At 43.7% G+C, this 144179-nt stretch overlaps 1 protein-coding gene across 1 annotated transcript; it reads left to right on the top strand.

Annotated features, from left to right (window-relative positions):
- Nucleotides 1-26858: 26858 nt before the first annotated feature.
- On the top strand, nucleotides 26859-112015 carry LOC138598357 (polypeptide N-acetylgalactosaminyltransferase 10-like). Its single transcript, XM_069670142.1, has 12 exons — nucleotides 26859-27101; nucleotides 57400-57502; nucleotides 58712-58850; nucleotides 65764-65930; nucleotides 87775-87960; nucleotides 88363-88546; nucleotides 94223-94340; nucleotides 98218-98325; nucleotides 102270-102491; nucleotides 102858-102974; nucleotides 104881-105030; nucleotides 105715-112015. Exons 1-12 carry the CDS (start codon nucleotides 26943-26945, stop codon nucleotides 105877-105879), a joined length of 1818 nt encoding a protein of 605 aa, XP_069526243.1. The 5' UTR covers nucleotides 26859-26942; the 3' UTR covers nucleotides 105880-112015.
- The last annotated feature ends 32164 nt before the right edge of the window (nucleotides 112016-144179 follow it).

Genomic DNA, 144179 nt, shown 5'->3' with positions numbered 1-144179 from the left:
AAAGACTTCATGCATTGGCTCCTTTTTTCAGTCCTGGACGTTGTTGGTTGTCGACCATCTCCACACACAGGATGACCTTCAGATCTGTTCAGCCAAATATGTGAAATATGATGATGAAAACATTGAGTGTGATAATGACCTGTCTGAGACACATTAGATCCAAGAATCACGATGGAGACTTTTTACCTACAAATCCCTTTTTGGACATTCATCGCCCTGCATACCATCCACTCTGAAGTGCACCACTGGAACCTCTGAAGAGCTCTACTGACTGTCTTACGCTTCAAGTTCCTCATGTGTTTGTGCTCCGAACGTGGAATTACTTTCAACACACACTCAGGATCAACACTCTGATTTCTGTCAGACAAATAGAGGCGATGCTCTCAGACCACTTCACCTCTGAGGATTGTGATTTTGGTTCTTTTAATTGTGTTAATTGTAAGGGTTAAATAAAAGGTTTGAATGAATGAATGAAGATTGAAGGTTTTCTGCCACTTAACTTGAAACAATAACATATAAATGATCATTTAAAACTGTAATCTAATCTTAAAGCATAAAAGGGGGAAGGCCTAGCAGCTCATGAGGATGATGACGCTGACAAAGAGGACACTGCTGATCGGTCTCACATTCTGATCTGTTATTGACATCCAGTCTGCTGTCAGTTTCTTTCTGCCTCAGCAGCTTTGTGGTGTCTGACAGAGCCTCGGGTTTAAAGCTCGAGTCAGACATCGACATAAAAGTCATTGATTTCACATCAACGTGCGTCGATCCTGTTGATCGGCTCGTAGCACTGTTGGGTTGATGTCAGCGTTGTCATTGTAGTTGTGTCCGTCCTGCAGTGGAAGCACTTTGTCCGCTGGGAGCTTCATGACGCAGCAGAGGAATGTGGGAAAATTAATGAGTTAAAGTGTAAAGTCAGGTTTATTTCATATCTAGTCCAAGCAAAGAAAACAAAGACAGATCTAATAGTTCTGGTTTGGTTCTGTCCACACAGACTCACAAATGTCCCAAAAAACTAAACTTGATGTCATGTGGACTGACAGGTAAGTTACTGATTGGACAGCTCTGGCAACATTATCGTGCAGGAAGAAGCTGGAGGAAAATCCAACACAGCTGACTGACAGCAAATGATGCAGCAGATGAATGTGACTCATGAGTATATTTATCTTCTTTAGTGTCAAAACAATGATGATTGTAATGATTTAAACCGTATAAAACTGCTTCAACTGGAACTTTTGGCACCTCTAAACTCATTTTTACTTTCAGACAAACAAGGGGAAACTGTTGGACTTTTTTGTAGTTGTTTAATGAGAGGGAAACTTTTTAAAGGCCGCATTTGCGTTGCTGTGCGCCTCGCGTTTTTGGAGAAATGCTCAGAGCGCGTCGAGTTGAAAAAACTTCAACTCAAAGCAGAAAAGCACCCGTATTGTACAATTGGATGAATGGAGAGGCGGGCCTTCTTCTACAAACATTACCTATAACAAGCAGATGCTCAGCCGCTCCGCAGGACCAATGCACTCCCTGTGGTTGGTGGTCATTTTTGTGATGCTGGGCCCGACGATTGACCGGAGATTGTCAAATTGACCCCGCCTCATCCTAAAATGGTCATCATTCAGGTGAAGCTCTTGGGCCAGCTGGTGTCTCATGTACCCACACGGACCTCCGTCTCCCTGTGTTTAATGTATTTGTTAACAGACTCTCCCCCTCCATCAAAGCCAGAGCGAGTGCCCTCTGCCTGTCCGTTTTTTAATGCAGATATATCGAATCTATTGAACACAAAGGTGAGTATTTTAGCTAGCCAAACTGGACACAGATCTGTAGGTTTACAAAATAACGGTTAGCTTAATGACAGCTAATGATTCGGTGGTTGCCTTCACAACAGTAAGAAGAAAACAAAAAGAAAAGGCAGTGTGGTGCGCTCTGTCTGATCGGGCCCTGAGGCCTGTGATGAGAAATTCTTTCATCACGCAGGATATAAAATGACTACATTCTAATGATGACCCTGCAGGTGAAGCATCGTCCTGTTCACTTCCGGTCTTAATATGTTTTCAGTGATGGTTTTGCATACTCTCTGCGTCCTGTTGTCACTTGATGTACTCTTGTATTCTTATGTGTTTTCATGTTTTTTGTGTACGAGTCTACGCGTCTGTGTTTTCTAAATGTTTTCTTTTACCTGACTGCAAAACAAAAAACCCTTGTGGACAATAAAGTTGAAGTTGAACACAAAGCAATCGGCTTCAAATGGACGGTAACCTACCTGCTGAAGCCGCCCTTCTCCTGCTGTGTAGTCCTGATCTGGTCTTCACCGCTTTCACAGCAGCCCAAACTAAACCAAAGGATTACTGAAACAATGTTTGGAGCTTATTGGGGTCAAAATGTATAAAAATGTCTGATATTGTATGGTTTTTTTTTACATTTGTATTCATGTTTTGCAGGTTAGCTGTGAAAATTGTTGAAAGGAAAAATGATTGAGCTAGATAATAAGGAGTTTAGGAACCTCCCACAGTGTTTTAGACATCAGGACATTGTCTGTTTAATGAGTTGTGATGTCCAACTAGAACAAATTCACTTGGCTGTAACTTTTTCTTGCACTTCTCCCACAGCTGTGAATCTGTTCTTAAATAAATCAATACAGCCTGCCCTCTAGAGGTCAGGCATCAAACACAGCTTCGGATGCCTGTAGATGTCTGAAGTCTGCAGCTTGTTCCTTCATGGAGGATGTCGGTTCTCGTAAAGTCAAAGCAGTTTGACTTTCATGCTGACAAACACTCCAGTTTCTCCAGTATGTTCTAACCATGTTAGCCCGTCCTTCGCATCAGACATCCCTCCATACTCAGACATGCCCTGCCTCCTTGTATTGCAGTCCGGCCCTGTCTATACAAATAACCAGCAGGATGATGAATGTTGTTGTCATTTCTCCGCAGCGCTGCACTTCTGGCAGGAGCAGAATCAATGTGAAACCCCCCGGAGACTCATCCTGCTCCTCGTGTCCATGCTACATCTCACACACACACACACACACACACACACACACACTGACCACAGCATGAGAATCCCAACACACCTCATTCATCATTCAGTCTGTCTGTGTTAAGACTTTAAAGGAGGATGAGAGGAAAAGTCCTTTTTTCACCTTGATTTACAAAGAAGGAGTCAGGAACATGACGTGTGTTCAGTCCTCTCTTCAGAAACATTCCTTCTAAACCGCCTTCACCTCTGATGCAAATATGACATCTTGATTCTCGGGATGAACAACTATCATTCTTGAAAGGTTTAGCACCTCCCCTCTGATAATCCAGAAAACGAGAAGTAGGGATTTTTAAAGGAGGTCTCTCCCATGAAGGTAAAGTTGTCTGGCGACACAGTGAGCTACACGTCCTTTACACATATGACGACTCACTTATTTTTCTTGTAATGTAATCTTTGCAATGTCAGAGAATAAAGCCCTGCAGCTCAAACTGAATGCATCACATCACACAAACCTATATGCATGACGCTGATGATGCAGGAAATCGGACCCCCCCCAATGTTTTGCTTCAGGTAAATTCACTGAAAGAACCATAAAGGCACAGCAGCTCCTCACCACTGTGGATTATATTTTTAACATTGATCCTGATTTGCTGCCAAACCCATTTTACACTCCTGGTAATGCAGGTAATGGAGCACAGACTAGAGAATTGATCAGTTTATCTGTACTGATGCAGGAGAAGAGCCGGATGATGCGCCTAAGGCCTCTTGTTCTCTTGTCACTCACAAATGCCACATTTTAAAAGGTGTATTTGTTGTATCACATGGTCAGAGAGTGACAGAGAGAGAGAGAGAGAGAGAGAGAGAGAGAGAGCATGGTCCGCAGCTTTCTTAAATACAGGTGAGCCAGGAAAGATCAGGTGTCTGCCCTGGCCACTCTGGCCTTCACTCCACCTATAGGCAACCAAAATAACACTGCAGCAGTAACAAAGGCTGCATCCCAAGTCTTTTTGCATCCATGCATCCCTCACTTGCGTCTTTTCCTTGTACCTTAGTCCCTCCCATCAGAGATGCATAACCAGGTGAGGAGAGAGGAAACGAGGGAGTTTGTTTAAAGAGACATGAGATTAATTACTGATAATCTGATTGTGAATTCATTATTTAATAAGCCCAAATACTGTTATGTGTTACATGAACTATGAAAATGATTAATTAGGCTAAAAGTTCCGGGGGAAATAGAAATCAAGTGATCAAACCCGGCGCTTGTTTATCATCAGCCTCACATGTGACTGAATGGAAGTGTTAGCTGCTGACAGAGAGACTCTCCTGCTCTCTCAATGTATTCATTTATGTCTAATAAAATAAATAACTGATCATGACTACGCTTTAGTACGTTCTGGTATGAAGCTCAGGTGATGTTGTGAAGGTTCACATCAGTGCGATCAGCTGCAGGGTCCAATCAATAACTGATGTCCAATAAAAGGGCGTGTCGGCCAGTGAAATACTTTGGTGAAGGCTGCTCTCGTGTAGCCTCGCTTATCACTCCTCAGAATTCCCTCCTCGCTCCTCGACCCTCTCTCCTCCGATGAGAGATCAGAGCTTTGGGCGGGTCCGGAACTACTCCCAGTTCGAGTGAGGAGCAAGAAGCGAGGCAATATCAAATAAGAGACTTGAGATGCAGGGAAAGACTGAACAGGATAACCATGAGGTCGTCGCACACAAAGAGCCTGAAGAAGATAACTTGTCAACAATGACATCTAATAACCACCTTTTCGGTGGATTGGCCCCCCCGGGTGGGGAGTGAGCCTCTGCCTCAAGCGAAGGAGTTTAAGTATCTCGGGGTCTTGTTCATGAGTGAGGGTAACATGGATCGTGAGATTGACAGGCGGATCGGTGCGGCATCAGCAGTACTGCGGGCGTTGTACAGGACCGTTGTGGTGTAGAGGAAGCTGAGCCAGAAGGCAAAGCTTTCGATTTACCAGTCGATCTACGTTCCAACCCTCACCTGTGGTCGAGAGCTTTGGGTAGTGACCGAAAGAATGAGATCACATATACAAGCGGGCAAAATGAGTTTCCTCTGGAGGGTGTTTGGGCTCAGCCTTAGAGATCGGGTAAGAAGCTCAGAGATCCGGGGGGAGCTCGGAGTACAACAGCTTCTCCTTCGCATCGAAAGGAGCCAGTTGAGGTGGTTCAGGCATCTGGTTAGGATGCCTCCTAGGCACCTCCCTTTGGAGGTTTTCCGGGCATGTTCAACTGGGAGGAGACCCCGGGGCAGACCCAGAGCTCGCTGGACGGATTGGATATCCCGTCTGGCCTGGGAACGCCTGGGTCACCTTTCTGAGCCTGCTGCCACCGTGACCCGACCCCCGATAAGCGGACGATAATGGATGGATGGGATGGATAACCACCTTTTCAGCACCCGTAATCTCTCTATAGGGACCGTTATTGTTTGTCCTGCTTTAACTACTTGTCTCCATGTTTTTTGAGTATTGTTTAAATTATCTGTGTTTTATCATCTACAGTATGAGTAGGCCTTCTTAACATTCTCTTGATGTTTTAATGTTTTATGCTTAATTCAAAGGAAGACTTTGACATCATTGGAAATATGTTTAGTCTTCCTTCCAAGAATCAAGTAATAAGATCAATACCCCTCTCATATCTGTGTGCTTACTTTGAAGCCAGAGCCAGCAGCCAATTATCTTAGCCAGGCATACTGAGCAGGAACAGGGAGGAACAAGCCTGTGTGGCTCCACGGTTTGAAAAGGAAATCTGCCCTTTAGCACCTCTGAAGCAGTAATGACATGTTTCACTATCTTCTTTGTTTACATTTAAAACTCTATTTATCAGCTCTGCTGGCTGCAGCTCTATATTTAGCACAGGCATTAAAGGTGCATCAGTCTTCTCATCTAACTCTCTGCAAAAAAGTCAATGAAGCTGCAGACACATGGAATCAGGAAGAAGTCAGTGGCAGATAGGATTTAACATTTTAATGGGCAAAATCAAGCTGAGGCTGTTAGAACATACCGGCTGGTAACTTTTTGCCATCCTCCATGATAGTATTTTATCAGAGCCCAGGCTCAGTGAGCTGGACAAAGAGGGAGAGCACACGGTTTTTAAGTCATTCAAACAATAATGTATTGACAGTAATACAAAGACAATCTTAAGCATCTGCAGTCTGTAAATCAGGGGTGACTGCAGTGAGGAATGTATGTGTGGTACAGGCAAAACAAAGACAACAAAGCGAAAGGTGTGGTGATGGCAACAGAGAGAGAATGAGGCAGAAGAGCCAGCTTAAATACACCAGGCCCGGTCTTCCCAGGTGCAAGACATCAGGGTAATTAGCTCCACCCATTTCTACCTGCAAGGAGAAGAAACACAGGACAGCAGGAGAAGCACTGACACCGTCAGGAGCCGTCACAATTTACAAGGATATGCTACAGGAGAAAGCACTCAGGACAACGAGAAGCAATCTGATGCAACAACACGTGACAAACGTAGACAAGAGATACACCAAGCGCTTTTTATGATAAAATAAACGAATGACCTTAAATTTAGGAGGAAGCTTCATGTATTACTAAAACAACAGGCAGGAGGTCATTCATGTATTTTGTGTCATTCTCTGTAAAAAAAAAAATCACAATTTAGCAGCATATTATCAGGCAGGTTTGGTCTTCTGTCCTGCATTTCAGTTGGACTATTTCTTTGTTTTTTCCAATGACTGTATATATAGATGGACGACGCGTCTCCATCTGCTCTCATTGTTAGAAATTGATGCCAAAATAGCCCCCGTGATCGGCACTGGTGACGTCATTTGGAGCCAGAGTTGCGCAGTAGAGATCAGCAGGTGGAGCCGCTGTAGCCACTTCTGCTAACCAAAACACACACTTGAAGTACTGAAAAAAGCAGTTACATTTCCTCTCGCCGTTCCTCCTCTACTCTGCTAATCTGGAACAGATCGGGCGCAGGAGTCGTATTTTTCAACAGAGCTGTCAATCATCGCTTTATAGCATCACATATCTAATTAGAAATAAACTTGTCCGAAAGATGAACACTGACATAAATCAGCGTGATAAGAACTAACTATAATGACAGAAACCATGTATTTGACGTGTATTTTGATTTTATATAGTTTGACTCATGTTCCATCTGTTAACATGGAGGAGGCGGGCTTAATGAGCTATACTGCAGCCAGTCAGCAGGGGGCGACAGAGAGGGTTTGGCTTGTCTTTAGGGAGCTGTAATGTCGTCCATCTTTTTATACAGTCGATGGTTTTTTCCCACATAACCAAGTAATTATTATGCTCAGATTTCTGCTTATGTTAAAGTTGGACAGAGCTATGCTCATAAATACAAGAAGTCACCTCATGAACTAACATGAGCAGTCAGAGTGTAAATTGGTCTAAACAGGTGCAGAGTATTTCATTCATGTCTGTCCATGGCCACACAGCCCTGAGCAGGTTTAACCTGAGATCATGTGCATAGTGATATAAAAATGCAAGTAAAACTCCCGCACGCTGTCTAAGTTGCAGAACATACATTTATTTGCTCACGTTTTGGTGCACGACCTTCAAACAGGTTTTATGTATTTTCTAAAAGTTAGACAGTTTTTTCTTCTATGCACCTGTCCTATGAAACAGACGTGCAAGGTAATTTTCTCTTGCATAGGGGCAACATCTGCAGACCCCAACATTAGTTTTATGTTGACAGTATGCCTCTGAAGTGACCTGGAAGTCCTCACAGCGTGACAGCTCCCAGCGTGTGACTAAATGTACAACATGGCTTCTTTTTCCTGAAAGTCTCCTGTCTTTCACATCAGAGCACCTCCCTCTGCGGAGCCTCCCCTCCTGTGTGTTCCCTTCAGACTTCCTGCCATTTAACAAAAGAACAGAAACACTGACGGCCGCTGTCTCCTCTGATGAATAAAAGAAAACTTTGCTTGTATCCTGAGCTGATTGATGTTGACAGAAAGCGGCGTGATATCAGGGAACACAACAGGTGATTCCTCTTTTATCTTCGCAGTGCTGTTCAACAAAGTGTGAAACCTGCAGTTTAGCTCTCACCTCTGGTCTCATTAAAGCAGAGTCTCCTGTGATGGTGCTGGTTTATTTTGGCACGCAGCGAGCGAGGTGTGGTCTGGAATATACTGACACCTCGCTGTGAGGCCTGTTTGTTTTGTAGTGAGGGACAGTGGGCAGTCTCTGACTGACCACGCTTGTATCACCCTTCACTGACCAAAGGAGATCTTCAGGAATCAGAGGATGAATCTAGCTGGAGACTCCTCTTTAAAGTTGCTTCCCGTGTTGGTATTTCCAAACAGCACACCAAGAATCAAGTGAGGAAATCGCCCAGAAATCCTGCAGCGTCTCCTGAGTAAACTGCACTCAACATGCGAGTGTTTACTCACCCGGTCGCTCTGCTCTGAGTTATACCAAAGCGTGGAGGGAGGGAGGAGATCTGATGCTGTTCAGTGCAGCTTTCTCGTTGCAGGGGGCTCACTTGCTGCTGATTGTGAGAAATTTAGATGATGAAGAGAAGTGTTCCAAACTACCAAGCTTTTGCTGATTTCAAATGTTTTGCAATGGAAGGTTGCCATCGCAGTTGTTACCCTGGAGTAAGGGTTTGCAATTTTGCGTGATCCATATCTGAACACTCAGTTTATTAGTGCAGAAAAGAGAAGTCAATAAACTATGAATTCAGAAAACATTTTGTGATGAACATTTCCCAGGAGAAGATTTTAACTCTCTTTTTCCATCTTCTATATCTGGATTTTATTAAACCATCTTTTTGGACTGCTGGTCGAGCAAAACAATCCATGTGTAAACGTAACCTGCACGTTCAATACCCTTTGTTTCCCAATGCAAAAGACTGAATCCAAAGCTTAGCGAGCTGTCCGAGTTCTTGCAGATTTGATTAATTTACACCCCATAATACAAAAGTGGTTGAAACAGGTTAGATTAAGTTGTTGGTCCTAATAAGGTTAAACCTACAGATTTCAGAACTACAACTCTCAGTGGGCCAACAACATGCTTAAGACGGACATTTCCCTTGACCACAATGGTCCTGTTGAAGAATGATAGTGTCACAGTTTAGAGCCGAACCAGGAATTACAAAATAAAACAGGAAGTGAACACAGAACAAATGAAAACAAAACAACATGTTAAACAGAACATCACAGATAGCCAGTGCTAGCAAGCCTAAGGCTAACTGATGGAGGCAGAGGTAGACCAGCAACTTGTTTGTTCTTTGAGGTAAAATTCATGTTTCTGTCAATGGGATTTGGTCAGTGGGCAATGTAACTGCTTCATCTTACTCTTGAACTAAAAGGTGTATCCCAGTAGGGAACCTTTGTCAGAAACTTTAAAGTGGTGCATTTGCTGAAGTGATTACAACTCAACCATTCAAGTCATGCCCAGGGTTGCCAGGTCCGCGGTTTTCCCCCTGAATTGGGCTACTTTTTAAGTGTTGCCGTGTGTGGAAATTTTTGGCTTCTGGTTGGGTAGACCTGTTTTGCATGCAAATTACATGAATAATAGGCTATCTACAGTATAAATAGAAATCCTTAATTTTATGTATTATTTTAGATTAAATCATTTATTTATACCCAAATCCTACCAAACTGACTCCAGATCATTCAGCACTACACACAACGGACTGGTAAAGTGAAAACAGAATCAAAGAATGGAAAGGACGTGTGGCTGGAGATAAAACAAAAGCTTTTTGTCGGTACTGAATAACCGAGATCGATGGGGGTGACAGGAGTTGTCCATGATGGATGCCAGTTTTGATAGCATCCTCCTCTCACCCACCTCTATGACCTTCTGAGTTTAATCAATCTGTGTATTTTATAATGCATTTGGCAATGATAGCAATGCTGTTAGACTTTAAAAGCAGTGTATCTGGTTTGACAGGGGTACATTTTGAGTTCTAGTATTGGGTTGGTTTTATTGGCCATTGGGCTGGTTTTGTCACACAGACCTGGCAACCCTGGTCATGCGGCAGCTGCTAGCTGAGAAGAAATACTCAACCAATTCCAATACAGTAACAACCTACGGGTCATTTACACACCAAAACATCTAAAAATATGGCCCGAGTCGAAAAAGTCCAGAACTCCCCTTTAAGTATCTTTCCCAAGGAGCTCTAATGTCCCCACAGATTTTATAGAACTCCATTTGTTACTTTGCGGATATTTGTCATGGACATGGACATTGAGGGTGATTTAGGGGAAATGTTAACCTGTTGGTGGCACCGTAGTAAAGGTCAGGAGTTCTTTAAAATAATTGAACATTTAGTGACCATAAATATAAACCAAAGATTTGGACTGCTGGAGCAGCATTGCTACCATCAGCACAAAAGTAAAGTTCTTATCAGGTCATAGATTTTGTATTTCACTTGCAAATGAGATATTCTAGCAGCAGAGGAGATACACGACTCTTTGCTTCTCTTTCCTTTGAGTTTGAAAGGGAAGAAAAATGTAAATCCCTTCTGCACTTCAGAGTTCAGATCCTCTATAGGACACATGTCCAGGCTCCAGAATCATCTTGAATATAATGCGGTCCCTGAATATACCCACGCCCCCCTCCCCCTCTCTCTCAGAGCTGCTGTGACAAGTTGAGCATTATATGTCATCCCATGAGACTCAGGGAAACGGGCCACGCTGCAAAAGCAATATCACTCCTGCTATGAAGGCATCAGCGATAGCCGCAGACTATCAGTGCTCGCAGGAAGCCGAGGGAAATGATTAAGGGATTAACATTTAGGGAAAGTGTGTTTTAGCTGCATCAGTGAGGGAGACGATTAAAGTAATATAAAACCTACAACAAGGACTGACAAGGGAGGGAAATTAGAAAGCTGGGGGCAGCAGAAACTCCCAGAGAACTTATTTAAAGATGCCGATCATGTCGGGGATGAAGGGAGGAAACAAGAGGAGGACAGAAAGAGGAGAAATAATTGCCTGTGACACAGAGGCACTAAATTAACCCTCATACAGCCAACACTTTTAACATACAATGACTACTACGTCTCTAACTCCAGGTTATTCATGCCGTTGTTATCTGCGACCCTCTACCTCCTGATCATCATCAGCAGTATAAAGCGACATCATTGGCCAACATCTCCACCAACAGAGTCTGGACTCCACGGGGAATACGTGTCTTGCTGCTGCTCAGGGCCGACACCCTTCAATCTCCAAATCTCCCTGTAAAGTCCAAGCGCCAAAGACTTTCCAACAATACTTCAATGTATTCATGTTTAGTTTTGTATTTAATTCACTTCACTGTCCAGTAATCATTCCCTGTTTGATTTTGTAATTTACACTACCCCTGATCCCCATGTCGATGTTCCTCGTGGCTCTTTCTGTGTTTTGTTGGATCGTTTGTTGGACATACACTCCTCTCTCTCTCATGGTCACATAAACAGGAACCTTCTGTAACCACGGTTTCATGTCACAAAACTATAAATGGGTAACATAAATAACCGTGAGACAGACTCATTAAAATCATGTCACATAATGACAAAAAAAGCTTATTTGATTTTGCACACAAAGTATTGTTTTCACAGTAATGTTGGAAGCTGCTGTCTCACTGTTGGACGGTTTAACAACCCCCTCCCAGTCCACACTCAAAGTTTTGGGACCACTGTCAATGTGGCGGACCCTCCATGCGAGCGAACAGAGTTGAAGTGTGTAGGGAAAGGAGGAAGGGAATGGTGACAGTATGAACCGGCACAGAAGAGAAGAGACACGCATGCTGTGTTCTAAATGCCGTACTATACTAGCATTACGTACTGATGTGGCCTAAATGTAGTCTGCAGTATGCAAACAAAAGCAAAATGTGCAGGATGCCAAAAACATCCGGATGTCGTACTGATTCGGAGAAAATCTCCAGCATGCATCGAACCAGTCTACCTCGCCTACTGTATCCCACAATGCAAAGCGCTGGAACGTCACAACGGCAGTTGAAATGGCAGACGGCAGCAGCGTTCCAGCAGAAGGGGGCGCTATAGCTAAAGAAGTAGCGGTTTGCTTCTGTCCAAAACTGGAAACTGGCACCTGGCAGCATACTGCAAAATGAACTTAAAGAGCTCCTCCATACTGCACACTACCGCCGAACGTATCGTGCAGTGTGTGTGTAGTATATAGCAGGGGTTCTCTATTGGAACTATTTGTTCAGACCTGTTTTATAGTGATAAACACATAAACATTTCAGTTTGAATCATGTTAATATCACTTATATACTTAAACACAGAGGGTCATTTTATTCAAACTGCTTGTGGAATCAACTTGAAACCATTTATACTTCATGCTTTCTGAAAATGAACAGCACCAAGGCAGCTGCAGGAACGGTTCGTTGCGATGATTGTGATTCATGACAGATTGACGTGATGTGTCACAATCATATCAGTTTCTATTGGTGTGCAGTTTTTAATGAAACAGCACAATTTTATAATTTATAATAAATGTATTATAATTATTCCACGGACCCCCTGGCTATGGTTCGTGGATCCACAGAGGTCCCAGGACCCCACTTTGAGAACCACTGCTATATAGGATCCGATTTCGCACACAGCCAGAGACTAAATGCACACGGGGTGATCAGACTCAGGTGAGACTAATGAGACACAGGTGAAAACAATAAGGGCGGGGTGCACTATCACAAAGGAGGGAAAACAAACAAAGGCAGGAAGAGAGCAACATGAGGGTCGTGTGAATGACACAATGAAACAGGAAATGATTACAAAACTAAACTAGACAAGAATACAGGACACTGAACTACCACATCATCTTCATCTACGCTCCTGGTTGAAAGAACAAAGGCCTGTCAGGAAATCGTGGTGATAGAGAAACATATTGGAGGTATTTTCTTTCATGAAAACAAAATAATGTAATCCTTCCAGAAGAAAACTGCTCCAGACCTGCAATATTCAATCTGCACTTCCTTCCATTAGACCATTTGCTTTTGACACGTTTCAGCGATCGAGTAAATGGCCCACCTGCGACCCGTGCGTGCACATATATACGCCCTGTAGTTTTCACAAATGTATCTGCATCTTTCTCAGTCATCTGTAAAATGCGATACAGCGCTGCCTGCAAAAAGGCTCAGTGGCACGAGCTCTCTAGTTTGATAGACATTTCAGTTGTAATTATTTTAAATACTCATACGTACACATCCAGGAGACGTCTGTTGAATAGTTTTTCTTTCTGACTCAGAGTTTTGAAGGAGGCACACAGAGATTCTACAGGCTAAAGGAGAGAATCACCTTTTACAACCTCCTCAGCTTATTAAAGTCACACAGACGACCTCATAAAATGTAGAAAAACAGAGGAAAACGGCATACTGAGGAAAAGGTGAAGAAGTGAACACGCCTGAGTTTATAGAGAACTGGTGCTAGAACAGAAAACTATTGATGGAATAACAAGCAAAGCAGGTGCCAGACACTTCCTTCCATGTAGCATTACTGAACTTCTATTATGTAACCTCAAATTAACTTTTTATTTCACCTTGTGCCAGGTGCATTTATGTTTAAGTAACGTACAAAAAAATCACCTGTAGGTTATTGTCAGATCTGACCCATATTAGATACACACATGTAACATCTCTCTCTCTCTGTGTCTGAAGCCTTCAGATAAAAATACATTACCTGTGAATTCTGCAGTTTGATCTTTAGAGGAAAAGGATGGAGCAGCGCTAATTGGCTCTCAGAGGTCACGACCCTGGCAAGATTTTATCGATCACCATGACAACTTCACTGATGAGAAGATAGGGATCTGTCACTCCAACATCGCTGCCTCACCTGTTCACTCTGCACCAGCAAGCCCTGCTTCCTGCAGGTCTTTACACTGCTCATACTCAGTGGAAAATGTAGTTAATATACACATAAATCAGGGTCTGGTGATGACAAAGGTTGATTGTAAACATACATGATTTAAATGCATTCATTAAAGTCCTTAAAACGTGTTTTATTTAAGAAATAATAATACAAAGAGCACTTTGCCTGCAGTTTGAGTCGTAGTGCTTCAACAGGAAGGCGACCATGCCTCACCAGCAGCTCCACAGGCCTTCATCACTCAAGGAGAAACATTGGCCTTGTATGGATTTATATATAAAACACAATGCAGCAAGCATCGATATTATGTCTGGAAAGCGCCTGAACGCCGCTGAACCCTCGCAGCTCCAAACGCTGTGCATTAAAATGTCACCGGGGAGCCAAAGTGCAGTGAGTATGCAGGGTGTTAAATCACACAGCTCGGCTGCAGAGAGGAAACGGCACAGAAATGTGTTTGCATTTCATTTAACATCATTTTTGTGTTCAAGTGTTTGTATGAGTGCCTGATTATCCCATTTACATGCACTCATTGATGCTATGACACTCCTCCGTCTGGCTTAAGGCCAAATATATCTGTGTGTTTTAAAGCATCAGTTTCTCTCTGCATGAGGAAGCCCAGGAGACTGAAAACCAATATTGTTCATAAAGTGTGTTGATGATTATGTATAATTTAGCTGTTTTTCCTCCTCTTGAATCTGATGTAGGTTAAGCTTTTATTCAGGCTTTTTCATGGAAATGGTTTACTTTAAGCTCTGCTAATTAACACGTTTTATATAAAAGAATGAAAAGACTAACGTGTGAAAAGGGCTTCTGTAGTAATGGGCAGGCAGTGTGGCAACACCATTAGCCCCTTTTAGTTCATTGTTTATGGTTTAACAGCACATTTATCTTGTGCTTCTCATCAGCAGATATTGCCTCTGTTTGCTTCCTGCTCAGCACTCAGACACAGTTAGAAAGCGGAGTATCCAGCAGCTCAACAGACAGATACTTTCTAAAGATTTGGACACGCACAGCGAATATGATAGGAAGCTAACAACTTTCTCATATGAACAGGACTGCATGTCTGCTGCCAATATAGACAAAATGACAATATGTCACCAAGGGTCACTTTACACATCAGTCAGAGGCGCGGGTTTAGCTCAGTGGGTAAATCGTGCATCCCACTTGCAGAGCAGGATTCCCACTCTTTTTAAGAAATAATTTTCCAGTACTTTTTCTTGACAATACAGGACAGCACTTGCTCGCAAACGGTCATATCATTTACCGGTAGGCCTAGTACTGACACATTTAACCCCAGTTTTATTCCTCCTTTTTTTTAATGATGCAGAGTCCATGAAGTGCCTCAAGCCCCCTTTTACACCGCCAGCTCAAGGCGGGATTATTACACCTCTGTTATGTTCCGTCTTGTGTGTGAAACCACGGAGGCGGAATGGCGGTGTGAAGTCGTTCATTAAGCCTACATCTATTGTCAAGTTACACCTGAAAGAACATTGCAATATATTGAAAAATAAAAGTGTCATACTTTTCTATCATCTTTCAGTTGGTTAGAAAGCGTCTCAAGACACCAATCTTATATCGCCTATAAGAGACCCTAGACTGGAGTTCAGGCGGCAAACTTGTGCTACTGGCTAGCTGACATCAGAATATGTCATCAAGTAATTTAGGTCAAAAGATCCGGTGTTTTAGTTGTGCGCTAACAGAAATTAGCTTTGCGAACGTGATAAATTAAAACTATTTTACTTCACATGCTTAACATAAAATGACACGTGTGCTCATGCTCACAGGAATGTAACTATTAGCTGCTCTCTTTACATTGATAACAATCTGCTGCTTCAATACCGCACACTAACCGGATGCAGCAACCTCAAAGGGTCAAAACTCAGAAACGCATGGGGTTTAAAAATACAGCCACCACTAGGAGGAGACGTCGCATGGACTGGAAAACTAGTCTCTAAATTTCGAGGTTTTCCAGGTTTTGCAGGACGCGTGGGAACCCTGGCAGAGGCTCCCGCCCTTGGCCCTTTGCCCTTTGCCCTTTGCCCTGTGTTGTCCCCCCTCTCTCCTCCCCTGTTTCTGACACTATCCACCGTCCTCTCTCTCAATGAAGGCATACAAAAAGTAATAAAGAAGAAGCGCCAAAAACAGTCAGTCATTGTGAAGTATTAAATAAAGACAAAAAAACTGTCCGCACAAAAAATACGACTGCATTAGTCATCTGTGCGACAGCCTTTCACAGCCCATATCTAGGTTTAGCTGGAATACGTATTACCTGGCGGAAGTTGGAAGTCAGGTGTCATGGTATCAGGAGGGATAAAGTCTGTTGGGGTGGCGGTTGGGGGTGATGGATGAGTCACAACATAAAACTTTAACAAACAGACCAGATATGGAAGCCTGCAGCATTTGTAGTGTTCTTTGGTATTCCAAACAGGTTGAAGACTTGACATTCCTTGGAAAAATCACAAGTGACGTGTATCACCCAGCAGTGCTTGGTCCTCCAGAGAGAGCAGGCAGACACTGGCGAGTTGTGAGTCAACGGTTACAAAGAAAGAAAGAACAAAGGAAGAGAAGACTGATGACTAGAGATGGTGAAACTTCAAAAACAAGTGGAAATCCAAAGAAAAACAACACTTCTGTTAGAATGAGGTCCAGAAATGTGATAACGCCAGTGTTCACCTACGGGAATCAAACTGAGATCGTCCATGATGCTACTTCAACCACAACAATCTGCTACCTTCACTTCCAAATGCACACACACACATGCAACACATGAGAACATCAATATCAATGACATTTTCAATCAACATCTACGAAGCAAAACTGTAATGTCTCCAAATGTCACTTTTCCTGTTTGCAACGGCCGCGTCGGATCAATAAACCAATTGATATTATATGATGAAATATGGATGCTTTCATTTTTGTTGCTGCGTCGATAATGTCATCAGAATCACCCCACAGTTCTCCAGCTCATAAACCCAACATAGATTACCGTGAATCAAAGCATCAAATCACAGCAGTCCAGATGCCAACAGTAAATCTGAACCGCCACCTTCAATGGAGACGGCTGGGTTACATTGTGACGGTGAAGGCGGAGGACAGTGTTCCTGCCAAGCCGGCCATATGGAGCAGATGTTCCAGTCTAATCAGGCACTTCGACTGTGGCCTTTTTATTGCATCAGTATCGAGCAGATTATATGGGTTTAATGGACAGGTGGTTACATGGTCGAGCGTGGGGGAGGTTTAAAGGCCTCACTGAGGGCCTTGGGTGCTATTTGCATCATATGTGAAGGAAGAACAAACTGTCCTGCCTTTGTCTGCTATGACTTCTTATTTTCTCAATTCTTTCATCTTAAAAAGCTGAGGCCTTTGATTTATTCTCTGATGTGCTAAAGCTCCTCGGCAGCTCTCTCTCACATCTTATAAATCAGAGATTAAACTTCATCCTAGAACACGTCGTATCTCCGTTAACTCCTTCAGCGCGCTGAAACGAACAGAAAACAGTGGTGAAAGTTAACTTGTTACATTTACTCAAGAACTGCAAGAACAAAAATGATGACGTACTTGTTCTTAATTTGAATGTATACATTTGATTCTCCTTCATACTCTACTACTACTACGCTAGCTATCAGATTGCACATTTATTCCATTTATCAGCTGTAGCTATGACTTACCTTTTCAGATTAATATCTAAAACTCATTTTGGTTAGTTGTAGTGATTCGACGGGAAGGCGATCATGTCATCACTAATAGGTGTAAAGGTGCAAACCAGGTGACAGCATTAGGAGCAGTAAAGTGTGATTGGGGTGGCGGCATGGGGCTTTATAGAGGGGTCAAGGACCAACAGGACTGTTAGCAATGAGAGCGAGTTTACACATTCATAACTTCACCAATTTATGGAACACAAGTCTTCGTCAATTGGATTGTAATTCACATGCATGACATGGGACTTGACCCATCCATCTCACATGATGATGTTATTAGTATCACAACACGTAACTTTGTATTTCTGCAAGTTGAGAGTTTTTCCTTTTCTCTCAAAGCATTCCTGCGGAGCTAGGATTAGATAAAGTGCAATGTAAAACATTTCCATAAAAGCTGTAGGTGTCTCTGCTTCTCATACAGGACGCACTTTAACATGCTCTGTGAGGAACTCACTTTAAATGTTACTGCAGCTCAGCTGTCGATCATGGAGATATCATTGATTGGTTCCATGGCAGGAGGAAGGTGAGTCCTTGCCCCTCATCAGGAAACAAAATGTAACATGTCCGGTCACTCAGACTGAGCAGAGCCTCCATTAGCAAGATTGGCATTTCATGTGCGTCAGTATGGATCATATGGGCTTAATGGGCAGATTAAAACCAGGTACAGCATCTGGGCGTCGGATGATAACACCAACACATAAAACTTTTGCATACCAAGTAGGAAAACTTTGGGATGATGGACAAATGTCACAGTCACATAAAAACTGCCACATCGCATGAATGTCAAGAAGTCCTGTTTCCTGAAAATAACTTTTTTCATTTCATTTTATTCTGAAGTATGAAACCAAATTGAATTTCACATGTTTAGGGCTCATTATTTTTTGCATTTTCTCCCAGTTTTTCTCGCTGCTCTCTGATAACAGAAGCATATGCTGAGCAGCCCACACCACCTGTACACCCTGAACGGTGGCATTCTGCTGTTGGAAAAGTAAATGTTACACAACACACGAGTGCTGCTTTAGCAAAACAACCATTTTCCACCTGACCTTGCTTGTTTACCATTACATAAAACAATTGTGACATCTATGAGCCACATAAACAGCAAATTAACTGAGTGGCTCCAAAACAGATCATTTATATATAAACAAAACACACATTTGGAAACAGCTCACAGCCTGTATGCATGCCGAGTTTCATGGGGACAACTGTGTAGAGGATATGGCATGAATTAAGACATAAAGGGAAGCAACTTTTGTGCAGACAGGTTACATATGCAAATGTATGCTTGGCAATACAATTTTTTAACACTCTGGGAACTTTGGGGAAATTTGTTGTTCCCTAAAACTCTATCATCATTGGGATTCTCCTGATGCCCTGACTCACATCAGAAATGCTCAATCCAAACTCCATTCAAAAAACAATCAGTTTAAAGTTGTTTGTCTCTCGTCTGCAGACAGACAAGACAAAGCATAAAGTTTTAACTTTTACAAATCTGCGTCATTTAATGCGATTAAATCCATAAAATGTATTTATTTGTGGTTCCAACCCTCTTTACTAAGCCAGATTTCAGCTGACCGGACTTGCTACACACACCCTAGATGTGTCAACCGGCACTCCACAGCTGAACCGGTTGCGCATCCGAGAAAGCCCCAAGTTGAGCCACACCTGACCAAGGTAGCTCACAGGTCATCAAACCCAGTGCGGGTCAACCTCACATACCTAGAAGTCGAAGTAAAGTTAACCGAGACACAGTTCTCAGAGACGTCAATAACAAAACAAGCTTTGCGTGCTTGCGGATGATGAAGCCAGACATTAAATCGTTTGGGTTTATTGACTGAGTCTTGCATAAAAAATTCAAATGATCTTGAGGTCAAACTCAGGAGAGCACTTGTATCATATTAGTAACTGTGACTCTATGAAACACATAAAAATAGTCGATCTTTGTGTTGGTCTCATTTGCTTTTAGGTCACAGAGGGATCAGGAAGAATACCAGTTAAAAACTCCTCACAGTAGCTTTAAACCACCCTCATCCTCGAGATCTCCGCCCAGTACATGTTCCTGTCAGGCCAAAAAATACAAATGTTCTATTAATGTCTTTATCTTTAACTGTACATTTCATCATGTCACTAAATTCGAATGGGCTTCCTCTCTAATCTGGGTATCATAAACCCGCCTGCTGTAGCTCTTGGCCTACATTGTGGCTTCTGACATCCGGACATGTTCTGGGTCTCTGAGGGCGAGGATTAGTCACATTACCAGAGCGGACGTGAACTCAGGATGTGTTCTGTACTAATCCTGCTCTCTCTACTCTCTGCTCAGGACTCGCAGAGGAAGGGATCCGCTCATTCCTCCCTCGGTCTCCTCGTCTGAGTTGTGACAATTCAATCTGCTCAGAGTCTTCAGGCATGAATTATGGATGAACCCTGCAACCCTGTGACTGTCGTGGGGATTTACGTTGATGGAGCAGCCCCTCGCTTCATGACTCCTCCCGCTCGTGTCACAGACTCAGCGTGGATTTGAAAGAGGTTGGGGAAAAATCAAGGTAATTTGCAGAGCATCAAAGCAAAGCATCCTGTTAGCCTTTATTCCCCTGCCGACACACCAGTGAGTGACTGTTGTGTGCTGAAAGCCATTAGCTGTGTTCATTCTGGCATCCAGTCATGGCTGATAACAATTAGTAAGCATCAGTCCACTCCAGCAGACAATGCTGCTCGGGTCAGGCGAATAAAAGCTATCGATTAGCAGAAAGATGTTTGTGTACAGCCAAGTGCAATTACACAACATTTCAAGAGCAGAGACTGAGGTTATGTTATCACTAAAACATACCACAACAAATAATAGAATGCTGTATCCTTCAAACTGCTGATTCTAGAACAAAACCTGAGCGATATTTGACCTGTTTTTAGACCAAATTTCGACATTGCTCAAAGCATCTTTTAACGACTGTTAATCTGGGGCTCATCTCAGAAATGAGAACGTCTTAACTTTTAAAGTCACCGACGATTTTAGACATTTTTATCTCATCAAATCTGGATTACTGTGACAGCCGTTGAGTCAAAAATCTAATGATCAACTCCAGACTGCACAGACTTCAGCTGCCGGGCTTTTAACCAGAACCACAGGAATCTGATCGCATCAGTCCAGTTTTTTAACCCTAACCCTTTACACTGCATTTTATTACTTTTAAGTCTCTCCATGGCCTTTCCCCAGCTTTATCTCAGACCTGTAAGTTCTGAGACATGTACGCTGAGATCAGCGGGCAGAAGTCTTCTGTGTGCCAGATTAAAGACTAAAGGGGAAAGAGCGTTTGCCGTGAGTGCTCCAAAGCTCTGATACGACCTGCCTGAGGAGATCGGGTCAGCTGAGCTCTTATAAATCCCTTCTTAAGACATACTTTTTTCATGCTTATTACAAGGCGACCTACAAGGAATCAAAACAATGGACTTGAAATTAATGTAATTGATTTAAAAATGCTTTAATGTATCCAGTCTGTTGGATTCTACAGCTAGAACTGGGAACATAGCTACAGGTAACTCTGTAGCCTTCTTAAAATGAGCATTATGTTTCCATTGATTGTAAAATAAGACAAAGGTGAACACGACCACATGAATGACTGCAGCACCTGTTAAAGGTTTTTTACTCTTAATCTTTCAAAGTCTTTTAACTGTAGAGTCAGATAAGCGCCAGAATCACGTCGAGAATTGTGTTGTCCAATAATAATTTATGACCTGAGAACTTAAAGATATTATCTGGAAGATTCTGATGTAAATAAATGTCTGTAATAAAAGTCACTATCTCTCGCTGAATGAGGTAACACAATGGTGATTGAGCCCACGGCCCTCTGATGAAAGCCTTTGCATTTGTATTACAGACTGGGTGTCTGTGGTGACATTCGTGGAAGAAATCACAAGCGCTGCCCAGTTAGTGACGCGGCAGCCAGTCAGCAGTGGTTGGTCTGCCAGAGAGGGTAGGCGGAGCTAAGCGGCTGCTTCTCCGCTCTCTGCAAGTGTTGCGAGTAAACAGTAATCTACTATGGCTGAACAAACAAAGAAAAGATGGATGACTACAGATACAACTTCAACAAGAAGTGAAAATCCAAAGAAGAAGAAACAAACTCGACGCTCAGATGAAGCAAACAGTCTGAAAAGGAAAGCGACCGTCAGCCAGGAGAATCAAGAGTCACAACCGGAGCCGACCGTGGACGTCTGGTTTTCTGGGGAATATGCGCCTGCAATTGCCTGTTAACGCCATTAGGTGCCGCCAAATAGAACGAAACTGAGAACTTCAAGATCATATATTTAATGTGGGAATACTCATATATAGAGATACATTTTTCAAAGTATTTAAGTTAAATGATGTGATTTAAATTCTGTTTCTAGTGACACATAAGTTCCATCCAGAAGTAACAGCAAAACCAACGACATCTCCGCCTTCCTCAGCTGTGTTTTGTCATTCGGGCTAATGACCACATATTTGCATGCCAACACGCTGAACTAAGATGTGTCGAATTTCGCTTAAGGCCCCACTGCGCCTTAATATTGGCCTAACATCTGCCCAACAAGGAAATACAGTCATGTGCACATCATCCAGTCAGCTGATGACTTTTTCCTTCCAGCTAAAAAGTGAAATCATTTCATAAATGATGCTGAATGCTCATTCGTCTTTGCTGATGTGATATCGTGATTAAAGTGGCACGAAACATTTCCTATCTGTTGTAAAGGCAGGACATATGTTTTTATCCCACCAGCATCGCCAGAAATTAACTCATAAAGGCCAAAAGGCAACAGAGCCTGACACTCCCTAATAATTATGCACACACACAAACAGACACGTGGCTGTATCTAGAATTGGCGACACACCAGAGACAGACATGTAAATAGCTCACCTGTGATGACTAAACGTCTGTTTCAAGGAAAGGAAGTAAAAGGTCCGTCTGTTCACTGATAATCTCGCTCCAGGTTTTATGCGATTGACAGGTGAGAAGAGTGATGTCGCTGCAGTTTGTCATGGAAGATGCCCCGGCCTGGAGGACACCATTCATCTTAGGGAATATGTCTCTGGGGCTTCACTTTATGTTCAGTACTGCAAGTGATGGAAATGCCACTGCAAAAATGTATTATACTCTTCAGGTGAAGGTTTTATGAGTCTGAGTTAGAGAAGTCAAGTGGATATCTTCCAAAATTTAGTCTTTTAGGTGCAAAATTTTTGTCTCCATAAACAGTGTTTCTTTGCCAAGTGAAGAAATTTTTGAACGTGAATAAAACTGCACTATTCTTTTCCTGGCGGCATTGTTGTGTCGCCAAGTTAAACATTGTATTTGCCGTTACATAAACTCGATGCTTAACTAACAGCTGCTAGCTGGATAGGCTCCTGTTCCTCTGCTTTATGCTGGAAGTCACTGTGTAAGGATTGATGGGGGAGTGATGGACAGATAAGCTGCTGACTGCTGCAGCCAATCAGACAGAGAATTATCATCACGTGTTAAACAAGCCCCCGAAACAAGTCCTTCATTTCAATGTCACATAATGAGTATAAAAAAATATATTGACTGGTATTAAATTGTTCTTCTTTGACCTTGTGTGTAAGAGGCCCTGTGATTGGCCGACCCATCATCATTCTATGCACGTCTTTGTCTTCAACTTTCCCAAATTCTCAACACATTTATTTAACGTCATTACCCAACACTTCCATATGCAAACAGGGAAATAACAGATGGTCCAACTTCCAGTGTGGTATGAATGTCATCATCAGAGAAGAACACACAGCGTATGCCGGCACTATAAATCTGTTTGCTCACATTTTCCTTCCAGCGTGGTCTCTGAATGTGTGATTTTCTAAAAACTGCTCTCAGAAGAGGTTTTCACGTTTTCTTTCTGCTCATGCATTTGATGCCTTTTTGCGTGTCAGCCATACTGCTCTGTCTCGACTCGCATCGATTTTTGCCAAGCACTTTTTTAAAATCCATAACTCTGCTGGTTGCATGCACAGACATCGAGGCAGCTGTGGGGTGGAGCTCGCAGACAGCAGGTATCACAGTGATGCAACCAACACTGAAGAAAAGAAAGTCAGCGGGCGAAGACCAGGGCAGCACCATGAAAAATGGAAAGACCTTCTTTTACCCTTTTTCTCACTCTGTACTATTCTTCTTCTACAAACCAGCATAAAAAACATTTGTTCTCTGGGTATCCACAAGTGCAAAGTGCAAATATTAATATACATGATACACATCATATAGCCATAGGCCAGTGGACACCTGTGTGAGCTTGTTGGACATTTAATCCACGGAGCCCCTCTCGGCAGCAATGATATCTGACTTCCACAAACATTTGGACTGTGTCTGTGTCTGAAAAGGGGAAATTGACAGTTAAAAATGTTCATAGTTATTTGCTATCAAACCATCTATCCATCCATCCGTTATCTATATCGCTGATCCTGTTCAGGGTCGTTGGGGGCTGGATTCTATTCCAGCTGTCATTGGGCGAAAGGCGGGGTTACACCCTGGACTGATGCCAGTTAATCACAGGGCTGACACATAGAGACAGACAACCATTCACGCTCACATTCACACCTACGAGCAATTTTAGAGTCACCAATGAACCTAACGAGCATGTCTTTGGACTGTGGGAGGAAGCCGAAGTACCCACAGGGAGTCCATGCATGCACGGGGAGAACATGCAAACTCTACACAGAAAGGCCCACTACGTCCGAGCCGGGATGGGAACCAGGGCGCTAACCACTGCACCACCGTCCAGCCTCGCTATCAAACCAACAGCAAACAATTGTGCAGTGTTGGGTCAGGAAAACTTGATAGTAGCAGCTGTGTACACAGAAGGAGAGAAGGTGATGATAAAGCTGCTTTCGCATGATAGAACATTTGATTGTCTCTCAGGTGGTGCTCGATGTTGGGTGCCGTGGACAGCGCCTGGCCATCCATGTGCTGTTTATACTTCATGGAAAAATGCAATGAAGCTACTTTTCATGTTTCTAGAGATGAAAAGTTTTTCAACTGATCATGTGTGGAGCCTTTTATTTGTACAATGTCTGAATACCGTCGTCCTCCTTCCTTTGACCTTGCAAAAGGAAAGACTTCAGCACAGATAGAATTCTGACATGACACACAAAAAACAGCTCTTTGAGTGTTTTCACAGGCCTCAGGCAGTAATAGGTAAATAAAATAAAATAAAATAAATGGTTTTAAGGGAGATGGTCATCAGCAGGGTCCAAACTCAATATCTCCAGCCCATCTCCACTGTCGGCATTGCCAAGAACAACATAAGAACTTGCCTCGGGCAGTTTGCCTGTTACTCGGGCTAATGCTTTGCATTTGGATTATCCACAATGCATGGCAAATACACTCAAAATCATTCAAACAGCAATGCTTGGGTTTGGAGGCAAAACAGTCTATTGTGTTCGACCAGTGAAGAGTCATCAGCTATCCAACAGGACTTGGTAAACTTTGCAATCATTATTGCACTATTGAGAATGAAGTTGGATACTTTGGGAAACAGCATTTTTGGTATGTAAAAAAAAGTCTGAACCCACTGTACACCCACACAGGTGTTAGTGATTAGACCTCTTCTCAGGGCTATGTGGGTGTGGACAAATCTACTACCCTGTTCATTTTGTAGAACTCATTTGGGCCCTGTTATCATACTGTATGTTACATTTTATGTTCTCACCATAGGTCCACCAATTTTTAACCGGTCCTGGTCTAATCAGCCAGACTGATTAAAAACACCTCTGTGGGTGTGCAGATGCTTTAAATACTTTTGTGAAACAGAACTCTTGTTACCAGAGAAAAGTTAGATATTTTTGTGTTTCTCACTTATTTGTTGTCCCAGCTACTAAAATCTTTAATTTGCATTCAGCTCTTACACTGGTGGCAATAGTGCACACGTGTGAATTGCATTAGGTTTGGTTGGCTTTACAAGAACAGATTCACATTTCATAACGGCTTATAGTTCAGTAGCTGTCCTGTGTTCAGTGTTCATTTCATGTCCATGTCCTTATGAAAATAAACGTTTTATGGCAGCTGAATCAACCAAAGGAGTGTTCTCACTGCATTGTTTTTAGGGTATTATTATAGTGTACACAAAGCGTTTACAGACATTAAGTGTTCATTTGGTTTTGGACACTTTTTTTCTGAGTCAATGACTTTGCAATTATTTTGAAGTAAACCCAACTTATTGGATTTTACTGTGGTGCAGACAGCACAGATGAACATGTGAAGCAGAAAACAGCCAACTAATAGAATCAACATTAATTGCAATTCTGCCAGCGACAGATGCATTCAAGCAAACAAAAAATTAAGGAGCTCCAAACTGTTCCACCTTGCACAGCTTGTAAACACACAGTTAGTTATGTAACCTGAAAAAGGAAGCCACAGCTTTACAAATCACTTTTAAAATCACACTTTTTCAACACTTTCACTATTTCCTCTTTCCTCCACCAACAATGAATGCACTGTGTACAGCCAGTTCACCCCGAAACAGACTTTGTTCTTTACTTACGAAATAGATAGATGTGGTGGCTGCTTGGATTTCCATCAGAGACACAACCAAACTTCTTTCCCTCCTCTGCTGGCTCTGGCTCAACTGCAGAAGAAACCTGGACGAACAGATGGTTGTTGTTTGGACCAGACTGGATCAGTAAATACCTCCTTCAAAAGCTGTCTTTTGATGACATTTCCAGAATGCTGTGATTGTGCTTAGATTTTATTTTCAATGAGAAAATCAGTAGTGCTGTGTCATTACAAGGTTGGGCACATGGCAACAGAAATGCCAAGTGTTTTTAAATGTTTGACAGGTTAATATTAACTAAATGTATAAGCTTAGGGTTATATTTAAATTAATTATAAAATTCAGCAGGTGGTTTCCTAGCAACATATTTTAAATAGCATAAAGCTTTAAGAGTTTTTCATCGACTAGATGTGACAGCTCTACATCACAGTTCCATTGCTTTTGAGGAAGTGCTTATTTTGTTTCCAGGGCGGATTAACTTGTTCGTGGATGTCTTACGTTCGGTGTATTTGTCCAAATACAAGTAGACCCAGCGTTTGTCTTATTTCCGAGGTGCATGTGAAGGCAGCACAAGTCGTCCGCAGGTCATACAACTTTTCTTGATGATTTAGTTTCCTTCTGGCAGTTTTATTCCGTTTAACAATGTAATCCACAAACTGTGATTACTCTGGGGTAACTCAATAGATCTTATAGAGTCGTTACATCCCATTCAAAAATACTGACATCTTCTGTTATCTGAACCCCCACCTCCTCACCCACGCTCCGGCGGAAGCGCAGCGGTTCGCTCCCCCTAGCGGCAGAGCTCGCAGCCGTTGAGCGTCACAGCGCCGGTGTCCGTCCCCCAGTCAGAGTGAAAGTTGTCTCCGCCTGGAAAAGCGGGGGTTCGGGACTCGCTAGTTTCCACCGCCGCTGCTTCTCACGCTTTCTCCAGGAGAGATGAGGCGGAAAGAGAAGAGGCTGCTGCAGTTCGCCGGGCTGCTCATAGCGGCTCTTCTTTTCCTCCCCAACGTCGGACTGTGGTCTTTGTACCGGGACCGAGTGTTCGACAACTCGCCCGAATCAGTGGACGGTCCGGGCGGCATCCCCCCGATACAGGTAGGGGCTCGGCTACGGGTGGCTAAACATAGCTGTGAGGTCTTTACGGTTACCCGGCTGTTTGACGGTTGGCTCGCTGTGACTGTATCTGCCATAAATCCCTTTAAATGTTAGTTTGTTCGTCGCAGTGGCGGCAGAGATTGCTGTTCGGCTTCGTACTTCCCACTTGCCTTAACCGTTTACTCACAATACCGCCAACCTTTACATTCCCATACTGTGTGTTGACTGAGTATATGTGTATGTGTGTGTGATGTAATATGGACCTTTTTTAGCACCGTGTCAGCATGGTTGGTTATTAGTTTCAGCGAGCAGGATGAACACGCAGCCACGTAGCTAACCCGGAGCTGGGCGTCGCAGTAAAGTTACAATAACAAGGACTTCAGGAAGTTGTCAAAATATGTGCAGCAGGCGGAGATGCGTTCACAGGTTGACAGACGTCAGCACACGGTTAAAGGTGCAACCGAGGGGCATTTTTCATGGGTAGGAATTCACGTGGTCATAGGTTTGGATTAAAGCACTGGTCTTTGTTATTACTCAGATTGTGCCCACCATGTAATCACCTTTTATGACTCTGATGTTTAAAGCCCCTATGTACTGTATGGTGTGTCGTTGTTATTCTATTACAAGCAAATAAGCATGTTGTGCTGCAACTAATGATCATTTCCATTGTTAATTAGTCTGATGGTTACTTTTATTGTTTCGTTTTGTAGGTTTAATAAATGCCTGCTTACAGGAACTACCTATCTTAAAGTTAGGCTACTTATTTAGCTTGGCCAACTATCGCAACAAAACCCAATGATATCCAAAATTGAGATGGTAGGCCTATGCCACATTAAGCTGCCCAAACCATTCATATTTGAGATCAAAATGATACAACTATTTGTAAAGTTATTTAAGTTATTTTCTGTTGTTTGCTGGAATCGAAGTCAATTTTTTATCATCACGTGACGCTGATTTGAGAATTTGAAATCTTCAGGTTGAATCTTTTTCAAAACCCAAGTTTACGCTAAAAGTAGAAGTTCGTAACTGGGCGTCTATTTCGCAATTTCGCATTGACTTCTGATTATATATCAGTAGGAAATGTGCTTCAATAAGATTTTGGTCTTGACACAAGTTTTTGTAATATAAATTGCAAATTTGTTCCTGCAACTAAACTAAATTGGCCATTGAATCGTTTAAGTTCTGATTTACCTGGTAGGACAAATCTAATACTACAGTTTTAGTTTATAGTTTTATTACCTATGTAGATCACATTTCTTATATTTTATATATTCATATCTGATAATATATTCCTAAATTTCCTTGTGTCACTCCAGACTCCAGCCATTTTAGGACGCCACCTTTCTTTGGTTGAAGTAATCGGGCTGCAACCTGAGAACAGTGTTTAAAACTAAACTGTGTGAAGAGGAATATTTCATGCCAGCAGAAAAGGTTGTTTTTTAAATATTTTGTTTGAGGTTTTCAAGGTTAAACATTTCGTTCTGTTTTGCTGAAAACAGCTTCTTGTTTCTGTAGCTTTGATTGATTTATCAAAGCAATACAAGATTCATCAATGAGAGGCTAAAGTTGGAGCGGGGTGTGTGGTTTTGTTGGTCCTCATAAGAATTCCAAAACCTCACCAGAACGCACCACATTAGTGGGACAATAGCAGCTCCTCTAATTCAAATGAGGCGGACCTGCTGAATGGAGGCTTTCACTGATGGTATGTGTGTGTGAGGTTTGGATGCTGATGGTGTTTGTCCTAACCCAGGCAACTTGTTTCACCAACAGATCCTAGAAGTTTGGTGAGAAAGACTCGGAGCTTGTGTTATAAAACGCCTGTTACATGCTTGAAATAGCTCTGTAAACAATTATCATTTCATCTCCTACTCTGGGACTGTTGACAAATCCCCATCAGAAGTCCTCAGTGATGCTTTCTATGCCTTGTTGTTATCAGCAGCTCCAGCTAATTTGCAGGCTGAATCGCTGGAATGATAAAGGCAGCTTATTCTGCACAGATCTTCTCCAAGGATTACTTCTTCTCAGCTCAAGTTTGACATCTCAAATGACAGCGGATGTTATGAATGGGATTAAAGGACGTCTACAAGATGGGAAAAGCCTGTTACACATTAGCAAAGTTTGTGATAACAGCTGTCAAACTCCACAACAGTCTGATAACAGACAGATGGGCTGATTTCAAAAAGGGAGCAAACTTTCTCCAATAGCAGACACTTTAAAGGAGTAGTCAACCACGAAACAGGAAAAGAAACACTTGTAACTAGTTTGTCTAAATTGCTTTGCCAAATATTAAAGATTGAGTAATTGGGACGTGCAGCTCTGGTTCACTCCTGTCCGTCATCTGTCATCGCCTGATTGAAGACTGACACAGTCTGACACATCTCATCTAACTATCGATATAGTGACTAGATTAAGGTGGAATTGCCTCACTCATAAAATATGTGGCATCTTCTGATTGATGTAAGGCTTCTGCACTTCTGCTTCTCCACTTATGTTTTCTTTGATAATCTTTATTTCAGGCAAGAAGGCCCAGCTCAGTCTCAGTCCCACCTCGTCACATACGGCAGCTTGGTTTGTGGCCCATTGCTGCAAAATATGGCAGTTTTTAGGAACCAGTTTAGGGTCGTTTCTGGACAATGATCTGTAGCTTGCTGTTTCTATGCGCTTTTGGTGGCATAGCATAGCCAAATGGGGTGGCTGTCTGGGGTAATTGATATGTCTCTTGTTTATTTGACCTATCTCGGAAGTGGGATTGTTGGCTTCTTTTTGGGTTAGATAATCTACATTAGTTACTTGACTAACATCTGTGTAAGTTCTTACTTGAACCCAAAAAAACGATCTTTTTCTTAAACCTTATCAAGTAGTTTTGGTGCCAAAACATAAGCAAACTTTGACTGTTTCACAGAGTAATCATGTTTATTACTGTTACATGTCCAACACTCATCAGTGTTAAAGTTTCTTAGCAGGCTAAATGTATGAAGTCTGTTTCGGCGTTGCTTATTTTTGATAGTTGCTTAGTTGTCTGCTTCATTTTAAAGTCTTACTTGACTTTTCATCTTTATTATTGCTAACTTGATCTCTGCTGCTAACTGCTGCTAAAGTGGTACCTAGATTGTCATATTTTGAAGCGTAGGGCTCTTGTGTTTTATGAGTTGGGAGTAACAACCTGTTAAGAAGGCCACGGGGAACTGCACATTACAACTAACTGACTTATGTGCTTCAGTAACTTTGTTTTGTTCAATCATAACTTTGCTGGTTGAACAAAACACCCAGGCGGCCCACCGCAGACGTAGACATGCAGGTTCAGCCCTGACCTAAGGAGACCTGTATGAACTTACTCATGTACTGGTACATAGTACATGATGCCTGAATGAGCTACCCACCATGGCGGTGGCAGAAAAGTAATTTGCACATGTTCTGTCCCTTATGAAGGACGCATGTTGGAGCAGAGGTGGCTCAGCTTCCACCTGCCTGCTCCAGCAGCTCAGGTTAAGTGGAGGTGAGAGAACATGAGAGCAGCGGGTAGAATCAAAAGGAGGCTGCCTAGTTTGACCTGCTGCATGTTGAGCAGCCCAGCTAACCTTCAGACTGACTGGGAATACTCGGAGCATTGGCTGCGATGAATGCGTGGTAGACTTGTGCAAGTAAACAACTTCCCAGTTTAGTTTCCCCTTCCACATTTAGTTGGATGGGGGAGACAGGTGTTGGGAGGACGTAAGCAAGCTGCGTCGCTGCCCAGATTGACAGGCAAATATTGAAGTTAAGCTGAAGACTGACTACAAATGAAGTAGGTTAGCAGGTTAAATGTTTTCTAAGTAGTTTCAGTAGTTGGTTCTTGTTTCTGTTTTTTCAGGACAAAAACAGGTGTGACACTTTGTTACTTCTTTGATTAGTTCAGCCTCTCTAAATCTCTTCGAGCTAAAGAGTACGGTTTAGAGTAGATTGTCGTTCTCGCCCTAACTTCCAATTTGACTTCTCTAAGGATATTTCTGAGCTCTTTTTATGGTGACAGATCTTTCCCTGGCTCGTTACCTGCAGCGCTGTGCTAGAGTTATTTATGCAGTTGGTGCTGGTGAGGAAATCTCACGTTTTCACAACACAAATGTAAGGAAGTCATTAAAACATGTCTTAAGGTGGAGATAAACTTGCTTTTAACTACGCGTACACATGACGGCTGCCGCGCGTTCCCTGCATCTGTTTCCCGGCCGGCTGTGCACATCCTCAAAAATTAACGCTATGGGTACGCGAGATGCAGTCTGCACATGAACAGTAGGGGCAGTGTAGCGGCAAAGGGGATGTGACAGGGTCAACACAGCAGCAGGGACAATGTCAGAAAGTTTTGATGTAGAGCTGATAGATCAAGTCCGCAATTATCCACATCTATACGATGTGTTATTACCGCTGCACAGAGACAAACACGGCTGTCAAACAGCTGCAGACAGATAAGATCACTTTAGAAGTCGACGTGGAAACCTGCAAAACTAAATGGAAACAAGTCCGGGACCGTTACGTCCGTGCACGGAGGAACATGTTGGAGAGACGGAGCGGGGACCGAGCAGACGGAGTGTTCTGTCCATCGAACACACAGAAGCTGTTCCTGCTGTGATCTCAGAATGAACATCACAGTCACGTCCTCGAGTGTCGCCATGTCTGTTGTTTACATCCTGCACATACCTAAAGCCCTCTGCACTACTTCACATTAACAGAAGGTTATATTTTTATGTTATCTATTAGGGGTAGGACAAAGTATGTATATGGCAATATATCCTCATCCTGACTCGTGCAATACAATTCTAGATAGGCTGGCGTCAGATATCGATATAGTAATTTATAAGGCGCTGTAAACAGATTTTGGCACTTATGACAGGAAGGAGGGTAACATGGACGAAAGTTAATTGGCCGAAGAAGAAGTTAATCAGTTATCGTGATGTATCATTATATTAGTTATCGCAGAACCGCTGTATTGTGATGTTATCGTTATTGTGGGGCATGTATCATGTACAGTATCGTATTGTTAGTTACCCTGAGATACCAACCCCTGTAATCTATGAGGTAGCTGCTGTTTACCCCTTTACACGCAGCTATAAATCTGAAAGTAAGCCTACACTTCTGAATGTTGTCTCCTGTCACCCGAAAAGCCCAGAATGCAAAAATGCAGCAACAGAACTTCCAACCCCTCTGAAGCTGGCAGCTCTGTTGTCATTAGGCGACGGCTAGAAATTTGCCAGCTACGTTGGCTGTGTTTTCATGAATTAATGTAACATAAATACAGCGGAAGCACCATTAGTCCTGACAATTACTGTTCCTTGATAACCATCCATAATGCTGTAAAGTGTTGTGTTACTGCGATGATAATGGCGAGGCCCTCTCTGCCAATCCTCAAAGCATCCTAGCATTCTGCGGCAAGCCACAGCACCACACCCAAATATGGCAGAGTTTAATTTAGCCTGATCAAAAGAGGCATGGTGAAACTATAACTTCAACCATACTGTGTGTGGTATTCTCAGGTTGGATCCCATCTTTGGGCCAACTTGCCAGTAGTTCCCCCTCTCTCTAACTGGATGAAATCAGCTCTGATTAAAGTCCAGAAGATGAAGTGTGCCTCTGAAAGGAAAGTTGGCTCAGATTCTCGGCTCTGTCACAGAGAAATGAGAATCATACAGGCTTCTGTACACTGGAGGCTACATTTATGAGCCACACACTGAAGGCTGGATTACTGTTCATTCATCACTGCAGGACCTTGTGCGTTTCCCCTCTGACACATGTACAGTACACTCCCTGACTCTCACACACACGGACACGCACACACTGCTTTTAGAGGCAGTGGAAGGTCAGTCAGCGACAGTCTGGTCTTATTAATGAACAGAGCTCAAAGTAAACAAGGACATGCATGTAGAACAAGTGAGGACAAGAAGAAATCTCTGCTGAAAAATACTCTCAAACATCTTCACAATTCTTATTTCTGCCTCAGAAGTCACAGATTGTCAAACCAAAGCTTGCCAAGGAAATGATTATTCTAGAACAAGCTGGTTTTCTGAATAAATACCCCCAGCGCCTCAGTCTGATTGTGAATTCCCTGGCTGTCTGCTCGTGATGTATTCCTGCCCCACAGTCACAATGCAAATCAGATATTTGTTTGACCCCTCTGTCCTCCAGCACTCCCACAGGCCTTCGGAAACATTGAAAGTCTGACATTTGTCCTTTTGAGGAAAAAATAAACAAACCCTTGATTTTTTATTCATTCACTTTAACTGCTCACATCCTTTTGAAGAACACATATTGGCTATAGGCTGTGTTAATGAGGCTGCGAGTGTGCTGAGACGTGATAAGACCAAATAAGTCATTTAGTGGAATAATTTGCTTTGTAGCATAACCTGTTTTAATGAGTAAAGCTAACACTTGCACAGCAAAATATAAGGAGCAAAACCCTGTGAGTCCTTCTGTGTATTGATATTGGTGCTGTTTTCTATGATGGCCCTTTAGGAAGGCAAATTATTTGCAGAAGTCTCCATTAGAGCCCAACCCTCATGAGAGGGAGGCTAATACAGCGCCAATAATAAGAGAGGGAAATATTCACCTTTTACTGAGATGACTTTTTTCAGTTGGAATGATAAAAGATCTATTGAATGGGTTTCAGCATCTGTCTGACTTTGCAAAAGGACTTATTATTGATTGTCAACCAATTCTATTTACGGCACCTTTCTGCTCGGATGTGATTCTCTGCTTCAGGTGCTGCACACAGCTCTCAGAGTTTTGTAAATAACTATGCAGTGACTCCATTTTCAAATCAACACAAGCGTTTTTCTAAATGAGCACAATATCTGTTTCTCTGATGCTTTTCTGCAGACACAGAGAGTCAGGATGGACTGCTAGCTAGTTTCTAGGTCTTCAGATTGATTTCACGTCATTGTTCGTCCTTCATGTGGATTTATACCAGGTCTCCTCTCCCAAACAACCAGAGCAGAAACAGTTCTGCGAGGCGTCTGTGGCTGCAACCCAAGCTGCTGCTAGCTTGTTTCTTTCCTGCCGCCTCAGACTAAATTCCTTTAGTCCAGTAGTGCTTTAGCTGAAACAATGGTGACGTGTCTTTAAACAGTAAGGAAGTAGTTTGCTGAAAATGTTTCAATAAGCTGCCGACATATGGAAAACTCTGATAAATACCTTCTTAAAGGGAAAACATGAATTGCCCTCATTAATTAGACTGAGTGTGCTGAGACACGATAAGACCCAATGAAGGCGTTAAAGGACAGATTTGCTTTGTAGCCGACAGTGTTATAATAACAATGTTTCATAGCAACATATTGAAGGAAACCCTGCAACTCTTCCTGTGTATTGTTATAATGTTGTTGCTCATTATGCAGCCACTTGACAAATAATGCAGCATTACTCAATGAATGCATGGTTTTCCCTTCACAGCTTCCTCTGTGATTACATTTGCAGTGGACGGGGTTGACATTTCTCTCATCGCTAACACTAAACCTCGGGAACGAGACCAAACTACAAGTCATGTAAACGTCCCAGACTCTGATGTCTGGGTGCAATGGAGTGTGAGGCCTGGTCCCTGTTCTTCCTCGTGGCTTGTATGACCTGCAGCCGCCTGTCTGTTCCCTCACTGTTGCTATTCTGATGACATTAAAGTTGAATAAGCGTTTACCCTGTGGTTCTGTGAAAAATCTCTCCTTTCTGCTCTATTGACATCGTGTGGGAGAGAGGGAATGATGTTTTCTGCCAATAGCAGGCAGTGATTTCAGAGCACTCGGGAAACCTCGAGGCTGCACCTCCAGGAAGCGTGAATCCAAAGTGCACAGCAACAAAATTGAAATTGAATGGATCCAGGCTGCCCTCGCAGAAACAGCTCAGCGCAGATTGCTCCGCACATGCTCGTAGGAAAAATGAGCCTCCTCAAGGCACATTTTGAAATCAGGAGTAATTTCAGGCTGCACCGAATTTCCTGCAAACAAGTGGGAAAAAGGAGCCCTCTGCAATTAAGGAAATCACATCAGCTCTATGAATCCTGGGAGGTTAAGAGCAATTAGAGAGGCTGTGAGAGCAGGATTAAGACAATTTAACATGGGTTGTGATAACAGTAGTGAGAGTTTAGAGGGGCCATTACACTGCACAGTGCTGTATATCACATTATTGTCTTTTACCACTGCAAGGGTGACCTTTTAAGGAAGGACCCTTCAAATGATATCACAGTCACACTAACTGCCACTATGTGTGCTTCTGCAATGATGATGTATTTAACAGGATGATTCTGATTACTTGCAGACTAAGGCTTTAAAAAGACTGGGTATCTTGCAGGGTCACTACTGACTTGGCTTGTAGTCTTAGCTGGGTTAGCATTACAAGCTAGCAGGCTGCTCAGTTAGGACATGGTGGCAGGCTGCCCGCCCCTGGGTCCTACTCCAACCAGTTTCCTGTTTGGTGCTGGAAAGGGTGCATGTATTGGTTGATAACAATGTTCATATGATTGAACCTCATTATTAGAAACACTGAGTTTTATGACCACTAAACGATCAAGATATCGGAGTCAGCCAAAAACTTCAGCCCAACAGGAGTTTTATTTCACCATTAAAATGGGTGTGAAGCCAGCATAAGAGCCCTGTTCTTCCCAACACAGCCAGAAATGAAACAAACAACAATGACTGAATGAATGTGATGTTTTCTTCCCTGTTCTTTGTCAGATTTGATAGCTAACTGAATATTTCTTCTGATAGTTGTTTAATCAAAATGGATTGTCTTAGGCTGTGTGAGCATTATCAGTGTATTCTAACACTTCATCTACAAAACAAGGGATTGGTTCATCAAGAAAAGAGTCAGGACGGCTGCTGTTGAGATGGTTAGCGTTTGAACCCGCCATCCAAGGATCCCACACGCCAGCGTGTTTAACAGCAGAACAGCTTCTTGTGTCGGTCTGAGGTTAAAGTTCACAGGTATGGAAACTTCAATGACTATAGTGACTGTTTTAGTTACATCCCCTCTCGCCGTTCGTCCTCCACTCTGCTAATCCGGAACTGATCGGCTGCAGGAGCCGAATTTGTCAACAGAGCTGTCAATCATTATTTTTACAGCATCAAATAAATAATTAAAAATAAACTTGTCTGAAAAATGCTGGAGGTAAAACTACTTGGACGTATATCAGCATGATAAGAACTAACTATAATGACAGAAACCATGTTTGAGAAAAACTTATTTGGCGTGTATTTTGATTTTGTAGTTTGACTCATGTCCCATCTGTTAACATGGAGGAGGCGGGCTTTATGAGCTATACTGCAGCCAGCCAGCAGGGGGCGCTCGGAATGTTTTGGCTTCACTTTTAGGGAGCTGTCATGTCGTCCATCTTTTTATACAGTCTATGGTTCAAACACATACAAGGTGAGATGGTCATCTGTCTCTCAGTGTGAGCCCGGTGATTGACAGGCGTCCTGTCCAGTACCCGCCGTGACCCACAGAGGATAAGCAGTATAGATAATGGATGGATGGATGGATGGTGTATATAGAAGATATGAACGTTGAACTCAATATCGAAGCCTTCTTCTTGTAGCAGAGTGTTACTGAGCCGACAGACCGATTCATATTCTCATAGTTATGCTATATGTGTCCATCCAATCCCAACAAGTAACATTTTCTTTGCTTCACTATAAAAAATAATATTATCAAGGAGAATTGACTTGTGTTGACATGAGGTTTCATCACAGCAGGGAGCAGAAGTCAGTGAGCTGCAGGATTTAGTGATCAGCAGACAAGCTGTTAACGTCAGTACCTGATGCAGTCTCTCTGAGCTGTGGGCTAGCTGCGCTGCTAGACTGGGAAATGAGATTTCACCTTTAATGTGTAAAGCCTCTGGAAACGAGGGAGACTGAGGGATGAAAGTCATTTGCAAAGACAAGTGGAGTAACTCGCTGCAGACTTAAGTCGTTGCACTCTATCAGTCAGAGCTGAGAGCGAGAGAGGGAGGAAGGGAGAGGATGAAACACCTCGGGAGAAAAAGGCAGAGTGAGCGGGTAAAAGAGGTGTTTGTTCACAGGCTGACTTTGTTGGAGAGCGTTTCCTCCCCAGGTTCCTCACACAAGGCAGACGTTGACTCGCTGCTGGCTGCTGCAGCTACTGAGCGCGTGCAGAAGCTGCTCTGTATGCCTGTCAGGGATGTGCTGCCCCAGATCAGAGCGAGGAGCCAAATGAGGGACAGGTGCAGCAGACAGCCTGTGGATACGGAGCGAGGAGTCAGGCTTTTAATTACAGCCACGTGGGTTATGGAGCTGCTCTTTTTTATGTTCAGATGATTAGGCTAATCCCTGGATGCCAATTTAAAGCCACGTCTGTGCGGCACCTCACAGAGAAGAAGACGCCCTCTAATGTTATGTTGAGTATAGTTGGATTAAGACTTGAGTGGCCTGGTTTGCAGCTTTAACCTCTCTGTCACACTAACATGGGATCAGATACAAACACATCTGTGGGAGCACCAATGTGAAACATGCAGTCTTCACGTGTTCAGTCAAACTGTTTGCAGCAGCAGCAGCAGGTAGTGCTGCAAAGTGGACTTTTTACCCCACTGAACTCCCTCTTGTTTTCATTTTGTCTTTTTTAATTTATATCTTTAATATACCTCAGCACAGAAACACAGTGCTCTCCTGGATGGATCAACACTACTCCTGGTGTATGTTGGGTTTTAAAGCAGCCCTCCACAGATTTTACACCTGATGATGGATCCACTTGTCACAAAGAGTGCTGCTCAGGCTGTGAAACAGTTCTATAATGTCTTTATAACACTGAAAGGAGCTCTTTTAACGCCTGACAAAATAACCCCAGAGTGATGTCTCACATTTGGCAGGAGACATTTTAAAGCGTCTGTATTACAAACTTGGGATGGAGAGTTTAAAAGATGTTCACATTCACCACCAGGTAGGGACTTAAAATGAAAGATGCTTTTGAGTTGCATTAAAGGATTTTTAGTTTGCAGTGTTCTTTGAGCTCGACACTAACTTGGCAGTAAAAGTCAGCTCATCTCAGCCTGTGCTGCTTAAATATGACCACTCGTTTTTAAAAACTGTCCAATGGGAGTCCATCCATCCATCCATCCATCCATCCATCCATTACCTATTAGCCTGTTCAGGGTCGGGGGGGGCTGCAGCCTGTCCCAGCTGAGAGGTGCTGTTACACCTGGACTGATCGCCCGTCAATCACAGGGCTGACACAGAGAGACAGAAAACCTTTCATGCTGACATTCACACCTACGGGCACTTTAGAGTCACCAATGAACCTAACGAGCATGTCTTTGGACTGTGGGAGGGAACCCACGCATGCACGGGGAGAACATCCAAACTCTCATTTTCAGCCTCATTCGATTGCAGTCCTCCAAAGTGACATGTTTATACTGTCCAATTTGGACTTCTGTCTGTGCTTGCTGTCCAATGTGACGGCACCTTACAGAGTAAATCAACAGAATAAAGCAGGAAGTTGGAGTGTCACACTCCTCCTGTGTAGATTGTGTTCACTAAAGAGCTCTGTGTGCTGTGTAAGCTGGTCCTGTTTCTCTCTGAGCCTGTTCGCTCTGCTCTCTGAACACTGACTCTGACCCTTGCTCTCTTTATTATTGCCGTCTGGTAATCTTGATGAAGTTGGGATGAAAGGTCACCAACTACTAACTGCTGTTATCAGTAACTCGTCAGATAAATCCCTGAACTGTAAAATGCTCCTTATTAACTCACCATTGAGAACCTGCTATTAGCTGCTGGCTGATGAATGGCCCTTTCTTCCTCCTCTTCTTGTTCAGTTATTGTTGGCTGGGAGGATCTGTTTGCCTTCTCTTTGCTGAAAAAACTCGGTGTGTACTTGACCACAGCACCTGACCTATGATGAGTTTATCTTTCTGAAGGGAGACGCACCTCTGTACTTTTCTTTAGAGAGATTATCCTGTTTTTCTTCTTCCAGCGGAACGCTTTGATGCGTGCAGCGTGTTGCTTTTTGTAGCTCGAACTCTGGGCGTCCGCAGCATTTAAAGGCTGCTCTTGGCTTTGTGCATACCAGATAAAAGCACAGTGTGTGTATGTGCACAGAAAAACAAAGCAGGGTGTTTTCCACATCTCCTGCCTGTCTGCACATCAGTAACGATCAGGTGATGAGGCGAACGGCGGTCTCTGCATAGTCATGACAGTTGAATCAGCCGAGCATCATGGGAAAGAGGAGCAGTTTAATGTCCACAGCAGATGAACCATTTAACCCAAGGCAGGTTTCTGCTACTGTACCACTCACACAGCTGTGTCTATTCACAACCTCCACACACTGTGGTGTGTTCACATGCTCCTCATTAATGTGGTTATTCTCCACTTTTTCTCCTGAAGCAGAGATTACAGTGTAAATGAGAAAGCAGGTTTCCTATATAAGGTTCAAGGATTATCTGACTGAAGGGGATTTAATTCTGCTACAGAAACACGACATCGGCGACTCCAAACCAGTTTGTATCATTCTGATGTGCTGCCAATGACTAACAACTTCCTTCCTCATTTATACTTCTTTTTAGTATCTGATAAAAATATCACAAGGTTGCAGCTTTTTGCAGATTTAAGACCGATTAAGCAAGTTGAACACAACACTTAGAAATGAAGTCATTTATGATTCTATTAACTACGGAAGCCCTAAGCGGACATGCATCCATACAGGTCATTCGCTCTGTTTTCCCATGATGACGAGTCATTTCCGGTAGTTTTCTCAAGATCTCGACTTCTTTATCTGGAGATAACCATGGTAACATCAGATGCTCATGTCTCGTATCCCCAGAGCTGCAAAAGCACAAAACAAACACAGAAACAGGCTAAACTCAGCTCATCAGTGTGGGCGATGGCAGCATGGCAGGTCCGGCTCTGTGACATCACAGTGAGCAGCCTGTTGTGCTGTTTTCTACATCGACAGAAAGTTATCCCGTTATCACGAGAAAAGCCGCTTTGTTATCTCCAGATAAATAAGTCGAGATCTCCAGAACTGAACTTACTCGTTATCATAATAATAATAAAAAAAGTTCCCAGGACAAGACAAATGGAAACACGCTGCGTGGGATGGGAAATAATACAGTAGCAACGGGAGAAAGAAACAGCCACGTTGGACTCAGTTTTGAGTCCATGTATGTGAACGGAGAGAATAATTTATTACTTCGATATTATGACTGTTGCTTGTGCTTTCTTATATCCAAACATCCTCTCTTCTCCGTTCCTCTCCAAGTGTGACCTTGTGCCAAAAGTTAAAGCAGTTTAATCTATCAGGGGAATTAGCCTGTTTCATGTGCTGACTGCTCACAGTCAACATCACAAAGGACAGAGCTTACTGAAGGTTTAATCTAATGTTTAATAGTGACAGGATCGTCGCAACAAAACTATTCATGAGTAACTTTTGATTTCAACAACAGCTGAGGAGATCCTGCTGATAAACCAGGTAACATAAAGCCAGGTGTTGCAGCAGGTGCAAGTCTATCAAAGCTTTCACTGGCGTCTGATTTCTCTGGGGCTGCACCTAACGGTTATTTTCTTATTGATTCATCTAACCACTATCGATTATTCTAAAGATTATACTATCCGATTAGTTTCCACGTCACTGTGTGATGATATAAATAATGATTAATAATAATGATAATGCCTGATCAGAACGTGGCGCTCTAGGAGACCGCCAGCGTTGAGTGACGCGATCCGTTTCTGCACCGTTCACTGTGCTCTCAGTCCTCTTGTTTTTGGGACACATCGACACACGTTGTACAATCAACATATTTCCGTAATCGATAACGTCAATTACGTCGACGAGTCGCCCTCCTACTTTCTGTACCTGTATGAATGTAATTGTGGTGATGGACGGTTCACTTCAGAAGCTGGTGCGGGGTAAGCTTTGACCAACTTTCTTCGCCAACATTCCCACAGTCGTGACTCAGACTACCAAACGTTTCCTCTCTCACCATTAGGCCACCGCGGCACGCTCCCCTGTGAAGTTTGACGACTGTGTTTGATTCTGGCGGATCACGGCGCAGAGATGTTTCCTGTAGTTCAGACAGCTTCAGAGGGAGGGTTTGAACTCAGGCAGACAGGCTCGTTTCTCTAAAAGTCTTACAGCACTTTTTCAGACTGCAGCCACAGCGGCTCTTCTGAACAGCTGTTTGAAGATTGACGTGCTGTCCCCGGAAGAAATTGCTGCATTTTTTGCTCCGCTAGACCGTGGCCTTCCTTACTGAGCAACTCGCAGGAACAGCAGGTGATGTCACTGTTAGCGTTTACGAGGCTTTGATCATTTCAGACTCACACACACACACACACACACACACACACACACACCGCATCTTCATCTTGGATCATAGTCAGGGGAAATATCCTTTTTTACCCTTGCCTTGTAAAATATTTTCATTGGCGTTGATTAGGGTTGTAAAACGATGCGTGAAGAGACAAGCTGTGTGGGTGAGGGGAAGGTAAATGAAACGAGCTATAAACGCTGGGACTTTTTCCAAGCTCAGGAAATGGATGAGGTGGCAGCTGATACAATGCAGGAACAGTCATGTTTAATGTCAACATTAACACGGTTGTCACTCAGTGGCTGCTCGGCTCAGTGCGTGGAGGGGTTTTCACAGTTTCTTTTCTGCAGAGTCACACGGGATAACACCTATAATCCTTTAACAAATGTTAATGGTGCCTCAGCTCTGCTCAGTTTTTTTACTGGGTTGTTCCTTGATGACTTTCTCATAGTCAGCAAATACAGACCCAGACACACCTGAAACATACACACCATAATGTTTCCTACGCCCTTGTTCAACATGATCCTAGCTTGGTGATGTAGTAACAGTGTGCACAAGCTAATGCTTGAATGTTGCAAGCTACTTTGTGTGACTGACACGTTACATACTTTTTTGGCATCACTTGCTGCATGTAATGTGTTTTAGCTCACCCTGCATCAGGGCAAGATGCTGATTGGATGTGATGTTAGTGCCCTTCGGTTTTATACAGCTCCGTTTTTCTCTGGTTCTTCACGTTAAAGGTTTGTGTTTGTGTAAAATGAACTTTTGTCTAATTGGAAACAACAGTTATCTTTACTTCCAAATCAAATATTTTCATTGAGGTCTTTTATTTGCAGAAAATGACAACAGGTTAGGAAAACCAAAAGATGCAAACAATATGTGTTTCAGACCTGGAACAATGCAACGAAAACACGTTCATGTTCATGTTTGTGTTTAAACAACAGAACACTAATGTTTTAACTCAGGTTCACAGATTTAGTGGAATAACCTTTTAATCACAGCTCTCATGCATCTCTGCATGCTCTCTGTCACAGTGCTGCTGGGTGGCGTTAGGCCGCTCTTGGAGCAGCTCCGCTTGTGACCATCCACCTTCCTCTTGATCACATTCAGCAGGTTTTCAATGAGGTTCACATCTGGCTTGGGCTGGCCAGGACATGAAGAGAGAGATGCTGATGTAAGGAACATTTGGAGCGGTCTCTTCATTATTTCCAGAGCTATATATTTATGCCGAGTTTGGTCCTTTTTGTGTCACCACCTCATCAAAGTACTTTCCTAACAACTGTTGTTTGTCACAGAATCACATCACAGTTGGACGTCATTTTCACCCAGGAAGCTCACTAGTGTCATCATAACACTTCTAGCTTAGTTTACTGATTAGTCAATAGGGCAGGAGGTCAAGCTGGCAATGAGTTTTAAAGCCCCCTCTGGGCCTTATAGACTGTATTTTACAGGGTTATTACTGGGGATGCACCGATAGAGAAAATCTGGGCCGATACCGATGTTTCAAACAACAATTTTGCCGATGGCAACGTTTTTTTTCAATAACTGTCATTTTTGTTGTTAGTATCTGGATAAAGAGCCAAAATTAACTTCAGTTATATTAAAAAACAACAATTCAACCAAAGGTGTCCTTTACAGGCAAAATAATGTGTCAAGTGTCCTCTTTGTCTTTCACAGTTCCAAAAACTACAAAAAATAACCCTTTCTCAGTTCAGTTCTCCGGGGTACATTCACTTCACAACAGTTTTAAGCTCCCAATTTCCACAAAGAGTGAGCCCTCCTGTCAACTCACTGTAGTACTGTGTTTGGCTCCCACAACCTGCCGAGTGAGACCTCTCACCGAGTGGAAACACTCTTTGGAAAACCAAAAGCAAAACTCCTCCGACACATTCGGAGTTAGCTCCGGTACAGGGCTGTGAAGGTCTTCTTGTAAGCAGCATCCAGGGAGTTCCTCACAGGTAGAATCCAGAGATGGTGTGTCCAAGGAAGCAGAGCCAAAATCCAAGGGACTACAACTACCGCAGATTTAACAGGCTTAAGGCTGGTGCAGCCAAGGATGCTCATACACTGACCTACTGTGAACCGCCATCTTGTTTTGGTGCATCACCATTTTTACCATTCACCGGCCGCGTGATGACCGAGAGCCTATTGTCTAAGAAGTGACTTGCTTCCAGGCGTGGGAGGTAACGTGACAGGTAAGTCCAAAGAACAATTGCGGGCGGGTCGCCACAAAAAAATTGGCTACTGCTATCGGTGCATGCCACCTCATCTGCAGATGGGCCAATGGCTGCCAGCCACATCCCTACTTATTACAGATCTATTGTTCCCCTCTGGGATTGAACACATTAATAACCAATCACCCTACATCACCGTATGAAAATGAGTCAATAAAAAGCATACAAAATAAGTAGGAGAATAAGGAGTCATTTTATTTTATGCCTGTGTTTGAAGTAGCATGCTAGTAACTTTCCACTTGTGTCAAAGCCATGCCACACATGTACTGTGTTTTGTAGAAGTTAAGATAGAGGCAGCATGGTGGCTCTCTTTGTTCCTTTGTTGACATGAACCTGCATGTATGTCACAAGGGAACCCACTGAAATATTAGAGCTTAAAGTCTGATTGCATGTCTTCTGCAGCACTCAGACACCATTAGGTTGTTCTGTCTCCTGCCTTTAGAGGAAACTCTTTACACTCTTCAAATAGATTAATAGAACAAACTGAACTTCCGTTGTCTGAACTTCCCTTTGTTGCATTTGTTGAATTTATCCTTTGATATGAACATTTGCTACAAAGGGCAGCATGAAAGTGTTGTGGGAACAAATGCAGTAGTGTTTGTGAGTGGTGCACGAAGTGAATTACGTGGTATCTTTATACTGCCATAAATGTCATATTTTACCTTAAGAACCTCCTCATGAAGAAATGTTGGATGTCAACCTGCTAGAAAATGTGACACGCTGCTTTCTGGTGACTCACTGTTGGAGCTGCCTGTAGAAATGTGATTTTCAGTCGCTGCTTTTAAGCACCGATGTGTGACTGACATGTGAATTAAGCTCATGACGAACCTGTCAGGCTGAGGGAAAAATAACTAAATCCTTTGCTGCTGTTAAATTGTACCACGCTGCCTCTGAAGAGACACAACATGTCACCAGAGTCAACAAGTTTGTAATTGTCCTGGCAGCAGTCAAAACTTCTCAAATAGTCAAAGAAGAATTCCAACAAATGATTACTTTGAGAGAAAGGAGAGAAAGCGTGGTCACAGACAGCGTCTCGGTGTCGTCAGACCTTTGCTCTGCATGCAGGTCGAGCTGCTGTTTGAGAGGCTGCAGAAGAGCACTCAGAGATTCTACAAGTCGTGCACACAGTTATCATTTGCTTCTTGTTTAAGCTGTTTGAGCTGCTGTATGACACTGTTACTGAGAAGCTGAGCACGCTCTTTGTGTACCTCGCCTATGAAACTGTGTCACGCCCCTTCTCAGATCCTGTTTAACCTCTCACAAATATAAATTGTTCTTCAACGCCCTAGAGGATTAAGTCAACCCTGCAATTACAGCAGACTGATTGAAACAGAAGTCTTAGCTCAGTACTCATCACTTACAGCGCGAGTGCTGCCAAATTACAAGAAACTTCTTAACACCGAGTGTTAAATAGTGATGCAGAGTGTCAATGTGCCTTTATGCATCAGCCACTGAAACTTCTTTGCCAACCCGATACAATGGACGTCTGACTTTTCAAGAACTGTGGACTGGTGAGACTGGAGCTTCTGTATCTTGAACATGGTTCAAGTAAAAAATGTCCACAGCGATGTGTTTTGATTATCCAGCATAAGCAGAGTAAGTGATGAACCTGTGGGAGAGTTTTCTAAACTATTGTTGAGCCAATAAAATGAAATGAGTCAGTACTAACAGACAGCCACCTTTAGGTCCTTCCTAAGACCCTCATTTCCTTTGCTCAGTGAATCCTGTGAGATGCTTGGAAACCTTGAAAGGCTTGTAGTTTCGGCTACATCCACTATTACATGTTTCATATTAAAACTACCGTTTGAATAGTAGAAAAAACAAAATCAGCGTCAGAAGCGTCTGCAAAAGTTTCTGTTTTAGGGGCTGTAAACTTCCCGAGTAGAGTGGTCGCCAGGCTTAAAGGCTTAAAGGTGTTTTAAATGAACAAGCAGGCTAGTCGCTTTGACGTGTAGCCGTAGAGTAGCCTGTTAGGGATTCAGTCTGCAACCACAGGGAGGAGAACAAAGCAGCTACTTCCCTTGTTGGAGTAAATGGTGAAATGGTTTCTTCACTACATGCCACATTCACCCTTTCACACACTGATAGCAAAGACTGCTATGCAACTACTACTATACTGTGATCAGTTGACTAAATGTGTTATCCCTGAGTTCATATTTTTGGGAATCTTTGCATCTACGTCAGTTGAATTGGGGCAGCAGCAGAAATCTCACTGACTGATACCAAACACTGGACACACCAAATAAGCTGCATAGACAGATTCAGCTGGAGAACCTTTTAAAGCTGCTTTAAGTATTTTAATCTTGAATCTGATGAGTCATTTCTGCTACCATTGTTAGGCCTCTGTGCTGCTCAGGTGAGCCGCTGCCCGTCATTAGTCTCTGTATGCAGCACTGATGTGAGGCAGCAGGTTGAAACAGATGTAGCTGGTTATTCTTTGTGAACCACTGAATGGAGGTCTGTCTAACAGTCCTCACTGTGTTGCTTCTGCACACTTTATTCCACATCATTCTCACATATTGGACTGTTGTCTGTTGAACCCCGAGCTGTCATCCTGTGTCCTGATTGTTCCCTCGCTGACAAATGTTGATAATTGCCTTCCAGTGGAGCTGTAAAAGCTCTCCCCGCTGAGCTCATTGATTCGCTCTTCCCAACCAGCGGTAGGAAGGAACAACGGGCTTCCAGCTCTCTGGCTCGCCACAGCACAGTAAAGCTTGGCGCAGCAGGCCGAGGCGGCTACAGGGAGATGTATGGAGGGATGCTAGCAGGATTAAGGCCGCTGAGATAGCTGATTTGCTGATCATTATGTAAGCCACATCTGTCCTCTGTCCCCTCAGTGGCACCAGGCCTCCCACGCTCGATGCTGCCAAGCCCAGCAGCAACATGAAGAGACAAGGCTCTGAATTCTGCTTACAGAGAGGAAGCTAGGGGAGAGGGTGAAGGGGTGAGGGAGGGGGAGGTGAACACTCTCCTGGCTGCTAGGCGCAAAAACACTGAGCTTATGATGGAGGGGTAACTGGGAAAATAGTGTTCGTATAATGACAGAATGGGTGACTAGCCAAGTGCTTTCAATTCCAGAACAAATGCCGACAGACGGAGGCAGTAAATCACATTTTCCTTGAACAATGGGCTTCCAGACATTGTTTCTCTGCATTGATCAATCCGTCTTTCTGAGGAATTGCTTAGCTTGTAAATTGTCTTAAATTCGTCCAAAATGCCCATCAAGCAACGCCGACAGTTCAAACCCAAATATACAAAGAAATTAAACATTGTAAAGAAGCAAATCCTCAAATATGACAAGCTGCTACTGAAATATCTGTAGCTTGATTTGTAGCTTGATAAAAACGAGTAATAGTTGTCAAGAGTTGGCAAATGTTGTCAAAGAGCTGTAGCTCCATGATGTTCATCACTGCGTCCCATCTCCACAGAACATGCCAGGCGGATGAGGTTGTCATTTGTGCTTTGGCACTCTCTGGATTGGTGTTCTGTAACTGGTGACACACATTCATCATTCCAATCAATCAGAATCAGATCTTCTCTCCACACGCCAGCCAAAAAACCTTTTGTGACATCTGCTCTGGATCAGGGCTGCGTGTTGGCGAGAATGTGGTGATGGGAAACCTTTCAAAGCAGTCACAACGATCTCACTAGCATTTATGTCATACCACCCTGTGTGCAGTCCTATGTATGATTATATCGCTGTGCAATATTAGTAGGATCTCTAACCTCTCTACAAGGGCAGTGATGTGCAAGGTTACAGAACGCTGCTCTGGAGGAATCACTTGCTATACTAAAGGATGCAGCAGCAGCGCCTTGTGTTTCTATCACTGTGCCTTGACCCTACGCAGTACTGAAGGACAGCCCCCCTGCTCTGCACTAGATCGAAGGACCATGCGTCGTTAGGAGAGGCTTGAACGTGAAGGAAGCGTCTCTTTGAGCTGGCAGCACTGTAACTCAGCACTTAATGACCACTGTCCCGTATTTCCCTGCGTCCTCTCCCTCAGACATGATAATAAGGAGCTTATTTGAACAGCACTTTGCTCAGATGTGTTTGGACGAGAGCCAGTGGAAGCTGTGATCATGGCAGCAGCACCACAGCTGTAAATTACTACTGAAGCCCCTCACACATCCATCACACTACGTCTCCTGTTAAAAATCCATTTTTAACTTAAATGCCACGGTGTAATCTCGCTTGCATAATGTTGCCTGCAATAAGTTATGCTCTGTTGTACACATCCATCAAAGTTCCAGCTTTAGTGCAGTGTTCCTCTGCCTTGTTCCTCTTGTCCAGCATGTTGGATGTCTCTTCAGACAGATACTTAAATAAGAATTTATGTGGCGGTGATTTGATTGAGATACATTTTGTTGGGAGTAAAAAAGGCTCATAAATATTGCAAACCACAGATAGAAAGAAAAAGAGTGCTTGCCATTTGCTCTGCAGCAGACTGGTGGAGATTTGGCATGGGCTTGTTGCTGGCATTAATGGCGGTGGAGATAAACACTGACTCACAGTTTTTCTGCAGAATAAACATCCTGCTAGGGGTGAACTGTTCGCACAACATGAAAGTCTTAAAACTGCCAGTTTTTTATGCGTCTGTATGTCATGCTTCCAAGAATTAAGCCTAGCTCTGCGCCTGCAGGAGCCAGAGACGCAGCCATCTGTCATGGCCTTTGTCCAGTCGTCTGCCTGGTATCTCTGGTCGCAGCAGAGCTGTGGATAATGACTCCTGTAGGGAGATGAGACGCTGTGTGGCAGCCCTGCTGGGCTCCTCTTCCAGGGAGGTCTCAGTGTCTCAGTTTGGCTGGAAGGTCCTCAAATTTCAGCAGCAAAAATAAGAGTGGAGCTGAAGCCCAGGGGACCGGCAAAGATTTGCAATAGATCAACAGTGAAAAACTCCCAACTGGCTTTTCTATAAGTCAATATTTCTGTGAGGCCTGAGGAAAACACAGCACCAAGCAACAGAATGGGTTCAGCGATGCAGTCGCTGCCAGGAGCCTTCTTAGCCGTGTCAAAAGGTTTCTTTTGGGAAGTTTTTTCTCCCGTCCTGTTGCTTTTGCCCTTCTCTGAACATTTTGCTGCTTCTTTGGTTTTTCTCTGAACCTCCACGTTTCCTCCTCCGTCTGACTCATCACATCTGCACGATCGCTCAAAACAAACGACGACATTGGCTGCATTCAGTCGGACTTTGTCCGAGGGCGGGCTGTTCTCAGTCACCGTTTGTACTTTTACCTATAATGCACCATATATTCACTCAATTCATTCTGAAGGTCCTATCTAATGGAGGAGGAAGTCTGACGTATGAGGTTCTGCACATCAGGGTTTTGCACAGAGCGACTGCTCCAGCCGTCCAGCATGTGGGGAGACAGTTGGTTGTGTTTGAGTTAACTGAACCAAATGGTTTTTTGTGACTAACCCTAACAAACAGACCATTTCACGTGAAGCACAACAGGAAACGGATGCTGAATTGTAGAGCCAGGTGTAAGAAAGATGCTAAACAAAAAGTGTTGGTATTTTACTGCCTCGTATGAGGACCTGCTGCAGCAAAAATCATTGCACAAAAATATATTGGGCATAAAATATGATATACATTTTGGAGGACGATGCACCCTCTGCTATACTCTCAAGACTACTCTCAATGATAGCCATTTTGTAGCGCTCCACTTGCAGGGTATGGTATGTTTAACCTCAGTCTAGGGTTGGATCAACAGCTGGCTGGCTCTGTAGCAGGTGTGGTGTTGGTGGTGGTGTCTGGCACTGTGGTACAGTGTACTATTTTTGGAAAGAGAGGACTGGTAGCTTATGTCTCTGTGTGATGAGCCAGGACAGCCAGGGCAAATTGACTTGTCTGTGAAGTGGTTGAGGAGAGGAAGAGGTGGAGGAGGGGCACGGGGTGAGGTGGAACAGGAAAGACAGGTAATTGTGTCTCCAGGGGGGTCAAGGTAGATCTTTCTCTGATCTGACACAACAGAAAGGGTGCAGGAAGAAAAGTACAAAAACAGCCTTCCTCTCCTCACTCCGAGCTACTGTCAACTCTCAGCTGGAGGAGAGGAAACAGAAAAGGGGAGTATTGACCCAAGGTGATCTGATTCGTCCTCCTCAGAGAATGAATGGGAGGCTCTGTTCTTATCAGACGCGCTGCCTCTCTGCTAATACCAGCCCTTCAACTTCGCCGGAGGCAGCTCAGATTCACAGTTCTCACCGAAGGAAGAATATGGCTCATTTTCTTTTGGCATGTATGAAAATGCAGTTCTCCATGAAATTCAAGCAGCTATACACAAAGGGTGAAATGGACTTTTTCACAAAGGTTATTTTTCCATGAAACACCCAGAACCTTTGGACACACTGCGGATATTTTCCTGCCTTTTGAAAATATAATATAGCTCTTGTTTGGTACAAAATTCATCTCTGTTAGGCCATCGTCCAACTCCAGCTCAGCAAGAAAATACTGTCTCTGCAATCTATTAAGGGAAGTGTTACACCCCGCCTAAGGTGGCCCTGTGGGGCTAACCGCTATCCACAACCTGACCCAAACATATCCATGTGCAACACCTTAAAACACTCTTTATTAAAGAACACAACCAAATCATTAACTGAACAAAACACAGCACAAAGTCTGAGAGGCACAAACTCCAGAAGCCTCTGCTCTGATGTCAGCGTTTGAGTTCAGTTCTGTTCCAAGACCAGGTGTTGTCAATTAGATCCACCTGCAGAGCTGAGACAACAGAGGGGGAAAAGGGACAAACAGAACAGTGAACACACAGCTGTAACATATACTGTGCATTTGGACCCATGATCTGTTAATGAACATGAACAGGACGAGTTAATACAGCTAGCAAAACTGTTTCATTGTACGTGTTGATGGTTTTTATTTTTAGCCAAATTGAACAAAACAACTTTTGTTCTTCTCATCGGCACAGTAAAAAGAGATTGCTCTTCCGTTCTGAAGTTTCAAGATCACATTTGTTCTCCTGTTTTGTTTCCAATTTGCAGAATGAGGACAAAGGAAAAGGAACACGTTGTAAACTGGGCCTTTCAGCAGCGCGGTGCAGCTGTCCACTCCACACCGCAGGGCTTCTTTCAAACAGAAATGCTGAAGGTGTCAGAAAGCAGAAAAGAAAATGAATTTGTGAATGAGAAGAAAAATAACCTTTTATTACTGTGCAGAAACCTTTCTTTCCTCCTTCCTTTCACCGGCACCTTTAAAGTGATCATTCATGGGTGACAGCAATAATAACCCGGCTACTGTAGCTCTAAAAATGAAAGACCGGTCTGAAAACAGTCTGACAGACTGCCAGTGTTTGTACCTGATTTCAGCCTTGGGAGGCATTGTGAGCATAATATGGAACCAAATGCTGCTAAAGCAGAGACAAAGACAGAATGTTCTGATAATAATGAAGAAAAAAACTCTAATTAAATGACTCTGTTAGCTTCTCTGAATAAGGACCCTTGACATGCAGCGAGCAGAGATATTGAAAGTAAAGCAAACAACAGACAAAGATTCAATTAGACTATATATGTGTCCCTGAAACTGCCAGACACCACCTGTGAGATACTCTTTACTTCAAAATCAAAGCGAGCACGCCTGTAGGAGAAAGCAACCTTGTCCATGTCTCTCTGGCATGTTGGTGCTGCATAATCGCGTAATGTCCCACAACAGCTGCCGAGAGCCTAAACCCACAGCAGCAGCACCAATCCCAGCCTATCTGACCGAATAGCAAACATAATCTGCTGTTGGGCAGATTAACAGAAGACCACAGCAGCATGGAAATGAGGTTAGGCAGCCAGCGTTTCAGAGAGGCTCTCCATAATCTGCAAATCCCTTCATCCAGGTCAGGAGGAGGAAAACTGATGGACCAGAGAAGGACTGCGAGTTCATTTTCCACCACAATGTCCTGACAACAAAGAGTATGTCCTAGTCACACAGCAGGTCTGTCCCGCTCCCCCGGGGCTGCGCTGCGTCTTTCCTGCAGACGACATCAGTATCTGATTCGACCATTATCTCTTTGTGCACTCGTCCCTTGTTGTTGAATTCAAATGGTTCTCATGAACTCTTATTCGTATCAATCAGGACTTGGCGTAAAGGTCATCATTGGTCCCTGGTATATTAATATACATCATAACATGGTCACTGAAAATATGTTTCTTATTACAAGCAGGTACAATCCTGAAACATGTAACTCCATAGACCCGCTAGTTAGCTTCACCACTGCTCTATATCTGTGTTACAGCATACTAAACTTTATGTGGGTTACATTAACACCAATACTTCTGCAGGTGTTACTCTGGGTTAAAGCAAGGGTCTGACATCTGCCCCCTGCAAACACCCCCATATACTTCCCTCCATGTTGCTTTGTCAGTCAGTTAGTTGTGGGCTGCTTCTGTTTAGATCTGAAAGTCGTGACTCGTAAAACAAGTAACCGTTTTGACGCACTTTGACCCATGACTCTCCTTCTGCACCCCCATATATCCCTCCTGCATCCCCAGGAAAGATTCACCGTAAGGTGACAATGCTTTTTGTTGTGTATTTATTTTGACAACTCGTACCATAACTTACTCAATCCAGATGATATACTACTTGGTTGGCTATTTCAGTGAAGCTACCTGGTGTGTGAATCCTGGGTTATACGGCTTTATAAGTAGAAAAGGACTGCCTTATTGCACCATCAATGATGGACTCTTTCAGGGTAAAGTTGCAGTGTATTCTATCAGAAGTGTGTCAAGATGGTTGGATATGTTTGGAAAAGCCAACACAACCACTTTTTAATCATGAGACGTTCACCCCCTCTTCATGCTGTGATTGGTCCATGAGCTGTGTGCAGGGGAGGACAGAGCTAGGGTTTGATCTTCTCTGGCACTTTTCATGCTCCAACCAAGAACCATGTGACCAATAGGACCACTTTAAAAAAGAACATGTTCTGCCTGAAGAGTGAAGCTGAAGGTGGATGCTCTGTGGACGGTGGATGCTCTGTGGACGGTGAATGCTCTGTGGACGGTGGATGCTCTGTGGACGGTGGATGCTCTGTGGACGGTGGATGCTCTGTGGACGGTGGATGCTCTGTGGACGGTCTGGTTTGGGGGCTGGGCCGTGTCCTGTGAAGGAGACCGAGTTAATGTCTCATTTCAGTTAGATTAGGCTACGCTAATTTGCCTGTTTCCATGTGTTACGCAAATACACCCACACATTTGGTTACTGACACACTCCGTCTGTCTTTTGTGGATCCTTGTGCAAACACGGACGGACATGTGGCCTTTTGTCATCAGTTAAATAGTGCACTAAAAGGCTGCATTAAATTTAATGAGGGATCGCAGTGCTAGGCGACAGAGTTACAGCCTCGTCCTCTCAGCTCTAATACATCTTCTCCCATAATTTCAGTGCGCTACATGTTATGATTCTGTCACTTATAAGGCATTTTGGGGCTTGTCAGTTTCCTGTTGGAAGGAGACCATATAGCCTGGATCCTGATGTCGCTCCTCCAGTGTCCTATCAGCATGTTTGCTTTGCGTCTTGAATATTAATAGAGCGGAAAAAGTGCCCCGAGTGGAATGAGTTTGTGGTAACATGGAGCTTAGCTTTGTGATGATGGTGATTAGCAGAGCAGAGGAAGGCAGCACTTTGCTGTGTAGTACAGCAGAGAAACAGACGACTGTGTTTGGGACCGACTTATTTTCAGCTCAGTTTCAGTGGCTCATCTGTGTCGGCTCGTGTGATCTGGCTATGAGTGTGCATTCTTATGCAGGCTGAGACAGAGCTGGGTTCATCTTAATACATCAATGTCATCGAACTCATTTGAAAATAATTATTCTTTGACATTCGACATTTATAACACGGGGGGGAAAGTTAGTTTGCAAACTGTTTTGTTATGTCATAAACCTTTACTTGACCTCTTGCATGTCCTGTTGACACACAAGTAAACTAAGTAATGTTGTTCGCAGGGTCGTGTGGAGGTTAGCAATGTCGTCTCACAGGAAGAGGGTTCATGATTCGAATCTTACGGCCAGAGGGGCCATTTTTAGTGTGTCTGCATGTTCCCCCGTGCATGCGTTCCCTCCAGGCACGCCGGCCTCCTCCCTCAGTCCAAAGACATGCACGTTGACTCTAATTTGCCCTTGGGGGGGAGTAGGAGTGTGACTGGTTGTCTGTCTCTGTGTCATCGCTGTAAATCACTGGTGACCAGTCCATGGCGTTGCCCTCCTCTCGCCCAATGACAGCTGGGATGTCTGGGAAGAGTCTCAGTCATCCAGGTCATGTTGATTCTAAGATTAATCCAACTGGACGTTGTTGATGTTCCTGAAGATGTTTCACCTCTCACCCCCCCTGCAACCCTGAAGGGTAACAGGTATAGCTAACGGATGGATGGATGTTGTTTGCTATGAAAATGGAGGACACTAGCGAGCCAAGCCGTGTGGCTTTTTGCAACACGAGAGCATCTGAGAACAGCATGTTAGCATGCATGCATTAGCATTTAGCTCAAGCTTAATTTAAGCTGAGCCTTGGATGTGCTGCAGTTATCCATGTTATACATTTCGGCCTTACCTGCTGAAAGTGCAAAGACATGCATCGTAGGATAACTGGTGACTCCGAATTGCCTGTGTAGAAGTGGAGCGCGGATGGTTGTTTGTCTATGTGACAGCCCTGTGATTGACTGATGACCTGCCCAGGTTGTACCCGCCTCTTCTGAATGTCAGCTGGATTCGGCTGCAGCCCCCCGTGACCCACTAAGGATAAGCGGTTATAGATAATGGACAGTTGGAGGACGGTCTTTCAGCCTGAGAGCATCCAAAATGTGTGCATGTCAAGTGGCTATTACGCTGGAGTGGGTTTTGAATTAAGGCCTTTCACTCGCAGAGTCCTTTTACTTGCCTTTCTCCACTTTCACATGTGATCGCACCCCCATCTGTTCCTGCAGATTATTCTGTCTCCTTCATACTCATCTTCTTTTACTGTCTGTCTCAATTACTTTCAGCCGCCCACGTTCCGCTTCCACAAAGCTAAACATGTGCACACATTAGCTGGAAAGTTTTCCTCTCTCCTTGTCTTGTTTTTCAAGGTCTTGTTGAGCAGCAAGAAAAGCCCCAGAGGAATATCATGGCGACGTGCGCTGAAATTTTAATCAGGGGGAAATGGGGCGGCACAATCTCGCTTCTTTTTAGTATAAATTTGCACAGATGGACTCTTGCTGCTTGTCAGGTCCTTGTGTGACACACTGAGGGCATCTGCCTGTGACAGAACGAGGAGAAGAAGAGCGGTGGAGGGGGTGAGGGGGAGAGGGGGAGAGGTGAGGAGAAGAAGAAAAGCAGAGCTGAATGGATTTTTATTTTGGGGTCCTTTACAGCATCTGTGTCTAAGCAGAGGCCGGCGAGGGGATGGAATAAAAAAGGTTAGACATTCATCACAAACAGGATGAAAGTCGTTCAAGGTTTCCTGTCAGGTTGACCCAGACAGTCTGATACAGCAAGAGGAACAATGCAGAGGAAGCCGTACAACAGACTGTACAGTGTAATAGACGTACGCTGTTTTTTTTAAGTATGGTAAGCAGCTAGAATCGAGGATGAAATGTTTCCCCTCCAGATGGTACATGAACACTGTCTTTCCAGGTTACATTCTTTTTGCACCTTTTCCCCCCAAAGAAACTCGTTCCTTCCCAAAGTAAGTAACTTAAAGTGTCTGTGTTTGATTGACAGCCCTTGGCCGGTCACCTGTGTTCCACCATAAGGAATCAGCTACAAAGTAAATCATCCTTTTTGTAGCGTACACGTGATGGAAGACGTCTAGCCGGCGTCTAACCTGACTGAGATGACATTAAACATGCTGCTGATATGAAGCTATGTACCTGCAAACAGACGTCAGTGCACTCTACCCAGGTGCGTGCCTGTTGGCCAAAAATACAACAAAATATTCTGCAGGACAAGACGTGACAACCCTGTGAGAGACAACCTCGGAAAGTATCACCGTACCGAGGTGTCAAGTATAAAACACGTTTAAAAACCTTCAAAGGAATGGAGAAGAAGGGTTTGTGGGGGGGTTGAACGAACACCTTTATATTTTCACAAATGATTGTGTCTTCATAAGGTTAAAAAATCCTCTTATGTATGTTTGCATTTTAAAAATCACAGATGGTTAGGCCCAATTTGACACCCTGGTATACAGCTGCTACTCCAGACATGTGTTCATGTTGTTGATCAAAGTCTGTGACGCTCGTGTTGTTCAGCAGCTGTCTGGCTCACGGTTTCAGCATCAAGGTTCCACGCTGAGCATCAACATCGTGTTAACCTGTAAAAAGACTTGGAATGTGAAGTGAGTTTTTCAAACTCTTACTTGCTTACTTCAAACGTCCTCTGAGTCAGGGTCCAAACCTTGAAGTAGTACGAGAGGAAGAGACACACAGACGCACACCGAGAGCCTCCGAACAAAATATGTGTGTGTGTACTGTACATCGGTTTGTTATGCAGCGCCGGATTCTTCCAAGCCGACTCCCTGGTTAATAATTCACAGTATTTCATGCAGCCAGTGATGCCATTTGTATTTAGAGTGTTTCCCTAATTGCCCATCACCCATCCAGCTAATTATTTCTCCATTGTGCTGTGATCCTGTAATTCACGTTGCCGAGTCACTGAAAGTCGCTCGCTGTGTAGAATGTGGAAGCAGGAGCAGCCCCTGCCTCTGTAAGCCGAGCTGCAGTGTGTGTGTGTGTGTCTGCATGTGTGTGGTTGTGTATATATAAGGCCTCCGCGGAGCTGTGTGTCACAGCATTGATATTCTCCTCACAGGGTCGTCAAGCATGAAATAGAAGAGCACACTTTCTGTGGATAAACTCTCAGCAGAACGCAGCTGGATGGCGAGAGTCTGATGCTCTGGAGAAATCTCTGTGCTGACTCTGAAACTGACAGAGGACCAGAAAAACCTTATTGTGTGTGCTGCACTGCTGTGCAACTGTGCAACGGTTCTTAAAGGTGCACACTGATGTTTCAGTCATTTTATCTCATTAACAAAACCCATGTGCAGATTTTACATCACTGCTGAGTTTCTCAGTGTCTCCTGAAAGTGTCGGATTCGTCGGCCCAAACCTTTGCAGCTTTGTGGTGGGAGGTTGTGTGCCGGTGGGGAAGTCAGGCACATCTGGCACTTGAGACTCAGCTGCAGAACAGTGTTGCATTCACGAGCTTATTTTAGCTCGGCACATTTCCAATCTATAGAACATGATTACGCAGATACAACATCCAGGCCTTTCAGTCAGTTTCTGACGATTAGCAAATGCTCACCCAAATACCTGAATGTACTTTATGTAACACCTGAATGCTCTCATGTGAAAGTACGATCACAGGCAGGCCTTTATAAAACCATTTGGTGGGTTTATAGACTGTAACATCTGTGAGATGTGGCTAAGTGTCTGTGTGTTATCCTTCCTTGAGTTTAAACTTTACATAAAACAGCCGTACTCAGATCCTTTACGCAGGTAAAAGTACTTTAACTACACTAGATATGCTCTGTTAGTGGTACAAGTCTGCACTGACAATGTAACTTTAGTAAAAATGTGTTGAATGATCAGAAAGCTTAAATAAAATATCCGCTGCAAACATTCTCTGATCGTGCATTAAACCAAACTGCATCATGGAATCATTCTAAAACTTTATGATGCATTTGAACAATAATGAGCAGAAATGTGATGTTCTGTGTACATGCCATTTGTAGTCGACTCGCTGCCACAAACATCTGGAATCCGGCCGTTAATTTGAAGCAGTCGTTCTGTGCGTACGGCCACAATCATCGCCGTCTTCCTTCATGCTTGTTTTTGTCTACAGGGGGTGAACCGTGTGGGGAAGGACGCTCAGCTGGGACACGACGGCGTGCGGAGGAAAGACTGGCACGACTACGATGCAATCAAAAAAGATTCCTCCAGATCTGGTAGGTGCAAACATCCTCAGATATTCTGCCAAATATATGTTCACAGACATCCCATATGTTGAAGAAAGATTCACACATCCATACACATGTATCTCCTCACACACCATCTCTTACTTCTCTGGGACTTATTGCTCCCCAGCTCTGCAGCCGCAGTGTAAATCAGTGCTTTGAATGCGGTTCTGCTGTCATGAATATAGTTTATCTCTGCTTATATAATCACCAGCTCAGTTTTATTCTCTGCTCAGGGAAATCTTCTTCTACACAAACACTGTAAATTAGACAGAATGGGTTTATCTGTGAAATGAGCCGTAAAAGGCTGAAATGTATTTTACAAACTTGTTACCTTTAGGAGGGAGCGAGGATCATTGCTGCTCAATGAAACATGAACCATTAGAAGGGTTCTGAGTCCACAGGTTCCTGCTTCTCCTGTAATAAATCTGCGCTGCATTATGAAGCTGTGAGAATATGAAACTTTCATGAACACTTCATATTTCATTCATTACATTTAATTAGCGAGGTTTGTTGCCTGATTGATTTCTTTTGATTTGTTCAGGCAGAGTTACCGACAGCAGCACCTTTTGTTCTGTTCTTTACATCTTGTTTTCTTTCAGGTGCAGTTAGTTATGTTCTCACTTTCACTCGGCCAACACCCCTCACTTTATTCTGCTAACAGTCGAGGTTTAAAGCACGGTATCCTGAACGCATTAAATGAGATCTTATTAAAAGAAAGGCACATTTTTTGGTATGTAATCCTACAGATGTTAAACATGTTCTCACACAAGGATAATCAGTGCATTGTTGTTCAGTCTGTGATCTGGGTTCACGCTCAACAGAAAATCCTCCTCAGCAGGTTTTGTGTGAGGACACTCCCGGCCCCGAAGCGCTCTCCTTCTAATACTCTGCCAGAGATGATTGTTTCAGCTTTGATTGTGCACATTATCTTATTAGAATGAAAGTGAGAAACTTTTGATTTACTTCCTTTTTGCCTTCGAGGCAGCCGTTAATGTTAGCTGGCATTATGAAAGGGTGTGTCGAGGTTTGATAACTGCAGTACAATATGTGTGTGTGTGCGGAGGAGATCAAGCAGGGCAGGACGGATACACGGAGGTCTTGATAATGAACCTGTGTGTGTGTGTGTGTGTGTGTGTGTGTGTGTGTGTGTGTGCGTGTGTGTGTGTGTGTGTGTGTGTGTGTGTGTGTTTGCTGCAGGTAACGGTGAGCAGGGGAAGCCGTTCCCTCTGACAGATGCTGACCGGGTCGACCAGGCCTACAGGGAGAACGGCTTCAACATCTACGTCAGCGACCGGATCTCCCTCAACCGCTCCGTCCCTGATATCAGACATCCAAAGTGAGTCCTGTGTGTGTGTGTGTGTGTGTGTGTGAGTCAGGGAGAGTGGCAAGTTAAACTAGTATTTTAAAGAGGAAGAAGAAGAAGAGATACTTTATTAATCCCTGAGGGGAAATTCAATGTTTTATTACAAAGATGCAACACACACATAGGCCCGAAATACACACACATTCGCCAACAGGATCAGAACCGGCAACCATCCGGTTCCCAAGCCAAATCCGCACACAGCTACCGTCTACCCCAGGGATAAACTTTACGCCCAATATGGGGCTCGATCCCACAACCCTGAGATTCAGAGTCTACCGAGCTAACCGGGCTGTGTTTGTGGTTCAACCCTATGAAATTCAACTTTCCACTGGTGGCCACGGATGATCGTTGTTGGCAAGTCTCATATTATGACCTTCTGAAATTCCAGAAGAAAAGAATCGAAACACACGTACTGTGTTAAACAGACCTCCCACGGGTGGTTGTGGGAGATAGTCCTGAGTTTAATACTTTTTAAATCATTCTAAATTAAAAAAATGTTTAGCAGAACCTTCATTCCTATTGCTGCCGAAAGCTTAGACTTTTAAGTTATCACATTTTCAGTTTAATAATAATGCTTTTACATTACATAAGTTGTGGTGTAAACATGTTCAGAACTCTCAGGAGGCTGATTTAAGTTACTTAATAGCTAAAGTGTAAAATCCAGAGCCGTAAGGTTTTAAACACACGCAGAGAAATGACCTCACAGTTAGCAAATTGCCTTCGCCCTCTGCGATAAAACATCTTTAATCATTAAGAAATGTCCAAAGTTCATGTGCTTAAACATATGTTGTTCACGCTTCTATATTCAGACGTTTGTTGGATCAATATTTGATGTTTGTTAAGCAAAATCAGGCGGCAACCAAATGACCTTTGAGAAATCTTTCCTGCTTCATGCTGGTGATATAAGTGTGACAGTTTTATAGAAATATCACGATGCAACTATTCTGATTGGTGACAAACTGAATCACCAAATCATCTGTCACGATCACTTTCATTTCATCTCAATCTGCCTGCAGTTTTGTTGTGGACTTTGAAATGGTGACCAGATAAAAAACCATTTCCAGCAAAGCGCCAGTAACCTCAGAAAAACCACTAAAAAAAGCGCCTCCCGTGTTTGTGTGAGCGTTTTCATCTGAACAGGGGCAGCAACGGGTCTCAGAAGGCCAAGAGTCTGCAGGTTTTCATTCCAGCCAAAGACTGCAGCAGGTTATTTCACAGATTGGCACTCCATCAAGTGCACAGCAGAAATGAATCACCTGGTGCACTCTTTGGCTGCACTGAAAAAAGACTCCCGGCCCTTTGTGGCAGATGGTTGTTTGCTCCCAGAAGAAACTATTGGACGAGAGGCCGACCTGGGAAATCCGTTTTTTAAGCAGAGAAATAGAGCTAAAGGCCGATGCAGACCTGTGTTTTGTGATGATTTACACACAGAGATGTTGATTTCTGATGTAGATTGTTCGACAAAAAATATGGGAATGACTGCTTTGAGTCATGTGTTTTATGTAACAGTTTGAGAAGGCTAAGGGACGTTTATTTGGCAATTGAAATCTGACAGAGTAAGTGCCTTTAGACTCGTCTTCAGAGCTGTAAACTTTGAACTGGACCTGACAGCTGTGAGAATTAACTTACGATTCTTAAGAGCAAAACCATTAAAGCCTCAGATTTGCTGAACTGCTGCTGAAATCACAGAACAAAAGAAGTAAGCCTGTTCATTTAACCCGAAGAGCTCTTCTATAGAAATGGTGTGAAAGCCTACATTGGTATTTTTGCTTGTTTAATGTCATTTCTTATAATATTTTTAAATACTCTGTATCCCTGGATTCAGTAGAACCTCACCCAAAGGATGATGTGAGTCCAAACACTGTAATCATTGATTGGTCCAAACACTTCTGTCTGTAGAAACAGGAACAAAATATGCATTTACTCCAGTCTTTGACGTGTGCTTATTTTTAGAAGCAGAGGTCAGCGGTGTTTTGATCGTATCCCAGATAGATCTGCAGCGCTTATATTGGTTATTTTGGCTTTCTGTGATGTCGTCTTTTGGAGAATTTTTAAATCTATCGATCTCTTAAATCTACACACCCTTAAAGCTGCTGTGAGGAGTTTTTCGCTGGTTATGAAATTCTGATGTCTCTATATGAGCTACAAAAGCAAATCAGACCATCAGCAACAACACTCATTATTTCTAAATAGTTATTTTTAATGCCTGAAACTGCTGCTGATTAACTGCACGCTGCCGCTGTTTACATAGTCCAGGGCAGAAACTTACAGTAAGTGATACATATGACAGGATAACCACCATTTAAGCATGTACAGGAGAAAATCAGCAGAGGCAAGAGGTACGGCTCTGTCCACAGGGGGCGCCAAAACCAACACAAGGAGCTTCAGTTAGTCTGTCGGTGACGCTCCAGATGTCATGGTTTTTATTTTAGATCAATTTAAGCAGGATTATGCAAACACAGCCTCCTTCTGCCGGTTGTCATCCTGCTTTACACTGCAAGTAACACATGCAATGACACAACTAGGCAAGACACAACGTGAGGCACAACATGGAGGTCTTAGCTCTCTACTGCGAGAAGAATGAAGGCTTAGATACATTTAAACAGGATTACGCAACAGTCAGTTAATTTAGGTAAATACCTGAAAGTTTCTCTGAGAGACAAAAGACACAACTTCAACTTTCTTCTTCAAATAGTTGCTTTGAAAGTTTCTCTGCCTTTGTGTCTCTGCCCTTCAGGCATTAAGGGTACAGATATGAAGCGAATAATGGAACAACGTGTAAGGTGCAAATGAAAAGCCGTCTGCTGATGCATTGGACCCAATCCCACCTCCTGAAACAGACCTTGACCTGACACCAAACCCAAGTTATATTTAAAGAACCATTCGCACCTTCCCCTTCCGTGCTGGATCTGTTCCAACTCATTACAACAAGCACTGCTTGGAACAATCGTTCCAATTATCAAGCTGCCCAATCTATTCACAGGAGAGATGTAGCTTCACACTGACACAAGCTGATTACACACCAAACAACACCAGTGTACTTATAAACTTGGTTCTTGACAGCAATTATCAGTGTCATTGACGTTCCCCTCTGTGCGCGAGGTGTGAACAACCGATGATAGATGTGTGCTCTGACGCACCGGAGCAGCTCTTGCTCAGACTGCTGTGGTATTGGGGATGTTTTCCCGAGGGGGTGGAGGTTCCTGAAGCAGAAATGATTGTATTAGATTCTCATGTTTCTCCTCCTTTGACAAATGTGGTAAAACACAGCCTGTAGAAAGCCCTGCTGATGGCATAGTTACCAGAGATGGACGCCAAACAGAAGCTACGTTTTGTGTTTGAGACGCCAAAGCGGACCCTGACAAAGCTTTGGTATCTGACCCCTGGGATAAGAACGTGTCGGACATTCATAGCATAGCACAAAAAATGTGCATTTCTTTTGGTAAGATATCCTACAATCTGTTGTTAGGATACCTTGCAGTAGAGACATGTTGAGTCATGCTGTGGATACTGTACAGACTGTTGGGCTTCTTCCAGAGCTCCTCTGACTCATTAAAGAACAAAATACTGAAAATAAACACACCGGCAACGCTATAAATACCGTCTGCTAAACAGCTTCAGACCTGCTGACCTGATTCCTCACAGATCAGCCTTCAGCGCTTTTCCTCTACCTGACAAGAACCTTTTTGTGACCCTGTCAGTTTCATGTGGAAAGCAGGCTTAAATATGTTTCTCTCTCTAGGTCTCTGCGGGGAAACCCTTCATGGTTTCCCACATTTTCCTCTGTATCTATAAAACTCCTGCATTCTCTGACCTTATGGAGCAAAAGCAAAAAGCCTCCTTTCTGAACAGTTAACCGAGCGTCTTCCACCAATATAGCAACACTGGAGCAAAGTCTTTCCAATTAAAACAAGGGATCAGGATAACAGACAACATTGTTGTGAGGTGAGGTTGCAATTCTGCTGTGGAGCTAATATGAAATAATATGATAGTTTCTATGCCTTCTGGACAGTCTGAATCAGCTCTGTGTGAATGAAATGTTTTATATAGTTTATCATCCCTTTTCTCTCAGCACAGAGCTCCAACAGTGAGAATCATCAGGTCATAATTATCAGCTTAAAATTAGCCTTGGCTGCTAATAAGAAAGACATGTCAAGTGACTCTATGGCGAACTTGACAAAGAAATTTGGATCAATTAACGTTTGATTTTGAAACACGACTATTAGCAACAAAAAATCGTTGAATATGCTCGGGCAGCGTCCCAACACATTTCCTCTTTTCATCAAAAGTGACTGAATGGACCAGGTCATGTAACCAAGACAACCATCAGTATGTCAATCCATGACAACAGTACAGCTGCCAGTGAAACAGTCTTTGCTGAAGGATACGGCAGGATGCAAATATTGCAACCGTTGGTTCACATGGCGGCCATTTTCCCATCAAAAGGATAATGTCGAGCTGCGTTGGTAAAGGTTGCAAGATTTATAAACTTGAAGAATCTGACAAATCATTTTCACGTATCCGAACCGATAACAAATGAAAAGGCAAAGGGTGGGAAGAATCTCCAGGGACATCGGAGTGTTTTCAAGGTAAAAGAAACACAGTAACTAGACAGCAGCTAACGTTAGCATTCAACCACTTCCTAGCTAACATGACCATTTGATAGTGTTACACAATGCCATCCAAAATGCCCAAACGACTCAACAATGGGTCACCAATGTGTGTTCTAGAGAGCTCATTGTCACTGGCTGAATGCTAACATCTGCTGGTGTATCGTGATTGATAATGGGTTATCAATTATGTTGATTTAACCTGAGCCATGTCTGCCCAGATTTCCTCTATCAATTGTCTCTCCAGGTGCCGGTCCATCAGGAAGCAGGATTCTCCATGTTTATACAAATGTAGCTTCCCACGCTGAGTGTGACATCAGGGGGAAATAGCTGCCATGTAGATCCCGGGAAACTCTTCGGTATATGGAAACAAAATTTGCACCAGATTTGAAGCACTTGTGCATTGGTTTTAAAATGAAACCATCTTGGCTCAATTATTCACCCAGCAGTGAACAGCGATCAAAGTCTGACACGACAGCTGAAGAACCAGTGTGTCCAACACTGAAATCCTCTCGCCAAATTACTTGTCAGGGCCGCTCTCTCTAAGGAACTGACAACAGTCCACCTCCCAGCACCCATTGGCTTCACAGATGGGGGTATGGATGGTGTGCTGGATGGAGGAGAGGAGCAGGTGTGTCTGTTTGATTGGTCAAAGTGACAGCAGACTGACAGCTGTCTGACAGCCAGGTGCCACATCCATCCTCTTTGGGCCCAGACCCCCCAACAGCTTTCATTCATTGGCTTCTCCCTCACTCACTGAGTGAATGACACGATAGAGAGACAGAGAGAGGCAGCCAGACAGGCGGGAGAGACTCAGAGATAATTACTGTCTCTACAGATTCCTCCTGCTTTCCCAGAAAGAGAAAGAAAGGCCCTAAAGGGCAAGCTAGCAGGTAGCATGCTTCATTACGTCTTATTAAAAGAGCAACACATTGTTCAGCTTGTGCTTGTTGAGAGCACTGCAGTGCACTTAAGACAACGGCTTTTTTCACTGGTTCCAGAAGGTTGTCTTCTGTTAGTATTTTGGAAGAAATACTGAAGTGTGTTTCAAGAAATGTAACATAAACGACACGAAATAAACTCACAATTTATACTTGTATTTTATAGCTAACAGTTATAATAAATGTATTTTCTGAAAAATCAGTTTGTTGTTCAGTAGGTGATAAAATATGACACCAGTGAGCCTCACTGCTCATTATCATGGAGAGGAGTATACAGACCTGTTAAGGGCTCGCTTATTCAATTTGTCTCAAGAAAATATAATACAATATAAAGTTATCTTGACTGAATTAATTGTCTGTTCCACACAGTGTGGGATGAAAAGGAACAAACAGTATCTCGCCAGTATGCAAATGAGAAAAGGTTGGCAATGCTGGTACAAAGAGAACAAGTAATCCACTCATCTTAGCGTCTTTCCTCAACAGTTGCCGGGTTCTTATTACCTCAAACGCAGTGGCACCAGGCCTTTCTGTAAAGCAGGCTAATGTTAGCATCAGGCTTTTATCTTTCATTCCCTGTCTTTATCCCTGTAAGTACAAAGTCAACACTTCCTAGGTGAGGTTCCTTTATTTGTACCCGAAGGTAGATTTGGTTAACAGTGCACGAGTCGGCCTCCTTTTACACACACACACACACATGATGCACAAAATGAGGACAGTGCCCAAGACTCAAAGGGTAACCCTTAGTAATCACAAGATAAATAATAAACCATCAGTGAAAAAAGAGTAGAAAACAATATAAAAATATGCAGATATCCATAAATAGTCATCATTTTGCTGTATTGTTAAAACTATACTCTATTTGTCTCCAGGTAAAAGGATCCTTATTTTCAGTCCACAGAATCACTTTGTTTTTTTAAGTAAAGCTTTAGAGAGACAAGAGACAGGAAATGTGGGGAGCAGAGAGTGACATGCACCTAATGATCGGGAGGACTGCAGCCTCTGTACATGGGGCGCCTGCTCTACCACTGAGCTAAACCAGCTCACCAGGCTTTTGTTGTGAAACATTTGCACGAGTGTGTTGTAGAAAACTCAGCGACTTCACCTGGACTCGACTTGAAGTAGAAATTTAGATCTGTTATTTCAGGAGAGCAAATCCAACCGTTATTTATATTTCACTCTGGACCAGACGCACCATGACGCACCAGCCAACACATATGACCGTCCTTGGAGCCATACTGCTAGCTTGGCTAAAACTGTGCTTGATATTGAACAGGGATGACACAGTCTAGCCTTCCTCCTCCTCCTCTCATGTCTCTATTTGGTTTGTTTCCATAGCTGTAAACAGAAGCTGTATTCAGAGAAGCTGCCCAACACCAGCATCATCATCCCGTTCCATAACGAGGGCTGGTCGTCGCTGCTGAGGACGGTCCACAGCGTGCTCAACCGCTCTCCTCCACAGCTCATCGCAGAGGTCATCCTGGTCGACGACTTCAGCGACAAAGGTACACACTCATCTCCCTGATCTGTAAACACACCTGTGCATCTGCATGTGCACAGATACACGGTCACAGCTGCAGTCAGCACCGGCTTGGTAGTAATAACTGTTGCATTTTCTTTCAGTCTCCTTCTGTCATGCTCACACACACACACACACACACACACACACACACAAACCACTGAGTCACTTGTTTGCAAGTGTTGGTGCACAAATAATGAGCCTTCCAGAAACAAAAGCAAGCTTGTGCAGCGGTCCAAGTGTGATCTCATAACACTTTTTCTTTTGTGCACCACGAGCAGACAGAAGGAGGAAACAGTAAAAGTGTTCTCTGGATGTACTGCATCTCATTTCCTATCATTTAAATGTATGAAATATCAGCTGCAAATGTGACCCAGCCCTGCTGTGTAGCATTCCACTGACCCTTGTTATCCTTTAAGCATGTAAACACATCGCTTTGCTTTGTTTTATTGCATTAAATGTTCGATCTGGTTTCTATTTTTATTACAAAACTGCATTGAAAGTTAATTCCCAGTCTCAAAGCCTCGCGCCGCCTCCCAGAATAAATTCATATTATGATTCTTGTGTTTGGAGCTAAAGACCGCAGTGACCTCTGAACAGATGGAGCTGATGAGGGCATAGTGTGACCCCGCTAGTGTTAGCGAGGTCAGCGAGAGCTGCTGTTGATTGGTATTCTCACAGGCGCTGTAATCAGTTTGAACTCTGGAGTTAATGTAAAGCTTTGAACCCTTACGCAATAAATCGGGGGGGCAAGTGCAACATTATCACCGGGGTCTGAGTGGAAGAGAGAACAAGATATTCATCATTATGCCGGCTGCATAGTCGCCGTATGAAGCGTAATTTCCTGCTCACTTTTCCATTTCCTTAGATACTAAATTATGCACTAAAAATATATGAAGAAAGAGAGAAAGGGGAGGATATGAAGAGACACCTGCTGGAGCACGAGCAGGAGTCTGCCTGTTTTTGCATGGATTTCAGTGTGTTTTTTTTAGCTCAATATTAAAGCTTGATACAGAAACATGGGGCCATGCTTACCTGCTCTATCGGTTCATTCATGTGCACAAGTGGAAGCGTGAAAGGCCTGGGTGGGTGTCATATAGATCAGATGATGTTTTGATTAATACATATGCTCACAGCTAGTTACATCTCTGGTGTCATCAGTCTGGAACAGCTGAGCCAATCACAGAGTCGCATGGTGACAAACACACAAATGAAGTATCAGCCTCGTCAGGAAATCTTTTTCTGGAAGGTTCATCACGGCGTGAACACACAGCAGCACGAATCTGTAACCAAAGCCAGACAGCGTGTTTCTTTAAAAAATAAATGTGACATGACAGTGTTTGCATAGTAATGCATTTTATATTGAAACAGCTGCAACAACTTATTTTTTAGGCTGTAAAAGAGGCAGAAGCACACAGGAATATTGAGCTCTGGTAATCTGACGTCTCTGTCACACAGAGGCAGAATACTGAGTTACAGCTGAGCAGATATGTGTTGAGGTGTATGTGGTGAAGCAGGGGGTGTATGTGTTATGTGTCATGGATGTTGCACTGCAGCGCCTCGCCACATCAATCATAATCTGCAGATTGGTCCACATATGTGTCCTGCTGCCTTCATGTTGTTGTAAAAATGGTCTGAAACCATATTTTCTTCCCCCAATACCGAGTGCCCCTCCGGGGGCTACATGACTATTTATGGATGGATAGTGTGATGAAAAAATATTGGAATTGCTGACATTTTTCTAGCTTTGACAAGAATTGCAGTCTCCGTTAGCACCACGCTGTAATGTGGCCACCCAAACCAGCTGATTTGTGGGGGCTAATTGGTTATTGTATCAGATCGAGCATTGACTGAGGTACGCTCTGATACCTGATATCACATTCTATGGTGTATCTGAGGCCGATATCCGACAACTCTAGAATGAAGTTGCAGAGACTTAATGAACTGAAGGAGAAACTTTAGGGGCTGCGCGGTGGTGCAGTGGTTAGCGCTGTCGCCTCGCAGTTCGAAGGTTGCTGGTTCGGACACGCGTGTGTTCCCTCCGGGTACTCTGGCGTCCTCCCACAGTCCAAAGACACGCTCGTTAGGTTCACAGGTGACGAACAAAATTGTCAGTGAGTGTGAAAGGTTGTCTGTGTCTGTGTGTCAGCTCTGTGATTGACTGGTGATCAGTCCAGGTGTAACCCCGCCTCTTGCCCAATGACAGCTGGTATAGGCTGCAGCCCCCTGTGAGCCTGAACAGGATAAGAGGTATAGCTAATGGTGAATGAGTTCAGCTCATGAAAAATGGGAGCAGAAACAGAAGTGTTAGTGTTCAGTGCAGTTCGAGAGGGTTTATTTGAAGTATTTAATCTACATTTTAAGGATTATTGCCTCATTTTTGTGCATTTGCTCCCAGGTTTGTTTTTGTTGTTGTTGTTCAGTTGTGCCACAAACAAAACTTCTGAGACGTCTATTCTCGGTGCAACATCTAAGAGACTTTTCCCACCAAAATACCAACACCTGGCTCTGCTCTCCCCCTCTCTGCTCTCCCCCTCTCTGCTCTCCCCCTCTCTGTGCCGGGAACCAAAATACCACAAAGACATGCAAAGCTTATTTCAAGATGTGGAAAATACGGAACAATGGGAGGGCTGCGGTTGTTGTGCTGCCTTGAAAATGGTGTTAAAGTTTGAGCTCCATCAAACTCTGTGTTGATCCTGATGAACAGTCTCTGTGCTCTGTGGCATCCTGCGAGCCCGCAGTAACACTCAAGCCCCGTTACATTAATTGATGCTGTTTCCCTTCGTACCTCACAGCCGTCTTGAGGAAGATAAACTATTGATGAGAGGAGTTATATTTTCTGAGGTGCTAATTAGTACCAAGTTTCTGTGTTGTGTAATTATAGCCTCGCTGCACAGGAACAGCCTCTTCTCTCCTTTTTAAATCATAATTAATACAACGATTCATATTTGACTCAGAGGATACCTGATGATTTATATTTATCTGTGTGCTGTGCTGAAGTTTACTCTGTGTTCTATTTATGCAGAAAACTTTTCTCTCTGGGTTCAGGAGAGTCTCTGGTGGGTTGGACTGTTTTACTTGTAATGTCAGTGTTGTGCGTGCGGGAACACATGCTAAATATGTGTTTTAGGTAAGAAACACAGAGAACAGAGGAGCAGAGCTGGAGCGGCGCGGAGCTCTCAAAGTGTCGGTTGGGGATGGTTGTGCTTCGAGGATCATCAGATTCGAGGCGGGGGTCAGATGGCTTTCATCGAGAGTCTCTATATATGTTTATTCCCCACTGTGCTCTGCTTCTCCATCTCGCTCCACTCCACAGACTGCAGAGTGAGGCTGCTCGCTCCCACTTCAGAAAGAATAACATCTGTTTTAGCTTACAAGAACTTATACAGATTAAAGATATTAACGTCATCAGTGGACACTTGTGCTAATACAGCAAAGGTCACTGTACATCATCTGCTTCCAGTTTATTCCACTTTATGTAAATAAGTGTTTATGGCCCGAAAGACGTCACAGTTCTTGGGAAAAAAATAATAACAGTTGCAGTCAGGACTCCACTGTTTGTCTTTTGTGCAGCCTTTTCTGGGCAACTTGGAAAAAATTCAGAGCCCTCTCCAAATGTTCCTCAAATCAGCATCTCTCTCTGCATGTCATGGCCGCCCAGTCCAGATGTGAAAACCTCCTGAATGTGATCAAGAGGAAGATGGACGGTCACATGCCATCGAACAAAGCCGAGCTGCTCCGAGAGCGGCCCAACGTCTCCCAGCAGCACTGAGACAGACTGGAGGAGAGCGTGCAGAGATGCATGGGAGCTGAGATTAAAAACCAGGTCATTCCACCAGATCTGTGAACTCTTCCTGAGTTAAAACATTCGTATTCTGTTGTTTAAACCAGGGGCTGTGACTATGATTGGCCATTTGCCTTGTCAGAGATTTGTGAGAGACTTGTGTTAAATCAACTACTTGAGCCTTGAACAGTCTGCGAGTAGCTTTCTTTCCATTTCAATGTGGCACATTTCCTTTAGTGCTTTAAATCGTTACTCTGACCGCACATCTTCTTTTTCAGTCCTGAAAGAATAAGCTTACTTCATGCCACCCCTGCATAAGTCAGGGCCCCAGCTGGGCCACCACAGTCAAAGGTCTGGATCCGCCCCTCGTTTAAACATGAACATGAAAAAAAGTATTTTGGTTTTCTTAACCAGCCATCATTTTCTGCAGATGAAAGACCTCAGTGAGAATGTTTGACTTAGAAGTTGTGAGAACACAACAATAAAACAAAAGTCAGTTTAACACAAACCTATAAAAAGCAGAACCAGAGAAAAAGACATTTCTGAAGCGGTTTCTTAATTTATTCCGGAGCTGTATGCTGTAGAGACAGGACTGACATCTGCAGTGACTATGCAGTAACGCCACACACACACACACACACACACACACACAAACACACACACACAGGAAGGTGTTTTCGAGCATTAAACTACGAATAAATAATGTCCACAAATGTTCAACACAAAATAAGTTTTCTAACAAATGTAAAAAAGTTGTGCTGTGAGTTTCAGGTCGATCTTTCAGCCACGTTTTGCGGGGAAGCAAATGAACCGACATATTTTAAAGTTGCACGCTATGTGTTGTTGCAATCTGTCAGACGGGAGCTTCACACACTTCCTGCAGTCTGTTCTGCAGAACAACATTTGGAGAAAATCTCACCTGTGATCTCACAGTGATGAGTGTGCAGAAAAATGTGTGCATTCATCTGCTGTTCACCTCATTAACGATCATTAAATGATCTCATCCCTCCTCACTGTCTGTGTTCATACCCTGCCTCGCTCTCTCTCTCTCTGTGTCTCTCGCCCACGCTCACCTCTGCTCATTCAGGCAGAAGTATGACTCACTGACTTCATGCAAACACTGAAACCTGCTTTTATTTCCTTTCTTCCCTCATCTTCATTAACGTCTCTCTCCTTTTCTCCTCTCCTCTTCATTCGTTCTTTTCCACGTCTCTGATCTCTTCTTTGTCTCCTCTGCTTCCTCTTTGTCTTCTCTTGACGTCTTTATCTTTAATGCCTGTCTTTCTTGACGTCTTCCTTGTTTCATCTTCTGACATCTCCTCTAGTTTGTCCTTCTGCCGTTTCACCCTTTAGTGTGTCAATGTGTGTGTGTGTGTGTGTGTGTTTGTGTGTGTGTGTGTGTGTGTGTGTGTGTGTCCACTGTGCTACGAACATCTGTACAGCTCAGACCGTTATTTTACTCTGTATTTTTATTGAATTGTTCACAGATACAGAATACAGATACAGCAGGAATGACAGATATAATGAGCGAAGAAAAAGCTAAATAAAACAAAATAGAAAAAGCAACCAACAACAATAAACAAAAACAGACAAATGACAACAACAAAACAAAGACAACTAAAAACTAAAAAACAAACACCAGTTCACAGAGTAGTTTGCATATACAAAGCAATACCATTTGCAAGGGGCAAGCGGCATACTCAGACGTTCCACATAAGAAATGAAAGGCTGCCACACTACATCGAATTTCCCAGTGGATCCCCGCAGCGTGCATCTTATCTGTTCTATTTTAAGGAAGTGCATGACCTCACAAATCCACCTGCCAAAGGAGGGGGGGGGGGGGGGCGCGGTCACTCTTCCAATTCAAAAGAATGAGACGCCTTGCCAGAAGGGTTGAGTAAGCCATGCTGCTTGATTGTGCTTTTGTCAGAGTAAGCTCTTCTGATAATACACCAGGAAGACCTCACTGGTTGATTTTTGACGACCCCGTTTCCCCTCAGGGATCTATGTGGGGCAGGTCATGGAGCATATCCGGGCTGGATTCTTGCATCCTCTCACAGAATCTTGTGATCGAGCAAATCTTGCTGACTCACAAGGAAGAGGGGTTTGGGCTGACATGGAGGAGAAGAGTAAAGTTGTAAATACAGAGCAGGAGGAGGCATCCCACCTGTTACCCTAAAAAAAGATTGTCGTCAGGAGCCATAGGGTGCAATTTTAGTTTCACTCCTTTGTTTTTACCTCAACAGTCGTGTGTGGTTGGTCTTTGTTTTGTTCCAAACTAAAGGACTAAATAATCACACGTCATGAAAAAGATTGTATTGTATTTTAAACCACTTTGAATTTATACACAAAACATTGTCGTTCTATAGAATCACACATGACGTGATAGAAGGCCTTTGCCATGTTGCCCACCCGATTTCTCACGCAGGCGGGGTGCTGGCCTTTAGTTTGTTGTCAGCAGAGATGAGGGTTTAATGCAATGAACTCAAGTAAAGCTGGTTCCATGCAGCAGAGTAACGGCTGCTTATTTCTTTACATCATGGACCTGGCTTTCTACATCATATCTTCTTCATAGTGTTTCAAGCTTAAAGCATATCTGTAGTCCCACTTGGACCGCCACATGTGCTATACGTGGGTGTGATATCCACCTGGTGCCTCTGACAGATCCGTCAGGCTGTCGTGTCACTGACCTAACTTCTGCTCTTCTGCTAATCTCTGCTGCTATTGACTTTGTTTGAGATTGTTGGCGACAGTAAATGTCAGTGTCAGTCCCTCAATCAAAGAGTGACGGTTGGTCCTTTTTTTCTTCCCCTTCCCCGATGACATTCAACAACCATAAAGGTGGAGATCCATCAAAGGAGAGGCAGAGGGACCAACCGTTCCTCCCACAGATTCCTCGATAGTTCATAATTCGATGCAGCTACATAACCGTCTGTGTGTGAGTAAAGGATACAACTGATGTCGTGCTAACATGCTGCTGCTGGACCTAAATTAACCTTATGGATAAAAGGAAATGTCATCATGGCAGGCAGGAGGTTGGTCGCTAAGAGGAGGACGATGCTTTCCTGTGAAGAGGATAGTATCTTAAGTTTGCAGTAATCTACACCTAGCTTACTACTGAGACTATTTCCCATCATGCTTCTGCTTTACATTTACAAGAAAAACTAAACAATGGAGGAGAAACAGAAGCAGCTTTTGGCAGCTGTCCATTGTGTCACATTCAGTCAGGACAGATCTGCGTGTGAGGCTGCTTCTCCTCCTCAGAGTCTCCTCCATGTTTACAGGATACCGGTTTGCTGCTTCCTGTCTGCTGCTGTGCTCTTTTAACTGTTAACAATGTTCACAGCACTGAACTTCAACAAGACAAACTTCCGATCACATCAGAAGTGTTGGAACTTCAAGACAAGAAAAACACCTAGCAGCTTGACAGACTGTGTTTCATGGCCACCTTGAACCAAGCAGTTGAGGGTTATGGGATCATGACACATCTGCAGCAAAACTGATTTTATCTCAGCTTTGGAAAATTGTCTGCAGCAGTGGAATCACTAGAAAAACAGTTTGGTGTAAGGCTGGCATTAAACAGCCTGTAAATGTGCCTGTAAATGTCACTTCATTCAGGTTCGATGCTGGTGCGCTCTTCACTCCTGTAACGCGGCGCTCTCGCTGCATGCCGGCTGCTGTCAATCAAACACAGACCCCGACACGCCTCTTCAGCCAGCGGCGATCAAAAGGAGCCTCTCTGATATTTCCCCAAAGAACATTTGCTTCCCTTTTATCAAAAAAACAATGCCTTTGAACACCGTGACATTATTTTTGGAAAAAAGGGATGAGCAGATATAATTTCAGATGGACTTTAAAGGCCTGACTGTTCTGCACACTGCTTTGACGAGAGATGAGCTGGATCTGTTGAGTTTTAGGTTTCCAGTCTCGGCTCGGTTGGTGGCTCTAAATGTCACTGCCTGCACCTTCTTGGATTATCCAGCTGTTCTTTGAGCTCTTGTTTTTGTGCCGCCAGCTGCATAGTCTGCGATATCGGCTGTAACTTTTAACACAGCGTCTGTGGAAACAATGTTTGGCATGTTTTTTCAGTTGATTTTGTAACATTTATTACAGTATCGGCTCAGATTGATTGGCCAGCTGCTGTGTCAGCTCAAACTGTTTACTCATTCAGGGCAAAATATGGCTTAATTGAAATTTGAATCATTAATGTTTTGCTGGTTCATAAAGATTCCTAAAATACCAATAAACTCGGAGGTTGGAAAACATTTTGTCAGCCAACAGACAGCTTCATATTTCCCTTTCATATCTCATCTGTGGCGTGTTATTGGGCTCAGACGTCTTCATCGCAGAGTTTCATTAAAGCAGGGACAGTGCGAGCCCGCATGTATCCATCATGGTTAACTGTGCTGTGTGACGGAGACAATCCCTCTCAGCAGGACCACTGAGCAGCGCCGCGGGCTCACCTCCTGCCATAGAAACCTGTCACCGTGTGCTGATTGATCGTCCAATTACTCCGTCACTGTCCGGTCCCTGACGGGGTCGATTACACAAGTGTGTGAAAAACGATGGAAATAGAAGCATTTCAAATATGGAGTGTTTTTAAATACTGGCTTTAAATCAATGGATTTTTCCAGCATGTAATTACTTCTGTTTACTTGGTCGCCCATTTGTAGCTACCAATTTGAGTCGACATGTTTTTTTAATGGCGGTTATCATGTTTTAGCAGACAAAATGAAAGCACAGTTCAGTGCTGAGGCAGATGATAAATGGGCACGAGCAATAAATATAGTCATAGAGAGAGAAATGGAGCAATCAGAGCGTGGAAGAACACTCAGAGAGGGAGAGAGGGGAGGAATGAGATCTGAGCTGAAAGAGAGAGAAAGGTAAAAATCACCTGCACAAATAAGAGCACACAGACAGGTGAGTGCAGAGCGACTTTCTCACCACACAAACTGTCCGAGGCTTCAGATGGAAAGGGGCGTAATCTGCGCTCACAGGACATCCTCACTGATGAGTCCAAAAGAGAGCATGTCAGACACCAGTAACACCGTCCCAAAATTATTCTACATCAGAGCCGGACTTTACGTCTCTTAGCAGCAGGAAAGGTGACAAATTTCACCATGAGTCCATCATAATAGCTCCGTGTTAAGAACATTTAAAGGATTACTCTATTAAAAAGTAATGCTTTCAGTACTGAGCAATTGGTTTCAAAGTTATCAAACTGGAAATCGCAGCAGTTCACATGTCAAAGTTTGACTCTGTTAAACTTTGACATGTGAAATTGTGGCGCTCGCCAATCGCAAGTTGTCCTGACATCGCTGACCTTTGAGCTAACAGACCCCTCATCCCCAAGCTTCCAGCACCGCCTGTTTTGTTGCAGATGCGCGGCTGAGTTTTGTCCAGCTTTGTGACACTATCCCTTTGCTTTAAGATGTAAGAGAGAGCAAACATCTACATGGTTCATTGTATTTAACTTTCATTTAATTATTCTCATAGAATAATGGAAACAGGGTTGCTCCCTTAAAGTCAACGATTCAAGTGAAGAATCTCTGCAGGAGCTTCGTCGTTGCACACAGGGCAAAGCTGGTGCAGCAAGCAGGCAGGCTGTTAACTTTACAAACCAAGTCTCAGAGTGACTTCAGTGTTCATCGATCACAAAGTTTTATACAAGGAGCTGAATTATCTCCTCCTCCTCCTCCTCCTCCTCCTCCTCCTCCTCCTCCTCCTCCCTCTCCGCTCCAAAACAAACAAATCTGGTAATTTAACTGTTAAAAGTTTCATGATAAAAATCTGTGTTTCTCAGTTGGAAAGATGAGTTGAAGCCTCGTTTTGAACAGCCACATCCGATCGGACTGACACAATTCTGAGAATCCGTATTATTCCTTATTATATTAACTTGACTCATATTGCCCAACCTTACTGAAAGCATATAAGAGAGAGATGGAGGAGACAAGTGAGACTAAGGAGAACAGAGAGAGAATAGTTAAAGAGGAATGCAGTGTAATTACAGGAGGAGGTACGACAGAGACAAAGGCACCAGCAGCGTCAGTGAAGCCGGTTACACCTGCTAACCTGCCCGGCTACAGTCCATGATGAGCTTCAGCTGGGCGAGAGGAGGAGGAGGAGGAGGAGGAGGAGGAGGCGTGAGGAGAGTGGTGATGGTGAGGGGAGGTCAGCTCACTCTTCATTAGGCTGTAATTGAATTTCCGCGGCTCGTGCACGGAGGATGTTCAGCGCCGGCTCTCCCTGCAGGGGAGCGTCGGCTCGCTCCGGCTTCACAACCTCCCCGATACTTTCAAGGTTAGCTCAGCTAATGGGGCCGCTCTCTCCACGGATTTCCCCGCTCGCCATCTGTCAATCTGCATGTCTGAGCATGTAAGCGTGCAGGTACATGCTGCACCATGCGATGCTGCTGAAAACTAGTGACCCTGTTCAGTAGCACATTAGACCACCTCTGGCCCTGATAGCGGCTGACACGTGGAAGTGAGTTAATAAAGACGTGCAGTGTCTCAATGTCAAAGCTGATCACACAGACATGGAAGGCTTTTATCCTTATCTGTATCCTAAAGCAGGCCTGCGTCTTATTGGTTGTTTGATTGTTTTGGTGGTTCACAAAAGATGGAATATTATTACAGGAGAGCTGTTTTAATACATGTGACCAAACTACTCTTAGTTTCATATGATCACACACTAAACTCGAGCTGCACGATGCTGTCTTCCCACGATTAAATGAACGTGACTGACGTTTAAACGCTCCACCCGTAGAAAACAAATCAAGCGCTCCCTAAACAGCCCCTCCCCCAGGGGACGACGGAGAGGTTTGGGCTTCACTTTTGGGCGAGCTGGCAGGTCATGTGATGAGCGCCTACCTTGCAGCGGCAGTTTAGAGAGGAAGAGTAAACAACAGAGACGGTCGGAGAAACTAAAGTCAAATGTGTGGAACAGAAGACGAAGAGCTGCTCCCCTGAAACGGCTCGTCAGCGCTTGTTTGGAGGTGTTTCAGGTTTAGGGCGAGTCTTGTTGAGCAAAGAAGTCATGAAACCTGCAACACGACTCACTTGTTCAAGCAGCTGAAAAAACAGCACAAAGTGAGAGTGTGTGAAGGCCGAGAGGAAGAACGAGCTGCTCCCCGTCCTCGTCCAGCGTCAAGTCAGACATCCAGAACAGAGACGCTGATCGAGACGCTTCTCTATCCACCCAACTCCCAAAGACACGTTTTGTTTTGTGATCATCTTAGCACAATTAACTGATGGAAATAAATCATAACCATCCATTTCATTCATCAAGAAAAAGAACGACAACAGTCCTTTTACAGCTTCTAGCCACAGATGTGCGTCAGTCTGTTTTTTGTGTCACCTTGGGCTCATGAGAAAAGGTGAATGTGTTAACCTTTGAGACATGATGTTTCATCTGTTCAGTGCAACCAATGCGCCAATATTTCTTTTTGCATGCAAATGCCTCCTAGTTTTTGTGTTCATGTGCAAAGCAAGTGTTGAAATGTATATGCTCCTTCCATAATAACGCATGGACGCTAACAGTGTGTGCTTTATAAACGAGCGTCCACACACTCTCTGCATTTCAACCCGATGCATTCCTCCCTCACTCTTGGCCTCTCCTCCTCTCTCTCTGCCGCTCTGCAGCCGCGTGGTTACATTTTTCCCAGCTAATTTAGTTTCTTCTAATAAAGCCGTGTTTGGAGGGCCGGGGGGTAAAATGCTGTGGTGGTTTTACACACAAGAGGCAGCACGGAGCAGCGGAGCACGTTATCATGTTGTAGCAAGTGTTTATTTTTTCCATCCTTTTTAATTGGAGTGTACTTTGGAGATGAGAGCGTTTCTCCTGGGAGGCCGACTTCATTAGCACCTGTAAGTGTCCAGGCGTGTTAGCAGGAGGGGAGAGATTGAGAGGGAGAGGCATGCTGGGAGATCGTCTCTAATAAATGCTTGTTACACAATATTTGGATGTGATATTACAGCATTATATTCCTCCTCCTCTTCCCACACAAGAATTAAACTCAGCGCCTCAATTAAGTGAGCAATTGTCTCTGTGTTTTCAGATTTAAGTTGTGATTTTCTCCCTGTTTTAACACGTAGGACGAACACGACTTCTCAGACATGCTCTTTGTTTTGTGTCCTTAAAGCTGTTTTTGTTATTACTATTATTTCTTTTGCAATGAGGTTTAAATTGAGAATTGGAGCTGCTCCCCGAGGAGCGCCATTAGCATCCGTAAAAGTGGAAGTGTCTGGCCTCCTGCCAGCTTAATGGGGGCAATCTTAGAACCAAAACAATCATAAATGCAAGTTAACCATTAGGCACCAAAGAGAAAGGGGAGAGCAGTGAAATGAGCGGTGATAACAGAAATGGCCACTAAGAGCCGGGGTGGTGCTCCAGCTAAAGACTTGTTATGTTTTAACGATCGTCCCCGGAGAGAACGGAGGACGTTTTCTGGCTTTTCAGCAGGTTGGAAAAACTCCGTCTGAACCAAAGGATGGAGGAATAGTAGATCAGGACACAAAAGATGATGGAGAGCGATGTTTTATTCATCGTTATGCATGTTGGTGTCACAGTTGCTGCACGGATGTCAACAGCTCTGCAGAAATGAGCCGACTACGATGAATAACGGCATGAAGAGAGGAAACACCGCAGCGCTCTCACTCCTCTCTGCTGCCGCTTTTTATCGTTCTTTTTATTTACCTTTTCTTAACCCACGATCACTTCTCGTGATTCATTTCTTTTTTATATATGTAATTTCATTATGTTTGTTTTGCGCATGTTTTATAATGAATTGGAAAACGATGTATTTAAAAACACTGTAAGTCAGTGGGCTGGATTGTCTGAGCAGGTTCTGAGTGCAGCATTAATATAAACTTTATTCGGCTGCACACTCAGAACTGCTTTTTATCTTACAGGCAGAAAAAAAGACTTTAAGAAAAGGTGTCACTGACACGATCAGACTGAATGCTGAGCTGAGCTGCTGTCTCACAGCATCTAATGAGTTCTCCTTAAATACGGCCCCCTGACTTTTTCACTGCCAAGTTGCTGATCAACTTTAAAGTAAGGAAATCTAGCTTTTTTCAGATATCATACGTTTGTAGGATTTGGAGGGAGTGTTGACCTGGATGAGGGCGTTCAGGTTTGTGTTGCTGTTTTGTAAGCGAGCAGCAGGGTTTGAGTTTGCTGCGAGCGGTTTGAGCGTGCATGCAGGACGGCCTGCCCGCAGGGAGAAGCAGTCATCGAGCTATCGTTTTGATTAAAGCATGTGGGCCTCTTAAAAGTCTGTTTTGGTTTAAACAGGGATTCAATATAATTGTGATTGACACAAACACATATTACATCACAACAGTGATGCTTTTGTTTCCTGTCACGGCTCAACAGAAAAGAAAACCTCCCACAGAGACTTCAAACATTGATGAAGAGATGAAGCAGTTTTGTAAGTCAACAAAAGCTACAGAGAGCTTGGCATGAAAACAATATGTTACACAATATTACCAATATTTATTAAAATAATTATTATTTATAATCCCTTCAACAGATTTAGCGCTTTCTGCTCAGATCGACAGCTTCCTGACGGCTCTTCCTGTCGTGGCCTCATGCTGATTGGAAACACATAAACAGGGTCATGGAGCAGAAAAGTTGTTATAAGCTCTTGCTCTTTTGCTTCCCCGTGTCATATCTGAAGTCACCGAAGTGACAGTGTCTGTGTGGAAACTTGAACTCTCAGGTCTGAGCCGGCAGGCTGCTATTCAGACTCTGACAATGACTCTCTCAAGGACTAACAATCCCCACGGGGATATTTTTACAGCAGCAGACAGCCGCAGCACGAGAGCCGCTCGACAGGATGAGGTTCAGAGATTTAGAGTGAACACAACAACAGGGCTGCCGTGTTAACAGTGACTAACTGTGACTCTATATCTGTCCCCGTGACTGTTCTGTCTTTATGAAGTCCGTTTCCTCTTTCTTACCACTGCTTCTGCTTCTTACTGTGTTTGTTGCCCTTTAACCATGTATTATCTTCTGCCCTGTACCCCAGTATTGTTATCTGCAGGAAATAGCAAATCCTTAGACACGTGTTCACCTGACATCAGACTGGGTTTCAGATCAAGTCTTGCATTACATTTCTGTGATGCAGAACAGTAGATAGTGTGCCAAGATCAGGCTACGTGATATTTTAGTCTTCCCAGATGGCCGCTGTGTCAGATGAGGTGATCATAGAGTGCTGAATATTTGCATGACTTGGCTGGATTTCACCCCGGAGCAGAATCCTCCTTCTGGTATAAATGCAAGAAATACATCTCTGAAAATAACATGAAACAGCGAACTGATGTTTCCTGAATATTTACCACTTGATAACTTCATAGCAGTATTAAAGAAAATGGCCTTCTGGTGGATAATGAAACTTACAGACGAAGCTTCAGCGAGCACTGCTTCACTCTCACAGACTTTTGTTATCATTTAGTCCGTTTGCACAACAAAGCTCATCAGTGCTCCAGTTCTCACACTCACACTTCTTTATTCTTTGTTTTGCCCAAGATGAGCAAAGTACAGACGTGACTTATTGAACAAAGAGAGAAATAAACTTCCGTATCGCTCCACTCTAGATTGGAAGTTGTTCATGGTGAGGCAGATCCCTGGTGGCCTGCACCATCCACAAGCCCGGCCTTTTGTTGTCTGCCATTAACAGTCTTCCTCTTCACTCCTGTCCCATGGGGATGCTGTCTAATAAAAGCACCGTCTGCACCAAAAAGACAAGTGTACAGGTCGTATGTGCAACAGCTTATTACCATCCACATTTCTGTTCATGGTGAACACGAGCAATTGTTGGAATTACGACAGAAACAAAGGTTAAAGTCAGGTGACTTAAGTCCCTTTCCCACTAGTCAAATAACTCGCTGACACCCGCATTTTTTGCTTCGTGGGAAAGGTTACAATCGGGCTTCAGACCCAGGTCAACTAAAGTTATCGCTTCGGCTCTGATCGGCATTGACGGGAACACAAACTCCGGGTCAACCTGCTTATCTCCGCCCCCTTTCCAGCGCGATGCTATGCTGCGTCGGTAACTTCTGCGACTCCTTGTCATCTCAGCTACAGATTCCGCCCGTCTCCATCCGAGCAGCGCTCAAACATCGTTCCAAATTTGTTGCCGCCGATTTTGATACAAAGAAAAGACAGATGACTACAGATACAACTTAAAAAATCAGTGAAAATCCAAAGAAAAAGAAACAAACTCGACGCGTGACAAAGAGCGCCAACTGTGGACGTCTGGGTAACTTGGGACATGTGCGCCCGCAATTCCTTTCTATCGCCAAAGGTGCCGTCACATAGAACAAAACGGAGAACTTTGAGGTTGTATCTTTAAGATACAGAAGTTGTCGCTACACTGAACCTTAGATTTATATGCATCCAACAAAAATGAACCCAACTCCTGAGATTCATTTGACTTGATCAACTTGAAACTTGATTCACAAAGAAAATGGACTGTTGGAACGAGAGGTCTTCAGAGTTCCTGTGAAATAGACGGTTGGAAGAACCAAAACCAGAACCATGTTGCAGTAATTCATTTTCATTTTCATTCAGAACCGGTCTGAAAAAACATCCATGATAATTGAAACTACTTTTGACCCGAGCAGCACAGAGAGAGAGCCCTGCCTGCAGCACGACGGCCCCTCAGCAGTGAGCAGCTCTGGTCAGCTGCAGCAGCGTTACGTTTCACTTCATCTTGGGAATATAAACACATCATTTTCCCCTCGTGATTATCAGAAACATTATTACACTGATCTGAGACAAGCAGCCGTGTAATTGGATGAAATTCAGACTGATTTGATTTGGGTCTCAGTTACTGGAAACACAGCGGAGTCCCGGTGACCTCTACCTACATCTCTGTCGTTCCATTGAAATTGAACGATAAAGATAACGAGGAGAAATTGTGACAATTGTGGTTTTAAAAATGTCAAGTATAATCGTGATGACTACATTTAAATCAGCTCGATTATGAACACATGCAAAATGTCAGCCTGAAATCCAGCGGCCCTGACAGACATGTTGCTGCTGTGGCTGTAGCTCGTGTGCCTCCAAACGCCGCTTTCATCATTTTACGATTGTGACGGCAGTGTGCACATCTGTATTACATCTCTTATCACAGCCTCAGAAGCTATTTAAGATGTGTGTATTTTATATGGAGGAGGGTGAGGAGGGGGGAGTGTGTCTCCCTCCCTCCAGACTGGCTTATATCATCACAGACTTCTCAGCATCCTTTTTTTTTCTCTTTTTAATGACGGTTGCAAAAAGCAGCTTCAAATGTTTCCCAGCGCTGGCACTCAGCAGAGAAGGAGGGAGGCTGTGTGATGGAGTTCACAGGAGCAGCTGAATATTCTGGAAGAATAAATTAGCAGCTTGGCTCTTTGGTGCCGTGCCAAGACTTCTGGGAAGTTATCCAGCACCTTGGAAAGACAAAGATTTGGATGCCATATTGGATCCAATGTAATTTGAGGTTAATTGAATTGAAAATCTCCCTCTCTCACTCACCCAATGAGTATATAAATAAATAAATCTGCGGTAGGAATGATTAACTGTCCGTACGACAGAAAACGTACCATTAGCGATGTTACAATCTTAATTCTAAATCAAAAACTGATTGAAACAGTTTTGATCAGGAGAAATCTAAAGCAGGATTCTGTTTTTGCTTTCCAACACGGACACTCGGCGCTCAGCGCTAGCCTGTAGCTTACCTTCTGAGACTCCATGCTCACTGCTGCTGTCAGAGATGACAGATACACAACAGAAACACTGCTGGCCGCTCTGCACTGTGTCCCGGTCTTTGCTTAGTTTTTAGTGTTTGTGATTGAATTCTAATTAACGCCTCAGATGGAAGATGCATCGCGTTCCGGCAGCAGAAGCAGATGGAGGGCAGCAAATGTTCGGCTGCTTGCTAAATGGGGGTCCACGGAAACGACCCGGGCATCGATGATGCCTGAGCCCTCATCATGTCCCGGACTTCACAATCTAATAATGACTAATGTGTTTGCAGACATCAGCCTGCTCTTGTTAGCGTGATTTATTGCCTCCACAATTTTCGGTAAACCAGAGGAGCCCTATTCCAATTTATTCGGGTCAAATTAACAATTCATAATTAGACGCAGTAACCTTTCCTGCTCCCTTCTCCTTCTCTGAATGTGCCGTACATGCAATGTAAATGTTCATTGTTTAATCTCGCTGGCTGTCATTAGGAAGGTTATGTAAAATCATCCCATGCAGGGTAAAAGCCTGAATTAATCTGCTAATGGTTAATAGCTAATGGGCTGATTAATGGCTGTACAATGAAGGTGACGGCTCGCCCTTTCCTCTTAGTGTGGCAGCAACCCTATGGAGCCGCTCAGCCCCCGCTTAAGTGTCAGAACCAGGCAGCGCACAATCAGTCTCTGATGAGGCCGTTTAAAGAGGAACGATTCAAGATTAGTCAGCTATAGGTGAATTACTTTCTTCCAGACTGTATTAATTGAGGAAGACGCAGCCTGATGGACACGGTGCGTCAAAACAGAGAAAAAAACCATCAAATATCTCTCAAACAAATGAAGGAGATTATAAACCTAAAAGATATCCTGTAAATGAGTCGTATAGGAGTGGATCTGGTCCTCAGTTCATACGAATTCAAAGCGAATAAAAGAAGCACATGACATGAACATTTAAAGCAGGTACACACAACGGTTTTCTGTGCGTGATGGATCATAGAAGAGGTCGACGTTGACTTTTGGACCAGCACTCAAACTGTCCGTGGAGGTCCTGTGTTTGTTTGACCTACCTCTGACCCCGTCCATGACCCTAAATGCGCTTTGTGTTTGTATGGGAAGAACAAGGACAACACGTGGTAAACTACTTAAAGCTTTTGAGTTGGTGAGACTGAGGTACCAAAATGACTTGGTAAGGTTTAGTTAAATGCTCTGGGTTTGGGGTAAAGTAAGTTATGTGAAATAAAACCCTGGGTTACTTATAAATGTATAAAAACATGGACTTTTGGTTAGTGTATGTTAGACCCATCCATCAACCCAGGCCCCACCCAGTCCCTCTTTATACTTCTTCAACTAACTTCTGCCTTTACGCCAGAGTAATATTTACTAAAGCTTCACTTTAAGAGTAAATGTTGTAATAATCTGCTGCACAGACGTCCTTTAGACCATGTGGGTTATTTTTGTAATTGACGTCAGTGTCCTTACGTATGTACACTCCTATATAAAAATGACTGTGGCCGCTTGCAGCCTGATACCTAAACCAAACAGCATAATATGTGTGGGAATCAGCTTTTGCACAGGCAAGCTTTCTGTGCAGAAATTCTCCAACATATCTGATGTGGTTAATGTTCTGGTTAAACTGGACTAAAGTGGGACATTGTAGAAAATGTTAAGAGTTGGTCTTACACCTTTATCATTTTTTAACACACTGCCTTTTGTCTTCCACGCTGCACTGTATATTAATGCGACGTGCAGGTTTAATCAGCACTTTGGTAAATAATCCATCACTTGTCTCTGAAGCAGTGATTTTGTACTCGAACACACGTTTTAGGGTTTCGTTTGAGCCGGACCTCTTCAGACAGGCTGCATCCCAAAGGGGACTTTCCAGATTAACCAGCAGAGGTCTGTGACAGTTTGATTGACAGCTTTCCTCACTCTGCTCTTGATTACTGCTCTCCTCTAATTCGGTTCACTCTACTTTAATAACGTCTGGTCTTCCCAAACACTCCGGTTTGGGCAGGCTTGTCCGGGGAAGTAATGGTGGGTTCGGATGCTGTTTGACTTGAGGTGATGGGCTGTCATTTACTCAGACTCATTAAAAAGTAAATTATAGGTGAGAGAGAGAGAGAAAGGAGGGATGGAGGGAGACGGGGAGAGAAGGGGCAGAGTGACAGATCTGAGGACCTGCTGGCTTCAGGTTTGTTGGTTTTGGCCGGTCCTGCTGTCTTCAATGTCTCAGCTGTCCATTGAGATGAAGAGAGCTTCCCCGAGAGTCGGCTGCTGCCACACGGCATCAAAATAAAGCAAGGAACTGAATGGAGGGACACAACAAAGGAGGGATCGAATAAGAAAAGAAAGAATGAAGCAAGAGGGAAACCAGAGTGTGCAGACAACCTGTCTGTCATTGTAGCAGCTGCAGTTTATCCTGTTTGAAAGGAGTGCTGCCTCTCCTCCATCCTCTGCTCTGATATTCACAATCCAATTAGTGGTTGTGTTGGAGGGGGTTCCTCAGTGACAGTGGCCCATTTGTAAGAACTGCTTTCAATGAGGGACACTGACAGAGGTAATATTTTATTAATGTCCGGCCTCTCTGCCTATTTTCTGCGAGTAGTGGCCCTTTTTCTCCGGCCACGGAGACTTCACTCGTGTGGTCGTTTAGAAAGATGCAGAAAAGAAAAGGGGACAAAATAAACTTGGTCTTTCAGGGCAAATCGACCCAATCACAGCGCTTGTTTGCCACTGATGGCTCAGTTTGTCTGTCCTCATTATAAAAAGAGAGAAGTGACCTTTTTGCGAAGGTAAGGCGCTTTTTTGTAGACCACAAACAGTTGTCACATGGCCCTCTGGAAAAGCCACCGGACTCCATTGACAAAGACATTTTACCTTGCAGGGTGTTGCTGGTCTACCTCTGCCTCGAATGGTTAGTTTGTTTGTGTTTTAAAGGGTCAGCTCGGACCCAGCAAGAAGAAATAAACATTTGCACACTGCTTCAGCCAACCAGCCGCTCTTATAGTCTTCAAGGTAAAACTCAAAATAGATTCTGGTGGCTTTGGAGAGAGCGACGTAACCGCTGGATCTGCTTTAAAAGGAAAAAAGGTTTCCTGCAATTAAAAAGGTCTGTAGCAATCCTTTTAGTCATGTTGACACTTAGGTTAACAATCTGAGACTGATGGCGGCAAAAACAAGCAACTTTCTGAGTGGATGTACTTTGATCTGACACATTCGCTGGCAGGGATCTCATTGTATCCATTATAGCCAGTCTCGTGTCTGCCAGCTGAAACCATCTCCTGGAGCAAGTTCAAAACGTGCTGCACCTGGAGTCGCTTGAGTTCAACAGGGAGCAGTTCATTAATGACATCATTGCCGAAAGTCACATCAGCATTTAAAAGCATCATCCAGGATGGAAGATGTCCCTGAGTCACTGCAGACGACAGCTTTGGTTAGAATCCAACACTTTGTGTTTCCAGATTGACTTTAAGAGAAAGCGCTGCTGACTCACGTCTCTGCGGTGGAGTCGGACGTTTCAGCATCACATTCTGAGTTCCTCATTTCTCTCATGCATCTGTTGTTTGTGCTTAAGGTGGGCAAATGGTATGTTAAAGCATTCTGGTTTGAGCCATATGGTGTTTTATCCAAACTTTCTCCAATCAAGATGCTGTTAAATGCAAATGAACTTCAGCAACATGTTGAGCCTTTCAAAGTGATAAACAGGGAGATGATGGAGGGTGTTGGACAGATGCCCTCATACATATACAGCGAAGAGAGATGAGGATAAAAGAGCCTTTTAGCACCAAAGTACAATGCCAAATGTCTCCTGTGCAACAGCTTGTTATGATACAAGTTTATTTTCAGTGGGGACCTCTGGCAGCCGAAGTGATTTCATCAGGAGGAAAGGCAGAAGTCAGGTGAGGAAGTACTTGGGCGATAAAGTCTCTTAGAGACAGGAGTCTGGGGCGATGGCTGGGTAAAGCAGACCCAAGGGACAGGAGTACAAGTCTCTTGTGAACCAAATGTCATTGTTGATGTCTTCAAATGACATGGTTCATGTAACATAACACACCTAGGTTCACATCTAACCTAGAAGCTTTGGTGAACCTGACCAAACTACATTTTCATGAAGTTCACCAAATGCTCTACATGTTTGTCGGTTGTGAGGAAGTGTTGCCTGCCTTTGGTAGGTTCAGATCTAGGAAAGACTCCTGTTAAACTTATTAGAGGTTAGAAACAAAGACCTGTCCGGTCATGTTGGTTGGGAGACTTGGAGGAAAGAAGCAGATACTTATTTAAACCATTTCAGGAGTCAAGGATGTACGCAACCAGCTGGACCAGGGTAGCTGATGGGTTTCACTGTGTTTCACTGTTCGGTTGAAAGTATTTCAGCTTCCCGTGGCAGCAGACGGACAGTGAAAGAAGCATGGCCTTGAATCTAGCTCCACTTTTTTATTGACCTGTCAGAAGTGACTTGACGTCTGTGCAGAAAGATTTACTGGCTCCATTTAGGGCAGGATTGATTTCTGTCAAAGGCCGCTCTGAGGACAGACTGGAGAAAAATGTCCATGTTTAGCCTCTCTTTGATTGATTCATGCTTTCTTTCTATTTTGCGGTTTCTTCATATTTTTAACCTTTCAGTTTATCCCACTAGATTTGAGGCCGTGCATTTTCCTGAGATGTTTGACACATTGACCTTCATTTGTACCAACAACCCTGACTTTCTGCAAGCGTTTAAAACAAACAATTTAAATAAATTGCATTTTCTCCCATGACAATAAAGTAAACAGCTTTTCTGAGGATGCTGCATGTATAATTCTCTCTAAGGACATAATGAGCGTTGTTGTAATTTGGGACAGAAAAACTGTTTTATGAGTGCACACGTTATTGGAGAAGATGATTTAGTTCCCTTTTCACTCCGCAGTCGGATCGTCTCTCTTTAGGGTGACATTCAGTCTGACGTCTGCAGCAAAGATATAAAGAAAAAGCCTGTGAGTGCAGAAAAGTGACTGAATATATAGTTTCTGGCAGTATATGGAGGAGTGTGTTCTATTGTAGAGGTCTAAAGGGAAGGATATCAGTGTGGAGCATGTGGCAGATGTCGGGTTTGATGGCGAATGCTTTACTTTCCTTTTGATCTTTCCTGTCGGAGAGAATGTAAGTGAGGTTTTTATGTTTGTGCACAACTTTCTGAAGCAGCTTTCTTTCGTGTCGGTACGGCCTAATTTACCTGATGTGTTTGTGACAAAGGGTTTGAACCTTCTGGGCTCCAATTTCACATTATTCTGATGCATTCGATGTTCTTAACACTGCTGCCTCTGTCTCCCTCTCTGCAGAGCACCTAAAGGTGGCACTCGAGGAGTACATGTTGCGGTTGCCGAAGGTTCGTATCCTGAGGACCAAGAAGAGGGAGGGGCTGATCAGGACTCGCCTGCTGGGAGCTGCTGCTGCTAAAGGAGAAGTCATCACCTTCCTGGACTCTCACTGTGAGTCCAACGTCAACTGGCTGCCTCCACTGCTGGGTGAGGAATAAAAGCATAAAGCTCATCAACAATAAACCATTTTCCCCCCTAACAGAAACCCAATCATTACTCTGACCTCAACCGTGTACCCAGGTCAGAAGCTCAGGACAGTTAGAGTTACAATGATCAGTTAGCTTGGGGTCAGGACCTCACCTCTCTTTTTAAAAATACTAATGACTTGTAGTTGCCCAGACTCTGAAACCTATTGCAAAAAAAACAGTCTTGAATGGTTGATCAGGCTTTGATTTCATTGATTGCTGCTTCCAGACATCTGCAGTCGGTGAAGAGAGGTCCTCAGCAGACTTTGCTTCTTGTAGCCAAACGAGGCCTGAAGCCAAAAAGCCAAGCAGCCACTTCTCTACATTATCAATTGTGAATTAACCGACCGCCTCTGTTTCTCAGACCGCATCGCCCAGAACAGGAAGACCATCGTGTGTCCGATGATCGACGTGATCGACCACGACAACTTCGGCTACGAGACGCAGGCCGGGGACGCCATGCGAGGGGCGTTTGACTGGGAAATGTACTACAAACGGATACCCATCCCTTCAGAGCTGCAGAAGAACGACCCCAGTGAACCCTTCGAGTGAGTGCAGATATGTTTGGCACATTTCACATTCGCTGGTATCTTATTGTGCCATGAGTGCATACATCTGTGAGACAAGTGGCATCAGTGTGAGGCAAAGCTGGGTGTGTTGGCGCACAGCTCTTATGTATGAGCTTGTTAGCTCAGGATACTGAGTGTAGTTTGGGGCTCATTATCTCAGCAGCATTAGACTGAAACTCAAGTTGTCACACCGAGAAATGTTCCAAGATCTATCTTTTCAAACGAGCCCTAAAGTGATCTCTCAAAAAAGTTGCATGGTGTGGACACAAGACATTTTTACATTCATCCACCTCAGTGAGTGTGAAGGTAGAGAACGTAAGGTGATTATCTTTTGATTCATCTTAACAGATGAGTGCAGACAACGATCTTGCATAGACGTCGTCTCTCAACTCAAACTCCGTTCCTGTGTCTTTAGTTTAGTCTTAAGACTGATGAGAAAGTCTCGGCCCAGGTACCCAGTATCAGCCATCCAGGTATCTGCTGGCTACACTGGAAGCTTCAAAACCTTGGCCATCTTTCACCGTGACTGCCAGTGGGTTCTGAGATTGTACCAAACACCTGCTTCGTGACAACGTCCTTAAACCTGCAGAATTCTGAAACTTGATATTATTATTGGGGTTCTACTCTTTAGTAAGGCTTTCTTGCTTCTCCACACATCAGTGGTAGAGTCGGTCGTCTCTCAGTCGGAAGGTTGGTGGTTCGATCCCTGACTGCTGCAGTCACATGCAGAGCCATCAGTGTATGAATGGGTGGATCTGATTAGAATGGCACTTAGGCCTTTGAAAAAGAGTGTGAAAGGGTGAATGTGTCATATAGTGTAGAAGCACTTTGAGTGGTATAAGCGCTTTATAAGTACAGTCCATTGACCACTCTGTCACAGGATTTGGGAAATTGTTAAATGAATTGATGAAGTTGTGAATCATTTCAGTGAAAACGTTATTGAGATTTATTGATCTGAACTAGTTGCACTTAAATTGATTGTTGCAATCACATGCAAAATGAGTCTCCAGTGCAAACAGGACTGATGCTTCTGACACCAGTGTCCTTCCAGCAGCACAGGTAGGTAACCTTTAAGTAATGGCAGCCAGAATAAATAAAGTATACCAACAGAAACACTTTGCAGGGCCAAATAACTCTGCATGTGATGCCAGACACTCCATTTGTAAACCCTGAGGGATTAGCCAGGCAACATTTTCCTGCGTGTGGATGCCAGAGACTATTTGGGTGTGCTGGGGAATACAGTAGGTATCATCAGGGAGGCGGCTGTGGTGCAGAGAGATAAGAGGCTAAAGAAGAAGAAATGAGCTGCAGAACAATCACAATCAATCCTCATTTCGAGAATTAGTCTGCTCTTCTTGCCCAATGAAATGACCTTCATCAGTGCAAATCCAATTTGAGTCGCAAAGATTTTCATTTTCATTCTGATTGACATTGCCGCGCAGAGAATGAGGCGCGGTGGGACGGCAAAATCCATCTTGGCGGTGTGTGTGTGTGTGCGTGTGTGTGTGTGTGTGTGTGTGTGTGTGTGTGGTCGTGTGGGTGTGTGGGTGTGTGGGTGTGTGGGAGTATGATTTTATCCCTGTTCTCATGCCTCTGTCACTGTCCCTTTTGTCAATACAGTCACCTCTCTCGCTCTCTCTAATGTCTCTCGCTCTCTCATCCTCCTTCAGGCTTCAGTGTTTCATTCTGTGATGAGCTCAGGCTTTGACTCTGTCTTTCCTCAAGGTCAACAGACTGAAATGGAGAATGTCAACTTGAGCTTTTCTAATTAAATCCAAATTGTGGGCTGGAATATTCACGGAGCATTGAGTTAACCCTCTCTGTTCTCCAGCGGACTGACACTTGGAAGAGAGATCTGTCAGAATGCAAACAGACATTGTCGGGCTTCGGCATCGTAAAACATTTTTAAATGGGCAAACTTGTGATTTAAACCAGGAGCTGTTCATCAAATAATGAGAATAAATCAAAGACCATGTGAGGAGGTTTTAAAAGAGAAGACTCATGCCTTTAACTTGCTTCTTTCTCATGGCCACTGATGGTCGACTCCACTGGTTGCACAAAGAAATATCAGCAGTGTTAGAAAAGGTACTTCGCAACCTAACTTTAGGCAGCATCTGCTGGGAGCAGAAGTAAGTCCAAGAATCTGACCGAGCAAACATGTCGGTCAGCAATCACACGGATGGAGCCTGATACGCAGCCCAGTAATGACTTCTTTGGTATTGTATTCTTCCAGTTGTTTGCAGAACTGTTGAGGTGAGTTCAGTCAATGCAGGTCAATATTAATTCAGTGGAGCTGCTCGCTGGCTGTAAATAGAAGTCAAATCCAATTTGCCTCTGTGTTTCTAAATTGATTTCCTTCTTTGAAAACATAAAACGTAACATCAAAATGGTTGATAATCACAGTCATTCAGAGCTACAGCGCTGTCTGCATTTCTTTGAAAGACCACCAGAATAAATGTTTAAAGGACTTTGATGCACTACCATCATGCAGGTCAATATTAAGCTTGTACCTCACAGTGAGTGTGTGAACAGGTAGTCAAAGGGAGTCTGTATGGGGTCTAGTCTGTGATTGATGTGAGATATAACCATGAGAGCATTTTAACACTGACTGAAAACAAAAACACCGTGTTAGCAGCTTATGAGACTGCACTAAGGCACAGCAGCGTTCTGACATATAGCCAAGGTCACCGTGCCAACAATGTCAGTGCTCACATGCTAGTGTTTTGCAGGTATAATTTTTACCTTGTTAACATTCTAGCCTTTGCATCTTTCCTCACGAGCATATGCTAATTACCACTTATCACAAAGTAAAGCTGAGCAGGAGTGTTATTAGTTTTAAGGTGTTTGGTCACAAAGCAAAGTATACAGAAATAGTTCCAGAGCATCAGCGATACTAAGAAGTTGCTAAGCAACACAGCAGCAGCAGCGCTCTGTGTGGTGACTTTAGGTCAGCTTATTAGCATTTTAAATGAAGGGCTGTGCAGCTACAGATATGTTCATCTGGCTTTGAATGAGGCTCCTTCTGTGACTGAAAAGACAAAGAAACTTGTATTATTTTTGTTGTAATGTGAAGCGAATGGTCACATGTACGCTTCAACATGTGTAGAAAAAAAATACTAAATTACATGTGGATGAGAGTCTGACGTCACAACAAATATGTGGGTTGTGATACCTAACTTAAGTGACTTTACATACTCGATGCTGCAGGTTACGTTACAGTGTTCAGTGTTTGACACAGGAGTTTAGCTGCTCCTGGCTGAAAGTCATTGCTTGTCGTGCTTAGAGTGACGTGAGAAATAAATAAAAACAAGATTTCCAAGAGACACAGCAGAGAAATGTGAAATCAGACAGGAATGAGAGGCGAGTGATCTCCCCGGGTCCACGTGATCGTTGCTGTGGATACAGAGAGAGTGGGAGGTGCTTAATGTTGCCCAGGACACACTGCCAGACGTATGTGGACAAATGCATCCCAGACCACCTCCGTATGTGGCCTGAGCGATCGGATCTGAATGCGTCCTCTGTCTGTCCTCGGTGTGTTCAGACCTGTACTTAGAGCTGTCCACTTGTGATCCGATCACAAGAACCACATGTTGATACCAAATGTAAACAGGGTCTTTGTTTGACACACCCTTCCCCCACTTACCAACCCCCCCATACTGTCTTCATCTGTCTTTATATCATGATACCTGATGTCTGCCTTTTATCCAGTAACACTCACATTTGGATGTTTTAAAGTAGCTCAAATATAAAAGCAATGAACATTTAAAAACTCTGTATCCTTAATTAATAACAAATCATGAAGGAGCTGTGCTATAAGTTGAGATACAACAACACTGAGCAGTCGAAATAGTCATCACTAATATATTTTAAAAGTTTTATAGTCCAGTTAGCTGTGGTAGCTAAGTTGGCAAGAATTTCCAAATCTACTATCCTTTTATTTGAGCAGCTTCCAAATAAAACATGCAACCAGACCAGATAAATTCTCCCTCCCTTTGATTTCCAGCTATTTCTCTTTTCCTTCAGACCTTCCTCTCTTCCCGACACAAGTTAATCTCTATGCAATCGTCTAGCATGTAGAAACAGATTTCTACAGCAATGAAGCAGAAAAATTACATTTAAGATTTGTATAATTTGTGTTTTATATGCTCCTGAAGTAATTATACTTGGTTGTAGAATTTGGTAAAAGCAGTGGTTTGAAACATACATGAACAGTAAACGGTGTTTAATTAAGATCAGATCAGATCAGATCAGATCAGATCAGATCAGATAAGTTCAGATCAGATCAGATATTGATCCCCAGAGGGGAAATTTGGTCGTTGCAACAGCACTAAGACAAGCAAGAAGCAAGAAGACAGAAGGCAAATACAAATAGAAGTAGGAATAGAGAAGAATAAAATAAAGTTAAATAAGATATATATACAACTGGTACACAACACTTGTGCCTAAACTCACTGCTGGACGTTTGTGTCCATCAGAGTTGTGAGTTATCGCTGTGGTCTGTCCTGAAGCCAGTGTGTTTCCTTCCACAGGGAGGTGAAGTGTGTTTGTGTTTTCTTCCTGTGGCGAACAAGAGCTAACAATCTCCACCCCACAAATCAGTGCCCACACAGTGTCTGCGCTCTCTCTGCTAAGCTCACACACTCCAGTGACCATCCAACCGTCTGCAATTTGTGCAGCCCGTTGTTTATCCTTTGTCTCCTGCTGAAAGTGTGCCCACTGCATTTCATTCAGTGCTACTCCAGAGAGGCAACGTGTGTGCGTGTGTGTTTGTGTGTGTGCTTGTGTGCATGTGTGTGTGTGTGTCGGCTTCCTTGTTTCCTTCAGTTTTCCCCCTCAGGCATACAACAGTTACCAGTCATGGACAATGAGCTGCTCAGACACACAGTCACCCAGCCAAGCAAATCAAGTCAGTCAGTGTGACAAACATATTTTAAGAGTTGGAGGGCGATGTTTGTGCCTGCTGTGTCTCCGCTCTGTCATGCAAGTTTGTCAGGCCTGGATTGTAGTTTTCAGGGTTTGTAGGATACGCTTTTTGTAGAGACATACAGAACAGTCACAAAGAACTTGTCCACCATTTCTCCAAAGATGGCATAATGAACCGTAACTCCTTCCCAGTAATGATTGAATGTACAGTTATTAGCTCTCAAAGAAAAATAAATATGCAGAGTCAGTTGTGCACAGTGTGGATGAGTGTTCTGCATGGATGACAAAAACAAAGAGCAAGGTGTGTGGTGAGAGGAGGTCTGACCCCAGACTGGCTGCTGCTCTCTCTTATATGCATGAGGCGCACCGGGCCCAGGTGTGTCCCACACTGCTGATTAGCCTGCCACCAGGTCTGCAGCCCCGGAGACAGAGAGCAGAAGCAACAGCAGCAGTATACCAAGCAGAGGGGCTGTGACAATTCACAATTATGTAGCCTATAAACAAATTATAGTTCACTGGTATAATTATTAATAATTCATGTAGATAGCCTGCTGAGGTTTAACACAAAGGGACCATGTAGCATTTTGGTGATGTTAAATGAGGTAACGGTGCTATTAGGATACACTGCAGTGACAGGCTTTGCATCTGGACCGTGCAAAACTTGTATTATACTACCTGATGGCCCCAACTGTTCCTTTTGATCCCTGATCGTGTATGTTCTGTGTCCTGCAGGTCTCCAGTGATGGCAGGTGGACTGTTTGCTGTGGACAGGAAGTGGTTCTGGGAGCTGGGAGGATATGACACGGGTCTGGAGATCTGGGGAGGAGAACAGTACGAGATCTCCTTCAAGGTAAAAACAGATTGAAACACGCCATGACCGCACACAAAAGCGCGCTGTAGAGAAGCTAACAATCAGTGGAGTGTCTTTGACTTTTAAAGACTGAATCTGGATGCTTTTCTTCTTTGATGTTTGGACACAGTTGAACTTTCTTCATTTATGTTGCAAAGAAGGTGCAAACACTTTCTGCACTCTCATGTCTTTTGCATACTTTTATTTAAATCGAGTTTCCTCCAGAGCTCTTGAGCATTTTCTGACGTTGAGCCGTTCTTGCATCTCATGCTTTATTTGTTATCCGCAGCTTTTTAAGTAAACTAATTTTGTTGTGTCCATGAAATATTCCTTGTTCCCGTGATTTGAGCCAAACATGCTCCTACGGTTCCGTGGAAGATTCTCCACATTAATCATACTCAGAATACACTATTAGATTTAGCTTTTGTCTGCTGCTTCAGCATGAATTATTCTATAGCGTAGCATAAAATGTACACGACGGCCAGCATGTAAGAACCCGCCTCCCCCTCCTCTCTGCTGCCTCTGTAGTTAGCGAATTCTGGACAGACAGGACGGCCGCTCACAATAATTGAATTCTGGTTTGAATGAGTAAGGACTTTTGTCGTCTCACTCAATTAAGCACAAAGGCCACTGCTGGTTAGGTTGATTTGATTGGACATATGCTGCAGTGTGATAGTAAATGTTGTTCCTCGGAGTGAAGTTTCCAGTAGAGCGGCTTTGTTGTTCATGAAAATTGAACATCCAAATTGAATTAACTGTCAAAATTGTTTTACCTCCCACTGCTTCTCCATATTAATGAAAACCCTTTCTGTTACTCTAGTTTGCTAACTGATAGTAAATTAATCGTGATTCAACATGCATGAACATGCTTGGAAGCTTTTATGTGTGCTGTTACAGAGCAAAGCACTCACTGGGCAGGGTTTCGCTTCCACACAGTCAACGTCGGTCGTGTAAATAAGCCGATAGTGAGCAGAGACATAAAAGGAGCAGTTGTCTTCTTTTTCCTTTACATTCCAGTATTTTCAAACTAGGACTTATCGCTACATATTTTGGGGTCTAAGTGACTAAAGTGGAAAAAATGTTATGGGATGGCTCCAATGGCTACAACATAATCTATCAGGGCAAATATCCCCGTTCAAAGTTTTTCCACTAACGTGTTTATCTTTGCCCGCGACAGGCTGACAGGTGTCTGACATCGTACAGAAAATGTCCTGCAGTAAAAACACCTTTTTGTTATGACACCAAAAACAGCCTCAACAGCCGCCAGACTCAAGTGACAAAAACAGTAATTTTACCTCGTAGAAGAATCAGCAAAGTGGTTATTTATCTGACAAGGACTGACAGTTATCACAAAAGATGCATTATAGTCAACTTTTCTATCCATTTTCCTCCACTCATCCGGGGTCGGGTCGCAGTGGCAGCAGACGTTCTTCTCCCTAGCAACATTTTCCAGCTCCTCCTGGGGGATCTCGAGGCATTCTCAGGGCAGGTGGGATCTTTAATCCCTCCAGCGGGCTCTGGGTCTGCCCCGGGGTCTCCTCCCAGTAGGACGTGCCTGGAAAACGTCCGCAGGGAGACGCCCAGGAGGCATCCTAAATCAGATGCCTGAACCACTTCAACTGGCTCCTTTCGATGCGAAGGAAGAGCTCTACTACGAGCTCCCTCACTTTTCACATCTTTGTTATCAGAATCTTGAGATTGGAAACAGCTTAGTGGGTTGAGTTTGGTTTTCAGTTTGCAGGAGAGCCAAAAACAAAGATGGACATCTGATTCAGTTTACTGCTTAACACCATTTAAAAGTTACCCTAACCTTAACCCTGATTTAAGTGTTTAGAAAAATAAAAGTGACCTGGTTTTGAATAGTACAAACGGTTTCTGTTAATATGGAAACTGGTCTCGTCCCTTGTTTTTAAAAAACATTATATAAATAAAGTGAGCCTTACTTTAAGAAAGAGATCTGAATGCCTTCCTGTGTCGTGGTGGTGTAGCTTTAGTCTCCACAGTTTGACGTGAGCAGATTGTGTGTTGGAGTTGAGTGATAAGACTTTAAATTTAATCTTACTGGCGCTGAAGTCAAGCTCCTGATCCCTCCTGCAGCAAGGCGCCCCTGTTATTAAGCTCAAGTGTTTCAGTCAGGGATGAAGACGGTGGAGGGGATTGACTCCGCAGGTCAGACATTCCCTACAGAAAGATGTGGAGAGGGGGGATTCAATCTGTTATTTCCCCCTGACTCTGTTTGCCCAAGCAGGAGTGGTGCAACAAACTTGTCAAAGAGTAATTGAATCGAAAAAGCAACCAGCTGATATCCACTCTCGAGGATCGGGGAGGGGAGCGCTGCAGAATATCAACAGGCTACATATTACCAAGTCCAACACAAAGGTCCATCAGTCAGAGGAAGAACCACATTTTCCTGCTCATTATTGACTTCCTGCTCTTCCTCTGCGGTCAGGCTCTGTCCATCATCAGACGTGTGTCCTTGAGAAAGACACCGAACTCCAACCTGTTCAGGCATCGCAAGTCAATCTGAATTAAAGTGTTGCCTTGGCAAGGCTGTAAAAATATAATGGTTTAATCAAAGTTTTCCAACTAGAGCTAAAAGATTCTTGTCACGACAGGAGTAGGAGTAGATTGCAAGATTTGGGCTCTTGTGGAGGCAACGTGTTGAGAGGTGGTAAGAGAGGTCAAGCACCGTATGAACAAGCCAGCAGGGTCATGATGGTGATGCCACAAGAAGCCTGCAGCATCACAGCTCGGGGTTTTAACTTGATTGACTAGACTTCTTTGAGAATTGGTGTTTTGTTCTAAAAAGACGAGTACCTTCATCAGTAGGAATTATTTTGTCACATGATTGCCCATTCATTTCTATTGCAGCCATTGGTTTCCATTTATCCATGTACGACGAATCCAAAAATCAATGGGCAACAGGACTGATAATCATTTTCACCATCAGATAATCAGAGAAATCAGCTAAATCAAGTCTTGAAGTAAATCAGTAGGTCGAGCTTTACAAACAGCAAAATGCTCTGAACTGACAAAATCCCTCAAACATCATTTTCATAATCAGCATCACATCAAAGCTGTGCTTTCAAAGACGCTAAACAAAGAGTCATGCGTGAGTTGGGCTGTGAACTCGAGAGTGTTTGTTTGGAAATTTCCAATTTGTAGTGTAAAAAAATCCATCTGAAAAGGCTCAACTCTCTTCTCGTCTCCGACCTCCTGACCTCAGATTTTGGCACATGACTTTAAATTTAAGCAGAAACATCCATCTTTAAAATTACAAATCCTTCCTCCCTGTAGACTTGAAAGGTGGCTCTGCCTTCCATAAGTAGCGTAACAAATCCAATTTGGGTCTTTGTCATTCAGCTAAGCATGATTGACTGGGCTCTTTCTCTCTTTGATGTCTGTTGCTCTCTCTGGTGTCTCTGCAGTCTGGAAACACGTGAACACATGAACTTTATCAGCTGTTTCTGAAGCTTTGGTCGAATCTAATCTAAAATGTATTTAATCTGCGTGTAAAAATAGGTCTGATTATTCATCTATACTCCTTGTTTCCTGTTACAGGTACACCCTCTGTCTCTCCTTTATCCCTACCTGGCAGCTTCTACAACCATGTGTATAAATCCGTTTATGTCCTTCTTCTTCAGCCATCCTTCAATTTTCCTTTCTTCCATCCAATGCTTTGTGTTCATCATGCCTCCCCACTCCTTGTCTTACTCACACAGTTTGTTTCATCACCCATTTGTTGACCTTGTCAGCTCATTCACACTTCAGTAACACCAGTGTAGCAGCTTTGACCAACCCCCCCAATCTCTCTCTCTCTCTCTCTCTCTCTCTCTCTCTCTCTCTCTCTCTCTCTCTCTCGCGGTGGTCTCTGTAGGTGTGGATGTGCGGTGGTCGGATGGAGGACATCCCTTGCTCGAGGGTAGGACACATCTACAGGAAGTACGTCCCCTACAAAGTTCCTGGTGGGGTCAGCCTGGCCAGGGTGAGTAAACATGTGGGTACACAGACTTTGTTTGACAGAATGTGGTCTTTGGTCTGAGAAAAGCATTTTTTATTTCCATTTCCACCTGTTTTATGTCTCTGAGCAAACAAACATGGACAGATATCAGAAAGTATGTTCATTGTACATCGAAACATAGGCACTGTATCAGGATTAGCTTCTGAAACACTTCAGAATGTATTGATTATGAGATGAGAGCGAGCCCTCAATTAGATCCAAACTATGAAACTGACACCTTAGATCAACGTTTCATTTCTGCAGTGCATCATACTTTCCATGTGAGCTTTAAAACTTGGACACACGATACGAGAATCCAAACGTTCATCTGGCCTGTAGCTGAACAATGTGCATTATGCATGAGTCAGTCTGACACCTGGCACAGTTTGGCTCGCCTGAATAAGTGATTAAACCTCTTGGCCTTTGTTTTGCCTTGTTGGTGCGAGCGTGAGCCCCTCACTGAGGCTGTTGTGAAGTCTGATGTCAAACAGGATCAACAGTGCAGAGAGACGGACTGTCTGTCCGGCTGTTTTAAATTCGGTTCTGTCCCCCGCGTCCTTCTCTGGATACCAGTTTAAAAAGAAACTAAATTTCCCCCTGAACTCGTTTCCTTTTAGTTTACTGGATGAATAATGTGTTTGTTTGGTTCGTCAGTAATAGTGGTGATAAATACACTGTGTATCTTTATTTAAACTACAAAGCAGTCTGGTTTAATGTAGGTTTTTATAACCAGCATCAGCTCAGAAACAGACAATGAATAAAGAGCTCTTTTCTTCACTACACACTGTGAGCTCCCTGTCACAGTCTTAAACATACAGTTCAGCTTCTCTCGTGGTGTTAAACATGAAATGAGACAAACAAAGCCGTGTCTTCTATCAGAGAAGAAGGTGAGGTGTGAAGAAGCTTCATTAAAGTCTGTTTTCACTCAGGTGCAGACGGAAACTATTTGCCAGTCTTTTATTCAGGCAAAAGCAGCCGCACAGCAGACCCGACACTCCACACTGCCATAAATGCAAAGAGCTTTGAAGGACAGCTCTACAGGAGGTTTTGTTGGTGACTGAAAAAGGAGAATGAACAAGAGATTCAGCCATCAGATTTTGGCCTTGTAATGATGAACCTACTTAGCATCACCTGAACTGCAGCTTCCTCCAGCGTTACAGAGCTTTTTAGTGCCCTTCAATTCCTTATGAAGCTGTCCGGCCCACAACTGCTTTGGCTCATTCTTGCGGCTCCCATAACACCGTTTCCAGCTGCAGCAGGAAGTTGTTTTAAGAGACAGAGCTCACTGTACACTTCCTGCCCACAGCACACAGGGCAAACAGCAGACAGTCAGAGGAAGAGACTAGCTGGTGAACGAAGTGGAGCAGCTGAAGAACCAAATATGTTCCCAAGGAGTCGGAAGAGACCGAACACGGAGCTAAAATAGATTAAATATTGGACTTGCGAAAACTCTTTTTTTCAGAGAGCCAGAGAGACAAACTGAGAATGTAGTTTGAAAGCAGTCACCAGGTACAGAAAGGTCGAGTACAAAGACTACAGCATTATGGGAAACGTAGGATCACCAAGAGAAGTAAATATGTTGCCTTGGGTGAAACAGGTTTTTCTTTTCCTCTTCACTGTGTCAGTGTTAAACTACTGTTAATAATGAGGGCTTTTCTTGTCCATGTAATTGTTTCATGGTGAGTTTTGCTTTACTTACATGCACAGAGAACTTTGTTGGCACGTAAAGACAGATACAGTGTTGGCTGGTGTTGTGTGAGTTTGAGGTTAAAGGAAGGGAAACCAAAGATCTTGGAGGCATCATGTGTGATTCCGAGGAGTGTGTTTCCTGTTGGAGACTGTGCCGTCGCAGCAGACGATGTGCACAAATAGACCACAGAGTCGCCTCCACGCACAGATACCCTGAGTCCAGTCAGCTCGGAGGGAGATACAACCACTGAACTCCACTTTACCTGGAGAGCCAGAGATTTGCTGCAGGCACTGAGCTATGCTACAGGGAGTCAGTGAGTGCGTGTGGCTGGAGGCGTTTTCCTCGACATCTGTTCCTCCAAAGGCCAGAAGATTTGTATTTATACTTCCCTGGGAGGCCTGCTCAACCTGTATTCTCATTCATTTCAGCTTCCATACCTCCAAGGCTGCTACCATCTGTATTCTCAGACATGCACTTGGACCTCAGAGGCTGACAGGCTCTGTTTCCTACTCTCTTACACCTCAGAGGCTTCAGATGGATGGATTTCCCACAGCGGCGGTGTAAATCTTTCATATTTGCTACTGTCCGAACATAAAGAGCCTGCTGAAGAAGCTGTCTGCTGTGTAGTTGTCGTTGCTCACGGTTTCAGTCACCCATCAATCAACTGTCCATCTTTACTACGCCAGTAGAAACCAAATGTGCGTGAGCTTCTGCAGTTCATTTTAGTCTAGTGAAAAACCTGGTGACATGATCTTCTGAGTCTGGAGAAAACCCAAAATGTGCAGTTCAGAGTAAGCAAAAGTCTGGAGGTGCTCTTTACCCAAAAAAACTAAAATGCAAGCACACAAAATGAGTTCCTACGCCAGCAAACGTTTTGGGACAACTGCTCCAGCTTTGCTTGCTTCATGTACGTGTAGGTCACTCGCAACAATACTGCATGAAGAATCCAAGAATCCAAGATGGATTTTCTGAGAAGGCCAGTTTGTTAACTAACCAAAGTCTGAATGATCTGTTCTTTACTTACATATTTTGCACAGTTGGCACATATTTGAAACCTTCTCCAAGATGGCGTGCTCCTGTTTTTGGCGGACAATTTCCTCGGTGTTAGGTTGTGATGCATGTTCACTTTCATGCCTCTTGGTTCAACAAATCATTTCCTATGTTCCAGCTGACTTCCACTTTAGTGGCTAAAACAATGCATTGCAGGCTTTACTATAATCACATGCCTGTGCTTCTCTGCCACAGGACAGATTCAATGTATAACATGTGTGTCTGTGTTGTTATGCATCTTCACAGATAAGACTTGTATAGATGCTGATGGTTGCTCCTGGTCAAGCTTTTATTGTAATTCTAAAGTTTCCTCTAAGTTTCCCTACATTTAAAAAGTCGTGCAGGAGTTTTTCCTCACTGTATTGATACACGTCCTGTATCTGCTTCTTCCAGCCCTCGGAGCTGTGTGATGTTTACACTGGATGGATGTTTCAAAAGTGGCTGCATCACTACATCTTACAGAAATAATCTATTGGGCATGTTGCACACGTTTTCAACGATGTGTTTCTGTTTATATAAATCAGATTAGCGACTTCTAAACCAGCCCAGCGATATTCTTTCAGTTTGACATTAATAAAAAAACACTGGCTGCGTCAGTCACAGTGAACGTGTCTGAAAAAACTCAAGCAGAGAGACAGAAACAGACAAATGCTGTCTTTCATGAAGCCCGTCTGTAAATTAGCACATAACTGAGATGACTAGAGACCAGTTGCTTCTATCTTTCATCTCCGGCCTTCTGGGACAGGATGACTACATCACCAAGGTCCTGCGTGACGCCTGTGTGCAGAGCAGCTCACGTCGGATCTGTCAAAACTTCAAGGGTGAACATGTGACGGCTCGGTCTGTGAGCGTGCTAACGACCCGGCTGAAAGACTTTAAATCTGAAGTGTTTTTGACTTTCTGACACTGTGGGGAAGAATAAATTGAACAGCAATAATCATCGGTTTTAACAGCACAGAACAGAACATTATCATGAGCTTTGCTGTCATTATAAAATCAGTGTTTCTCCTTTAACCAGTCCGTCTTTCTCCCTCCTCACAACAATGGAAAGTCACAACACTTTTGTTACTGTGACAACTTCCTTACGAGGGTAAACATCAGAGCTTTGTTGTTCTCTGAAAGTGTCCGGACGTCAGATAATTGCCTGAAATTAAGAACAAAAACAGAACATGTTTCTCTCTGTTTTCAGAATCTGAAGCGAGTGGCGGAGGTGTGGATGGACGAGTACGCCGAATACATCTACCAGCGTCGGCCTGAGTACCGCCACCTGTCAGCAGGCGACATGACGGCCCAGAAGGAGCTGAGGAACCAACTCAACTGCAAGAACTTCAAGTGGTTCATGAGCGAGGTGGCCTGGGACCTGCCCAAACACTACCCGCCTGTGGAGCCGCCTGCTGCTGCCTGGGGAGAGGTACGGTCAGCTCTCATACAATAAACACATGAACTTTCTCAGTGAAAGTAAGAGCAAGATCAAAACGATGATCATGTTAGTGAGTCTGTGTTTAGCTGAAAGCCTGGGTTCCCCTGGAGAACAAGCTGCAGCTCAAATCAAAGATGAGTCAGAGATCAATTTACGTCTTATTGCGCCTGAAATAAACCAAATAAAGGGTTTAATTCTTCACCTTTAATGAGCCACAGCACTTTCCTTTAAAACTAGAATCACACAGGGAATTACGGCTCCAGACCTCAAACTCCTTGTGTATGAATGACAATCGTTTCAAATGAACAGCCCTCATAACCGCAAAGTGACAAACAAAAACATGTTTCTGTGTTGCAGATTCGTAACGTGGGCAGCAGCATGTGTATGGAGAGTAAACACTTTGTATCAGGGAGTCCAATCCGCCTGGAGAGCTGTGTGAAGGGACGGGCCGAGATCAGCTGGAGCCATGGACAGGTGAGAAGCAAGAAAACAAACTACAATTACCAGCTGGCAGGTGTATAACTCCAGCAACCAGTTACGTTGCACAAGATGCAGTGAACTCGTGTTGCCCACTGAATAACAGGACGGGGAATATGTATAGAAAATATTTGAAAGCTTACATTAGCCTAAAACAAAACAAGCTCACTTTCAAATATATCCTGATGGAGACGCATCATTCACTAGAGTTCACACTATTTTTGCTAGCACACTGGGCATTAGCCTTCTAGCTAACGTTACGTTACCACTCAGAGACTGCACCCATTCTCTCTTCAGAATCAGAAATAACTGTAACAGGCTGCACGCGCGGTCGGCACACGCGCACCTGCATTGCCTCTGCTCCGAAAGCTCCAGCTTCAGGCGTTAGTGGGGCTGGAGCCAACGGCTCGGACTGATAGGGCTCGGGACCACCGCGGTCCTCCACCACTCTAAAGTGCTCTTCAGGGGACTCTGGAGGGGAGAAGTCCTCCACCTTAAAAAGAGCCCTCTGTGGCACATGTGCCTCATGACTCTGTGTCACTCATTTCACTCTGGTCAGGGGAGGGATGTCACTGAGCTGCCGGACACATACAAACAAATACAATAAAGATAAATGAATAAAAACGTGTGTACAAGTTATTTCAATGAGTTTTATAACCGCAGACTGCGACTCATAATCCAGATTTGACAGTACAGTACTTTAAATGTGGAAACCTTATTCCTGTGCTGAACACTTGATAACAGCTTAGTGCAGGAAGTGTCCTCTGACTCCAGCCAGAGAAGAATCATGAGACTTAGTTCTGTCCGGATGAGATTGCTCCATTGTTAATAGATTGCCTCCTCCTTTGTCTCCTTAGTAATCGTGTTTCTTCTGCTAAACGCACATAAATGTCAGATGATCTTACTCAGACACATAAAGAGCACGCACAGACATGCAGCGCCGCTTCATTATCTATCTGCATTGTTCCAAACGACTCTGTTTGTTCTCGCGCGTCACACTGAAGATCTTTAAGCTGAGCTCATAATGCAACCTTAATGGATTGCATGTCCCCTTCTGTATCCGCAGCTGAAACGCTGCACATCCGAGCTCTGACACTTTAATTGCTTTCATCTGAAGATGCATTGTAGTTTAATCTGTGTCACTGTTGCGATCTGTATTCAGTGCCAGCGAAAAATGGATTCACTGTAAATCACAGGAGGCCGGCTGGCAGCTGTCCTTGTCGGGCTTTTTGATTCTGTACAAAACGAGTGGAAGAACTCATTCAGGAAGTCTTTGTGAGCCGGAGGAGAGGCGGCCTTTTTCATGTCCTCAATGATTTCTTTATATACTGACGGATAACAGAGATCAAAAACTAAATCCCTTCCTTTAATAACTGTTTTACAAATGTAACTGAAGCAAAGAAATGTGACTTAATGAAAGTCAGAAATAATCTGCATCCTGTATGAAACCAAATATAAAACCTGACACAATGATAACATACTTAAAATATTATATCTCGCTTCTCTTCTGACATATATGTTAATTTAATGTAACTTGGAGATCAGCAGATATGGACAGTGACAAAATATTAGGTAAAGTGGAAAGATCATGAAGGACACTATAACTAATGTATCAGGAAAGACTTATGACAAGGGTGTCCAAAGAAATTGCCTACCATAACTAAAGGAATCTCAAGGAAGAATATTTTGTGGATAAGAAAGGACAGTGAATCGTGTGTGAAACAGGGGATAGAGAGTGGGATGACACGCTGCAAAGGCCTGAGGGTCGTAGTTGAACCCGGGGCTGCAGCATTAAGGACTGAGCCTCTGCACATGGGATGCACGACTCAACCGCCAAGCTAAACCAGCACCACTTTGTAGAGCTTTTAAATCATAATTTACAACTGAGCTTTGTTCCCTGCAGGTGTTCACATTCGGCTGGAGGGAGGACATCCGGGTCGGCGACCCCATGCACACTAAAAAAGTCTGCTTCGACGCCGTCTCCCACAGCAGCCCCGTCACGCTGTACGACTGTCACGGCATGAAGGGGAACCAGCTGTGGCGCTACAGAAAGGTACAGCAGAGCACAGCGATCATCAGTGTCGGAGCCCAAACTGTGAACACATTATCTCCGTGTGTCAGGCTCGGGTTTCTCTCCCGTCCTTCTTCTTTCTGTACAAAACAGCACAGCTCCACACAAACGCTTCAATTAAAACACTTCAAGGCTCCTTAGTCTTTCTACACAATTTGCACATTTACACTGAATATACCCTGAAGCTGATTCATATTCATAGGCCCTCATTAGTCTGTTGTTTTGCATTTATGCAAACTTATTATTTAACCTTCTAACACAAGGCCACAGTCGTCTTGATGTAACATTTCTAGGATTTATTGAGTGTTGAATAAAGCATGTTTGCTGCAGTAAACTGCGAGACAATAGAAACTCTGCAGAATTCATTTTTCTGGGGGGGGCGGGGGGGTCCTTCTGATGACAAAGCATATCTTGTGGCATTGTAGAGGGATACAAAAACTCTGAGCTCCCAGCTGAAGTCTCAATGCATCAGAAACAACTGTAAAATCTGAAGCAGGTCTCAACTTAACTTGTTCTATTCTTTGATAAAATCGTTATCAGTCAGATGAAATGTGTCGAACACGGAGTGAGGCCTACAAAACAACCAGTCAGACCATTGAGGGCTTCTGTTGGACATTTCTGGATGAACAAAATGTTCCAATTCTTTTTTTCCGTCTCTCCCTCCAGGATAAGAGCCTGTATCACCCGGTCAGTAACAGCTGTATCGACTGCAGTCCGGCCGAGAAGAGAATCTTCATGAACACGTGCAACCCCTCCTCCCCCACCCAGCAGTGGACTTTTGAGAGGACCAACGCCACCGTGCTGGAAAACTTCAACCGGGGTGCCCGCTGAGGCCCTGCGGCATCCACAAAAGTACTCCTGATGCACGTAGACGTGGATCTGCTGCTGCTGCTGCTGGAAATGTGGTTTTATATTGACTGGTTCCCTGTTTACCTGGTGCTGAGGTGACAGCTGTTTCTCTTTGGGGTGCTCAGAGTGAGGCAGCATGGGATACCACAGGGGACGCTGGTTAAACACATCAGTGAGAGGAGAGACTGAGTTGAGCTCTGATTGATGGGTTTGTGTTGAAAAGTGACTTTGTGTGTGAGACGTATTTTGTTCCGTCACGGCGTCGCTGTGGCAGTGGGTCCGTCTCACTTCCTCATTTTGCCGATGATTGGTTCTCCGACATTCCTCTCCTCTTTTTACTCATTTATTTTGCCTCTTTCAAATTTCCGCTGCCTTTATTTATTGCCTTCCTCTCCCTCTGCTGTCCTGCCTTTGTCCTGTCACCATCTCTCCCCCCGCTTGTCTCTCCTGCTCCGCCTCTGCCTGCACGTCTGTCTCTATCTGCCTGCATGACTGCATCTTTGCCCACCTTCTCCATCCTGCCTCTCAAATCCCCTTATGTCTCTCCAGCTCTGACAACCTCCCCGGGGGAAGGTGGGGGGGGGGGGCTCCTGCTGAGCCAAAGTCATGCTGACACCTGGGTGAAGCCAGGCAGAACCACTCTCAGAATCACCTGCTGAATTGATTCTCCTTTTACCCCTCATCCTCCCTCTGGTCCCTGGTGTGTCCTCCCCTCTCGGCTTGTAGTTTCCTCTCTGTGGTCGATGTTGGCATTACTGCTCTGAATGTAGCAGGTGGAAGTCGACAAAGAGACTGCCCCTTGATCTCTTTTCTCTATTGTGTACTTTCCCTGCCGTATTTACCAATGAGTCTCCTGCAGGGTTTGTCGCTGTGCCACATTCTTCTTTATTCCTCAGAGGCGAGCACTCTCTAAGCCCAGGGTCTGTGCAGGCAGACTCTCTTGCTAAGAGCTTGATTGTTGTTATGGTGGTGCTGGTGGGGGGGAGGGGCTGCTGTCAAACCTCCTAAGTCGCGTTTCAACCCAAAGAATCTGGTACTTTTTGTAGAAAGTACTGGGTACTTTTGGTTTCTCCAGCCCATTCTTGATCGTGTTTCCACCGAGGTCTAAAGACCTGTGAAGATTAGACAATGATTAGACACACCTGTACTCCACCAATCAGAAATGTTCAGTGCTGTAAGGCCCACTCCAGAGTTCCTGTACCCCCAGAACAGAGACCTTTTCGGGGGTTAAATAAAGTCCTCAGAATATCCTTAAAGTCCTTTGTCCCCTCAGTGGAAAAAGTCCCTCCTCCCTGGAAAAAGTTCCTGCCGTAAAAACTTGGGTACTTTTGGTTCTTGTTACCAAAACTAACCTGGACATTTCGTCCCAGGGGCTACTTTCCATGGTTCCTCCAGTCCATTGTTGCCTTTGTTTCCATAAAGGTCTAAAGAAATAGTATTCTGCTGAGAGTGCTTGAACAACATCACTGCAAGGCCCAGCCCAAAGTCCCTGCACATTCGGAAGTTCTACCCCAAGAGCAGGGAACATTTGGGGGGTTTAGACCTTGGTCCCTGCAGTGGAAACGTACCGAGTTTCTCAAAAGGTCCCTTGTAGAAAGTTCCTGCGGTGGACACAGCTTTATTAATGTTCGTTTCCACCAAAAGTACCCGGGACTTTTAGTCCCAGGGGCTCCTTTAAAGGGATTTAAAGGTTCCTCCAGTCCATTGTTCTTCTGAATGCTTCGAATACTCAGAAACCAATCAGAAATATTTAGAACTGCAAGTCCCGCCCTAAAGTCCCTGTATTGCAATTGCTTCCCCCAAAGCAGGGACCATTTTGGGGTTAAATTAAATTCACAGGGACTTTATTTAGACCCTGGTCACTGGTGTGGAAACGTCCTTACAGTCCCTCATCCCTGGGGAAAGTTTCTGCGGTGTAAACCCAGCTTTATTAGAGTCTCACCTGCTTTCTTTTCCCCCCATTGCTGCTCCCCAGCCGACTCAGTTTGCCGATCAGTCGCCGGAACGACCTCGTCACAGACGGTCAAGTGCGGGGTCACGCCGCAGCGCAAAGCAGCAGGCGGGACCGTAAGCCCACGCCTTCCTGCCTGCCTGGCTGGCCGGATGACTAGCTATGTGAGTGGCATGCCAGCTGAATCACAGCAGGCCCGCCTGATTGGCCGGCTGCCGAGCTGACACATCACTTTAGCGTACAGTGCGAGCAGGAGGAGAGACGGATGGGGGAATTACTCTGGATGTAGCTCTACGATGGAGACAAATGTGGGGGCTTAAAATGCATAAAGCACTTGTGTAATGATAAACTTGAATGAAATCTTAGTGCCTTGTTTGAAGAGGACGAGATGTAGGTGTGTGTGGGTGTGTGTGAGCGTGTGTTCAGTCCATAATGTCCACATCAGTGTCGGGGAAGATTCACTCAATGCAGGATGAGACCTTTCTTGAAAACTGAGAGTGGATCCTCATTCGAACCTTGAATTTACTCGACTCTGCTGCGGGACATTGAAGGCACCACTGATTTCTCATCCAGCTTTGTGAACACACGTGTCTCTGCTGGCTGTGAATAGAGCTAAACTGACTTCTTTTCCGCCTACATTTTCCTCCTGCCTTGAAAAGTTTAAGAAGACCTCTGTTCTATTTTAATCATGACATGATGCTGTTGTTGTTTTTCCCACCTGTGCAATCCAAAGTACCTTTATGGGAATTGTTGTTATTTGTAACTGTTTGAATCTGTTTTTGTTTTAATGAAATGTTCTTTCATCTTTATTGTAACCCTGCGGTCGGCCTGAGGAAGCTTTTGGTTTCATTTCTGCTCACAATCATGGTTTTGGATCTTGTGGTGTGTCGGCTGCACACACTCTTTTGGGAGTTAGTGAATCAGAACAATGTACAGTGTGTTTTTAATTTCAACCATCACTTCCATTTGTTGTACTGTGTTAGATTTTAAATGGTTATTCTGGCTTTTTAAACATATTTAGGGCTCTAAATGACCAACAAGTATAAAACATAGTTTCAGTTGTAGATTGCTTCAGTGGGCAGCTGCAAGACTGCAAGACCATTACAGCCCGTTTTAAGGCTGCCGGCCACTTGTTAGGTTTTTACTCGTTAGTCATTTAGACCACCAAAGTAAAATCATTTTTATCCGATTCATAAGGAATAAATTTAACAATTGCTTCACCCCAAGGAGAAATAATCGGAAAACCTTTCAGTAAAGCAAGATGCAGTACACTTTAATACAGTAGGTTTATACAGTAGTTTGTACCTAAACGTACCACAACAGTGAAAAAGTCAAATAGATAGTGTTGGTACAAAAAGTCTAACTTGATTAATGTCCGTAAGATATCTTAAAGGTTAAATCTGTCAGTAAAAGTCGTGTTTTTTCTCCATATAAATGGAAACTGTCTCGAGCTTGCGTCGTACCGGACCATCGTGGTGAAGAGGGAGCTGAGCCTGAAGGCAAAGCTTTCGATTCGTTCCACCTGTGGTCATGAGCTTTGAGTAGTGACCAAAAGAATGAGGTCTCGGATACAAGCGACAGAAATGAGTTCCCTCTGCAGGGTGTCTGGGCTCAGCCTTAGAGATAGGGTGAGGAGCTCAGACATCCGGAGGGAGCTCGGGGTAGAGTTGCTACACCTTTTCCATCTAAAGCAGCCAGTTGAGGTGGTTCTGGTATCTGATTAGGATGCTCCTTGGCGCCTCTCTGTGGAGGTTTTCCAGGCATGTCCAACTGGGAGGAAACACCAAGGTAGACCCAGAGCTAACTGGAGGGATTATATATCCCACCTGGCCTGGGAACGCCTCGGGATCCCACAGGAGGAGCCGGAAAGCGTTGCTAGGGAGAGGGACGTCTGGGTCAAGTGACACAGCGACCCGGCCCCAGGTAAGCAGAAGAAGATGGTCAGAGATAAATAGATATTAGATGAAACATCTAAAGGCAAAGTAAAGTTGAGACTTGACTGAAGTTTTTGCTTCAGGTGAGAAATCTGAAGTTGTAATTAAGAACCAGAGTCACCACGTTTCTGCATTACGTATTTGTTTTATAGACTTTGTTGAATCTGGCTGCCCCCGCATCACTCATGTCAATCAGTGAAAATCACTGTTCTCTTTGGTCCCCTCACTGGATCCTGACTCAGCACTCCTCATAGAAGAGTTTAGATTTATTTTAGAGTTTTCTGTTTCTTTTTTTCCCCTGACCTTCTCCCTACACACCTGAGCAGCTTCTACAGTGTCAGACTGTAAAGAGGTGAGTGGGAATTACTGCCTCAGACTGCTGAGTCACTGCTGCAGTCGAGTCCCCACCACAGGACCAAACCGAGCACCCGTCTGACCTTTTTACACCCTGATTGTTCTGTTTCCTACATTTATTTTATTGTTTTCAGCACAGTAACAAAGCCCTGTTTGGATCTGTTATGCAATCTGAGCTGTTCAATCACGCGACTTTTATTGTGAAGGACTGTTAAATACGAACACTGTACCTGTGGCACTGTAAGTTGTGTAGAGAGGAGGATACACAAGGCAACATTTTGGGCTGAAATGAGACACTGGTTCAAATATAGTTCGAGTCATGTTGTTATTGTGTTAGAGAACGACTTGAACTAAAACTGTCAACAAAAAGGAAGCTGGATTCTTAAACATCATTACACCATCATAGTAAGCATTCCCTTTAAGCAGCTTATTATGAAACATCTGCAGACATGCTAGCTGCCTCGCTTTTTCCTAAAACAGCTTTTTTGTAATATCCAGAGTTTAAGCATGGCAGGTAATTTTCCATTCCATAGAAGTTCTACATTTTCATATGCTTAACAATTACTGTGAAAGAGGGGGTATTTTGCTGTTTCACATTTTAAGACAATGTTACAATGTTGGATGTTCAGACTAAACGTGGGAGAAGTTTAAGATCTGTAGGTTAAAGTATGTTGGAGTAATCTCCAGGCTTCTCAGCTCAGTCTGCAGGCTGCTGTGAACGGCAGGTTTCGCACTGTTTTTTCTACACGATGCACTTTGTGATGTCAGAAAGTGCAGAGAGCTGGCCAATCAGAAGAAAGTGGGCTTGTAGGGGCGGGGTTTCTTCAGGGCCTGCTCAGAGCACCAATGTGAGAAAAAAATGTTTTTGTAAATTATGCTAAGCTACTCCACAGCTATCGCAGAGTGAAATATGAAGCTTGACATTAACAGTTGCAGTGTAAGCGGTCCTTACTCTGCAGTTCAGTGAGCATTAGAGCCTCTGTTAGCACTGAGTTTTAGTTATGTTGCACATTTACTGTAAAGTTCAGCTGACAGCAGCTGAGATCTTTTAATCACTTAGGACACTTTAGAATTTCACCTTAGTAAGTAATTCATCCATTAGTGCAGCAAGAAAAATAAACAGTGACTCGCTTCTCTTTGAACAGACCAGAGCACCCCAGAGTTTAAAGCAAGCTACAGATGTGTTTACATTCGTTTGATGTAGATGATGTCAATCAATCAATTTTCCCTGCTAGCATAGACCTTAAATTGTCTACTGGGGAAGATGGCCGAGAATCACCCAAGATGTTGCCGAATGTACCCTAAAGAAAATAATATAAACTGAAGAAGCTTGTGAAAGTAAGATATTTTTTGTTCATCCGAGTACATTGTACCTTCCTTTGCACATGTGAAGTCTGTTTTTATTCCATCAAACTGTCCTCGTGTCGAGTCTTACAGGGAACAGTTTACTTTTGCTTCATTCCAGCTTGTATCCGCTGTGTTATCTCCTTTGTCACCATTTTACAGCAAAGAAATACAATTATACACACATATTCCTTCATCACTACTTTACCGCAGTATTTGGGGTAGAGCCATATTTACATGGTGTTTATTTTACCCCATGATGTTGTGGTCGGATTTGTCGAGCAATGCAAGAAATGTCATTTTCTAGGAGCAAAAGGTTTTTAACGTCCACAGCCACACGATGTTGTGTACGTGTGTGTGTGAGTTTCGATGTGTCGGGAAGTGTACATTTTGTATCTCATGAAAAAATATCCAATATTTTTTTCTACTGACATTGCAACTGTAAAAGTGTATTTAGATATTTAACAAACTGTACAATTAAACTGGAATTGTATGATATTTTTGCTGAAATTGTAAAATAAAAAGGTTTCTATATTTGGAGGAAAACCTGGACGTGTGTCTCTGGTGATTATTATATAGAAATATATTGAAAACAGCAGCTGTGTCCCAATCCAGGGGCTGCAGCCTTCGAAGGCCGTATTTGAAGGCCGATTGCGTCACAGAAGCGAGTCAAGGGCTGTCCTAATTCAAAGGCTCCTTCAGATGCGGTCGACAAATGCATCCTCTGTTTCCCCGGGATACGCCATGAAGGATGCACCCGTTGGATCCTTCGCTGCCCACGGTATCATGAGATGCATTGTGCGCCAATTCAAACGAGACGGCGGACTTCTAAACAGCCGAGGACGACACTTTAAAATGTATGTGCGTTACACATGTTTAAGAAAACGAAAGGGCCCTTGAAACAATTTATTTTTTAAATAATAGGTTTACTTCCTCGTTGTGAGTTATGCTAGCTTGTTAGCCTGCTAAGTACCTGTTGCTAGACGACAGGAGCGGCATCTGGAGGGTGGACCAGACCGTCTCATTTCAGTTCGGCTTTAACGTCTACGCAGGCTGTGAATGGAGCATCATCCGTGGACGCCTCCTTCGAATGCTGCAGCCCTGGATTGGGACACAGCTAGTGATGTTGTAAGAGAGGAAACTGACGGTGCCCCCTCTTCCTCTCTGATGCAGAACTATTTTGAACCCAGACAAACCAGGACAAGTTTCCTGTTTTCCTGACAAAACAATAATAAGTTACAGGTTCGTCTCGCAGTCATGTCCTTTCTAAACACTTGTCACTGCTGACTAAATGCTGCCCAGCAGGCCGCTATCGATTTCTCTCTCTTCAATCTTGGCTGAGACTGAGAAAGTCTTGTCCACTTGGGAGTAAACCTGTGTAAACCTTTATATGCTTTCACATAAACTGTCAGGAGAAGCGCGATCAGCAGTTACCACTTTCTTCACTGTCATATCACTGTTACCTGCCTTTCTCCTGTCGTATCCTTTCGCTCTACATGTTGTGTTGCTTTCTGTGAAGCCGACTGAAAATTGAAATCCCTGTGAACCCTTTTCAAACACGTTTCAATACCTGAACTGTAAAATGTATTATCACACGTTGTGCAAACTTCCTCCGTGTTTGCATGAGTTATTCATTTTGTCATCTCACCAGAACTTTCAAAGAGTTTTTATTAAATTCTCTGAAACTCAATTTTTTAAGCAAACATGTGAATATCACACCTGATAAATATCAGCCTGTCATCATTTCCAGTGTGAGTTACAAGCACGCTGAAGATTGAACTCAAAGCATCACAGTGCCACGGATGCACAGAGTCTTACAGAAAAACATTGACCCTGTACAGTCGGAGTTTCTCTGCCTTCATAGACTTCTGCAACACAAGTTGTTAAATGTACAACTGATGATTGACCTTTGAACAGAGCTGTACAGTGCGTCAAATGTTGATGCCATTTTCATGCACATTAAAGGGTTCATTGTGCATGAAACAAACTAGGCGACACATACGGAAGCCCCAAGAGGACATGCATCCATACATTTTATGTACTCAGTTTTCCCGTGATAACAAGTCATATCTGGGGGGGGGGGGGTTTCTGGAGCTCACAACCAGTGTTTCATTTCGTTAATGAAAACAATGACAACAAATGTTCATCAACGATCTATTTTCCATGACGAAGATCTATTTTCCTCAATCAGCTGATGGCTCAGCCGACTTCCCCTACGCTTCCTATTGGAAAATGACATTCAGAGCGCTCTGTTTAAACAGCTTCCTTTGATGCTTCCTCTGCTGGCCGATTTGCAACCCACCTCCACCCCAGCTCCTCCTATCATGCTGTGTCTGAAATTAATTATTGTCTTTCATGCTGTTCTGTTTAGGGGGTCTTTGCCTCTGCGCTCCCTGCTATAGCTGTTCATGGGCTCATGAAGGGCAGGAAGGTGTGCTCCTCCTGCCTCGGGCTTTCCACGCAAGCACGTGGAAGAGCAGGGGGTCCCAGAACAGAACCATACCTCCACATATATTGTGTACAAAGTAAATACAGATTATTTTGACAAATGGTCCTGATTGAACTAAAATACCTGCCAAAATTAACACTGATCGCAACTTATTTTTCTCGTTTTTTCTCTCAGTATAGCAAAGCTGGTTTTTCCTGTTATAGTGAATTTATTTATCTCGTTATCTCGAAATACCGGGATCATTTTCTGTCACTCTAGAACATGCCATGCTGCAATTGCCCACACTAATAAGGTCAGTTAAGCCTGCTTCTTTGTTTGTTTTAAGGGGATACGAGTTATGATCATCTGATGTTACGGTGATGCAGCTTTTTAATCTCAAGATAAATAAGTCAAGATCTCGAGAAAACAACCAGAAATTACTCGTTATCACGCAAAACAGAGTAAATAAAAAGTATGGATGCATGTCCTCTTAGGGCTTCCGTAGCCACGAAGTAAGGGCCTCTGCACAGTTTGAGTCAACACGTGTATACTCTCATATCTTCAGATGTCACACAGCTTCACAAATCTCATCATTTGGCATCGTGCACATATGTTTTCTCTTCCTAATTGTCGACACACATGGTTTGCAGCAGCTTGTATAACCTGCGTAAATCAGCGATCCATCCACAGCGGAGGTGACGGAGCACCAGGTGGACGGAGAAGCTGCTCATTCGTCTCTTCTAAATAACTTCGGCGTGGACGTCTGGTGCCCAGAGCTTTCTAATTTCCTCCCCTTGTCACTTCTTGTTGTAGGTTTTGTATTACTTTAATCGCTTCTGTGACTGATGGTGCAAAAACACACTTTCCCCCCAACGTTAATCCCATAATCATTTCCCCCGGCAGCCCGCTAACTCTGATAGCTTTCAGGTTTCAGTGATGTATTCGTGGCTGGAGTGATATTGCTTTTGCAAGTCGGCCCATTTCTCTGACTCTCCTGGGACGCTGCATAATGCTCAAGTTGTCACAGCGGCGCTGAAGGAGGAGTACATCTTAGTTTGGTAACACTTTAGAGCCTGGATGTTATTGGAGCTTCCACATAATTAAACAATCACTGTAAAATGAGAACAGTTTAGCAGGAAAATGTTAATTAAATTGTGTTTTTTAAGGTTTATTTATATTGTGTTATTATTTAAATCCTGGTATTACATGTCTGTGTGTGTGTGTGTGTGTGTGTGTGTGTGTGTGTGTGTGTGTGTGTGTGTGTGTGTGTGTGTGAAATACACTGATGCTATCTGCAGAGGTTATTTCTCTGTGTAATGGTTTCTCCATTCATATTTATTTCCAGTTAATTAGCAAATAATCAGCATTCCCTCAGACACAAGAGCTGTAACTGGGACAGAGATCAGGCTATTACATTAGCACAGCGTTCCACTGAAGATATCCATTAAGTTTCTTTATTGGCCTCCGCACCATTATAAAAAGAAAAAGCCAATCCAATTGTCTCCATAATTCACTAATACCCTCCCCCCTCCCTCCCCCCCGCTCAGCCTGCAGCTCCCTCCAATTACGCAGCAGAATGGAAAGATGTTTCAATGACAGCGTGTCACAGTTTTGGTTGCACACATTTTCCGAGGGCTGGGCGGCTTGACAGATTTAACTGCAGGGCTGTGTGTGGATGCTTGCTTTGCTTATTCAACATTAATTTTGGCTTTCTCGCCTTGGTGGGGGAGAACTAGGAGGGGAGAGACGGTTTTAGGAGACAAGTTTAGGATGCAGGAGAGGTCCCGCGCTGTTGGACTCAAAGCAGGACAGTTATAGGAAAGCTGTTTACACAACGCCATTTATTCATGATTTCAACCATACTCCTGTCTACCATCTACATCAGCACAACAGCAGCTTTAGTGCTGCATCATTTCGTCACATGATGCGTTCAGGCACAGTCTGGACTGTAAGTCCAAGGCAAGCAGCATCCATCACAGCAAAAAGAACATCCACCCATCCATTATCTATACAGTTTATCCTGTTCAGGGTTGCAGGAGGGCTGGAGCCTATCCCAGCTGTCATTGGGGGAGAGGCGGGGTTACACCTGGACAGGTCACAGGTCAGTCACAGGGCTGACACCAGGGTTGCCAGGTAGGTCTATTTTTGAAGTGTTGTCGCAGGTGGACATTTTTGGGTAAACCTATTTTGCATGCAAATTACATGAATAATAGAAATCCTTTATTTTTAGTTTCATTTTAGATTAAGTAATTTATTTAAACCCAAACTCCACCAAACGGACTCCAGATCATTCAGCACGACACACAATCTGCAGGGACATGCATGCCCACATGACAAACCCACACACACAGCTTTGCCCGACACAGTCTGCTGCTGAAGGAGCTCCTGAAGGAGCCCCCACAGTCTCATGCAGGGGGTGAGAGGAGCTGTCCATGATGGATGCCAGTTGTGATAACATCCTCCTCTCACCCACCTCTATGACCGTCTGAGTTTAATCAATCTGTGTATTTTATAATGCATTTGAAAATGATGGCAATGCTGTTGGACTTCAACAGCAGTGTATCTGGTTTGGCGTGGGTATATTTTGAGTTCCAGTATTGGGCTGGTTCTGTCACACAGACCTGGCAACCCTGGCTGACACACAGAGACAGACAACCTTTCACACTCACATTCACACCTACGGGCAATTTTAGAGTCACCAATGAACCTAACGAGCATGTCTTTGGACTGTGGGAGGAAGCCGGAGTACCCGGAGCGAACCCACGCATGCACGAGGAGCACATGCAGACTCCACACAAAAAGGCCCACTACGTCTGAACCGGGGTTGGAACTAGGAAGCTTCTACCTGCGAGGTGACGGTGCTAACAGTCCAGCCTATTTGTAAAGCTCAAAATCTCTGCCTCAGAGAACTTTAAGGGCTTTCTCAGATAAAGGAAACTCTTCGTCCTCTTTAACCATCACGGAAAACACGGAGGAAAAGTCAGACAGCCTCAGTGTGAGATTACATAACCCGAGTAATGACAAAGAAAACAAATACATTAAATTATTGAAGTATGAATTAAATGACAGTGTTTGTTTCTCATGGTTTCTCCCATATCCTTCCTCTCTCTCAGCCGTCATCTTCTCAGTCTTTGTTATCTTTGTTTTGGATCGGTGAAGAGTAAGACACCCCCCACTCTGTGAGATAATCCATCACTGACCAAAACTAACAAGTGCAGACAGACAGAGAAACAGACAGACAGAGAAACAGACAGACAGAGAAACAGACAGACAGACAAAGCTCCTCCGTCCGTATCGATTCATGTTTGTTTTGAGTTGGTGTTTGAGCTGCAGAGAAGAAGAACATGGAGTCATGAAGAGGTGTGAATGTGAATGTTAACACGAGCCCACAGTGTAGTTTGATTTTTGTTCACTTTACTGTGCTCTTCTTGTCTTATCCTTGGTGCCATTTTGTTTAACACATGCTCGCCCTGATGCACACACGTTTAGAGTTTTAAGACGACACCTCTCATTTCTCTCTGTGTGATCTCAATAAACATCTGCTTGTAGCTGCAATATTCTTTACGTTAACAGTAATTCACATGACTGAATGTCAAATTAACCCACAGAGAATCACGCCCCAACTCCACAGTTCCTCTTAACTCTTCCTAATATTTCTCTTGGTTTTAGCTCGTTGTTCGTTGCAGCAACGCACAGTTTCTGTTCCCTCTCTCTGCTCTCATTAACCCTGTTCCCAGCCGCAGGAAGCAGCTGTTTGCAGCTAAATGAACTCACTGCACTGTAAGCTACCGGCCCAGGATCACACAGCAGACATTGCTAAGTTAGCAATTAGCCAACGCATGCAGTGGAGCATTTCACAGCTAAAGAACCACATTTCCCTCAGGAGTAAAACAACACAGAGCTAAAGGGAGGGCGAATATTGGATCTGCTTTGGCTTTGTGTCTGCTGGCTGCGTAAACAGGCAGGAACACGTTCACCAGAACATCTTCAGGCAGTGATAATATGTCAGAAATGTGTTTAGCGCTTGTTGTTCTGTCCCCGAGTGGCAACGAAAAAGCAAACAAAACAATAAATAATGCAGATTTAAAAACACGATGTACAGAAGCGTTTCTGACTTTGGAGATTCACAAGTCAACAAAAAAAAAACGTGTTAGAAAAGTGAATCTCTGTTTTAGAGTCTTCTAAATAATTCTGACATTAGTTTCAGTTTGGAGAAAAATTATTAATCTTCAAAAAGAACATTTTGATTGCTTCCAATCAGTGTTTGCTTCTGATTTTCTGATTTTCAATGGCTGTTTTGTGGAGAGTTGAGGGATATTTGCTGCCTTTAAAGATTCTTAGAACATCGGAGACAGAAAAAGATCGCTCGCTTGCAGAAACAAGCTTCATTTCATGGAACTTGTTTCAAATCAATCAATCAATCAATCAATCAAATTTTATTTGTATAGCGCCAAATCATAACCAGGGTTATCTCGAGACACTTTACAGAAAGAGCAGGTCTAGACCGACTCTTTGTTAAGTTATTCAAAGAGAGGCCCAACATCAATCCACCATGAGTAGCACTTAGCAATTCGGCACATTGGCAGAAAAACTTCCTTTTAACAGGCAGAAACCTCGAGCAGAACCAGACTCATGTTGAACAGCCATCTGCCTCGACTGGATGGGCCGAACATGGGATAGAAGGAGATGCAGGATAGAGACAGGCAAAGAGAGCAACAACAACATATGTTCTTGTTACCACAACAACATATGTCCTTGTTACATGAACAACAACAGACACATACTTATGGTTACAATGCCAATAATAGTGGTAGACTAGGGTGAAGATTGGCTAAATAAATAAATAAATAAATAAATTAGCGAGAGAAGCAGAGTAATGATAAAGGCTGAGGTAATCGTAATTGTAACAGTTGAAGTCAACAGGTCTACTATTAGCATTAGCAGCAACAATAATGATACTATGGGGAAGGCTGATGTTAGTAGGTGTTGCAGTCGAGCAGGTCCACAGCAGCAGGTGGTCTGCAGCAACGATCCTCAGGAACCTTCAAGACAAGGGAGCACAAGAACTCCCGGGAAGATATGTGGTTAGTAATGTTAATGGGACCAGAAAATACAGAGTTAATGAGCTGCATTAATATGACAGATAGAGAGAGAGAGAGAGTCAGAGAGAGAGGAAGAGAGAGAGAGAGAGAGAGAGAGAGTCAGAGAGTCAGAGAGAGAGAGAGAGAGAGAGACTGCAAAGACTGCAGCTGCACGCTCACTGTTAGCACCGTGCTTTGAGATACGAGCGCTCGTCTCCTTTCCAGTGTTGATTCAATGAATTTGCAAGTTGAATCTCCTCCATGCTAACAGGCTTGTTTTATGGCGTCATCTTTGTTGATCATTTCCTTCTTACCGCCACCTACTGGACTGCCGGTGTAGTGCAGTTACTTTTACTGCTTTTCAAACGTCATTGGACTGATTTGCATAATGTTATAAATAAACTTGCCTTGCCAAATAAAGCAGAAAATGCTGAGAGAACAGCTGAATGTACCAGCAAATGATTCTTTTTAAAAAACCAAATCACATGAGGTGAGGACACTTTCTGCTTTGCCAGGATTACCTGCTTGATCGCTGGGGGCCAGCAATCTACAGGTTAGAACATTTGAACCCAAAAAAATGCACTCAGTAAACAGAATACCATCTAAAGAATCTGCCCCAAGTGAACTCAATATCAGGTAAAAATCAGGTGAGGGTCTGCTCTGACAACAACACAACATCAGCTGAAATATTGATCTTAAGACCAGATTGTGGCACAAATATGGAAGCCCATTCCCACCAGAAAAAAATAAAAATAAAAAAGTGAAAACGCAAATGTTTATATCCCATGAATTTGACTTTTTGTATCTCTTATAATAATCTAATAATTATGACTTAACATTTGCAGGTCTTTAATCAAGGCTTAGTTGATTAAAACGGGCTTCCGAACACAACGACCCTCCACAAGAGAGGACCTCAGGTTCAGGACCCTCCTCAGAGCTTTAATCAGGTTTGTATTGTGCCTGTGGGAGGTGTAGTCCTGAACTGAATCACAATCATATCACTACAAACTGAGGCTTAAAGGACATCTGAACAGAAGTCTGTTTGTCCTGTTTTTATATCTAGCCTTTAACACGTTCAGGTTTGTTTTTAATTCATCCTTATCTCCATCTTTACTCCAACAAATGACCGGCATCCCTCCAGTTCAACAAGTGTTTTAAAATGTAGTTTTTCAGTGGAGCAGGACTGTTCACCGTGACCAGAAGGCCCAGACAGAGCACTAAACTGTTCCCTCAAAGACCTCTGAAATGAAGTGCAGGCGTAGCAGCAGGAACTGAATGACCTTCCTGATTTAAAAATGAATCTCTGAGTGTTTTAAGACGACTTCTCCTCTGATGATCTCTGACACTGCAGTGTGGGTGTCCACGGCCGTGCAGCTCTAAAGTACAACAAGAAAAGAGGGTTTTATCTGTTTGCATTGATTAGATACATTTATTTTTAGAATCATTACGTAGATATTTTCCCGATTCCTGCTGTGGTCAGGGCGTCTGTGCTGTGGAGGCACACAATGAGTCTCCTGCGATTCTGCATTGATTCCTCTCCTGCTTGAACTGCAGCTGGAAGCGGAAACTACATCCATCTTTGTCCTGTTGTTTTAAACAGCAGAGAAAGTTTCAGGCGGCAGACTTACAGCATTGTTGTGTCTGAGTCTGGATGTAAACACTGAGTCTGGAGAAATGCTGCGGAGCGAGCATGACGTCTACATATGCTAATGATTGGAGAAGTGAGTAATCCTTTTCCCCGCCATGAAAGGATTACCAGGAGACACGACGAGAAACAGAAAGTAGTTTGACATTTAAATAGTGCCTGGAAAGTAAGAGGAAGCAGATTTACTCTAAGAGCAGCTTCAACTCCAGCAACCCGGGTTCAGTCGCCTTGTCACTCAGCTTTTATACTTCAGCTGAATCGTCAGGAAATAAAACCGTCTGTGGGACTTTTGAACTCTCTGTGGCCCGTTTAGGTCTAATTTTAGGTCCCAACATTCTGGATTTAAGCATTTCTATTTGTGTTCAAGAGGACAAAATAAATGACAACACATCGATGAGGATAACAGGTTTTGTTTGAGTTGGATTGAGCGTTGTTGCTTTCATATGATGTCATTTATGAGCAGTCTTGCACGAAGCTAAAGGACTTTCTCTCTTCTGTTTTAAAGAATCAGCTGTTGATATCTTTGTTCTGTCTGTTGGATAATGTCTCACTTTAATGCCTGAATACCGACGTGCAACATGAACCAAGAGAAATCTATTACAAGATGTATTTTTAAACTTTGCTTCAGGGCACAGCCAGAGCACAAGGATGATTTTATCATCGGCCCGGACTGCACCAGCTTCCCTCTCAGATTATGCGGGTGATAATGATCTCAGACTTCTCAGAAGGCAGAGTCAGAGAGAGGCTGTTAAAGGAAGTAGAAATAGGATAATAGATAAGAGGGAAAAAGTGGCAATAAGTAAAGAAACAGGAGAACGGAGAGGAGCAGAACGCTGAGGAGAGGTGATGGGAGGAGAGATAACAATGGACAAAAGTAGATGTGCACAGAGGAAGAGGCGGAGGGGTGTGAAAAGATGCAGTGATGCACTTTGACTGTCCAGGATCAAACCTGTGCAGGGTCCAGATTTACAGTAATGCAAGTTTGAATTTCAGACTTTAAGTTAAAGCTTTGCTGCAGAGTTTGTGGGGGGGAAATAATGCTGCATTCAGGAGACAGAAACAAAAGTAGGATGGCTTCTAAATTAAGCTTTTGTACTTAAGTGGGAGAAAAGCCCGCCCACTGAAGAACAGGTGAGTCACTTCTGTTGTTAAAGCTGATCTTGTTAAAACATAATTCCCATTATTTTTGGAAAAAAAACATGGTTAGGATTCAGTGATCATAACATCTGTCTGCTGTAACAACAAAGTTTTATCCAATTAACTTCTTGGTTCAGACGTAGTGGGCCTTTCTGTGTGGAGTCTGCATGTTCTCCCCGTGCATGCGTGGGTTCTCTCTGGGTACTCCGGCTTCCTCCCACAGTCCAAAGACATGCTCGTTAGGCTCACTGGTGACTCTAAATTGCCCGTAGGTGTGAATGTGAGCGTGAAAGGTTGTCTGTCTCTGTGTGTCAGCCCTGTGATTCACTGGCGATCAGTCCAGGTGTAACCCCGCCTCTCGCCCAATGACAGCTGGGATAGACTCCAGCCCCCCTGCATCCCTGAACAGGATAAGCGGTATAGATGATGGATGTGATGCTGCATTCCAGACAACTGGGAAATAGGAAATTTCCAACTTCTGACTGTGAAGTCGGGGTAGATGACGCAGCATTTTTTCAGACGGAGGTCAGAAAAACTCGACTTTCGAGTCGTCTGGAACGCAGCATAAATACGTCCAAAGTTACCTCAAGTTGAGGACATGCAGACTTTCAGAGAGATCACCTGGCGTGCAGACTTCACACCCACATTTCAGTGATAAAAGATTCTCTTACTTCTGACAAACAAAAGAAAAAGTATTCAGTGTAAAACATTTACTTTATTTAAAACGTCTTTGAATCAAGAAGGTCAGAAATAAAATCCAACCACATCATGAAAGGAGTTCAGTCTATAGAGGAAATCTAAAGAAGCATTGAAGTCTTTAGGTCTCTGTCGGAGGCTTATGTAGCCCTGTAGTCCTGTGTCCTCGCAGACGTAATGTTTTGACGTTTATTGAAAGTCCTTAAGGGAAAAGTTCACTCGATTAAAAGGTGGACATTTGGAAAGAGACAGAGAGGTGCTAAAGAAAGCAATGAAACAGAACAAGGATTTTTAGTTAGTGGACGCTGTGCAACTCTCCCTGTAAGTTAAATAAATAGTCCAATCTCTATTTGATAGAGCTGAATCCTTCAACGGTAGACTGTAGAGGATAGGACTGACTTAGAAGGACAAAGAACCAGACGTAGTCAAGGTGAAACAGTGGGGATGTGAAAAAGAAGCAGAGGAGATATGAAGGTGAACAGAATGATAACGGAGAAGGAGACAAACTGAAGGACACAAGAAAGACAGAGAAAGCTGGTGGCAACAAGTGGAGATCAGACAATAATAGTGAGACGGGGACATGTCAGGTGGTTAAAGGCGGCAGACAGTAGTAATGTTCAGGTAATAGACACATGCAGCTTCATGTCCTCTGCAGGCCTGCTGCAGAATCCAGAGTCACTGCTCACATCTCATTCCTGTGGGTGACTCTTAACATCTACATCAGCACGCAGCTTATTTCCAGCCCCGATGTGAACTGACAGCGACGCGTGTGGGCAGAGCAACAATAACAGAACATGTCACATCCGTTTTTGTACCTTCGTTCCCCTCGACTTCTGCTCAAACGCATTTCTGTTCCGGTGTCTTCCTCCAGTTTGTGACGGGATCGGGATGGGGCGTCCGCTCCAATACCAATCACCCGGCTCCCTGCTTCTTTCCAGTGCTGTCTCTCATGTTCATGCTGGCTCAGCGACGCTGCTACATTTGTGGCTCTTCTCTCACAAGTAAATGATGTTAGGCTTAGTCGTAGGCATTCACATTAGTACAGGGCTGAGATTGATGAAACCATGTAATCAAGAGAAATAAACCATGTTAGTTTGGAGATACGCAGTCCTTTAAGCTAACTTCTCCATCACAGCTGTACTTTGTTTTGTTGTGCAAATTAGCATATATTAGCATGCTAAAAAACTAACCCAAGATGATGACCACGGAAAGCATCGTACCTGCGAAATATTAGCATGTTAGCATTGTTCTTGTGAGCATGTTAACATACTGATATTGGGATTAAGCTCAAAGCACTGCTGTGGCACAGGCTTGCAGAGCTCGCTAGCATAAATCTAGACTCTTAATTCACTCTTAAGCTCCTTTTTGCTCCCATGTTGTACACTGTGGATGCTGCGTTATGGAGCTAGTTACATCCACGCTGCGTGAAGTGTGTCTGCACACTGCCCAGACAAACACCAACCAACACCAACCAACACCAACTGCTGGGTCAGTGTGCGGCAACAGCCTACGTTTGTCAGATGGAGTTGTTTGAGTTTGACGTGTCCAGTCGGGTTTGGTGAAGTCATAAAAAAAAAAGGTAAAAAACAATAAATAAATAAACATACAAACGATTAGAATAAAGTTTTCAGTTATTATTTGTTCTGTTTTCTACATCGACAGAAAATTATCCCGTTATCACGAGAAAAGCAGCTTAGTTATCTCGAGATAACGAGATAAATAAGTCGTTATTAATGTATTATATATGTAAATGTATGGATGCATGTCCGTCAGGGCTTCTGTAACACTCAGACAGTGTAAGTCTTGTTTTAAAAATCACTTTCCAAACAACTTGCTGTGATTTATAAGGAAAACACTCGGTGGTGAGTCACACTGCAGTCAGTGATTCATCACTCGGTTATCTGATGCCTGGATGCCGATATCTGAGCTGGGAATGTGATAACATTTCAGCCTCCTCGGCCATCGACACTGGGAAACTGGACAGTAGAGTACATCATTACAAAATCATGCGTGGCGCTCTGACTTTTAAAAACAGTGAACACGCTTTATACAGCTTTACGCCAGCTGGGTGACCAAACTAAATACATCAAATTAAAACGATGTTTAAAACGCGGGGGCGTGCAAAGCAGCTGTGTCCTCAGATTAATCTTGTGTCTACAGTCTGGTGGCCGTAGAGAAACAGCAGCTATAAATACTTTGCGATCGACGTCTGGATGCAGTCGGGGCATGATTCCTGCCTGATCACAGCCGGAGAGGAAGAGATGTGGGGAGTCTGAGGGAGGCTGAACTGGCTCTGTGTGTGATTGCCTCTGTGGATGGATCCTGTCAGATGATTACAGGCCCAGCGTGCGGCTGCTCACTCTCTGATGGCAGTGATGAACAAACTGTCAGATGGCTGTCAGCCTCACAAGCCTTTGTTTATTGGACTGTCTGGCTGAAAGCTGTGCTGGCAGGACGTTTATGTAAAAATACATCTGTCTTATCCGCCTAAATCAAGCCGAGGCTGCAGCGTCCTATCATGACTAATTGGGGCAAAGAACACAACGTAATCCTGACGCTGGCGGAGAACTGGCTTTAAATTCGCTGCCAAAAGGAGGCAGAAGATCAAAATGTAGCAGCAAAATACCGACTCATCAGGCAGCTGCTGGATATTTTAACTGTTCGTATAACATGTCATTAATAACCAGGATCTTAAACGTGGCTGCACAGCGTCTTCAGTTGCTTTAGCGCCACCACCAGGACAATCAGCCTGCAGTGTTTTTCCATTACAGGATTTAATTCTTTTCTTTTAATGAAGTTTAATCTACTACTAATCAGAATGTAGCTGTTGTAGTTAATTTGACCACTTGCACATGTATGTGTGAATCAGATTATACATGAATATAAAATCAAAGTCAGTACGCTGTTTTATGGAGTAAAAAGTAAACTTTAAGACAGTGATGAATAATTATACAGCGTGTTGTGCTGCAGTCTATTCTTAGTCTTGCTGTTGATTGTCACTTAAGCTTTACATGTTGTTGCCATGGCCACAGTGAGACTTCCTGATCTGCATCCTGAAGGCAATAAACTCCTCTGTACAGTAATTCTTCCCTAAAAGGCCGGAGATGTCTTGCTTTTAACCGTGCGTTTGCATTCGCATATGATGGCTGCGTCTGTGTGGAGCGTCGTCCTCAAAAATTAACGCTACATGTACAGGAGATGCAGTCTGCGCATGAACAGTAGGGGCAGTGTCGAGGCAGAGGGGATGTGACAGGGTCAAGTACGGGACCGTTACGTCCCGTACGGACATCACAGTAACCTCCTCGAGTGTCACCATGTCTGTTGTTTACATCCCACACATACGGTAGTTGCATACGGCCTGAGCTCTCTGGAGTGCCCTCTACAGGTATCCTCCAGTAACACGCATAGTGCAGAGACAAGTATGTGAACAATGACGTTCATCACGCAGCCGGTTGTGTGCGCAAACAGAAGGTTAAAAAGCAGGAATATCTCCGGCCTAAAGACTCCTTAAAGATCCAATTACGTCTTTTTAAATCTTACAGATGTAAATAAACTTTCTGTCAGCGAGCAGGTGAGTCTTATTTCCCTTCCTGCTTACTTCATTACTGTCTTGTAAAATGTTACAGTTGATTATGTGAAACGACCTCTTGATGTAATGGAAGTGAGGTGATCAGATCGCATACTGCCGCTGCGAGGCAGTGGGTGTAATGTGGCATGTGTTGAGAGACAGAATCAGTGTCAGCAGTTCGGCTGATGGCTTCAGACACATGGAGGCCGTGATATTACGATCCTGGTGAAGAGGAAATGCAGTCAGGATGTTTGTGATTCTACATCTAACTTGATTACCTGAGCGCAGGTATGAGGTAAATAAGAAAATGCCTCTTATCGGAGATGTTGACAATAAAGAGCGTTGCACTCGATTTGCAGGAAATTCAATCTTTCACGTCCTCTCTCTCCCTCTGTTGTTTGCTTCACACCGAGCCGATCGCAGCCGGTCTTTCTCTCATTTACCAACTTATATCCTCCCCACTGCGGCCCTAATACCTTCATCAGCCTCTGAACAAACAGCCGCATTAATGGGTTCGGCACATGCTGCGGCTGGTGTCTGTCTGAGGATGTGAAGCTCAATTTCAACTGGATGTCTGAGATGGAAGCTTCCACTGACCTGATGCTTACTGAGAGAAAACTGCAGTGTTTCGATAACATGCAGCAGAAAAATGGACCCTGCTGGATGCAACACTGTGGGACATATTCTGATTACAGGTGGTCGTATGAAATTAAACAATACAACACCTATTAACAGCCTAGAATTGAGCCAATATTTAAACATGACATACTAGAGGGACAGCTAAAGTAAGACATCTCACTAATATATACGTTTGTAAAACAAAATGTGGTTTTAAACTCGGAATTTCTAATTCCTTAATTCGACCACCCTGTCCCTGTTGTCCTACGATTTCATCACAATGTGAGATTTGCTCGGCTACAGTAAAATGCTCTTGTAGAAGCAGGTTTAGTCTGGAGTTCTGTGTAGCAGAAGTAAGATGAAGATGAAGAAGAGATGTCAGAGTGAGGGGGCTGCACATGGACGAGCGCCCCGAGCTGTTTGGGGATTTGGTGCCTTGCTCAAGGACTCTTCAACAGTGCCCAGGAAAGGAACTGGCACCTCTTCAGCTACCAGCCCCAATTCCATACCGGGACATGAACCGGCCACCCTCTGGTTCTTAAAGTCGAGCTGAAACGGCATCTCCAGAGTATCTAGCTTCCGTATCGTGAAGTATTTCCGAGTGAAACAGGACGTGCAGGCGGGACATATCATCAGAGGGATTTGATTTGATCGTTGAGAAGTGGGCGTAGACAGACGTTCTCCACAGCGCAGTAGCTAGCTAACTGACCGAGCGTTCTTGGTGCTCTGCGGCTAAATGTTGCAGATTGATTGGCGGAAATTGTTTGTTGCTAACTTACGTAAGCAGGCGTGAAATTTAGTTTCACCGGAAGAAAAAATGATCGGATTTTGATATAAGAATACGAAGAAATTGATTTTCTGTATATTTTTTGGCCTATATTGTCAAATAGATGCACAATATTACCAGATGTGATCTAAGAGGATTAAAAGTACATTTTTCATTTCACCTCCCGAGTCCCGACAGACTGAGACTTAGACAGGCCTGGAAAAGTGAAGCTGGTGTAAAAGGGCCTTAAACCTGCATTCTTTCTACTGTCGGTTCAGGACATTACAATCCAAAACAAACAGGATGATGAGCAGCTTTTATCCCAGAGCTGTGGCCTCCATCACACCCTCTTCCCTGTCCAGGCACACAGCAGACCCCAAGGACCTACACACATCAGGCTGTGAAACACCCACAGAGACTGCAGTGGGTGGGTGCACAGATAGACTCAGGTTTACCCCGTCCTCACAGCGCAGTGAGAACACAATGCACAATCAATATTTGCACTGAGGACTGCACATTTTAATATTCTACTTTGGACATTTAATAATGTTTAATTCTCGATATATACGATTACTACTATATACCATTTTCATAATGCTGCTGCTATTTTGGTTCTGTCGTATTTATATTTTTTATATTCGATATTTAAGTCTATACTTTGTATTTAAGTAATTTCATTATACATTGCATAATAACAATAAAGATGATTCTGATTCTTTCTGATGGCCAGAAGAGGGAGGCTGCACTGGTTGCAAAAATAGTCCGATTGTATGGAACTAGATGCGACATGCACCTGAAAAACAATCTTGTTTGGCACTCAGTCGTACTTCAAACTCTGAGGAGACAGCTCTCCATTCGTCTGGGCAAGGAAATGTTGTTAGCAGCTAATCACCATCACAGCTACGCAGCTTGCTAACCAAGCTAGTGCTAGCATTGGCTGGTAACTTAGCTTTGGCCAACCTCCAATGATTGACTTTCTGACTTACACTGGAAACCGCTCACAGCTAAGGTTTGAATCTGTTCTGGGCATGGAGTCCTTTCTGTTCTCCCCGGGCATGCGTGGGTTCCCTCCGGGTACTCCGGCTCCCTCCCACAGTCCCACAGGGTGGTGGTCTCAGCTATGGTTTGTAGTATGAAGTACACGATCTGATATTCAACGGCTGACTTTAGTAAAACAACCACTGACTTTAATCAGCCTAATTAGATTTAAGTGTGAGTGATTTGTTTCTAATGAGAGTGTTCCTTGTGTCCAGGCCGTCCAAATACATAAACATCAGTCTGAATTATTGTAGCTGACACTCTGAGTCACAGAGAGAGAGAGAGGGTGGAACAGAGGAGGGAAGGACGGGAGGATGGATTTGCTCTGAGGTGTGAGAGAACTAAAGAAGGAGAGAAAGGACAGAAAGAGGCGGCGAGGACGAGGAAAGGAATAAAGAACGTATTGATCGGATTGAAATATACATTTTTTGTTGCACACAAAGAGAAGCTGGAGCTGTGGGAGGACAGAGGCGAAGAGGCGCTGAAGTGCAAACAGAAAGTGTTTCAAATCGAGCTCCTATCTGTTATTCATCTAAGTCAAGTGATGCAGGCCCACATCCGACACCCCTGTGCGTGCGTGTGCGTGACCTTGTGAGTCAGAGCGAGTGTGAAAGAGTGTGGTGTTTTTACACTTTCTGTGCAAACATTTCAAAGTCACCTCTTTGTGTCTCTCACAGACAAAACCAACGACGGAGCCTCACTCGAGAGGCTCGTCTGCATGAAAGCGCATTAGACCAGATATGAACTATCACACTGAGGGAAATCTGAATAAAATGAACTCATGAATAACAAATATTTCATGCGTATTCTCTTTTCCTCCGCTTCCATTTTCCCTGGTGTTTTAAGCATGAAAGCTGGAGACAGTGAGCAGCGCTCCAGCCAGAAAAGTCTGAAAATGATAATCAGATCGCTGCTGCAACCGCCGTCTGATTGGTTTGATATTCAGCTTTAATCACAGAGAATGCCGAATTCATTATTTATACATTTCATTCTTTCCTTTGTAGTTATGGCCTCAGAAATATTGAACTTTGGGAGCTGTGTAATTAACGGATTGCCGTGCTGTGCTCTGGATTCACAATGGCAGCCGCTGCATGCCTGTGTGTGTGTGTGTGTGTGTGTGTGTGTGTGTGTGTGTGTGTGTGTGAGTGTGTGTGTGAGTGTGATAGTGGGAGAGGGAAAATGAAAGAGGAATACCAACAGATGTCTCAAAATGATATCATGATGGGTTTGCCTCTAAATGTCACCGCTTCATAAACAGAAGAAACTGCGATTAGAAAGAGAAAAAGCGTCAGATGGTTTTAAAGCATCTCACCATCACTCTCAGCCCTGAAGACATTTTAACTCTGGGTTTGCTCTGTGCTTTTAATTGAATAAATTAGAGAAACTTCCTGTCAAAATGAACGTGTCACACTGGGGTGACTTTTTCCTTCTTGTCCTCGGGGACAGACTGAGAATGAACAATGACTCAGAGCAGCTCAGACACTAACCAGATGGTACGTCGTCCAGAGACAACGCCATCACCGGACAGAACGCTGATGTTGGACAACATTATTACATTATGTGTCTCTAATATCTGTTTATGGCAACATGTTCTTCATCCCGTTAATGAAGGCAGCTTGGTCAGTGGTCGTACACTTTAAAATATGATGATCTAGGTACCCATGCTGTGAGTCAAGTCGGCAATGAAAGAAACAAGATTAACTTTCATAAAATAGCCTGCTGAGAAAACTGCTGGACATGAATCAATAAAACTCAGAGGTAAACATTGTGAAATATTGCAGTGACCAAGATAGGCTCAGGAAGAGATCAGTGATTGGGCTTGAACAGGCACCGTACAAACTTAAAGTTATAATCTCAAAGATCTCAGTTTCCTTCTCTTTGGCGCCACCTGTGGCGATAAATGGTAATCGCGGGAGCACCAGATATCTGACAGTGCTGCATGTGTGACGTCCACGGTCGGCTCCGGTTGTAACTCTTGATTTTCCTGGCTGACGGTCGCTTTCCTTTTCAGACTGTTTGCTTCATCTGAGCGTCGAGTTTGTTTCTTCTTCTTTGGATTTTCACTTCTAGTTGAAGTTGTATCTGTCGTCATCCATCTTTTCTTTGTTTGTTCAGCCATAGTAGATTACTGTTTACTCGCAACACTTGCAGAGAGCGGAAAAGCACAGCTGCACGGTGGTGCAGTAGTTCCCGGTTCACCCCTGGTTTCTGTGTAGAGTTTGCATGTTCTCCCCGTGCATGTGTGGGTTCCCTCCCGGTACTCCCGGCTTCCTCCCACAGTCCAAAGACATGCTCATTAGGTTCATTGGTGAACCTAATAAGATAAAGTCAGGTTTATGTTCTAAACTCAGGCACAGTTTCATGCTGCCTTTGAACTCATTGGTCTAAAGTGCTGGTGTTCTAACAGCCTCACACGGTTAGAAAAACCATCTATTTTTAGCGTGCTTGGCCTCAGAGGTGATGGAGCAGCTAACCCTGGCAGCTGTGACGACACCCTCATTTCAGCCTCACACAGTCAGAGCTGTTTGTGTGGCTTCGGGTCAGCCTGCCAGCCGCTTCCCAAATTGATGCATAAGCTGCTGTCCAGAACAGGGACAGTCATTACGCTTATTATGGATTTTGTGTTGTGCATTGTCTTTGGTCTTTGTCCCTCACAGCTGCTGGTCAGGCCTGAACACAGCAGGCCGGATGAGCCAGACTCTCCATTATCCTCCATCCAGCTCCTGTGATTATACAGCAGCAGTGCTTATTGTCACTGGTGTCACAGTGCTTACTTTCTTTCTAAATTATCCTCCACACCATCTCTTACTTATTATAGAGCTAAACAGACAAACAGGTGTTGACATTTTGTGGATTATACCTGCAAGCAAAACCAATTACTCTGCAAAAGATGATAAAAAAAACTCATCAAACTCAGTGTCCTTCAAAAAGTGGTAGTAGACAATAAACAGAGGCCTGTTTATGTTATAAAATCTCACGTAATGAAATATCTTATTAGTTGCTGAAAGGTTTAAAAAGTATGTTACAATCCCGGGTTATATCTGGGAGGGGGAAATGACCGCTGACAGGTGAGGTGAATAACATTGATTATCTCCTTACAATAGCCCCCGTCAGTGGGAGGATACGTTAGGCAGCAAGTGAACATTTTGTCCTCAAAATTAATGTGTTGGAAAAAGGAAAAATGGGCGAGCGTTAGCAAGTGAGTGACTTTGACAAGGGCCGAATTAGCTACACGACTGGACCTCGCTTACCTGGGGAAGACATGGCACCAGGATGCATTATGGGAAGAAGGCGAGCCGGTGGAGGCAGTGTGATGCTTGGAGCAATGTTCTGCTGGGAAACCTCGGGTCCTGCCACTCATGTGGATGTTACTTTGAAACATTGTTGCAGACCAAGTCCACCCCTTCATGGAAACAGTATTCCCTAATGGCAGTGGCCTCTTTCAGCAGGATAATGTTCCCTGACACACTGCAGACATGGTTCAGGAATGGTTTGAGGATCACGATGAGTTCAAGGTGTTGACTTGGCCTCCAAATTCCCCAGATCTCAATCCAATGGAGCGTCTGTGGGATGTGCTGGACAAACAAGTCCGATCCATGGAGGCCCCACCTCGCAGCTTACAGGACTTAAAGGATCTGCTGCTCACGTCTAGCAAATATATAACATACATTTACAGAAGAAAGAAGCAACAACGCCTACGACTAAAAAGGATGTAAAGGCCATTGTGCAAAACACAAACAAGCACTCAGTTTTAGGACTCAAATTTTCCACTAAACTGTGTTAAAGCTTAATTTTTTTAAGGAATAGTTTTGAATTTGGGGAAATCCACTTGAGAGGTTTCAGTTATGTGGATGTTTCTCGTTTAGCGGCTACCATAAAAAGGAGTTCATCCTTAAAGATAAAAAACGAGTTTGCAAACATTTAAAATCAACGCAGAAAGTAGACAAATGTCTGAATTCCCTTTCCCCAACAGATCAAAAGTTCTTGCTGGTTTTCACATCAAATATTAATCGAAACAAACTTGATTTTGAGCCAAAGGCAGTAAATCCATCCAGCTGTCCTGCACCAGGCATCATCTGTTACACACACACGTCTCTGATCAGAGAAGCAACATGGCAGACAGACAAAGTTTTCATATTAACTATTACTAATAGTTAAAGATGTGAGTTCATATGGAGATATATTCCACTTCAGCTGATCCCTGCACATTTTATAAAAGTGAAACAGCAATTAAGAGTGTTGTATTGTATGTGACATTGATTTATGGTATAATTGCTGCCTGTGTGAAAACCCAATGATTCATGTAATGATTTTTTTTAATGCACATCTCATTCAAACTGTAATTGCATTCTTTGTGTGAGAACGTATTGTTATTTCATCCTGTTTATTTTCATGCTTTCCCCGCAGGCGGAATAATGAGAGGCACCTTCAAACACAAGTGTAATGAAGACCACGTGCGAGCTGCATTATTCCACCTTCTTAATCTCCCACAGAGCAAAGTTACCTCTGGTATTAATAGCACCTGTGTGTTGTGATGCGTCTGTGTGGGATGTTTTGTTTCTTACTAAATATCCGAATGCAGCCTGATACTTGAAGCTTGACAAACACAATCTCAAGCATATTTGACAGTGGTGTTGACTGTACACAGAACTACTTTCAAGTATGTTGTCCCTATATAGTTTATATAGACACGTGGGAGTGATAGTTAGCACAGCGCCAGCATTTAAGTTACCAAAACTCAATTTGTTTTTCCACATGAATGTTAAAACTTTCGCTCTTTGACAGATGAGGGCGACCTTAAAGCCAGGAATGATCCGTCCTGACTAAGAAATAGTCACATTAGTGTCTCTTGGCTACAGCTTCTTTTTCCGTGCACTCTTTGCTGTCGTTAGGGAAAGATTGTGATATGGTTGTGTTTTGCTACATAACGGGCACTACTTTTTGTGTAAGCATTACGACTTTGTTATGTAGCGCAGAAACACAAACCAAACAGCAACTGTAAAGCCAGAGTTTGTCAGGGAGGAGAGAAAACGACATATCTGTTTTAGGGTTTAAAAAGAGGAGTATCTGCACACTGGCCCCTGGTGTTACCAGTGTTGCTGGTGACCCTCTGACACGCTCAACTCCAGTACCCGAAGCACAAGAAGACACGGGCAGACAGGGCAGAGAGGGTCATTGTAACAAAGTTACCCTGGTTTCCTGCTTCATTTCACAGACTGCAACCACCAGATATTTCTCCACGTGCTGTGGTGCCTTCAAGTGCAGAAGAAACCTCTGACTTTCCAAACTTGTCCATCAGCTGATTTAAATCCTGATCTCAGTATAAATTTAATGCGTGCGCCCTGCAGCGGTTTGGGATTCAGTCAGGCTTTCTAATGCTGTTGAGCTTTTTGAGGTGTTCGCTGTCCAGGGTGCTGAATTTAACCCAGGCAGTGCTGGTTGTGGCTGCCGCTGTCCGTGGTGCTGAACATCAGCCTGGAAAGTCAGAAACCATCAGCTCACTTTGAGTTTATTAAAACTATCTATATTTGTTTTACCAAGGAAGGAAGTTTCAACAATTAAAGGTAGTGGCTTGTAGTGTAATGTAGTGGACAGAAATGTCAACATTTAGAGCCTTGTTCTGTGCATTTCTGGATTTCAGAATGACCTGAATCCTGGCTGGAAGCAGCACAACGGGAACAAGAGGTGGTTTAAAGGTTTTTGTTTCAGGGCAATCTCCAATCCTCCGTTGATGTGAAGCTGTGTAATCACAGTTGTTTGCATTTTGCCAGAATTCACCAGAATGCATTTCTCCTGCCGTGGGGCTGCTCGTTACGAGTGTTTTTGTGGAAAGGATTATCCCTATTTTAAAGAACAAAGCTGTAGTCTCCCTGTGGCACAATGAAAACTATTTTTGGTGACACAATACTCACCAGCAGCAGCAGGCTCTGAATCAGTGAGGGAAAATGAGATTGGAAGCAGAGCAGCTGAAAAACCAACAATCTGCAGCCTTCTCAATGAGCAGACATGTTTTCTTTGTGTGTCTGTCAGTTCTAATCCCTTTCACTGCAGAATGAAGGTGCTTTCACACCTGCTGTGTTGGAGAGGTTGAATGGGAATCTGAAGCTCTCTAGAATGAACTCGGCACTGACAATCAGAAACTGCATTGATGGAAAATACATTTGACGATTGAAACATGAGTAAATTAATGCAAACGATTATCGTCTGTGTTTTTAATGTTTCATGAGAGCTAATGGTAAAATTAATTTCCTCCAAATCCAACATCCTGCTGGGTCTTTCCCTGAACAAAAAGAGACCTGTATCCTCAAAAGATCCACTTGTACTCAAGTTTATGGATCACTGATCTGCCATGCTGGTCAGAAGGCCCTGAACTGAGAAGATCTACCAGTATGATAGATAGTACTGGAAGGGAAACTTGTATATAGATTTGTCAGACATGCTAACGTCACAGGTTGTTGCAAGGTTAGCTATAGACTCCTGTTGCAGGTCTGTATATTTCCCCCAGTCATCATTATACACGCACCAACAGATTCATCCATCCATTTTATTCCGCTTATCTGGGGTTGGGTCGCAGTGGCAGCAGGCTAAGCAAGTTAACCCAGACATCTCCTCTCCTTAGCAACGTTTTCCAGCTCCTCCTGGAGGATCCAGAGCAATGACTGTATATCTATCTGCTCCCATTGTACGAAATTGATGCCAAAATAGCCCCTGTGATAGACACTGCCATCTTGCGATGGCGACGTCATATGCAGCCAGAGACTGCGCAGTAGAGATCGGCGAGTGAAGCGGCCGTGGCCACTTCCGCTAACCCAAACACACACTTAACTTACCAAAAAAACAGCAAGGATCCCGCACGCCGGCGTGTTTAACAGCAGAACAGCTTCTCTGTGTTGGTCTGAGGTTAACGTTCACAGGTATGGAAACTTCAATGACTGTAGTGATTGTTTTAGTTACGTTTCCACTCGCAGATCGTCCTCCACTCTGCTAATATGGAACTGATCGGCTGCAGGAGCCGAATTTGTCAACAGAGCTGTCAATCATCATTTTGACAGCATCAAATAACTAAGTAGGTAGTCTGGCAGGCGCCATCCTAATCAGATGCTGGAACCACCTGGTGCTTAAATACAAAAAGATGAAAAGGTCCTTAGTAGATTAAATTTCAGGATATTATATGTGTATATTTGGATAGGGTCTAATCTTTCTATCGTCAAAGTCCTCCAAAGGTCTCATGTTTAATCTTGAATATACTGCAAATACATCACCAGCTTGTAACGCATCATATTGTTGTGCATTTATTCAGTGTTGATTTTTAAAGGTCTGCATTTGTTCTGCAATCATTCAACATGAAGCGGGTATTTTACAGCAGCTTTGTGTGGAACAAGAGCCCTCTTGTTTTATTGATTTAAGCTGCCACAACAATCACAGCACGACGCTTTATGAAACGCAGTTCTTTAATGGCATAAATGATGAAACATGTGTCACAGTCATAATGGAGCGAACATGTACCTACATGGGGTCAACAGATCAGAGGGTTAGAGTAGAAGCAATTTTCTGGCTGATGGACACATGAAAGCAAAGTGCGGCTGACCTTCAGTTCTCTGACAGCTACGACTCACTGCTGTTTACTTCCTGTCCAGAACTCCCCGAGGAGCTGCAGCTGCCTCGCTGTGTCTCACTGCGAGTGTGTGTTCGAGCATCAATGAGACAGTGTCGGGCCTTAAAAGCATTCTCATCTTCTCCAAGATTACATTTGTTGCTCTGTCCTCACTTTGTCGAGCTTTCTGCTCACAAGTGCAGAGGCGTAGATCCACTAATATCAAACACAACTTTTCCAGAGGCGGTCTGTCTCTTCCTCTTCTTCCTCTCATCTGTTTTCAGTCACTTTGTGTCAGAGTCTCGGAGGCAGTGAAGGTGCGAGCCTGTGGTCTGCGTCGCGTGATGCAGCAGGAGTGTTTTCACAGCTGTGTGTCGGAGCATTAGATCAGATACTGTGAGGTTTTTAAAAGCAAAGTTTCAGTCTCTTTCTGGTCCTGTTCTGAGTGGGTTCAAGCGCAGCCTGATAACGACAGCGTCTGAGCACTAAACAAGATAGTGCTGCTTTAAACCATTCATTAAACTCACTCGCCTTGCCTCGGAGAGGAAAAGTCTTAGTTAGTCTCTCAAATATTTGTCTCTCTGTGAAATGAATTTTAGGCAAAGAAAGAGATCAAAATATTCACATGGATGAATTATAAACCGCTTCACAAGGACATCGGGTCACCTCGTGCTTCTCTCTTTGGTAGTGTTCTTACTAAGAGATTAGATATTGATTTAAGTGCTGTGCAATGTTTTAAAAATGTCTGCATAAAAGAGGCAATGAAGACAACACGGGCAAAATTCAGCTCATTGATCTGTCGTTTAAAACCAACCTGAGGCCTGTACTATGAAGCGAGTTCAACAGACCCATACTTCAGTAACTTTACAAAGGAGATCATGCTGAGCGGTCACACGACGCTGCTTCACATAAAAGGGGAGTTGTTTGCAGTGTATGACCAATCGCACATGGGGACAAGTCTGCCGTCAGCTGATCGGCATATTTTACAAAATCTGAGAAAATTATGACGTTACAAAAATACACATAATCCAGACTAATATCACTGCTCCATTCGTCATTCACTTTATTCTAGCTTTATGTTTCGATGAGGCTTTAAAGTCATGTGACAAAATATGAAGAGTGTAAAAGTCCTGTTGGTGTAGAGGTAAATGGCTGATAAAGGGGTCAAACCAATGACTGTAAGGAAAGATGGACGGTGCGTCTCCATCTGCTCTCATTGCACAAAATTCAGTATTGGGCGCTGCCATCTTGTGATGGTCATTTGCAGCCAGAGCTGCGCAGTAACGATCGGTGGGTGGAGCCACTGTAGCCACTTCTGCTAACCAAAACACACTTTAAATCACCGGAAAAAACCTTGTCAAAGATCCGGAACGTCGGCGTGTTTAGCAGCAGAACAGCTTCTTGTGTCGGTCTGAAGCAGATATTCATGCTGATGGAAAGTTCAGTGACTGTAGTGTTAGTGTTAGTTACGTCTCCTCTCGCCGTTCCTCCTCTACTCTGCTACTCGGGAACAGAACGCTGCAGGAGCCCCATTTGTCAACAGAGCTGTCAATCATGAGGCCACACCCCATTTTTACAGCATCAAATAACTAATTAAAAGTGTCAGAAAAATGAACACTTGGACATAAATCAGCAGATAAGAACTAACTATAAAGACAGAAACCATGTTTGAGAAAAATGTATTTGGCGTGTATTTTGATTTTATAGTTTGACTCATGTCCCATCTGTTAACATGGAGGAGGCGGGCTTTATGAGCTATACTGCAGCCAGTCAGCAGGGGGCGATAGAGAGGGTTTGGCTTCACTTTTAGGGAGCTTTGACGTCGGCCATCTTTTTATACAGTCTATGGGTCAAACAAACTCAGCACTTTCATCCAGGAGACGTAGGATTCGATGCCTTTGTTAAACCAATAGACAGTGTTGAAATCGTGCAGTGACACAACATCTGTTAGTTGCCAAACTGTGACCATTTTTCATCCGTTTGGCACATTGAAAATCGAAGTCTTAAGAAGATGCATATTGATTATAGCTTACTTGACTCTGCATGTTTCAAACGGATGCTATGATCATGCCTAGATCATCATATTGGAAGTATTGGGCACTGACCAATCAGCTGTTGGCAGCAACTTTAATCTTTGTACATGTGAGGTACACGTTCAGCGGTGACGGGGCTTTAGCTCCAGCAGGCAGCTTGTTCGACGTTTGAAAGGTTATTTTAAAATTCTCAGTGTAGCTTAAGTGTTGAAAAATCATCTTCCTCCACTGACAGCTTCATATCGACTCCGTATTATCTTGTTCCAGCTCTTCATTGACGCCACATGTTTACACCGAGTAAAATATTCAAGCCCAAGATGCATGTTTTTATTTGGCTGCTCGGCTCGATCAAACGGGAATATTCTACATGTCTTTGAGCTCCAGCAACAGATCTGTGTCCATGTCTATTTCTGCATATGCATTTTTCTTTTTATGTTCAAGTCCCTGAGGTGGAGTAGGTGGAGTAGGGGAAGCGGGAACAGTAACACGACAACCACATTCAAAGTAGAGATAAAAAGGAGTGGTGGAGAGAATAGACATGTGCATTATTTATGTGGTATTTACAGTGTTTACATGCATAAACACAGGGTCCTCTGAGTGTGGGTGGACAGAACAATGCGTCGCAATCTCCTCTAAAAACAAAGCCCACATAAAAGATTTAACTTATTAATACAACTGCAGAACAAAAGCCACCTATGTGTGAAAACTTATCAACACCCACAACAGACTGAATTATTAAACCGATGTAAATAATCACAGCACCAACAGCTCGCGCACACACGAGTCTCAGGCAGGAAGAAGAAGCCGCTCGCTCTGCTTCTCCTCTTATAGGAGGTTCTGTTTGGTGATTGGTTGGCTCAGATTCAAAACAACCAATGAGGTGTTAGACCAGGAGCCCACAGGTGGACGTCAATTAGCTGATTACACCTTGTGAGCGCACACACCTTCCTCACTGCAGATATTCTGGCTTGTAGCAGGAAACACGCAGGTGAAACAGGTTAATGATTGCTCAGCTCCATCAGGTGTCCCAGTAAACCAGCATGAATGTAATCTAACTGTAGTTTTGCTCTGCAACATTTTGAACGCTGTGTGACCTTAACGTTGCGTGCTAACATTAGTCTGTTCTTCTTAATAATTCACTTCACTGTCGAACTCATTATTCATTCAAAATAAGCCTCCTGAGCACTGAGCTGCAGCACACCCACAATACCCGGAGTGAATGTGATGTGACGTGTGTGTACTGTACATTTAGTGGCATGAAAACATAATAAAGATAAAGCAAAGACATGTTTATGCACTCTCTGCAGCCTTCACATGCTCTGCCTGTGAGTGAGTTTGACTGCATTTCACTTTCACTTCACCTGAAGAGGATTGTCATGTTGCACTGCCAAATGCACCTGCCACATAAGGGTCTCTGACAGCAGCTTAAAGGAGAAGTTACGTATTTTTAAACCTGGGTCCTATTTTTTACAAATGTGTGTGTTGAAATGACTCATAGGAACACAAACTTTTGGAATCAGTCCGGTAGATGTCCTCCGCCGTAGCCGCGATACAGCTGGAATGGCTACAACATAATCCAGGGGCAACTGCACCAGATCAAAGTGCGTCCACTAAAAGTGTTTGTTTTTGTCACTGACAGGCTCAGATTGTTACTCCAAGTGTCCGACAACATTACCGAAATGATCCTGACAAAGATTGTCCTTTTTTAAAAGAGTATAGAGTCATTTTGGCTCCTGAATTTGTAAAAATAGAGCCCATGTTTAAAAATACTGAACTTTACCTTTAAGCTTTGTAACATCGTAGAAAACAGGACAGTGTTCATGTCACTTCTGAAACTTCACTAGTGAAAACAGTGTCAGTGACAGAACAGCTGTTCAGGTGAGGGAGGAGGAACGGTCTTAACAGGAAGAGGACATACAATGTCAACTTCGTTCATGTGCAATTTAAAAAAGTTCAAATAATTCTGGGAGGGTCCCTCGTGGTTCACAGGTGTCTGATGGATCCTGTTGGATGGGGAAATTACACAGTACACCGGGCCCATGAATGCAACAACCAGGAAGTGGAAACTGCAGACTTGTCAATACAAAAGCGAAAGTTTGCTTTAGTATACCGGTGGACAAAGTTGCCGATACACAGAGAGCGCTCCACCTTTCTAACTGAGAAAGTTACAGCTGTTAGAATGCAACATAGACGATTCTGGGCCGAGTGAAGGAAGTACAGGCTACAGAGCGCTGAGCTTGATCAAACCAAGATCGTACGCCTGAGCCGTGACAACAAGGAATGGAGAGGAACACAGTGAATGGAAGTTAAACTCAGGTGACAGCTTTCCTGCACTCTAAGGGAATTCAATTTGAGCATGCCATCCTCCCCTGTTAATCCGGCTGTAAGATACAGCAGAAGGTTTGCAAACAGAAAATTAAGCCACAGGAGTTTGCCCAAAGATAAAAACAAATGATATTTCTTTCTGCATTTACTTTATGTCACATCCATTTTAATTCTGCAGTCATGATAGCTCAGCAAGGATAATGTAATGAGCACTGCTGCTAGCATAGTTTTGAATTGTGTTGTGCATTTATCGCTGTGTTACAGATGATCTCTTAGAATGTGTTGCACAATTGTGACATTCCCCTTCACCAGTTGGACCATCGCTTTCATAACACCTTTGTTTCAGATGGCTTCTTACTTCGAGCATCATTAGCCGGGTCCTCCTTCCCAATTCTGCAGGCAGAAGACATACATTTAAAACCCTTGTTAGAGGCTATGATTTCATCTTAGCGGCTCTCTTTGCAGAGCGTTTCATGTTTCGATTGTGGTTGCACACAAAAGCAAACAAAAAATGCTTTGAAAATAAGTTGCATTCTTGGTTCATCTTCGGTCTCTGCACAGATTGTGAATTCTAAACTCGCTGAGGCGACCTAAACATGAACGTACATGTGTTCAATGGGCATTCACTTAAAGACTGAAGGTGTGTTTATTAAAAGAACAGCTTGCTACATCAGCAGGTGGTCCACACGGACCTAACAAGGAGCCTTACATGAAAAGCTCTCACTGATCTGGTTTCAGTCACACCACAAAAAGTGTCTCACAACACCTGCCACCAGGCGACGTTCAGCTCAGAGTGTTGCTTTCTCTTCTTCTGCTTTTATATTCTTTTTTTTCCCCAGAACCACCGACCGTCTTACTTTTGAAATGAACTGTTTCGATGGGAATTTGCCAGAATGTTCTTGTGTAAGAGCGTGTTGAACATTTCACTTGGCAGTGGTTTTCCACGGTGTCTGTTTTCCCTCACTGTCTTGTCTCTCACCCCCCGACTCTGTGTAAAAATGGCACGAGAACATATTGTGAGTGGGCGCGTGTAGGCAGCTCTTCTGCCATTAGCAGCATTCGCATTTGCAATCTCACGCTGAAGGAAGAACCTCTCTAATTGAAACCGATTGGCTCTCAATGAGGTTTGGGATTTGGTGCTTTCCTCTGGTGATTTTGGCAATTTCATGTGGGCAGCAGCGGCGCCTCCTCTGAAGTTCACTGCTCCGGTTTTACTGTAGCTCCATGAGTAATGAGGCTGAAACATGAGCCATGAAAATCAATAAAGAGCTCCTGCTGCGGACGCTGACACGTTGTTTTTTCTTGGTTTAATTTAGCGAAAAGTCTGGCTGCTCTGATCAGCACTTTCAAACCTCCACGCAGCAAAAGAATCTTTCACTTATTGGTGAGAAATGCAGTGTTAGGGAGTGATGAATTACAGGTAATAAGTTCTGAGACTGTTCCTGTAATGTCGCTGTAAAAGAGCAGCGAGACAGCCAGGACAACAGTCAGTAGAAGTGGAAGTTACAGCCTGCAAACAAATCATTCAGCGGGAAGCAGCATGGACTGGCATTGTGATGGTACGCTGCTTCTCAGTGCAAAGTGTAACGAACCGAAGCTGAGACGTGCAGCAGTACAGTGTGTTTTAATCACAGAGGGACAGTCACATTATTCCTCCATTTGTCCCCATGAGAAACACTGTTCAGTGTTCGGCCTTTAACGTACAGTATGTGTAAAGGCCCCTTCAGACAAAATGTGGCAACACTGTGCTCTGAGAGACTTTTCCAACCCGGCATCAAGGTCCTTTGCAGACCTACCAACCCTGTCGACACATACTGGTTTTTGAACCAATGTTTTGAAGACTTGAGTTTGCCGTTGTTGCCGATGCTGCCATTTGTTTCTGGAGTAAGAGGAGCCCATTGGCGGCTGTGGCTCAGGAGGCGGGCCGCTTCCAGTCGGGAGGTTGGCTGTTCGATGTAGAAGTATCCTGGGGAAAGATCCTGAACCCCGAATTGATTCGTGGCCTTGCATGGGACTTTGATAATTAGTGTGAATTAGTGTAAAAGAACCTTGACTGGTTGGAAGACTAGAAAGGTGCTTTAAAAGTGCTGCAGCACATTTAGGATACGCATTTGTAGATCTGTATCAATCAAGCAATCAAATTTTATTTGTATAGCGCCAAATCATAACCAGAGTTATCTCGAGACACTTTACAGAAAGAGCAGGTCTAGACCGACTCTTTGTTCTGTTATTTAAAGAGAGGCCCAACATGAATCACCATGAGTAGCACTTAGCAATATTCGGCACATTGGCAGAAAAACTTCCTTTAACGGGCAGAAACCTCGAGCAGAACCAGACTCATGTTGAACAGCCATCTGAAGAGACTGGATGGGCCGAACATGGGACAGAAGGAGATGCAGGATAGAGACAGGCAAAGAGAGCAACAACAACATTTGTCCTTGTTACATCAACAGCAACAGGTAATAAATAAATGAACATTATCCTGTTTAAAAAAAGACTTGGAGTTAGAGATAAAGAACAAACTCAATAGGAAAATGTGAAATGAGCACAACTGAGCAGAAGGGTTCTTTTCCCGTCCAGTTTCCTACAAGCGAATCTCTTGAAATTCTGCATTTATCAATAGGAAAGGAAAATGATTCCTGATGTCAGACAAATTCTGGTTTCCCGATGTGGTCTGAGTTGTATCGTCCTGTCTGCAGGTAAGCAGTCCATGTGGAGAGTAAAGGGGCTGACGATCTGCTGTAAGGCAATTCTGGAATCTGGAATTGAGCTTTTAGCTTGATACTTGTATCTGACACTGAAGCCCTGAAGTATTGGCCGTAGCTCCCAGACGCTAATCATGGTGACGTCAGACGATAGCTGATGACATCTCTTTTTTACAGTCTATGCTGACATCTTGACACCACACTACAGGGCGGTGGCACGTAATGTTGACAATAAGACACATTTAGAATATTGCTTACTTAGACGTACTTACAAGAAGCTGTAATCTAAACATCATGTAACACATGCTTTTCCAAAACTTCAATCTTTGAAACACATTCAGAAAACCTAAATATTTCCTGCGTCTCATGCAGAGCTGGTAATAATCAACACGGCTGAAGGAGACATGCTTTCCCTGCTGCTCGACTGACACTTCAGATGAAGCGTCACATGTTGCACCTTCGTTCTGTCTGCTGGCCCTCTCAGCTGCCTGCTCTGTATGTTAAATGTATTAACCTCTCCTCCTGCAGGAGTGTTTACTGTTCTGCTCAAGGACTCTTCACCGCCCTGCTTCTTTTAAAATACAGAGAGAGGAAGGTCCACTGGACAAAACCAAGTGTCAAACCACTTCCATCTGAGCATTATTCAGGCTCCTGCATGCTTTACTAAAACATCTACACAAAGATGAATCTCTTCAGTTTTTACAATTCATCACATCCTGTGTGTCGTACAGAAATATGGTTCATTTTTAAACATGAAGTGCATCAGAAATGAGCCTTTGACCTTTAGTGAGACTCTTATTAAAAAGAAGACACAGAGTTTGACCTCTCTGTGGAAAGACCCAGAGAGGGGCTTCCTCCTGGTCCTGTCCACCAGGAGCAGAGGCTGATGGAGAGGAGGTTGATAAAGGTTGCGACCCCCTCGTGCAGCCCCGAGCTGATCAGCTTGCTGTGTGTGTGACTGAAGGAGGGCCGTGTCCTCCAACAAAGACTCACCACGGAGAGAGAGGAGCTAAAAGAGGAGAGGGATTTAGCTTAGGATACATTTCCTTTTCTAAAGTATTACTG

The sequence above is a fragment of the Semicossyphus pulcher genome, unplaced genomic scaffold, assembly GCF_022749685.1.
Source record: "Semicossyphus pulcher isolate SPU_LCO1_2020_fin unplaced genomic scaffold, fSemPul1.0.p SCAF_10, whole genome shotgun sequence".
Classification (NCBI taxonomy): domain Eukaryota; kingdom Metazoa; phylum Chordata; class Actinopteri; order Labriformes; family Labridae; genus Semicossyphus; species Semicossyphus pulcher.
The sequence above is the reverse complement of the archived record's forward strand: the minus strand, read 5'-3'. Positions and strand labels throughout refer to the sequence as shown.

Bases quoted from the DNA above. Each gene is read 5' to 3' on its own strand.
- LOC138598357 (XM_069670142.1), top strand. From the start codon at position 26,943: ATGAGGCGGAAAGAGAAGAGGCTGCTGCAGTTCGCCGGGCTGCTCATA. The intron at 27,102-57,399 runs GTAGGGGCTCGG...TTTTGTCTACAG, and splicing joins GCGGCATCCCCCCGATACAG to GGGGTGAACCGTGTGGGGAA. The intron at 65,931-87,774 runs GTACACACTCAT...CCCTCTCTGCAG, and splicing joins CGACGACTTCAGCGACAAAG to AGCACCTAAAGGTGGCACTC.